This window comes from Siphateles boraxobius, unplaced genomic scaffold, assembly GCF_051911475.1.
Source record: "Siphateles boraxobius isolate OS27281-9 unplaced genomic scaffold, OSU_SipBor_1 53, whole genome shotgun sequence".
Lineage (NCBI taxonomy): Eukaryota > Metazoa > Chordata > Actinopteri > Cypriniformes > Leuciscidae > Siphateles > Siphateles boraxobius.
In genome coordinates this window covers 2818912-2963090 of record NW_027509175.1, presented here as the reverse complement: position 1 = coordinate 2963090, position 144179 = coordinate 2818912, and the positions used below count along the sequence as shown (strand labels likewise).

Below are 144179 nucleotides of genomic sequence, written 5' to 3'. Positions count from 1 at the left end.
AACGGTCTTATGTGGAGCAACCCTAAGGGGAGCAGGGGGGATGCTGCGGCCATGAGACCCAGCAGCCTGCGACAATTGCCCACAGAAACATGATGGCCGAGCGAGAAGCGGGCCAAACATGTCAGAAGACTGGAAATCCGGGCAGGAGCCAAACGGGCCTGCATCAGAACGGAATCCAGGCGCACCCCTAAGAAGACTGTGCATAGAGCTGGGGCAAGAACACTCTTCTCTGTGTTCAACCTCAGGCCGAGAGACTGGATGTGACGAAGGACAATGTCCCTGTGGTGAGTCACTAATTCCCTGGAGTTGGCCAAGAGGAGCCAATCGTCCAGGTAATTGAGTATACGGATGCCCTGGAGCCGCAACGGGGCCAGAGCAGCATCCATACACTTTGTAAACGTTCTCGGTGCTAGAGCGAGACCAAAGGGGAGGACCCTGTATTGGTATGCTTTTTCTCCGAAGGCGAACCTGAGGAACCTCCTGTGTCGCCGTACGACCTGAATATGAAAATATACATCCTTCAGGTCTACTGTCACGAACCAGTCCCCTGCCCGAATCTGAGATATGATAGCTTTTAGCGTCAACATCTTGAATTTCCCTTTGTAAAGAGAGAAATTCAGCCGGCGCAGGTCTAGTATCGGTCCCAGACCTCCGCCCTTTTTCGGGACCAAGAAGTAGCGGCTGAAGAAGCCTTGCTCGACTTCCTTCGGAGGAACCTCTTCTATAGCTCCCTTGAGGAGAAGGGACGAAATCTCCCGCTGTAGAACAGAAGCCTCTGGGGCGCTGTTGACTACAGTAGGACAGACCCCGTTGAAGCAAGGGGCGGGCGACAGAACTGAAGTGTGTAGCCGAGCCGAACCGTGCGGAGGATCCAGGGCGATACCCCTGGCAGACGCCTCCATTCCGGAAAGAAGTGAGATAGAGGAGGTGGAGTGATGCAATGCGGCGGACATACCTGAGTTCGCTGTCTCCCGTGGTGTGGCGCGGTCCAGCGTGAAGGAAAGCACTTGACGTCCTGACACGTAGTGGGAGGCACCACTGCCTGTTTGACCAAGGCCAGAGGGTCTGCCTGCTCCTGAGAGAAAACGAAAGTGTCTCCGATTCGAGCGGCTGGTATCAAACGCGTCGGGTGCAAGGGGAGAAAGCTGAATGCGTCTCCTTCCTCCTGTGCCAGACGGCTTGAACAAAGTTGAGGGGTAACTGTACTTCGAAACACGCTGGGTGGCGAAGGTGACAGGTTTAGAGAAGGAGAGCAAGTGAGAGGTGGGCAGAAACGCTTATGCGGTCTGTCCCAACCTCGTAGATCGAGGGGGGCTCTCCTTTTTCTGACCTGCGGGTCAGGAACGATTCGAGGAGGCTGGGGTGAAGGGTTTGTTAGACCGCTTCAGCTCCAGATGCTTATGGGGCCGCTGGCGGGGGAACGGGCGACCGCGGGCTCCCCAGACCGTAGCGGGCGGGGGATGAGCCGAGTCACTTCTCCTAGTGGCAAAATCCGGCCTATGAGAAGGACGTTCTCTGGGCTGGGATTGGGAGGAGTTGGAGGATTCCCTAGCTCTCCTGGGCATAAATTGCCTGAGGGCAGCTGACTGGGTTTTTGCGGCCCGAATTTTTCAACCACAGTGTTGACCGCCTCCCCAAACAGACCAGATTGAGACACTGGGGCATCTAAGAGGAAAACCTTCTCTTTATCACGGATTTCCGTGAGATTGAGCCATAGGTGGCGCTCTGCAGCGATCGCCCCCGCCATAGAACGCCCTATAGCGCGCGCAGTGTGCTTGGTGGCCCTTAAGGCCAGATCCGTGGCCTTGCGAAGCTCCTTGACAGCTTCCGGTGTGATCCCCGTTCCCTCATCCATTTATTTTAAAACATACGCCTGGTATAAAACAGCCTCGCGCGCATGCGAAAAACCCAAACACTTGATACACTTACTGTGTGGGCAATAAAGCGAACGCATGGCGGCGGGCAACGACGAAACTCCATGGCACTTCACCGCAAGGAGAACAGAGTTCCACTAATCACAGTCGCTGAAGTGCAGATGAAGAAGCAGATGAAGAAGCTGGTGATAATCCGAATATACGGGCTCAGAAAAAACGAAATCGAAGGGCTAAGACAGGGCTCTCAAGTTTTATCAAAAGTTTAGCGTGAGATTTAGGGGAGGAGCCACCCAAATATTTGCAGCAGCGGTCCCTCGACCCAACCAAATTCGCTTCAATTTTTGCTAGCAGTTCAAAGCAGTTTGCCTATTGTTCATAATTGACCAGCACAAATGGAAATTATAACAATTGTTAAATCTGATAAAAAGACAAATTCATCCAAATAAAATAAATAGTTATATTTAAAAAATACACATTTATTGAAAAATAAAAATAAATTTGACCCCAAACAAGCCAGCTGAACATCAGTGCTCAATGTACATAACATTGTGTCATAACAACTTGCCCTGAGCATGTATGTCAAGACCAGTGTTGGGTAAGTTACTCAAAAAAAGTAATCCACTACAAATTACTAATTACTACTTTAAAATTGTAATTTGATTACATTACTGATTACTGCTTGTAAAAAGTAATCAGATTACTAATTACTTTACTTTCAAGTTACTTTGAAAACCTATTAAAACTACAAGAATACACTACAAAGTGAAACTCAGTTCTTTCCGTAATTTAATATTGCAGAATACAGACATCCCAAGTCTCCTGGAAGTTCCGGGAGTCTCCCGCATGTTGATAGCGGCTCCCTGATGCCCGCAAATTAGTTCAAATCTCCCGGAATCTAGAGCGAGCGAGAAAGAGCGCGCATGCGAGACAGAAGAGAGGGCTGTTTCTCAATATGTTCTTGTGGACTTGTGAAACGTCATCAGTCGCTGCCCAAGTACTGTTCCAATTCAGAGTTCACATCTAGCCAAGTCCAGTTCAAGACCACTGATGTGTTCCTGATCCGCCCCTTTTACCCAGGATGCATCGAGAGGTGACTTTAACTTTTGACTGAACTGTTTGCTTTATTTCTAATTGTACAGCTTCTTATACCTTTTAGGCTACTTATACTTTTATACTGGATATTATTGAGCATTAAAACTGACATTTAACAAAAAGAGACAGGGTTGTGTAATTTTATTTTATATATTTTAAAATATATAGAATATTTTTTATATTTATTTTACTATACATTCTCTTCACTGTATGTACATGTATAATCAAATAAAATGACACGTCTGTCTCTGTTAAATGTCAGTTTTAATGATCAATAATGTTTCATATTTTTAAAATGAAAACAAAAAGCAGGGTTGTGTTTTATATATCCTGTTGTTATAAATATATGCAGTGAAGATAATCAATGTATGCGGACATTTGTGTGGCCATTAGCCTAATATGTTTACGATTTTTTTTAATGAAAAGAGGCTGAGTTGTGTTTTATAACATATTTTGTTTTATTGTTGACGAAAAGAGGCAGAGTTGTACTTTATACCATATTTCGTTTAATTGTTGCCTGAAATATAGCTACATAAAGAGATAACCGGAGTAGCCAGAGCGTGCTGAGTGACGCGATCAAGAACGCCGCGGTTCCGTTTGCAGAATAACCGGACTCGCGTCCTCTCGTCCTCGGGAGTTGGTTCTCCTGAGTCGAACTTGGCTCGAACTCCGAAGTTTGCGTAGGCTACTATTGAGAAACGGCCAGACTGTGCTCCAAACCGTGTAGCGCTGCGTGTGTCTGTGTGTGTGTGTGTGTCTGTGCCTCATGAAGCGCGTTCTCCGGTAATTCATTAAAGCGCATGCTGACGCAGCCGGCCAAACGTGATTAGAAAGGCATTTTACTAAATATTTTTTTCTTAACAATACATTTGTAACGCAAGTAACTTAATTTTATTGACATCAGTAACTGTAATCAAATTACATAAATTTAAAATGTAATGAGTTACATTACTGCGTTACCACGAAAAGTAATTAGAATACAGTAACATACCCAACTCTGGTCAAGACCCAAACCGGTCACCTTTACAGGGGTCATCGGATGCCCATTTTCCACAAGTTGGTATGATTCTTTTGGGTCTTCATGTAAAGTTTGTAACATAGTTTGGATAAAATTTCTCAATGGTTGTGTAAAACAACACCCTTTTTACCTCTTCAAAAACATCTCTGTTCACAGTGAACCGGTTCGGTGCATGTCTCTTTAAATGATAATGAGCAACAACTTTTTGGCTTTTTGAGGATTAAAAAAAAGTGAATGGATTTTTTTCATTGCATGGTGATTGTGTCCACACACTGCAAAGACACATTTACTTGCAAATACCATATAAAAGTGTATTTTGCATCCGATGACCCCTTTAAAAGCAGTTGGAGAGTTTTTGAATGCATCAAAAATAATTTAGCACGAATTTGGCTATACTCCTCAACATCTGCTCTCACTGTCTTTTGATCAGAGGCAAGAGATATCGTCCAGGAATTGTAAAATCAAAATGCTAAAAAAAATAAAAAATAAATGAAGATGTCCGCAAACCGCATTCATCAGATCGTGCTCTTTCAACTTCCACTCCGTGTGTGCACGTGTTGTCTAGTAACGAACTTGCTTGCAGCGGGAACACATAATTTACCCGGAAACAACTAATTATAATTTCTGATTGGCTGGTAGCTAGCATTTAACTCTGTATAACTCGAGACAGATGCTATGAACTCGGCAGAGAACTTCCCTCCGTTTGCCTGCGCCTCGTCCATTAATTGTATAGCGGGACAAGTTCCCTTACTCCTCAGCGTGAGAAATACAAGGTGTGGCGTGTGAGCGTGTGAACGGGTTGAAATGCGTGTGTCTCACGCCCAATGAGTGAGACTTGAGAGCCCTGCTAAGATGGCCGCTTCGTGAAGGCAGAGAAATCTGAGGAGCAGATGGCGCGCGCGCTAGTATAATATGATGACGCAGGAGCGTCATGACGGCGCCCGCGCCATCAGCCAATGAATTGGCGTGATTCTATAAGGGCTTCAGACAATCGGCACACCCGGAGGGCGTTCCCCACTGCGTCTAAGCTATGCAGCGTGAGTGAACCTATGAAAGAGAACAGTTATTTACATTTTTATTTCAGGATTCTTTGATGAATAGAGAGTTCAAAAGAACAGCGTTTATCTGAAAAATAATCCTTTGTAACACTAAACACTACCGTTCAAAACTTTGGGGTCAGTAAGAATTTTTATTTTATTTTTTGGGGGAAATAAATAAAATGGATCAATACTTTTATTCATCAAGGAGGAATTAAATTGATCAAAAGTGACAGTAAAGACATTTATAATGTTACAAAAGATTCTATTTCAAATAAATGCTGATGTTTTAAACTTTATGTTCATTAAAGAATTCAAAAAAAAGGTACACAACTGTTTTCAACATCAATAATAAGAAATGTTTCTTGAGCATCACATCATCATACTGATTTCTGAAGGATCATGTGACACTGAAGACTGGAGTAATGAAATAATAGCATTGAAATAATATTTCACAATATTACTGGGTTTGTTTTGTATTTTTAATCAAATAAATACAGCCTTGGTGAGCATAAGTGACTTCTTTTAAAAACATTAAAAATCTTACCGACCCCAAACTTTTGAACGGCAGTGTATATATGTATTTTGTAAATATATATACAAACACCTAGTTTGTTGTGCCTTGTATATAGGCATGTGTAGGGCTGCATAAAATAATAACAATAGCCTAGATAGCAGGCAGCCTATAAATCGTTAAAAATGATCACTTCAGTAACACTACACTAGACAAACATATATTGTTTATCATATGTTACTTCAAATATTACTATTCGTTATGAAATGAGATGAGTTTGGCGTGAAGCCTAATGTGTGACGTGTTTTGCTTTTCAAACACACACCGTGACTCAGACCCAAACTATGAAACATTATTGTTACATTATACATCTACGTTTGAGCAGATATCCACAAACACAGTATTTAACAGTAAACACAGGTCTAAACATTAAAATATTCACCATATAAGAAAGAACACTCATACTAGCATACTTGTATCTCATTTCATAACATTTTAGGCTGGCACCAGTTTAGTAGCTACAATGTAAACTTTATGCAACAATAAAACACTTACTATTATGTCTCTTACCTTAGAAATTGTTCTCATAATCAAAACGTCTTCTTCTGAGGTAAATCCAAGGTAAATCCACAACAAAAACAGTCTTCCAAACTGATGAAAAGTAGAAAAATACTGGAGTCGCTGAGTCTTTGTTTCGAGCTGATGAACAGCTCTGCTCCTTCATGTGGATCATTTGAATGAGAACAGCTTGCGCTTGTGGGGGTGTGGTCAAATTAAAGTTAATGAGCTCGGGCTGGAGAAACTGTACATGTCGTTGCTTTCATACGGATTTCTTAAACCGAGAATATTTGTTTTTGATATGATTTACTTCATTTAAAAAAGGAGACTTCAAGTTTTTTAAAGACATTACTTTCATGTGTGGGTGGCAAGTATTGGCTGAGTTACTGATAATTTTCTGTCGCGTTTTAGAATGAACTTCACATTGAGAGAGAAGACAGAACGTGCATCATGTTTTTTTTTCTTTATTTTACGAAAAACACAACTTTTTGTTTTTATTATTAGTGTACACAAAAAAAGAAGACATTTAACAGTTTTTAATTATGTAAAACACTTGCCTGTATGACAAAAATCGACGGAGTTATTTGAGTTTCTTTTGCACTGATAAGAAAAAAGCGAGACGCGATAGCCGACTCCAGGGGGTTAATCTCCTATTCTGAAAAGTGCTGTTCATAAAATGACCGGGGAACTGTTGTTACGTGGGAACTGGTATCAAGTAGACAGTTGACTTCTTCACCTTTTATGTTGAATTTATGTTGACTTGTACCCTTGGTGCCAACCAACCCCGTAGGAAGTTTAAAATGGTGGTTCTTACTTGAATGTTTTAGACTAGCACATACTTCAGCCTTGCCTTTGCCGATTACGTCTAAGGGACGTGGTTGACTCTCTTCAGCCCCTGTTTGTCCAACAACACGAACTGCTAGTCGTTTAAAGGTAAGTTGAGACCGTTTTGTGTTTCCCACATGTGCTGCTTCTCCTCTAACCGTTTTCTCTTTTCAGCCACTAAAGCGGGGTTTGCCCTGTCTGTGCAAAATGGGGCAATGTGCCCATTCTCCCCACAGTTAAAGCAGTACCAAGGCCTGGGTCTTTTAGTCTGCTTTTTCTTGGTCTGTTTTAACATGTCTGTGTGAGCACTGTCTAGTTTTCGTACTTTGTCTGGACCTTTCCCTGCTGCTCCCCTGTTATCAGACCCCTTTGTTTTTTTCTGTGCCATAAAAGAGGTTAATTGGCTTTGTAGACTGGCTACTTGCCTCCCAAGATCCTCAATAACACTGAGACTGACCTCTGACTTCTCTTTTGACTCTGCACAGGCCCACGCGCTTTGGAGCTGAAGCTGGCCACGTTGCTTGGTGGTGCCAATGTGTTTTTTCATGCGACTAGCTTTTGCCAACTGTCTGTCTTCTTCTGTTCTTAGTAACAGCAAGTGGTCAGCAAATGACGGGGGTGGGGGGGTGGGGGGGGGGGGATGGTGGGGTGTTCTGCTCAAGATGCAGGCCAGAAAGCAAAGAATTGTCCCAGCATCCCCTACAGAACTGTTTGAGTATGTGTTTATCTACCTCTTCAGGTGCAGCCCCACCCCTTCTCACAGCTAGGTTTAATGCTAGCTGCAATCGATGAAGATAAGTAGAAGGTTTCTCACCCGGATCTTGAAGGGTGTTCATAAACTGGGCAAAAAGTTCTTCCCCATCCTCAACAGTACCAAAGGCTGAGTCCAAGAGCTGCAGGTAAGCGGTGGGGGGTGATCCAGGCTGTAGCCCTTTGACCACATCGGCTGCAGGCGAAAGTAAACATTCAAGAATTCTTCTTGAGATCTGGAGATGGGACATGCTGGGATCATTTAAAAGCAGTTCGATGTGTGAGCGCCAAGTGTCATAATCAGCTTCATTACAGGGTCTGGGAATCTTTCCAGAAAAGGAACAAACCTCACGGGATACTGCAAGTGTGTGCTAACATCTTCCCTCCTTACAATACGCTCAACCACCACCTTCTGTATTTCTGCTGGGTTTAGGTCACTCACTGAAAGGGACGGAGCTTTCCCTCCATTAGTGAACAGGACTGAATCAGTGGCACTTAAGCAATTTCCTGCCAGAGGAGCATCCAAGAGTGAGACGGGGGGCTGTTGATGTTGGGGGGTAGGAGGTTGAAGTGTCACAACTGGGGTCTCAACATGTGAAGGGGAGACTTCTGTAACCACGGGTTTCATAGCTTCAATATCTTCGCCAATCTGAGACATCATCTCTTTCAACACCTCCCCATAGTCTTTGCCACTTAGCTTGGCTAAGCCCTTTAACTCAGCTAGATATGTTTTTGTAACATTACTGCCAATCTGCATAGTGTACACACTGCTTAATGCTTTTACAACATATTTAGCACATGGATCACCCTGCACTGTGCATGTGTATGGCAAAAGTGGCTCTAAGTTCTCTAAAGCGTAACTGCTTGAAAACTCGATGATCAGGTTTTGGTAAAATTCGGATTTAGAATCATCAACGAAAAGGGCTCTTCGATGGAACCATACTTCTTAAGTAAGTCAACAACTTGCTCATCCTGATCTGCTACCTGGGTTACCCCACTTATGATCACTGCATTTGGAATTGTAACACCTGACTCCTGAATGAAATCCATTTTGCATATTCTTTCAATATTGATATTCAATGTTTCTGGCTCACTGGCTGACTCGCCAATTTATGTAACCCTATTACGAGGTAGTAATAATGTACATGGGTATAGTAGTCTAAAGTAGTCTTAGATGTTATTAATACTGTGAATTTGGACCAGAATCAGAAGATGCTAAGTTGTTAAGAGCCTGAGAATTGAATGCCAATAAAGGGAATGCCACAACAGAATGACAGTTTGCATAGACTGTATTGAATACACAGGGCTGGTACATACATGTAAAAAAAAACATTTATGAAAAATAACAATCAGAAAAATAAAGTGCGCAGGTAAATAAAACACTTTTTTTCCCCTCAGTTCCTTTGAGCTCAGTTCGTTCTCGGTTCCACTTTTCTTTATTAACAAGAGTTCAGTTTTCCCCGTTGGGGCCCTTTTTTGAGTTGTGTTAGTGTTTGTCCTACCACCATGAAGATGAAGATGATCCTGGTAATCTGTCTAAAGTCAGAGTCACAAACACGTCTGGCTCGCCACCCAGCCACCCGGACTGAGAATCCTTGAATCTCTGGGAGAACGTCTGGATCTGTATCACTCCATGGAAAGGATCTTTGCACGATGTTTCCAACTCTTTACCAAAACCTGACCTATAAATAAGGCCAAATATTTTTTCTCAATTACCATTCAGTGAATAAATGGACTGCTACAGGCTGCTATAAAATAAAATTAGATAATATTTCAGTACACCTATAATGCAATATCAAAATCTCTCTCGTTGTACAACAGCTCTTATGTTTCTTCTCAGGTATCAAACTATATGAATTTCTCCAGTATCAAAAGTACATTTACATCAGAAAATACATCTCTCATAAAAACACACATTTCTAATTAAAGTTTTATAAAACCTTTGTAACATTGGTAGTATTAAGAACAAAACTGCATGAATTGCATGTAAACTGATCAACTTGTATTACTTTAAATTAGATGCATTAAGGCGTTAGCATGCTTATTTATCCCCATCTGCACTGGTAACAGTGGAGAGAAATGCACTAAAAATGTACCTCTCTAACCTCCAGTAAACACAATTGAATGCACAATTTTTAACATCATTATTTAACAAACTAACCCTTTAGCAACAGCATGGAAAGGTAACATCTTTTTATAACCCACAAACAAAATGATGAGTTGGTTTCACAGGCATTAACCAGTATTTCGCTAGTCTATTGTGGCTAAATACACTATTAACATATGAACACAGCAGGCTCACCACCTTAGCTTTACACAATCAGCACCCTTGCGTTCATTTACCCATTAGCGCCGATTAACCTAAATGCTAGCGATCTCAGAGGCCTAGCGCCAGGTAAACAACTCACCATTTCAGCGGAATTCACTGCCTTTAGCTCCGTGACAACAGTGGATTCAGGCACAGCTCGCTTTAACACTCTACATTGCAACAATGTATAGTCAGTATAAGCAATAATGATTACAGAACTTGTTTAATTCTCTCCATGTCGTTTTTTTGTCTTACCAAGTGGATAACACAGCCTCCTATGCTCAAATGCAGGCGCCAAAAGAACACGCAGAGACGCAAAACTAGAGGTGTAACTGTAACCAGAGCCGGCTTCAGACTGCGCTCAGCAGGGGGGCATTTATTTTCAATGGATGGGCACAAGGTATGGGGACTTTTTTTCGTATATCAGATATCCTATATTTATTATTGCTACTGCCTTTCCTATTAGCTATTTCCATGAAGTGATGCAACCCATATAATAAACACATAAACCATTACACATTGTTGCAAGACGTGCAACTCTTAAGAAATTTGATTAAATAAGGGTTAAATAGGCCTATACAAAAAAATTGCAAGACCGACTCTGACCACAGCTTTTTTGTAAACAAAGCTAACGAACATGCACACAGTCTCTCACTGACAGGATAGTATCTCACTGGCGGAAGAGAGAAAAAAAGCTACACATCTTTATTCTGCTTTGCTTTAACATAAGCGTTTACAGAAGCCTACTATTAAAAAAACATCATGTAGTTACCTTTATCAAAACAGTTGATCAGTTTTCATCTGTTTGCTTTGTTTTGAATGCAGTCAGGAATCTCGCGCCAACTGAAAGTCATTTCATTCATGTATTAACGTGCAAGTGTAAGCTGACACATTTATGTTCAAACACCATGCAAAAGTGAATTTTGCATAATAGGTCCCCTTTAAATCTTGATAATGTTAGAATTAATTTAATATCTCTCAATGCTTTCAACAGCTAAACTGTTAATCTCTTCAGCTCTGAATGAACATGTATGTTTAGAGTATCGAGTATCATGGTTAGAGGTCGATAGTATGGATTTGTTTTGGCTGAAGAAAGCTGACACATAAATAGCAGTAAGTTGATAGTGTTTTTTTTTTTTTTTTTTTTTTGAAGAGCTAATATATATGTGTGTGCACGTGCATGTGCCCTCAGGGCTGACATTCTTTGCCCCTCGGCCATTACTCAGTAAATGAGTATGTGCGCAAAGCTCTCAAACCTTAAACTTACCATTAACACGCATGCACAAACACATGTGTACGTACACACAAACTCATCCTGCACTTATTCTGATCAATGATCCTGGGCGAGAGAGTGGTTTTAAGAGAGACAAAAGGATCCAGAGCGAGATACGGAGATAATGGTCTTTTGAAAATGACTTTATTGCCTTTGAATGATGATTTTAATCTCTGGCTTTAAGGGTACTATTAAGACTATTACAACTCATCACGTACCTTCACAGAGACGCCTGTTAGTGTGGATACTGATTGATATAGATTCTATATGGTTGCATATAGTGTCTGTCTGTATTGACCACGTCTACAGGCACATCATTTTCCATTCACAGCACAAGGCTTAAATTCTGGTCAAGCTTTTATTCTAGATTACATTTTAAATTTTACAAAGCTGTTGAGATACACCATACCGTTCAAAAGTGTGGGGTCGTTAAGATTTTTTTACTGCCCCTTATGCTCTACAAGGATCCATGCCTTTAGTCAAATATACTGTAAAAACTGTAATATTATGTGAAATTATTACAATTAAAAATACATTTTAAAATATGTTAAAATAGAAATAAATAGTTAATTTATTAATGTGATGGAAAAGATGAATTTTCAGCATCATTACTCCACTTGTCAGTGTTACATGATCCATGAAATCTTTCCAATATGCTGATTTGGTGCTTAAGAAACATATCGTATCATCAGTGTTGATGTCTTTTAATGCTTAAAAAATCAAGAGTGTGACAAATTGCAAAATGTAGGCTATATTGTTTCTTTTAATGCTTGGAAAATGTTGGTAAAATTTGTCTCCTTCTTGCTCCAAAAATGACTTGGCAGTTATATTTATTTAATATCTCCTAGAAACGCACAGAAAGTCGAATTGCTGTCGAATTGCTGAATTGAATAGCTGTCAAATACAAATCGGAATTTGCTCTAAATCTGATTGCCAGTTTATTATGCAATCAGGGTGTTTTTTACAGGTAGCTTAAAATGTGAACATGTGATGTGGTTAATATCAGAATATTCTTGTTACTAAAAAACAGGCAGTGTGTTATAGACTGGGGAACAGGATCCAGAATATATGTTAGTGGCCAGGTATGCTGTTCTGTTTAGCGGGGAAGTGTACTGTAAGTTGTTTTGTTAAAAAAAAAGTTATGGTAAAATTATTGCTTGTTTAGTATATCAGCTGCAAAGAACTGCCACTCTTCTCCTCTAAGTATATTATCTCAACAATTGTGTTTGGAGTATCTGTCAATTCACCTTCTCTTGCCTTTGATTGTGTCCATTCCTTTCTATCCTGCAGTGCTTGGAATCCACCACAGCAAAATTACCCAAACATCTTGCCTCTCCATACCCTGGAGGCAGTTTGTTCTTGCCCAGCACCGACTGCTTTGATGGGTGTTTCAAAGGCCAGTGGGAATGAGCCAGATGTCCGCAATGCTGGAATCTCTCAGTGGTCTCCTTGCCGATCCACTTTCCTGCGGTTCTGCTCACTGCACGAACACCTACCACTCTCCACCTGTCAGCTGTGGTGTGGTCACACTCGGCCTTCTCTCCTCATTAGATTTCATGCCAGCTCACTGCTCTCGTGTTATAACGTCAGCTAATTTATGTTGACCTGGGGGTTGTTGACTTTCAGACTCCCTATTTTGCCACAGGGTCATTTGATTACACACTACTTTCTGTTTCCAGGTCATTAGATTAAGGTATGTCGACACATCAGAGCCGCACTGTAATATCTTTCCCGGCTAATATGATCTTCACAACTCCATCAGGTACCGCTTAGCGCACTTCTCTTTACCCCTGGAATTCTGCCACATTCGATCATCATTTCCTATTGTTCACATTGTAGATTTAAACGATTCAATTTGGGTAGAGAGATATTCCCACTTGACATCTTTGACTTTTGTGCGCTTTCTTGTCAGATGCTTGGAAGATGATTTAAAAAGAAACAAAATGACAAATGATGCTAGAATTCGTAATATATAATGTAGCATGTTTTAAATGCAGTACTTTTCTTGTGTTTTTAAACATTTGAAACAAGTTTTGATATATCTTTTATACGATTGGTTTTGTGTCGTGATATATATAAGCATCACGGCTGTCAGGGTTGCTGTAGGCTGCTGAAGACGAGGACACGGGATCTGTGATATTGGTACTTTATTTACAAACTTCACTTCTATAAACTTACAGGGACAAAGGAAAGGAAACTCCAGGACTTCAAAAACACACAACCATACATCGACGACGACCAACAAACACTGAGGGAAAACACAGGGCTTAAATGTACTGGGGCTAACGGGAAAATTAACAAGACACAGGTGACAGGAATTTCTAATTAAACAGACAGGGAAAAACTAACAGGACTAAACAAAATCACAAAGACAGGGGGAAACAAGATCACAGGACTAAACTGAACACATCAAAACCATGACAATGGCACAGCGGTTCACATGCTCATTGTCTCCAAATTATGACTAGAGATGGATATTAAATCTGCTGTTTAAAACAAATAATGAACCAATGTAGAAGAATAGTTATTATGCGCAAACAGAGGGAAAGTCTGTATATTCATGCAGTGTGCACATGTCAAAAAATCAATACTGATTTGAAGCTTGTGACAAACTCACATCAACCTGATCACTTAATTTAGTGTTCATGTAAACACTACGTTCGGATTCATCAATCGGAATGAATTCAGTCCGATTGAAACAAAAGGTGTGTATGTACACATACCCACTTGTCACAAGATCGTTTGAATGTATTGGCCGAAATTTCAATTGAGCATCAAATCTGTCGCAAATTGGATTACTCCAAGATAATTGAAGAGTTCGCAGCAGCCAAAGCAAGAAAGTTCCTCTTTTAAATGGTATCAACTGTATAAATTCATTACACCTGTCAACAGTAGGGGTCAATATGTGATACAGATTTTACGTAGGGGGTGGCAAATTCCTAGTTTGCCCAGAGCACTGGATTGTCTTCTCCTGGCCCTGCTTTGCACCACTAAAAGAAAAATAATTAAGTGCTTTCACCATAAGCAAGCCCAGGGTCTGGGAAATGACTTTAGCACCAAGCTGGATTTGTGGATAAGACCAGTGGATTTCTGTGTTGCTTATTTGGATTCTAGGAAGTAAAGGGCTCTGGTATGCGGCATTCCAGTCAGATATCCCTAACTTTCAACCTTATTTCATTACATCTGCAAAGGAGATTAAATTAAACAAAATGGTTAGCTTTACTGGAGTGTGAATTAAAAATGATTATTACTGTAAACATCTATAATTAGTTGTAATATTCGTGTGACCTCATAAACTCAAGTCTGAAGTCACAAGTGGTGTTCTATTTTACTTTTTTCGAGTCGGAAGTTGGTCCCAATTAACAATGTTCCTCCCGCCCCCCCCCCTGGTCTGTGGTCTGTCCCTCCCGCCCCTCCCCTGGTCTGTCCCTCCCGCCCCTCCCCTGGTCTGTCCCTCCCGCCCGCCCCTCCCCTGGTCTGTCCCTCCCGCCCGCCCCTCCCTGGTCTGTCCCTCCCGCCCGCCCGCCCGCCCCTCCCTGGTCTGTCCCTCCCGCCCGCCCGCCCCTCCCTGGTCTGTCCCTCCCACCCGCCCGCCCCTCCCTGGTCTGTCCCTCAGCACATGTGGTGTTTTGTGTTCCTGTCTCTGTCTCGATCCCACCTGTTTGCAGTCTGTATCGGTTCGTTGTCTTGTATACGTCTCCTGTTTTCCCGTGACCCTCCGGTATGTTTGTTTTTGAAGTTGCTGTTTTGTTTTATATTATGTTTTCCCCCCTTGTGGGTTCTTGTTTTACTTTATGTTTCTTTTATTAAATAAATCACTATTCTTTTGCAATTGAGTCCTCACCTAGTTTTCTTTAGCTGTCCCGTAACAGTAAATTGTTTTTTTTTTAAGATTATTGGAGTACATGAAAATACTATTTTAGTCTTTCTATTGAAATTAAAAAGTTGACATTTTATTCTTAGTGCTACTTTTTTCTTTGTAACAATTTGTGAAATTCACTAGCAATTTATCAATAAAAATAGTTTTAAAGTAGGCCTAAATCCTACATAAATGTATAGTGCATATTAAAGATACGTTCAGACTAGAAGTAAAAGTGGCCCAAATTATTTTTTCACATTCGACTCTGATCTGTTTTTTCCTAACAGTCTGAACAACACAAACCATATGGAATCTGATCTTTTCGATTCTGATTTGGGCCACTTTCATATGCTGTCCTAAATCAGATACAGTTCTGATGTTTTGCAATGCGACCTGAGTCTGAAAAGTCATATCGGAATTCATGCGACTTTTACGTCACTCTAGATCAACATTCGCCACAGTTCTGCGCTCTTTGGTCACTCGGCAGTGAAGGGACAGTGAGCTGTTAAGCCCCGTTCACACCAAGAACGATAACTATAACTATATAAGGGTCCACACAAACGTAAACTTTTCTCCAGGCTGTAGTTTTGTCATCTGCTGCTTTAAATACTCTAGATGTTTAAAGCAGGATGGATTCTGATTGGCTGTCAATGTTTATATAATTTTTCAGATATAAAATCGTTCTGAACGTGATTCAATGGATATCGTTCCTCTGTGTCATTACCGTTCGTTACTGTGTCATAATCGACTCTGCTATTCTTTTATATTGAGAATGATTTTTAAAATATCTTTATTGTTATAGTTATCGTCCTTGGTGTGAATTGGCCTTTATACTCACAAGCAAAACTTGAAAAAACTTTGCTCTCCCTCCATCCTCGTCTGTGCCCTTATCATTTGTGCACAAGTTGCTGGTTTCTGCGGCCCGTCACCTTATAAATGAAACACGTAAATGCTGATTTCAGTAACCTCTGCAGCCCTCTACAATGTGAGTAAATTTCACACATACTGTAATGTCATGCATGTATTACGTGTTCAGTCTATAGGTGCATAGTGTTTCTTTACAAAGGGGCATCGCCAATTACTGGCCTGGCATTCATAATACAGTGTTTTTAGTCACTTCGTGCATCCTTGTGAACTGTGAACGGGCATCGTTTTAACAGCATTGTTGTCTGTGAAAAACTGTGAAAAAAAATTGATACATCGTTGTTGTGTAAACGTACCCTAAGTTGGATGGAACTCATTTAACGGGCTTCAGTATTCACATATTATAAACAGGAAACCGGAAAGAATATAACTCATAGACATAGGCGAAAGAAAGTCGAAAAACAGTCGAAAGAAGAAGCATAGCACCTATGTTTGGTAAACTTAACTCACATTTGGTTTTTAAATTTTATGTCTATTAATACACACTTTTACTCTCTATTCTATGATATGGTGGTGTAAAAATAGCTTTTGTGTGGCACTGCACCAGTCAGTCTTATTGACAGAAATAGCCTTGGCATCTCAAATGAGTCAAACTCATTTAAATTGTAAAAAGAACAACTAATTGAATGATAAAATATGTGCATTTTCTCAGACCTTTTTTTCTTCTCAAGGCCATCCAGCAAACTGTTATACCATAAGCAAAAAAAGAAATAAGTTATATATACTTAAAATGAAATTCATTCAGTATGAATAGTAGAGCTGTCAACAACATCATGAGCTGCCTGTTATGAATTGTAGGCTTTTGAGCTCATATTACATAACTAAATAACCAACTTTACCTTTACTATATCCAGAGTTTCTTAGTCTTGAGTGAAGTAATTTGCATTGCATTGCACAAAGCTAGTTTCCACAGACCTCTGTATAAATAAGCGGAAGAAAGAGTCATGCTCTCTGAGCGGTCAAGAACAGTCAACCCACATTATGCCACAAATTACACTGATTGTGTGTGAAATCTGTCACCCGTAATGAAGCCGGTTAAAATGTGATAAAACACTCAACTTTTTTGTGTTGTAGGCTAACTGCATACAAAGAGATTGTGTTTCGACGATAGCTGGCTGATAAAATTAATTTCTGACCAGTCTCTTAATGAGATACCATTTTTCTCATGAAGCTGGCTGAGATGAGGGATTTCATTAGATATTTACACAATAAAAAATAACTGAATTGCCAAGCTTTAATTTTTTTTTATTTTTTTTTTACAATTACTGTGTGAATTGTATAACATTAAAAGTTTTAAAAAGCTAAAAGAGCAGATATTTATTTGAACTGAGAATAGTTCACAAATCAATATCAACCTATTTTAAATTTTTCTAAAAAGTATGCTCATGTAGAAACCTTACAGTGTGCAAAGGTGTCTCTTGCTCAGTAACTTTTAATTCAACTACTTTCCAAAACTTAATAGAAACATGTATACTTTCCTCCCCATAGCCATAAAACTGTCAAAAGTACTTTCCGAATCAAGAACAACCACCATGTTGCGTGAAATATTGTTCCTCAGAGCCATGCCTAATGGGCTTGTGCAATTTCAAACTTCGAGAAACTTTTGTAATCGAATTTTACTTCCAAATCATAATCCCACGCCGAAGAACTACGTTAGGGTTGTTTTGAGTCTCAGAGCATCGCAGTGTGACCGCCGGAACTATATCACATATACAGCTTTCATGTTGGAACATGAAAATCTCTTGGCTCCTGCAGATGCATATGCAAAAGCAATGCCACATCCTCCTACCCAACCCCGTAAGAGCAGGGCATAAAGGCATTATTTCAGAAGGGGAAGGATATTTTCTCAAGAAAAAAAAAAACAGAAGCAATTTTTGTTTGAAGAAGCCAGCCCAGGAGATATAAAGAGGTAAAGCTTCCTGGCTTCTCCATTATGATGTCTAGGGATTGAGAGGGTATTCTTTTTTTCTGTTTAAAGCTCGAATGGGAGTGAAGTGCATCCCGGTCTGCTTTATATGTATGATTCTTCAGTCACCTATATTTAAGACACATGTGAGAGGAGACTGCCCCAGGTTTCTTGCCATTCTTTCAGTCATCTTCTCATCTGACAGTCGTCATTCACTCTTTCTCTTTCTCTTTCTCTCTTTCTCTCTTTCTCTCTTTCTCTCTCTCTCTCTCTCTCTCTCTCTCTCTCTCTCTCTCTCTCTCTCTCTCTCTCTCTCTCTCTCTCTCTCTCTCTCTCTCTCTCTCTCTCTCTCTCTCTCTCTCTCTCACATCACTGTTTTTCAATTTTTTTTCATATTATTTGGTTCACTGGGCCTTTAGATGAATACATCTATGTAGAAGTAACTCTCGCAGACACGTCAGTGGTTTTCAATAGCACAAAACTATATCTTTCAAAATTACTGTGGCAAGTTTGGTCCATGATTCATGATTCAGTTCCTCCTTTCGTTCTCATGGTACGTTGGCAGGGTTTTCACCCTCTTGATTTCTGCCCTATGTATTGATCACAAACGCTTAATTTGCAGTATAATGGTGCCACCTACCTCCAGATAAGGAAACTGAATGGCACTTTTTATGAGTAGGGTACAAAATTGTTGAAACTTTGTTAAATTAGGTTTAATTTATCATACTTATTTAATTATGATATATATATATATATATATATATATATATATATATATATATATATATATATATATATATATATATATATATATATATATAGTTTTCTAGCAATAAAAATTAAACACCAACATTTATAAAATAAAATGACTACATAAGAATGAGTTAAGCTTAAATTAAGTCATTAAGCAGGATATTGATTAATTTGAGATATATTAAATACTACTGACACACTGTGAAAATGTTTGATTGTTTGTTTTTTGTAATGGTGACAGTCATGTGGTAGCAAGGTATCCTGGCTTTTCGTTTCCATGGCTTCACCTGGGTCTCCACCTCTGTCGGTCAGATCTCTACCTTCATCCTGGATCCACCCTTCATCGGTTCCATGGCTCCACATCCTGGCTCTACTCTGGCTCAGTCTTTTCCTCCACTAACTCCTTCACTGTCCTCTCACTCACTACTCCCCATCAATGCCTCAAGCCGCCTTTCCACTGAATAGAATAGAATAGAATAGAATAGAATAGAAAAACTTTATTAATCCCCAAGGGGAAATTGCAGCTACCTCGGCTTATTCAACACAGTAAAATTTTAATGAATGTAATGCATGTATTAATACTGTATATCTACACAAAACAAATAGTACTCAATACATCTCAAATAAAAACAGATTTTATAGAGCTGATCAACATAAATATTGATTATAAAATAATTATTTCTGCCATAATTATTAATAACCGCAATTTTACAGAAATAGTGTATACAAAATAATTTTAAAGTGTTAAAATATTGGTAATTTTAACTTAGTGCTCATAACAGTGGAACTCCACGCAGATCCCATACTACTCTCCATTTTAAATTAATTACTTCTGGTCGAACGGCTGTCGTTTGTCATGTGCAGTGGAGAGGCGGCTTCAGACCCTCCCTTCCAGGACCAATCAAGACCCTCAAAGACAAAGATTTTTGTGGGTGTCAGGAGCCACCCTTGGAGGGGAGGGTAAAGTCACGGAAAGCCACGTCTCAGACAGCACGCAAATATTGAAGTCTCTTTCAAGTCTTGCGCTTGAACGGACAAATTCACACAAAAATTGCCAACATGCCCCCGGCTAGGTGAGTATCCTAGTAAACATAGTAGGTTATGTCTTAAGAGGACGTAAACAGTCAAGAAAGACAACGCATGTGTATCAGTGTACTGGATCAGTGCATTATTTTTAAAGTGACAGCAGCCTAAAATTCCTGCTGTCTATGTTTTAAATGTTAATCAAACAACAAAAGACAAGGAAATCACTCGTTGCTCTTGACTGAATAGGTTTTGTAACTTTAACAATGGTTAATTTTTATTTAATTTGTATATAGTGAAGATTATATGCAATGTTGTTTTACATTTGATTACTTTATTCTATCCTATACAATACCTGAAAAACCTGAAAAGCATATTTATTTTATTTGTATCTTTGCTCTATTGTATTTAATTGTAATGTTGCTTGTAGTTTGATTTTCTGTTCTTTTTTTTTTCTTTTTTTTTGGACTATAGTCCTTTTTTCACTGAACATACCGAACCGTACCAAAATCGTGACCCTAACAGCCTGATAGCAGTCCCTAATATGCATATATATACACACAAGCCTCTAAAGGATTCTTTATTCTGCTTCTAACAAATATAGAACCTAAATGTATGTGAATGAATTTTTTCATAAATTAGATTTGGGAGTTCAACGTTATAGGCTGCATTTGACAGTTGACTGCACAGTGCTGATAACTCCATACAGCTGGCTGAAAGACTGAAAATGATTTTCAGTTTAAAATGTTGATAGTGGGCTACTTTGTGTATATGATAAGCAACATAAATATAATATAGTGTTGGGTTCACAATAGGATCCTACTATCACTCTGAAGAATGTGCAATCCAAAAAAATATTATCCAACCGCCGCAGACCTCGGAAACTCTAATGCTCAGAAACTCTAATAACATTGCTAATGCTAACATTACTGCAAGGGCTTGCTTTGGTTTGTTCTGTACCATTTGAGTTTCACGTCCAAATGTGGATGTTAGCACATGTCACAATTGATGAGTGTCTTAAGATGTACAGTACCTTTTTTAAAAGTTTAGGTTTGGTAATTTTTTTTTACATTTTTTTGAAAGGAATATCTTCTGCTCAGGCTGCTTTTATTTGATAAAAAAATACAGTAAAAACTGTAGTATTGGGAAATATATTACTATTTAAAATAACTTATTTTCAAAATACTTTTCTTTTCTTCTAATTATGTGATGGCAAAGCTGAATTTTCAGCAGCCATTACTCCTGTCCCATATGATCCGGTAACACAATATATTACAATATATTACTTAATCTGTTAATCTGATAGACTCTTTATTAGTTGCTGATGCAATCATTAATGAATGGTTTGTTTCTTCATGAGCCATACATTAACTCATAATTATCTGTGCAGTAGTTAAGCATGAATTAATTTATATTAGTACACCCATGTTGTAAAGTATTACCCATGATCCTTCAAAAATAATTTTAAAATGCTGATTTGGTACACAAGAAAACATTTATTATTATCATCAATGCTGACAGTTGTGCTTCTTGAAGACTGTGCTATCAAGTTTTGTGACTATATATTTTCAATGCACATTTAATTCGGTTTAATTAGCTTATTTGGTGAAATTTCATCTGCTCAGACAGCTAATTCTCCTTGTAAAAATTTTTCACCATCTCTGTCTTATGTACTCCGGAAGTTTCATAGTTTTATCCCGGATGTGTACAGCAAGCTGTGAACCTGCCTTCCTGCACACTTGGACTTGACTACAATATACTGTTCTAGAGATGAGGTGAGGACTACCATTGAGGAGATAAAAAAGGACGAGAGTGAGAGTAGCGGGCTGTTTTCACAGCACCATCTGTCTCTTGTCAGAAACCCTTCGATCGTCTACTGTGCTCACATACAACCTTCACTACAGGCAGAGAGAGAGAGACTCTGTTGCCATGCAAGATAAATGTATTTTTCTTGAGGTACTTTGACCCACTTAAAGGTAATCACTTTCCCTACCATCTCTGCCCGTTTCTTGTTTGTGATGAAACATTTAATCATCACAGTTGTAGTAAACAGAGGTGTCAGCGATCTTATACAGTCAACCTGCACTGAACTGTAGAGAATGACACAATAGCATCTTACGTGCATGTAAACAAAACATGTTTTTTTTTCTGTGCAAAGGAAGCAGTGTGGGAAGAAAAGTTCGGAAAGCTCAAAGAAAGTTTTGACATTACACAATGAAAGAGACACATGTGAACCTATTGTTCAATGAATAGAAGCCAAGCTGTCACAGTACTTTTTCTTATTTTTATTTTTTTTAGCCTCTGTATTAATATTACTTATTTAATATTTGTTATATAACAGCCAATGAGGTGAATATAGAAAGAGAAAAGGATATGAATATTCTGACTTGAAAGGTTGAGACAGTGAGAGTGCAAAGTCAGCCAAAATGGATGTGCTACAAAAAATAAATAAATATCAATGCTACAAAGTTGTTATTATTACACCTAATGCTTACAACTATTATCCAGTGGTATAAGAAAATAGCCTAGATTTAAATTAAAATGATAAAACTTAATTTTGATTTATACAAATAATTCTCAAAGATAAATTTAACAGTTTAGTACATGGGGTCTTTTGTGCAATGTGTGTTGTTTGCCATTGGCATCACTTCTTGTCGTATCTAAAGCATTGTACAGAAGTCTCGTTTAGTTTTTGTGGCTGGAAGACTTATTCTAGTCTTATTTTATACAATATTGGCTTTCAAGTACTTTATATAATATTAAAAATTATATAATAACATTTCATATAATATTGAACATTTTAAAATATTTATTTTTACCAAACTGTGCAGAGAAAAAATTATAAGTATTATGTATCGAGAAAGGGAAAAGGTGAAGGGGCAAATTTGCTGTAAGCCCTTCCAGCCTCAGCCTTTTCATTTTTTTCATTATCAATCCCGAGGCAGGTTAAATATTTAATAATCTCTCTTGCTTTCTGTGTCTATATATGTCTTTTTGTGGTGTATGTATTCTGTAACTCCAGTCACTAACAGATAGCCCCTTTATGTGTGACTCATTTGGGAGATAAGACTTCCCAACTTGATGATCTTGACAGCAAGACAGAGAGAGAGAGACACTGGATCAATATTACCTGTGAAACTGTAGTATTGGTTTTCACATTGCTCCATAACACTAGTCTGGCTACAGATTCCCTGTAGGATTTGTAACAAGTCCCAAGCTGTGTGTCCTATCCTGTCCCAGACAGACATTGATTGACAGACATTGTTACTGTGTTAGCACTCTGTGTCTGATCTTAGTGGCAGTTTTCCTACAGACTCCTGTATATCTTTAATATTTTATACTTTTTTACCCTCCCTTTCTCAGCTGCCATGAACACATTTAGTATTCGCTCACATTTATCTTGTGATCTTGTTTGTGTGTGTGTGTGTGTGTGTGTGTGTGTGTGTGTGTGTGTGTGTGTGTGTGTGTGTGTGTGTGTGTGTGTGTGTGTGTGTGTGTGTGTGTGTGTGTGTGTGTGTGTGTGTGTGTGTGTGTGTGTGTGTGTGTCCATGCTTGATGTAAGCTGCCTTCTTCCATTTCCATAGTTGCAACACATGCACTAATGTATGTCATGTATTTAAGTTGCCGCAGTGTTCCTTTTGTAAGTATTTTTCTATATGTTATCCATGTTTTATATCTCAATGACATGCAAGCAAACAACCAAATAAAGGATTTCAAGAAAAGAAAAAAGGTTTTCACATCCTTCCTGTCACATGAGGCTGTCAACTTCCTACCCCTACTTCCAGGAAGCATGGCTAAGGCAAACCTAGACAAGAAAGGTCATTTTAATGTTACTAATAAGTATTTTCTTTGTTGATATATATGTCTTCATAGTCATGAAGGTCTCTAGAATCATTCAAACAAAACAAATCTTACAAGATATCTTTCAGGGTTTTTTAATACTTAGTTAAAAGTCAGTTGCCGGTGGGCAAATGCTTTGTAAATACATATATCATGGGGAAATGAGGTATACTGTGTTAATAAATCAAGGTTATTGGTCTTGTTTAGTGCATAAACATAACTTAACCCTTTAAATGAAATCTCTACTGTACAGAAATTGTCTGTATGCACTGTTTTTTGTTTGTTTTTGTTTTTACTGCAGATGTCATTTTTCTTTATTCTCTTTATTTGTATTTATTTATTTTCATTTTGATTCACTTTTTAATACACAATGCCCTGTTATGGCTGCACTTTGTTCTGCACTATGTTCCACTACTTTAACCCTTGTGCTCTGTTTGTTTACGGTTTACAGTCGGGCTCTTTGGGGTCTCCAGAGACCCCAGGCAACAAAATGTAATTTTGTAACAAAATATTATTTTTATATTTTTATAAATGTATATTTTTTAAACAAATGTCATTTTACAAATATAATTTTAATAAACTTAAATTTTAAGTTTATTATTGTTTATACTCCATATTTGGAAATTTTTACTCCGCAAACTTTATTATTTAAAAAACTGCTTTTTATGTAAAATTCACTTTATAAAAGACCCACATTTTGATCTTTCATTCATGGGGATAACATGGATAATTGGATTACCCCTTCTTTTGAAAAAATGCAGTTTTAAAAGTAAAATGTTATCACTTTAACCAGTAGATAGCTGCAGAGCTCTGTCAGGTCTCGGTAGGGCAAGCTGGTATGTAACAGGGTTGACCCGTCTGGTGATCTTGAACGGGCCAACAAATCTTGTGGCAAGTTTCTTGGACTCAACTTTTAATGGCAAGTCCTTAGCTGAGAGCCAGACTCTCTGTCCGATTCTGAAGTGTGGAGTTGCCCTCCTTCTCTTGTCCGCATACCTCTTGTAGCGGGTGGAAGCACTCCTCAAGGCTACGTGAACCCTTTTCCATGTCCTTCTGCAGCGCTCGACAAATCTCTTAGCATTAGGGACTCCAACCTTTATCTCTTGGCTGAAGAACAATGGTGGCTCGAACCCGAATTGACACTTAAATGGAGATAGACCAGTGGAGGAACTGCGTAAGGTGTTGTGTGCCAGCTCTGCCCATAACAAGAAACGGCTCCAAGAGGATGGCTGATGGGACGTGAAGCAACGGAGATATTTCTACAACTCCTGATTTATCCGTTCTGTTTGGGTGAGGGTGGAAACCTGAGGATAGACTGACAGAAAGGCCAAACAGAGACCATAATGCTTTACAGTAACGAGACATAAACTGGGGACCTCGATCAGAAACAATGTCCACTGGAATTCCATGGATTCTTACCACATTCTGAAGAATAAGGTCAGCAGTCTCTTTGGCAGAAGGGAGTTTCGGTAACGGAATGAAGTGTGCGCACTTAGAGAAGAGGTCCACCACCACCAGTACACTAGTGTTACCTTCAGATGCTAGTAAACCAGTGATAAAATCCATGGAGATGTGAGACCAGGGACGTTGTGGGATAGGCAAGGGATGTAGTAGGCCAGCAGGGCGCTGATTAGAGGATTTCTGTTGAGCACAGACAGGCAGGCTTGTACAAAAGATCGGACCGCTCGTGTCATCTCTGGCCACCAGTAGCGTCTCTGAATAAAATCCATGTCCTCTCAGTTCCTGAATGTCCAGCCAGGGCAGAAGCATGACCCCACTGGAGGACTTTGGACCTTAATTCCTTGGGCACAAACAAGCATTCTGCAGGGACTTCATCAGGAATGTTTACACCCCGTAGAGCCTCACGCACTGTGTCCTCGATAGATCGACGAACCGGTGCAAAAATGCAGTCTCTGGGGATGATGAATTCTGGAGAACGGTCTCTCTGGGAACAATCATACTGGCGTGACAAGGCATCTGCCTTAACATTCTTGGATCCAGGTCTATAAAGGGTTTAACAAAATTAAAACGTGTGAAAAAGAGAGCCCACCTGGCCTGCCGGGGCTTAAGGCGCTTTGCCTGCTGTAGGTAGGACAGGTTTTTTGTGATCTGTCCACACAATAAAAGGATGCTTAGCCCCCTCCAGCCAGTGGCGCCTCTCTTCCAGTGCAAGTTTCACAGCAAGGAGCTCTCGATTGTCCACATCATAGTTTCTCTCAGTTGGCGACAGGCGTCTGGAAAAGAAAGAACACGGATGGACTCTGTTATCTGTGATAGGCCTTTGGGAGAGCACTGCCCCAACTCCATCTTCTGAAGCATCCACCTCCAAGATAAATGGCAGTTCAGGGTCTGGGTGTACCAGGATTGGGGCAGAAGAAAATAGTCCCTTTTACCTGTCGAATGCCTGCTCCGCCTCAGCAGTCCAGTGGATACGAGTGGGTTACCCCTTAGTAAGAGTGGAGATGGGTGCTGCAATAGTGCTGAAATTGCGAATAAACTTCCTATAGAAATTGGCAAAACCAAGAAATCTTTGTACCTGCTTTAGTGATCTGGGCTGGGGCCAGTTGGTGATGGCAGATACCTTCGTTGGTTCCATCTGGATGCCTTCTTGTGAGACAACATAGCCTAGGAATGAGACTTGGGGCACATGGAACTCACATTTTTCAAGTTTTACGAAAAGGTGATTTTCAAGAAGCTTCCTCAGCACCTGTTGGACACGGTGAATGTGTTCCTGTAGAGATTCTGAGAAAATCAGTATGTCGTCTAGATAGACAAACACAAAATGTTTCAACATCTCCCTCAAGACGTCATTGATGAAGGCTTGAAAAACTGCTGGGGCATTAGCTAACCCAAAAGGCATGACTTGATATTCCCAGTGGCCTGTTGGGGTACTGAAGGCTGTCTTCCATTCATCTGCCTCCTTTATGCGTACCAAGTTGTAAGCACTTCGCAGATCCAACTTTGAAAAGATCTTAGCTTTCTGGAGTAGTTCAAACGCCGAGGATATTAGTGGGAGAGGGTAACGATTCTTAACGGTCACTTTATTGAGCCCACGATAGTCTATACAGGGCCTAAGACCACCGTCTTTCTTGGGGACAAAAAAGAAACCAGCACTAGCTGGTGAAGATGACAGGCGAATAAAACCAGTACTCAAAGCATCCTGGATATATTTGTGCATGGCCTTAGTCTCTGGGGCAGAGAGGGAATAGAGGTGACCTCTAGGAGGGAGTGTGCCCGGAAGAAGGTCAATAGCACAATCATATGGTCAATGAGGGGGTAGCTTAGTAGCACATTGTTTGCTAAACACTTCTCTCAAGTCATAGTAATCAGGGGGCATGAGTGTTAGATCTTGTGGCTTATTCAAGGAATAGCCGCCAGATAGCCTCAATAGCCGCCAGAATTTCTTTATTCCCGACCACAGTGGAAGCAGGAGAGGTACAAGAAACCACGCACGCAGAGCCCCAACGGAGGAGGGTTCCAGAGGTCCAGGAGAATTGAGGGTCGTGAAGCCGCAGCCAGGGGTAACCTAGAATAAGGGGTTCTCTGGAAGACTTAATCAGATAAAAAAATAATTGTTTAATGATGGTTACAATCAATGGTCAAGTATAAAGGAACTGTTTTGAACTTGATTATTCCAGATCCTATTGGTCTGCCATCTAGGGCTTCAACCTTCCAGAACGAAGAGCAAGTCTCGTAAGGGATACACATTTTCTTAGCCAAATTAATGTCCAAAAAGTGATCTGCTGCACCTGAATCCACAAATGCTTTCAAAGTCACTGTCTTCTCCCTGGTGTCCCCGCAAGTAAGTGTAGCTGGCAGCAGTAAACGGGAGTGAGGAGCTTCAAACTGAGCAGTTCCACTCGCTAAGGTCCCCACTCCCCTTAGCGAGCTTTGGCTTTTAAAGCTAACTCGGGGCACGAAGAGCGCAAGTTGTTAGAGCCACCACAATAGGAACACAGACCTTCTTGCATGCGTGTCTCTCTCTCCTTAGGAGAAATGCGGGCCCTACCAAGCTGCATAGGCTCTTCCTCCGTCTGTTGAGTAGAATAGGAAACTTCTGGGGCATTGGGGGATGATAACATGGGCATGTCTCAGATAGTGCTGTGTTCTCTTCTTCTTTCACGAATACAGTTATCAATTCGAACAGCCAAAGTTATGAATTCCTCCAGACTTGTACCCTAATCTCTACTGGCTAATTCATCCTTAACCCCTTTAGAAAGGCCACGATAGAAGGTTGAAATGAGCGCATCTGAATCCCACTTACTCTCAGAAGCCAAAGTACGGAAATCAATGGCGAAGTCAGCCACAGATTGTTGCCCCTGACGTAGGTCTAGTAGATTCCTAGCTGCCTCATAGCCACTGACTGGATGGTCAAACACTTGTTGAATAGTCTCTGTGAACAATTTTAGATCAAAGCAGGTGGGGGACTGTTGTCTCCAGATAGTTGAGGCCCAATCCAGTGCACGATCACTCAACAAGGAGATAATGTATGCAATCTTAGGCCTCTCAGAAGCAAAGGTGGCTGGTTGGAGTTCGAAGATGAGTGACACTTGAGTCAGGAAGCCCTTGCAGGCGCCAGGCCTCCCACCGTAGCGCTGTGGGGTTGGAATCTTTGGTACTTGGGACATTGGTGCAGTTAATGGTGGGGTTTCTGACGCTGGTAGTACCACAGGTTCTCGAGGCAAGCATGCTTGTATTTGTCGCAGCGAGTCCCCAATCTGGTTCACAACGTCTGTCAGTCTCTGGAGCTGTGTCTCATGTGATCCAAGCTAAGCACCCTGTTTGCTGATGGCTCCGTGAATCTGTTCAGTATCTGCCAGGTCCATATCTTGTATGGCTCAGTCTTGCTGTCAGGTCTGGGGATCGAACAGTGTGCACCCAATTGGCAGATAATCACAAGAGGCAGGTTTAGGAGGAAAAAAACAGGTAGTCTTTACTTAGTTTTTCTTTCCTGAGCACGAACAAAGGATTCAGCATAAGTGCTGGGTTGAGCAAGATACAAATCCACACTGGATGATGCAGTCAAAAGAGTCCAATAATATTAAACAAAGATTTACCAGAGAAGCTGGTCAAAAGGTCTGAGAAAAAGTCATCCAGGTTAGTCAAATTGGGAAAACACAAAAGCATAGGCTAGGCTAGAAAACTTCAAGACTGAGCAAGGATACAATCAAATGCAAGCCTTTAAATATACACCTGTTAACACACTAGCTAGCTAGGCACAGGTGGTTACATTGAACCAATAATGAGCAGTGGATTAAGAGGAAGATGTGGAAGGTCTTGTGCTCTCAGTCTCCCTCTGCTGGACAGACCGTGGTGTGACAGAGCTCCACTATTTGCTATTTGACTAACTAAAATACATCTTTTAACAAGTTTTTTTTCAGTTGGATTCATATCTACATATTATGAAATCACAATTATAACAATAAAAGTTACTTTTTGTCGAACTTTAGCAGTTTTTGTACTGGAAAAAAATCAGTTTTTCAATAATGTTACATGATGTTACAGCACACAACGGTTAAGACAAATGGATTAGTTGTTTGTTGTGTTTTCATATTCAAGAGATTATAAGCTAGATGCAGCATTTTTGGGTTTGCATCGAATGTTCTTCGACTTTTATACATAATACATTTGTTAATGAATAAAGATTGATCTGTTGGAAGCAGTTATTTTGAGTTAGATGCCAAATGTTCTCCTCCTATTCAAATTCCACATTGAGGGGGTGCTTACATATTTGCCCACCGGCAAATTCAAATATGATTTTCAAGAAAAGAAAAAAGAAACCTGGGGAAAATAAATGCAGAACATGTTCACATAGGACACTATTAACACGACTATATGCATGAAACTATTCAGAACAATTTGAGCACAAATGGGTTATTTCTGGCATGAACAACATGTCAAGTTGCAATTCCACCTCCACAAAAGAAGCAAAAGGCCAAGACAGTTTGTAAATGTGTGTGTGAGAGAGAATGTGAGAGAAGCACAATACAACTAAAACTTTACAAGAAGGTAGCATTGTTAACATTCATTTATGCATAAACTAACTATGAGTAATATATTTTTTACAGCATTTATCAACCTAATTAATTTATTAATACATTAATTAATGTTAATAACTCCATGTCCATGTTAGTTTACAGTGTAGTAACACATTTTAACAGATACAACTCTGGTCTTAAAAATATATTAGTAAATGCTGAGATTAACTTATGTTCATTTTTCATCTGTCATACATAATCTGTGTTTTGCTACTTTGAGTTGAGTTTCTTTACTTGTGTGTTGTCCCAGTTTCCTAAGTTGCATTAGTTGCTGATTGGTTAATTAATTAGTCCGACCTGTCCCTTGTTATCTTATTGTTGTTCAGTGTATTTATAAACCCCTCAGTTCACTCCTCTGTCTGTTCTTGTCATTGTATAAGTCGGTCAGCCATGTTCTTCAGCCAAATCCTTGTCTCGCATTGACTTAACTAGCCATGACAGAAGAACATACCAACATATGGATCTACCAAAAGTCCTCTTCCTCACGCAGGGGGCATGGGGGGACTTAGAACTGGCATGCATGGTTCACTACCCGGAGAACTCCCTCTGTGCATTCTTCTTGGCAGGGCTGAATGCACATACCAAAGCAAGCCTCGAGACAACTACTTTCCACCTGGGGTTGAAAAGGAGGAAGATCTCAGAGCCCCTTGATTCAAGTCCGGTGGTCCCAAGTCCTGGAGTCCCCAGTCCAGTGGGCCCAGAGATGGAACTCGTTGATCTACACACCCTGGAAATGACTCCCACCCATGTGCCCAGCCTCAAACTCCCTCTTGCTCAGCTTGTCCCATCCAGCCTTTTGGACTCTGGTTCCTAACAGTTCCCTGGCCCTTCCTCCTGTGCTGGTCCTGTGTATCTCGGACCTCCCGTGCTCAGCTCGGCCGAGGTGCTCGGATTCCCTGGCTCTATTTCGGGCCTCTGAGCCCATGAGTCTACCTCGGCCTGTCGACCCATCGGCTCCACCTTTACTGCACCTTGGCTCCACCATGGTTTGTCATCCCTCAGGCTCAGGAATCACCCTGGTTTCACCACAGACTTCCAAGTCTCCGCCTCATCCCTACCACCCTTAAGGTCCTTTCACACTGGACGCGATTTTGACGCACGGATAATTCGCGCAATGGTTTAATTTTTTGATCAGCTGTTTGTGTAATGAGTGCTTCCACACCGAACGCAAATCTGCTGTGACGAAAAAACGACTTTAATTTTTTTCGCTTCTATGTCGATTTTTTTTTTTTTACTTTTGCGGTGACAGAAAAGGCTTCAGCCAATCACATACAGGGAAACAAAAGTGACGTCACAGCAACAATGACGGATCTTCTGATTGCGTGTGTGTCGGCAACTCCCCGTTTTGTTTGACAAAATATAAACATGTAAACGTAGCTCCTGATGATTTTAAGAGGACAGCTCACCTTAAGCAGACTGCACGACGCTGCTCTGGATCGATTGGTTCCCTGAAGTTTGTGGTTTGTCTCGTCAGAGGCGGTGCCACTGTCTGAAGAAGCTCCTCAAATTGTCCCACAGACATCCGAAAGTAAGTTCGGAACCGGCCATGATAAAGTTTTAGCTCCTGTACAAGGTTAGCATACTCCCTTTCAGACTCTCTGTTCTTTAAGATTGGGTGCACCCAAAACCTTCTTTTCTGTCTTTTAAATAAAATGAAAACCTCATCTTCACTGGATGATGATGATGATGAAGTGTCCATGTTTTCTCAACTGTCGGCGGAAAAGTTTTGGAATGTTGAAGCTATAAACATCGCAAATTTGCGTTGCGGCTGATGTGAAGGGTTTTGACGTGAACTATTCCCACGCAAACTATTCGTATTTTCGTTTCGTTTTTTCGTGACACGTCCAGTGTGAAAGGGCCTTTAGGCTCCATTGAGCTCCTCCTTACCTCCGGCTCCTCCTTCGTCCTCACTTCCACCGTGTCGGCTTCAGCCTTCCGAGCGCCCGAGTCCACCCATGTTCATCAACCCTACGGCTTCGCCTTGGCCCTCCAGACCAGTGGTGTCATCCCGGGTCTTCGCCCCTTCGGATCCGCCTGGGTCTCCATCTCTCCTGGCTTGGCCTCAGTCAGACAATTCCCCTTTGTTCTGCCCTGAACCACTACCGAGACTTCACCCTGTCTCCTCCCTCCATCAGCTTCGTCATGGTCATCTCCTCCACAGCTGGCCTTGTGGTGATCTGATCCTTTGTGGACTCTTCCTCCGAACTTTCCTACGCCAGTCTCGCCGTGGACTATGCCACCTGGGGGTCCTGACCCTGCTTCCCACACCCTAACCCCTGCTTTGTGTAGAGCAGGAACCAGGGAAACGCTATCCACTGCTGTTCCATATGCGCCACCTACTGTCAGAGAGTGAATTTGCATTTTCATTCAGGCCATTTGCTATTTTTGTTTTGTGCAGGAATGATTTATGTGGTATGATTCCACAAAGCTTAAGTCAGACCATTATGTTTTTCCTTTAAATCTTAAAATTATACAATCTAATTTAAATAAAAAACAACTGCACGTTAAATGTATGTAGCATCTATGTTTGGATTGTGAATAAAATGCAGTGGTTGCCTCTAATTTCAAATGGCTACAGATATTTTTTAAGGCTGGTTTGACCTGTAATAGAGCAAATAAACAACAAATTAATTTGCTTAAAGAAACAAAATCAGCAATCAGTATTGGAATCAGCCAATTTGATTGCAAAAAAATCGCCAATCGGAATTGGCCATGAAAAATCATGATACTGTTTAGTCCATAACTGTTTCACAGAAGATCCTTTCTTACTAAAACATTTAATAAAATAAAAATGATTTAACTTTATACCTATTGTTATTATGATTCATAATAGTTTAAAATAAAATAAAATCAATATTCAGGTTATCTTCACTGTATCCCCTTGTGTAATGCATGTGTTGTTTGCCTTTGGATGTTTTTCTTTATTTTTCATTAGAAAAAAATCCTATAGCAAGTATAATTTGTCAAATCCTATTTATATCCAATAAAATTCCAATTTTAATATCACAAAGGCTTCAGTTCAGCTTTTTCCACAGGCGGGATCTTGCTCAAAGTAAAATTGTGTAGCCTGACAACACCTTTCATTACAGGAAAGCCAGGTGCACGTAGTAAGGTATTAAAAAAGCCCTGTGACCCTGGCAGATGATGTGACCCCTTAAGGGTGCGAGACAACCTTCATCATGTCAGGTGATGAGGTTGCCGCATAAAAGTGCTGAGTCGGGTAACACTGAGTAACACTGATGCATTATGGGTGTGTTGGCAGGCGGCACACGTATAGAGTGGGCATTAATATTGCATTGGGGTTGAAAGTGCCCCCTACCCCAAACTTCAGATGGAAATGTGAATGCCCATGCAGTATAGAAGTCATTGACTCTTGAAGAAGCATTTAATGCTGTATAGTCTTCTGAGATCTGCCTCAAAACGGTTGAAAAAGTATGCAAACACAATTTTACACATGAATTATTTTATTTTATTTTTCCCAAAATGTGGGTGATTGTGGGAATTGCATCTGTTGTGGTAATGTGGGAATTGGTTAAATGTTTATGTTTTAAATTTTGCCAAAATGTCCCCCTTTATTACAGTTTTTTACAGTCACTAGGACACATTTCTCAATACTTAGGTCACTTTTTCAAAACTCTTCACACAGTGAGCACAACAGAAGTATATGTGGGCTAAACTGTGGATCATTTATCATTGCTTTGGCACAAAATGCATTCAATGACTACATCTTTCAAATTACATTATTTTCTCACTTCGACACAACCACCACCAAAACTCTGTGTACTTACAGGCCAATTTGCACATGCTTACATACTGTTTTCAAAACTGTTAAACTTATATTTAAAACAATAACATAATACAAAACTGAATATGACAGCAATTTGTTACATTTCTACAGTAATATTGTAATGAAATATATTTTGAATCTAAAAATGAAATGCTATAAAAACAATTGGACAATTGGACCAACCACAGCTGATTCCTATTGTATCTGTATCGCTGAATGGTGTGTACAAATTCTTGTATTTTGTAATTAGTCTGTGCAAAAAACAAAAACAAAAAAGACAAAATATATTGAAGCATACTGCATCATGTCTGATTCATTCCAGTAAAATATATTGGAGTGAATTCTAAACAGTAGAGAGGTGTGCTTGTTTTACAGAAGAAAACATTGTATAATGTTACCTGTTGTTAGTGTTTTTTAGGTCATTGTTTTGTGGGTGACAAAGTGTGTTTGTTGTCTGTCAACCTTTGCTAGTGTGATGGAAGAATATGTTGATTTGAGACATGTTTTGTGGGTGACAAAGTGTGTTTGTTGTCTGTCAACCTTTGCTAGTGTGATGGAAGAATATGTTGATTTGAGACATGTATGAAGTGATTTGGTAGTTTTAGTGCATTTTGAAAGTGAAATGAACTGCTGTGCCGAGCTGAAAGTTGGTTTGGAGAACTGTGTGAAGAGTTTTGAAAAAGTGATCTAAGTATTGAGAAATGTGTCCTAGCGACTGTAAAAAACTGTAATACCAGTAAAGTGTGACCTTGTGGGGACATTTTTTTGGTCAAACACGCTTATAAATCATACAGGATTATCTTTTTTGAAAATCTATAGCAGAAAGTTTTCTGTGAGGGGTAGGTTTAGGGGTAGGGTTAGTGTAAAGGGAGAGAATATACCATTTATACAGTATAAAAACCTTTACGTCTAAGGAGAGTGCCCCCAAAGATATTGATTTTTTTTTTTGTGTGTGTGTGTGTGTGTGTGTGTGTGTGTGTGTGTGTGTGTGTGTGTGTGTGTGTGTGTGTGTGTGTGTGTGTGTGTGTGTGTGTGTGTGTGTGTGTGTGTGCTTTTTGGAGGTACAATGCTGCCCTCTGTTGATGTAATGACATAATTACTGTTTATGGTTGTTTCAAGCTTCAGAAATTTGCACAGCCCACAGCCTCCTAAAAGGGCAGATCCAGTGGCAGATGTGTCTAAACGTGACTGTTTCTTGCTTTACAATCCATTCATAGGCAGCAGATTTATTTTCCTTCATCCTGCGCTGCATTCATTACTAGGACTGCAATTTATTTTTATCAAACCACCAGATGGCAACAAAGTCCTTCCAAATAACCTTTTTTTTTGTAATATGTGGATCATTTTTGTATTGGCTATTTCATCAACTTTGTTATAAAAATTATTATGGTCCCACTTTATATAAGTGGCTTTAAGTACTATGTACTTACATCAAAAAATAAGTACAAAGTATGATGTTGATGTTGTATTGTAAAACACTTGTGCTGCTATTGAGGTGTGATACGGGTAAGGTTAGGGTCAGGTGTGGTGGTATGGGTAAGTTTAAGGGTGGGTTAAGATGTAAGGGACTGGTCAACAGTGTTATTACAAATGTAATTACATACATTCATTATATATATATATATATATATATATATATATATATATAATGTATATATATATATATATATATATATATATATATGTATATATATATACACACACTAAATAACTTATAATATGACATATGTATGCTGTCTTGTAAAACAAATATGCTAACAGTGCGACTATATCTCCTCCAACAGGAACAAATCAAATGTTCAACATCTGAACATGGCTCTCATTATCTCCAAACCTGTCACAGAGTGCATGTCTATGGCAACATATCAAATTCCTGGGCAGGAAACCATATTACTGAGATGTAATGAGGCATCATGGGTCACGGAAAGGAGTGGTTGGAGTGTGAAATGGGAGGAATGAGAGAGTAGAAGGACATGGGTATTAGGTCTTTCCCTCCTCATTTACTGTTCAGTAATTGACAGGAAGTGCAGAACAATGGCCTGTTTTAGAAAGGTGTCTGCCCTGTTCTCAACTTACTTGCAATATACAAAAACTCTCTAACATGAACACACACAAACCAAAGCAAAGTGTCTTTTTTTCTCAGTATGAAAGACCAAACTGTGCAGAGCTGGAAAAGGTAAAGGCATTAATCTTCATAATGGAGTAAGACAGGCAAGGGCAGTACAGACAGAAAGATTCATCTCTGACAGATGGTGTGGTCATCATTATCTTACTTTTAAAGGTGTTGTACCTCTGAATTTTTTGTATCGTATTTTTTGCTATCTATTATTGAAATACTGTGAATAAAACTTTTTCTTTAAAACTTTTTTTACGTAAACCATATCGACAAATTTAAGTTTGTGTCAATTTGTAGTTTTATTACAATTACTTGAAAATGGTAAGATAATATTGGGAAAAAAAATCAAGGAGTACACGGACGTGTACTTACCTGTATTTATAATTTTTTGTAGTGCTGTTCTGTTTAAATAGATTTTTTAAAGAGGATATGAAACAAGACTGATGCAAGGGAATGAAGAAGAGAACGAAGGGCGGGTTGAAATGCATATTGGTTAATTTATTGGTTGGTACTGAATATTTATGTATGCTTACTTTCTATATTTTTACAATTAATCACTAACAACATAAAAACATAGCAAATCTCATGAGTATTCATTCTTCATACTGGACACTATAATGTTGTGATTTACTTCTGGCATTTAACATAATTAATTTTAGTTTGTTTTAAATTTATTTAGACAAAATGATATTGCTTTTTGGTGTCCTGTCAGAATTTTAATATGTGCTGCCAATTGTGAATTCTAATGAAGAAATATCTTTTCTTCATGTATAGCTGTATTCAGGAATGACATTGTGTTGAGTAATTTTTATCTTTTTTTTTCTTCAAATTTTCATTTTTGATCCCTTTAATTAGATTAATTTGTTTAAATCAATTGCATGGTATTTTTCTCCCTTATTCTTCCTCTGTCTCCCTCAGTCCTTTATCCAATGTCCCGAATCATCATAACTGTTATCTAATGATGTCACGCTCCTCATTCTGTCATTCTCTCACTGCGTCCTTCCCTGCCTAATTTATTTCTATCGCTTGACCTCAAGACAATAAAACAAATCCAATACACAGGCACCTCCTCTGACAGCCATATGCCACCCATTGGAGGTCAGAGCTGTTCTTGTGAGCTATCACGCATCTTGTCCGTGTTCCCAGGCTCAATGAGGGGCCTCACTGCAGCCCAGTGCTCAGGCTAGGACAATAACTGCTCCTGAGGGATATATCAAGGGCGGGAGTCTCCTGGCCCACCCAGTAAATCAGACCTTACTGTACAATATGCTGGGTAGGAACAGGAAATGTCTGCGAGGGTTTGCAGAGGTACGTGTTCACAGGAGGCGAATGAGGAGTCAAGGTCTGCTGAAGAGGAAATGAATGGCTGGGTTAAAGTCACCATGAAATCAAAACATTATGGAATATTGCAGGTTTATCATAAATTATCAGTGTACGTCATTATTATTATAATTTATAAAATATTTTTATTCGTGTGCCTACGTCATTTTTAATCAGACAACCTGTCACTCACATGAGATCACAACAATAGCAAACCACAACCATCCAATCAATTCCCGATGGACAAAATCAAGTCACACCCTACTTTTTTTCTTGTTCAAGAAGCCATTTCAGTCAGATACACAGTACATCACAAGGTAAGAAAAGACTATTGTGACTTCCGTTTCATGCTGACTTTAGATAATTAGTTCAACTAAATCTTAAAATTATGTGACTTCATTTATTCTGGGGAACATAAAAGTATAGTTTGTAGTGCAAATAGATTTACTTTGATATCCTTAGTTATTTACCTAAGTGATTAATGAGTCAGAAGTGTCACACATTTAAAGAAAATACTTTTTTACTTCCACGTTGCAAAATAAAGTGGATCTAAGATGACTGGATTGGTTTGAACCAAGAGGTAAAGGTTAGCATGGTCCAGTAAGTACTCCATTCTGGAGTCAAAACAAATCTTGCTCAATTGATCGTTGCTGTTATAAAACCTTTAATAAAGTGTAAATACAAATAATATATGGAAATCTTAACAAAAAATTGCCATTGGAACTACTGGTATAAAATAAGTTTGTTAAATTACTACAATTGACAAATTAAAACTAAATAGACATACAAAAAAAAGAGAAAAGAATTACAAATCATAAAAAGTAAACTAAATGTAAATGAAAACTGAAAATATGAAAAAAGTTACATTTAATGTTTAAAAATACTGTAATGGTATATAAATGATAATGATAATAAACTAAAAGAACATTGCCATTGATGATAATTCAAAGCCAATCCTTTTAAAAAGCAACATATGAATTTATATTGTAATTTAATATATTTTTAAAAGCATTATATTACATGTTATAGTAATCATTTTGACCTGTTGTTTGGCATTTCTAATATAAAAAACATTTTTTATGTTTTACAAAAATATTTTTGTCCCATATTTTCAGGTATATGTTCTTGTGGTATCATCAGCCAACCAGCAATGACATCTACAGCTGAACTGATAACTCGAATTGAGCATCTGAGGAAAGATAGCAAAATGAAGTGGAATGGAGGAATTTACACCTTACACAGCAGGAAATGTATGTGACATCAGGAGCATGAGTTGCAGCAGCTGGAGTAACGGCCAGAATGTGTATGTGAATGCAAGCAAGTGCAAGTGAATTAGGAATAAGAATTAGGCTGTTTTCACACTGTGAAATACTGCAGTGGATCAGCAGATGTCTTTCTTCAGATTTGTTCCTGAAGAGTTCCAGGCTCCCATCTTCTGTCTCACATGTACACACTCTCACGCACACACTTACAAACGCTCACAGGACGCCTCATTGGAAATCACTGGCATTGATCCAGCCTGATCAATATAGACACAGATATACTAACGCACTGACGCTCAAAAGGTTTTACTAATGCACATGCCATGATCTGCACACACACACTGTTAGTGCACTCAGCTAGTGTGTTTATACTAGGGGCTTTCTTGTCTCAGGAGGCTAGAAATTACTTGGTTTTAATAAATAGTGTTTTAATATAAATTAAGTATTGTTTGCTGCTAGTTGATAGTGTAATCTTTATCAGGCCAACGACCACTTGCTTAGAGCGATGGAGCTGGCAACCCCATTAATCATTGTATAAAACTGAATTGCATTACATTGATATTTTACAGTACCATTCAAAAGTTTTCGGTCAGTAAGACTTTTTTTTAAAGAAATTAATACTTTTATTCAGGAAGGATGCATATTTAACAAAGAATATTTTTTTAAAAAATGATTGGCATTTCCACACAAATTTAATTCTGCAAGACTGTTTTCAATATTGATAGTAATAAAAAAAATGTTTCTTAATAAGAATGATTTCTGAAGGATCGTGTGGCACTGAAGACTGGATTAAAGGGATAGTTAGCCCAAAATTAAAAATTCTGTCATTTACTACTCACCCTTATATCGTTCCAAACCCTTAAGACTTTCATTCCTCTTCAGAACACAAATGAAGATATTTTCGTGTTTTTAGTCACTTCAAAAAGTTCATAAAACTAATCTATATGAATTGAGTGGTTTAGTCCACATTTTCTGAAGAGACACGGTCACTTTTTATGATGAACAGATTTAATTTAGGCTTTTATTTACATATAAACATTATTTAGCGAACACATCAGTTGTGGTTAACTGAAGCTCAAACATTTTTGCTTGACGTGAGAGAACCAAAGAGGTTCATTCTGTGTTATGCAGCACTTTTGAGCTTCTGCAAGAACCAATGAGGTTTATTCTCGTGTGTTATGCGTTTGAGCTTCCGCGAGAACCAATGAGGTTTGGTTAAGCTTCGGTTTATGTCCACTGATCAATGTTTAAATGTGAATAAAAGTGTAAATTAAAGCGATCGTGCCTCTTCAGAAAATTTGGATATAAAATAAAAATTCTATTCAATTTTACAATGTGTAAAAAAGGTAAACAATTCATTTAAATTGTAATAATGTTTTACAATACAAAATTCACCACAAATTTCTCTTAAACACGATTATTTAAAAAATAAGATGAAATAATGCAGGCTGACAGCTTTAACAGAAGCAAATACCTTTGGTTAACAACCTCGTCACACACAGAAGGGCTGTTTTTAAAGGGTTAGTTTACCCAAAAAGGAAAATTTTCCCATAATGTACTCACCCCCAAGCCATATGTGTATATCTTTTCTTTCAGCCAAACACAATCAGTTATATAAAACATATTCTGGCTCTTCCAAGCTTTATAATGGGAGTCAATGGTACCTTAGATTTGTCACGGAACGGTTGAACGGAGTCGAGGATACAAGAGCAGGATGAGATGAGGTTTATTAAATAATACAAAATAAAACAAGCTATAAACAAAACAACCCCGTGGGGTAAAACAAGAGAGGTTTCAGGCAAAAACAGATAACAGAACAAAACAGGAAACATTGGCAACGAACCAGCACAGGACTACAAACACAGGTAGGCTAAATAGGGGAACAAACAAAGGAGGGTAACGAGCAGGACAGGTGGGACAAATTAACCAATAATCTGATAACAAGATGGGCGGGGTTAGACAATAGACAGGAGAGCACATGGCACAAGAAATAACAAGACAGTCATGTGCTCACAACAGACCAGAAACACAAACATATGACAAGGTGACAAGATTTTGAAGCCCAAAAAGCGCATTTATCCATCATAAAAGTAATCCATATGGCTCCAGTGGCTTAATAAAGGCCTTGTGGCCTTAATAAAGTGAAGCGATGTGTTTTTGTAAGAAAAATGTCCATATTTATAACTTTATAAACTATAATCACTGGCTTCCGATAAAAGTCTAGTTCCGGCGGAAGAGTGACCTCTGACCCGACGTATTAACGCTAATAGACAGCTTTCTCCAGGTATTGTGAAGTACCTTGGTTTATAACCACAATCTACTATTCCCACTTGAACCCACAGCGTGGCAGCACTGAGCTCCATTTCAGTGTGTGTGTGTGTGTGTGTGTGTGTGTGTGTGTGTGTGTGTGTGTGTGTGTGTGTGTGTGTGTGTGTGTGTGTGTGTGTGTGTGTGTGTGTGTGTGTGTGTGTGTGTGTGTGTGTGTGTGTGTGTGTGTGTGGCCTGGTAAACCCTACATTATGGGGACAAAATGTCCCCATAAGGATGGCAATATCTGAAATCCTTGTTCGTGTGGGGACATTTTTTGGTCCCCATGAGGAAAACAGCTTATAAATCATACTGAGTGATGTTTTTTGAAAATGTAAAAATGCAGAAAGTTTTCTGTGATGGGTAGGTTTAGGGGTAGGGTTAGTGTAAGGGAATAGAATATACAGTTTGTACAGTATAAAAATCATTATGTCTATGGAAAGTCGCCATAAAACATGGAAACACTACGTGTGTGTGTGTGTGTGTGTGTGTGTGTGTGTGTGTGTGTGTGTGTGTGTGTGTGTGTGTGTGTGTGTGTGTGTGTGTGTGTGTGTGTGTGTGTGTGTGTGTGTGTGAGAGAGAGAGAGAGAGAGAGAGAGAGAGAGAGAGAGAGAGAGAGAAAGAGAGAGAGAGAGAGAGAGAGAGAGAGAGAGAGAGAGAGAGAGAGAGAGAGATCCTCTGACAGAGATTTACATCTCTAGTTCATCTGTTTGTATCTCGCATCAAAGAGCCTCATCATGTTGGCCTGCGGGAGAGGGAGATTACCAGCATGCAAGTGTGTAAGAGCGAGCGAGAGAAAATCACTAGCCTGTGGCTAAAAGCAAACCTCTTTGGTAATGACAATCCACAACTTCCATTTCTATTCCGAGTCATAATGTGTGTAAGTGAGCATCTGTGTCCCTGTTCATCTGTATGTCTGTGATATGGGTGTGCGTGTGTGGTGACGGCTATAGCCAGGTGGGTGGGCAGTCGAGGCTCTCTGAGAACACACTCAGCCCAGCTGTTGATGTGATCCTGGCTCTCTTTGAAGTGCGTCTATCACCCGCCCATGTGCACACCCTCATCCACACACACATACACACACTCACCGGAGAAACTTCCAGACCTCTCCATGTCAGTCAAAGCACTAATAGCTGTTTTGACTGTATGTGCAGGATTGCGTGTGTATGCATGTGTTTCAGTGTGTTTCTGTGAATTTGTGAGTCACATTTCAGTGTAAAGGATTAATTAGCACAGGGTTTTTTGGGGTTTTTTTACACTTTAGTTTTGGGTCCAGTGCTCACTATTTAGTTGCTTATTAGCATGCATGTTGCTATTGGCTATTTATTAGTACATAAAGCACATATTTATGCTTCATTCTGTATGACCATATTCTACATCCCTTAATCCATCCCAGTTGCTACCCAATACCTAAACTTAGCAATCACCTTACTAACTATTAATAAGCAATAATTAGGAGTTTATTGAGGCCAAAGTCGTAGTTAATAGCTAGTTAATAGTGAGAATTGGACCCTAAACTAAACTGTGTCCTTTTTTTTTTTTAACTGGGTTTCTGGACTAAATTGATATAGTCTAAAATACCAAAGTTTGCAACCAAGTGAGATATTTTTAAGGTATCTTCTAGATATTACCGAACAATTTTTCTGGATTGCAAATTTAATTTTCCTCAGATTATCTGCATCAATTTTATAGTAATTACAGTATAAAATGGTCTTTATGCATGAAAACATATCGTTGTCTTTTTATTTTAGGAAAGGGATTTTTCACAAGAGGACCAAAGTTTTTGAGTTTCCACATTGATTTGGTATTAAACTTTGGTATTTAACTCGTCCTGCATTGTTTTTTGCTACTGACAAAAATTGTATCTTAAATTGTGCCACCTTTTGAGGAGAGGAGATCCCATAGACTCAAGTTGAAGGAGAAACTTGAGCCATACAGTATATACTATGAATGATGTAAATTTATAAATGTATTTTTGACAAAACTATATGCATGTATTTTTTATTTATTTATTTTTTGTCCCACAAAGCCCCTAACTCCAGTTTGAAAACCCCTGGTCTAATTTGATAAACAATCTGTTTGGAGTTACATTGTGACTCCAAGGTCAGTGGATTGTGTGTGTGTGTGTGTGTGTGTGTGTGTGTGTGTGTGTGTGTGTGTGTGTGTGTGTGTGTGTGTGTGTGTGTGTGTGTGTGTGTGTGTGTGTGTGTGTGTGTGTGTGCGTGCGTGCGTGCGTGTGTGTGTGTGTGTATAGTCTGTGTTTCCATTCTTGTTGCTTTATGTATGCATGCATGTTTTGTGCACATAATTGCGCCCTTAGTGTGTCTTATTCCCATCAACTGTATCTACTGCTGAAATCTCTCCATACCTTCTAAGCATTAGTGTCTTATCATGTTACCATGCACTTCCTAAAACTCTCTTATCACCCCCTCTAATTCAGCACTAGCAATGCATGCTAATGTAGCTTTAAAAAGCTCTTCTCTGAGCCGACATGATACCTGGCCTTACCTGGGCCCCCCGGCTCCCATCTGCCAGTGGTTCCCAGCCTTCGTAACCCCGGTGAAGAGGCCTTTTGTTGGGTCGATAAACCCGTCATTGTCTCCCGTTCCTCTGATTTGTGAACCACCAGAGCTATCAGCATTCAGTCGCCCCCTCATCATCCACAACAACGAGGGTTCCCCTGCTGCCTGTACTTCTTTTTCACATTTACCTATTCCCTCAATAGCTCTTCGTCTAACAGAAAGTGATGATGAGATGGAAGGGTAAAGAGGGAAGGAGAGAAATATGTCTGGCACTGGCCTTACAATAAGTATCAATGGCATACCATGGTAGTCCAAGGTAATTCAAGTTACTTCCTTCAAATATAAATCAAATGTATTTTTTCACAGTTTTATCATTAACGAGGTAGAAATCGCACATTTGATCACTTAGAAAAGTAATAGCACGCCTCCCCTCAACAAACTGCGCAATTTGAGGTATCATTCATTGCTATAGCTCAAATGCGAGTTATGCATATTTGCACAGTTGATTGCTTAGGTTTAAAGTTTTTAAAGAACCTATAATCGTAAGTTTGAGCAATATATTTACTCAAGATCTTAACTCTTAACAAGTCTTTACTCAAGACAAGTTTTTCCTTCATAAATGACACAACACTTACCCACCATTGACAAGTTATTCCTGCAATTCAGCTTTTTATTTGAAATGTTTTTTTTTATTTTTATTAAACTTGCCCTCATTCAAGTGCTAATAAAAAAATGAACCTCTGTTCTTCCTTTTAATATTCATACAACAAAATATTCTGGGGACCATGAAAGTTTTGTGAATATGATAAAAAATTCTGGCACTGGCTGTCAACTTAAAAATAAAATGCTGGTAGTGAATGAGTTAATAGTGATGATTTATAGTCAAACTAGTTCATTGCGGAATGGATGGTTGGTGTAAAAAGTCGGCAGATGATTATGCTTAGGATCGAGTTAGAGCCAAAGCTCTAGTTTGCTCTTAGTTTGCTTTAGTTTGCCATTGACTTGATTTTACAATGCTGAGGAATTGTGTTGCCATTACTATGTTAGTTCTATATAGCATGCAGGTGGCACCAGGAACACTTCAAAAAGAATACATTCTTCTCTCTTGACTTTGAATTTCACATCGCAACAACTTGGGAAATGAGTTTTGTAAGAATGTGCAACCTTGGCTTTCTTAGATCTCACTTTTGCTCGCTATTGACTTGCTTAATTTAAATTCCTCACTTGAACAAATAACAGAATCTTAACTAAATTCCCTCTCATGGCCTTTATTGGCTTTAATTCACTGGTTCTCAACTGGTAGGTTGTGACCCAAAATCGGGTATGTTCCTGTTTTGGGTTGTGTTAGTAAAAAAATAAAATGCAACTCACTGTATAAACACAATATAGGAACAAATATTACGTAGCCATATATTTTAAAAAGTAGGAGGAAACATTTCCAATATCTGTTGTTGTATTTCTGTCAAATATTTTGAATTCTTTAGTGCAAATTCAGTTCATGGTAATATTAATTCATTTCCATGTTTTTTTTTAGCTTTTTATTTCCATTGTTTAATAATATGCTAAAATATTAACATGACAGGCTGTTATTTTCCTATAGCATTGTGTCATGTTAAACATTTTATATTGAACAAGCTTTATGATATTTAGATGAAAATGCAGTTCATGTTAAATATTATTAAATGTCCATGTTTTTTGGCATTTGTGTTTACTTTTGTACGAGTTGGGTCACCACTTGTCCATTGTAAAATTAACCACAGCTTTAACTTTTTAGCTGTCTTTTTCAGTCTTTTAAGAATTTGGTAATTCATTCTTAAAATCAAACTCACTTTTATTTTACACCTTCTTTTGACCTCAAAATCCCCTGTTGATGTCATCGCAAGGTCAAAATTCACAACGCATCACAGCCCCATCGAACTTTGTGATCCCAAGATTCAAAGCGAATAAATCCATACGGGTAACCAAGACTGATCGCTTTCGGCATATCACCCATATGCCTACTCCTGGAGGAGCCCCATTGGGCATAGACTGTCAGTAAGACAGATGTGTTTAACAATCTTTCTCTTTTGTGAGTGACTAGTACACTAATGTTTAGAGGACATTTGACATTGTCTGTGACTTGCTCACTCAGCATTAGTTATTGGGCTGAACAGGTTCTGCTCCGATGTAGCACACGAGACATCTCTCAAGAGTGTGTCAGATTGGTGTGCATGCCCTTGGGTGACTGTTATTGATAGATGCCTTGTCCAAAAAAATTAAATATTAATGATTTCAAATTGGAAATGCATGCATGTGTGTTTTCAGCTGATGAATTTCTTGTTACCTACACAAAGCCGTCCCCACCCACCAGAAGCATCTACTAATTTCCATCAGCGCGCCGTGTACTTTTGTATCTATCCATTAGAGTGGCTCTGTATGTAGTACAAGATATACATATTCCCTTGTTCTGCTCATCCTCAGGCTTTGATCTATGTGTGTGTTTAAATTGAGTTCTTTAAAAGCACTATGTGTGTGTCATTACGGTTTGTTTTAAGATCTGCAGCTCTCCAGGGCACCAGGAATTTCCCTTAGACACTAATGTATTTCCTTCTCCCTCCCTACAATCCTTTCTATCTCTTTCTCTCTCTCTCTTTCTCTCTTTCACTGAATGTGTGTACTGGCATGGCAGTTTGGCAGGCTGCTGTCTTCTTGTATCTGTTTGCGGTGTGATTTGTTTGTGTCTGTGTGCCCAAGTGTGTGTACATGTGTACAAGATTTCCACAACATGCCGAGGCCACGCCGAGGAATGTTATGCGTTCGACTCAATAACACACAGTCTCACACACAGAAAGATGACATCATTGCTCCTGTTAGACGAAAATTTGTGATTTGCTTCTTGAGTAGGTCACTTGGTTCGACCTGCGGCAAACAGTCTGGAAATCATTGCCAGCTTGGACAGGAAAAGGCCACTTGATTAACATGGAAAGTGGCCGACCACAGTTTTTGTTGTTATTTGTGTAGTTCAAGGTTAGTTAATAAGGGGAGGAGGAGGCGGGAACCAAAAAACATTTCTCAAAACTGTAATATCAAAATAAACAAACACAAAACGAAAGTAAAGCGGCAGCCCCTCACGGGTGACTGCAGCATAAAACATAATAAAATCACAACCTAAATGTCTCGGCCTGGTCTTCTCTCATCCTTCACTGTCGTCACTCCTCCTTTATCCTCCCAAAACTCATCTGTGAGATACAAGGCCGGTATGGCGTGCAGGTGGCACTTATTAGCAATTGTTCTGTTCTCACTGCTCTCGGACCAGCCCTGAATTTCGGCATATCGCAACCTGCTTGTCACAATGTGCTTTCAGGGGCAAGGTTGTCTGAAAGAGATGGTACCACAATTAAACTGGCACAAAAAAAAGGCATACACAGATGTTTAACTGATACAGACAATTATTTTCAAGTTATGGCCAATCAACAATAAAAAGCCAATATTTATTATTATTATACTCTGTTTGGTCAATATAAGTTAAAAATAAAACACAAAAATTAGTGTTAAATGTATTATTATTGGTGTTATTAAAGATTAACTTTAAGGGCTATATGTAAGAATTTATTTAATAAAATTCTTCCTCGACTTCCTAGATTGTCTATGAAAGCCTCGAGACTGATTTTTATGTGAAAGACTCAGGCCGTTTTTGCCGGGAAAATCTAAAGGATGTGACATTTACATGCACACTGAGAGCAGAGAGCCTCTTTTCCATTCTTTAAGCTCATACAATCGTCAGGATAATGCCAAAAGAGCCATCCCAGCTAGCAGGGAACGTTCTCAGAACTTTGGCTAACATTCCCTACAAGTTTGGTTAATGTTTTAAAGAAAACATTTGAATGTAATGTTCTAAGAATGTTTTATGGATGTTTTATCATTTCAAATAATGTTCCTATAAGGTTAAATGTAAACTAAGATATAACGTTTTAACTGTAACATTTTGAGGATGTTTTGGGAATGTTGTTGAGATAACAGATAAGACAATGTTCTCAATAAAACATTGGCACAATGTTCCATAATAATAGGAGAGGAACATTATCATATCAACGTTCGCAAAATGTTTTGAGGATATCATTGAGGCCTGAGATGACAGTGTTTTTTATAAAACGTTCTTGTAATGTGATGTGTTAGCAAAGCAAGAACGTTTTAAATGTAACATTTTGAGGATGTTTTGGGAATGTTGTTGAGATAACAGATAATACAATGTTCACAATAAAACATTGGCACAATGTTCCATAATAACAGGAGAGGAACATTATCATATCAACGTTCGTAAAATGTTTTGAGGATATCATTGAGGCCTGAGATGACGGAGTGTTTTTATAAAACGTTCTTGTAATGTGACGTGTTAACAAAGCAAGAACATTATAACTGTAACATTTTCAGGATGTTTTGGGAATGTTGTTGAGATAACAGATAAGACAATGTTCTCAATAAAACATTGGCACAATGTTCCATAATAATAGGAGAGGAACATTATTATATCAACGTTCGCTAAATGTTTTGAGGATATCATTGAGGCCTGAGATGACGGAGTGTTTTTATAAAACGTTCTTGTAATGTGACGTGTTAGCAAAGCAAGAACGTTTTAAATGTAAAATTTTGAGGATGTTTTGCGAATGTTTTTGAGATAACAGATAATACAATGTTCAAAATAAAACATTGGCACAATGTTCCATAATAACAGAGGAGGAACATTATCATATCAACGTTCGCAAAATGTTTTGAGGATATCATTGAGGCCTGAGATGACGGAGTGTTTTTTTATAAAACGTTCTTGTAATGTGAAGTGTTAACAAAGCAAGAACATTATAACTAACATTTTGAGGATGTTTTAGGGAAGCTGTTTAGGTAACAGATTGTAGAATTATTTTAACCTATAAAATATTGGCATAATGTTCCATATTAAAAGAGGAGATTATCAAAACAGCATTTGTAAAGTGTTTTGAGGATATTACTCTGAACTGTTTGAACTGTTGCGCGAAATGTGTTTAGAAGAGACGAGAAGCTGATTGGGGGTCACTGTGGATCGACGTTTAAAACTACCAATCACAGCGTGATTTTCTCATGACGTAAGAACATTTGAAATCGACAAACAGCGCAAAGAAAGTAACGTTTTTGTTGAAGAAATCGGCGCAAAATGCCCGTTGTCTAAATTGACAAATTGCCAAACAACAGAACTCCTGGTCAACGGAAGAGCTCTTTCACAACTGTAAGTTTTTTTTTTGTGTGTATTTTTCAGTTTACATATAGCTTTCTCTTATCCTTGATATATGTCTTTCAGTGTTAGATTTTACTTTCTTAGAATTGTATGACAGTCGCATTAAATCTGAGTATATGTTACTTTTGAATAACAGCTAGATATGTTTTAATCCAGACTCCAAACTGCCTGTTTGAAGATGAATATAAAACCGATGACGCAATAAAGTCTCCATTTACAACAAAGGTAGCCTACTATAATATTGTGTTCTGTGTATATGAATACTCTATTTTTGCAACTTAAAAGTGTTAATCTTATTGTCTTTTGAAAGTAAAAGTTAATAATATTTCAGTAATTCATAAAGAGGCATTCAGCATTCAAAAAAAGCATTCAGTCTAAAACGTTTTCAGTCTTTTGTGTTTCTAGCAAATATTGTATGTGCTTGTAATATCGTTGTATGTTGACAGACCATGTTTTAAAATATTTCAGGTAATTACTCTGGGGCTGATGGTCAATGTAAAGGACACAATCTGTCAAACATAAACCTGCAGAGGTGAATGGATATGGGAGCTAAAGAGCCTTGTAACTGGTAGGTGGTTTTGTAACTTGTTGTAAATCTCCACAGAATTACCTTTATATTATAATACAGATTATAGTAATCTTGTTCAAATGTTAGGAAATAATTATGTTGGTTTAAGAAAGCCAACATATTGTTAACCTATTTGAACTAAATATTATTATTATTATTATTTTTCTGAGACAAAAATTTTCAACTCTTAACTCCTAGAGCTTTAGTGCTAAAAGCACCTAACACAGACCATAAATGATCTCATCCAAAAGACATCCAAAAATGAGAATTAGCCCATGATTTACTCACCCTCAAGTCATCCTTGGTGCATATGACATTCTTCTTTCAGACAAATACAATCAGAGTTATATTAAAAAATGTCCTGGCTCTTCCGAGCTTTATAATGGCAGTGAATGGCCGTTTCTGTTTAAGTCTATAAAAGTGCATCCATCCATGATAAAAATAATCCACACGGCTCTGGCGGAGTTATAAAGGCCTTTTGAAGCGAAGTAGTGCTGGGCGGTATACCGGTTCATACCGAAAACCGGTGTATATTTTTGTTATGATATTAATTTTTAATATACCGCCATACCGATGTATTTAATTACACAACGTTCGGAACGACATTACGCCACGCGACACTGTTTCAGACGGACCCTTTACAATGTTGCACTTCTAAGCAGCGACTGCGAGGCGAGAGTAAACAGCAGTGCTCTGGTGTTACGTTACAGGGAAGATGGATGCTGCAGAACTATGGCGTTATTTTCCTGTCAAATGTCGAGAGCGCATTATTGTAGCGCGAAAGTACATTAATATAATGCGTGAGCGCGAATCTCTCTGCTCACGCGCGGAATATAATGTGCCGCGCTCTCAGATACACGCTGCTCACGTAAAGGCCTGTTCACACCGGGACGAATTTCGTGTGCGATATTCGGCAGCGTTTAACGCCTCGTGACTAAACAATGGGCGCCAATGTGAGTGTGCACACCGACGCGTAAAACGCCACGCGTAAAAGCGTCATTTTTTTTAAAACGCCTCGGGTTCGTTTTTTTGGTTTGACGCGCCGCGTCAAAAACTATCCGACCAATGAGATTGGCGCTTTTGCTCACGTGTCTGGAGCTTCTGAAGTTACAGTAAAACACAACTTGGGGGCGCTCAAACACAAAACGGTCTTGCCGAGCACACATACGTAATGGCGAAGAAGATATACAGCGTCTACTACACCAAAGCAGAGAATGTCTAATGACCAAAGCCCGTCTACGGACATTCTCTTATTAGACATTATTATTATTAGAATTATTAGACATTCTCTGACTACACTCTGCCGGGAAGAAATAAGACGAGGAAGATGCAAGGCCAGATGAATGTAGAGCTGCTGGTCTTGTTGGTGTCTTTATAAAGAGACACCAACGAGAATAAAGAACTATATGACAAACGCGACAAACTTGCTCTCTTCTTCTGAGTGACAAGCGTGTGTCAGAAGCACTTTGTGGACCGGGGTATTTCTGTTTTACATTAAGCGCCATCTAATGTCAGGGAATAAATTTCCATGTTCACTCGGCTCATCGTCAGCGAAAATCGCTTGGGTGTGAACACAAAAAACGCGTTGAAAAACGCTGACGAATAACGCAAGCCGATATTCGTCCCGGTGTGTACGAGGCTTTAGAATAGGTCTATTTTCTCTGGACTCGCTCAGAGAATCCTGCACTTAAAACGTGTTCAGTGCAATTGCGAATCTCTCCTCTTCCCCAGCTGACAATTTTAGGTTATAAGAACGTTTTCATAACGTTCCCATTAAGTTATAAAAACGTTATTTCTGAATGTTATAGGAACATTCAAAACGTCCAGTTTTTTAGACGTTGTATTAACGTTATTTCTTGGTTATTATAAGAACTTTATTCAAAACATTATAAGAACGTTCAATTCTCCCGTTATATAAACGTTGTATTAACGTTATTTCCTGGTTACAAGAACGTTGTTAGAACGTTAAGAAATAACAATTTTAGGTTATACTGGGCGCTATTATATTCTACAATATTCACTAATTACAGTAAAATAGACCATCCTAAGTCAATTTACTGCAGTAATTCCTCTCTCAACCAGTAGAAAATGCTTTGAACACCTGATTATGCATGAGAAAAAAAAAATGTCATAAACCGGAAAACCGGCATCATTTTGAAAAAAAAACGTGATATAAATTTTTGGTCAAACCGCCCAGCACTAAAGCGAAGCGATGCGTTTGTGTAAGAAAAATATCCATATTTAAAACTTTATTGACTAAAATAACTAGCTTTAAAATAACTAGCTTAGCATATATTTCTTTCTGCTTTTGAAGTAACTAAAACGTACAGCTTCACTAATAGCAAAGAGATGCTGCACTTACAGGTATGATTAATTCACTCTAGAAATAGTTCTATCGCCAATACATTCAAATGCAGTGTTACTTTATCTGTATCTGATTTAAAACAAGCAGAAATCTGTAAGAAATGTAACGATCCATAGACAATATAAGCGCTGTTAAGTCAGAGCAATAGCCTCGTGGGCAGCGCTGTGCCATGCTGGAGCTGTGCTCACCGCGACCTGAGTTCCAGTCCTGGTTCGAGGTTCAGGCTTCTCAAGCCAACATCAACGTTTGTTCACATAATTTAGCCTCTAGTTGTGTTATTAATATGGATTAAGTATATGTTTTAAATTACAGAAACAAAAAAGATACTCATAAGGTATCATATTTATACTTTCAATAAATTAGTCTTTACATAATTTCTGATTACTAATTAGGCTGGCTAATTTTGAAAGTTTTCAATGTCAATATTGCTTGTGATCTTAATATGTATGTATTTGTATTCTTTCTGTTTACACTGTTGCATGATCTTCTTTTATAGGCTATGAGGAAAAACCCTACCATGCACACAGATAATAGAGTTCACTGCTGCTAACTGGGAGAGCAGCTGGACAACTAGAAGAGAGAACAGTAGAACACATATTAATACAGATGACTGTATTATTCTTCTGCAAGAACCAAGACTAGCAAAGACTGATGATGAGCGCTCTGAGCAAACACTGCAGTCAAGACGCATGATTGCACATTGGACTTTACTGATTTCTTCATTTAATGTTGGGCATTTACTGTACGCAGAACTTCTAATGATTTATGTGGATGCCATTTATAAACCTGTTAGATTCTGATGTTTTAGTTTTGAGATTAATAAAATTGTATGTTTTAACAATGTTATAGCTATTAGCTAAGCATTTTTTTTGTTTAAGAGAACATTTTGGGAACAAAAATAAAACTTCCCGCTAAAAACTTTATAAGAATGTTAGGGGATGTAATGTTCGAAAAATGTTATGATTAAACCTTTTTAGAAGGTCATCACAAAACATTTTTAGAGTGTTCTTAGAGAATGTTATGCCATCTTTTAAGAGAACATTCTGGGAACAAAAATAAAACTACCCGCTAAAAATGTTATAAGAACATTAGGGAATAATGTTCTAACAATGTTAGCATTAAACATTTTTAGAATGTTTTTAGAGAATGTTATCCGATCTTTTAAGAACATTCTTGGAACAAAAATAAAACTACCCGCTGAAAATGTTATAAGAACATTAGGGAATAATATTCCAACAATGTTAGCATTAAACATATTTAGAATGTTTTAAAAGAATGTTATTAGAACTTTTAAGAGAACATTCTGGGAACAAAAAGAAAACTACCCGCTGAAAATGTTATAAGAACATTAGCGAATAATGTTCTAACAATGTTAGCATTAAACATATTTAGAATGTTTTTAAAGAATGTTATTAAAACGTTTAAGAGAACATTCTGGGAACAAAAAGAAAACTACCCGCTGAAAATGTTATAAGAACATTAGCGAATAATGTTCTAACAATGTTAGCATTAAACATATTTAGAATGTTTTTAGAGAATGTTATCCTAGCTTTTAGGAGAACATTCTGGGAATCAAAATAAAACTACCCGCTGAAAACATTATTAGAACACTGCATGGTAATGTTCTCAGAACATTTTTAGAACAAAAAATTTCTAGCTGGGATTCTGTTCTTGAATGTCAATGTGCCGTGCAAAGAAAAGGGATTAATTAAAACTAGTCTCACATAGCCAGATCTATATAGTCTATAGTCTCAAATATATACTTTAAAATCAAACTAACATAACAGTGTAATTTTAAATTTATCATCTGCTGACACAATGCCGGTGAATTGCAGGGCTTGTGCAGTCATATTCACATCGCTATGATCAGATGCTTTCTTAACTGCTGTTTTCTCACCTCTGTTATATGTTTATTTTGTTAATGAGAGGAAAATGTGCAGCACATATTACATATTCATCTAAATGTCTCTCTCAGCTCTCAGCGTTTGGCTGTTGGTTTGGGGCTGATAGCCAGAAGACAAGCTCACAGAAACTACAAGAAGATAAAAGAAGGCTTTTCAGACATGAGAGGTGAATTGTGAGCCTCCATCCGACACAATGTATTTTCGTAACCCAAAGTTACGAAAGACGTTATGAAAAAGGGCCTCGGCGGTTTCCATGGAAGTGGGTAAGCCTTTGAATGGGATAAGTTTGTAGGCTTTGGAGAAGCAGTCGACAGCTACCAGGATGCAGGTGTTTTCATCGGATGGAGGTAGGTCAGTGACAAAATCTATTCCCATGTGAGACCATGGATGGTGAGGAATGGGTATGGAGCTTGCCTTCCAGTAGGTTCCTTTGTGTTTTGGAGATGTCACAGCTAGGACATCCTCGAACTAAGCATTGGACATCCTGGGACACACTTGGCCACCACTAGCGTTCACGGAGGAGCGAGAGGGTTTGCTGGTTACCTATATACCCAGATCCTGGAAACTGAGTCAATGAGGGTTACACGCGGGTTAGATGGAAAGTAAGTCTGCCCCTCAGGACCAACCGGCGGAGCAGGCTCTTCTCTGGTAGCAGCTGTGATCTGGTAATTAAGAGACCATTGGATCGGACACACGAAGAAGGCTTCTTTCAACTGGGTGAAGGCTTTTGGCAGATGAACTCCAGGAAGGAGACTTGGGCCGTTTACGGAGTACTGATGTGATGGGCGTAGCAATTAGGCTGAAGTTGACGATGAACTTCCCATAAAAGTAAGCGAACCCCAGAAAACATTGCAGCTCCTTAATGAAAGGGGGCTGAGGCCAGTTCTTTACCACATCTATCTTCCCCTGGTCCATTTGGATACCACATCCGTCAATGATGTTACCCAGGAAGTGGATGAATGGGTGGTGAAAAATGCACTTCTCCAGCTTGAGGTAGAGTTGGTGATCTCTAAGGCGTTAAAGGACATGCACAATATGATGGTGATGTTCATCCAGGTTACGGGAGTTGATCAGGATATCATCAATGTAGATGATGACAAATCTTTTACTCATGTCTCAGAATACCTTGTTCATGAAGCCTTGGAAGCCTGAAGGTGAGTTAGCTTGCCCGTACGGCATGGCCCGGTATTCATAGTGCCCAGAGGTTGTGATGAAGGCTGTCTTCCACTCATCGCCCTTACGAGTACAGATCAAGTTGTAGGCACTGTGCAGGTCCAGCTTGGAGAAGACGCAAGCACCTCTCAGTTGTTACAGGGCAGATTGGATGGGGGCAGAGGATAACGGTACTTGACTGTTTTTTTCTTTGAAGGCTCTGTAATCGATGCACAACCTTAAGTCTCCATCCTTTTTTGTCACGAAGAAGAAGCTTGAAGTGGGTGGTTGGATGAATCCTTGCTTAAGAGCTTCCTCGATGTATTCATTTATGGCCTGTGTCTCTGGGATTGAAAGAGGGTAGATTTTCTGGGATTGAAAGAGGGTAGACTGCCTTTGGGCAGTGTGGCATCAGGTACCAGCTCGATGGCACAGTTCCATGGCTGATGAGGTGGAAGTTTAGTAGCTTCCACCTCAGCTGTTTACTGGAAATGCCCTGTATTCTTTTGGCACCCTCACGGTGGACTGCACTTCTGGACTTTCAATGGTGGCGGAGTGGAGATCAACAGTGGATTCAGGAGGTTGGTATACAGGATCTTTCTGGGGAAGATGTATAGAATGATCGGAACAGAACTCACTCCACTTGGTAACTTCTCCAGTGGACCAACAAACAATGGGTGGATGGATCTGCAGCCAGGGGCTGTAGAGCCTTCTATCACCAGAAACAAGATCTCCTGCCTATGCAGGTCTCCAATACTGAGCGTGGCGGGTAGTGTGCAGTTATGTTATGACTCCTCAACCAAGCAGCTTACCCAGAATAGAATGGATGCTCAAGTTTTGTGAACAAGGGTGTTTCTTGATGCGGAGATCTTTGAGAAGTTCCTTTGAGATTAAATTCCCAGCTGAGCCTGAGTCGATGAAAACTTGAGCTAGAAGGGTTGCCCGAGGAGAACGGATTAGACAGTCTGGGATGAGATGATCTTTAGAGCCATGGTATAAACACAGATTGTTGTGGATACGTCGTTGTCACTCAGTTTGGGTAAGATGGAATACATCAACCTACATAGGTTCGCTAGGTGGTGCTGCTGGAGCAGCTGATAGTAGAAATGAATGGGATTGCTCCAGTGGTGAGTCCAGTTGGCATGCTGAAATGCATTGAGCAACACGAATGGATTTTTGAATCATATTTTCTAGTCCCATAGTGTCATAAAAAAAATCACCATTTGAAGCCTTAAATCTGCGGAAAGACCTTAACCAAAAGCAATAATTACCTTTAAAGAGGTGATAGAGTTGATCGTGGATCGAGGTATGGTGACTGGTCTGACTAAACACTTCCTTGAAGTGTGCGACAAAGCTGTCAAGAGAGCAACTGAGTAGAAGCAAATATTGTAGGAGAAATCCGCTTCAGCTCCACCGCTAGAGAAGGTCGCTGGTTGGGCCATGGGACTGAATGATGTGATTACTGCCAAAGGTGTGGCAGGTTAGTATTCTGGTGATTGGGAACGAGTAGGTGGAGCTGAAGATGGTGCTGATGGCGTGTTGGTTGAATCTTTGACTGTGTGCTCAAGTGTGAGCACGAGCAATAAATTGCTGGCTGCAATTCACTTCACTAATAACAAGGGTTTCAGAATTCTAGGCCCATTAAGTATGGATTAAATGACTGTAAAGGTAGTCTGAATATAAAAATAGATCATGAGCATGAACAATTTAATATCCAATATCGACCAGATAATTTAAAATACATATATATATATATATATATATATATATATATACATATATATATATATTGGCCTATAATCAATCTTTAATATAGTGTATTTAAAAAAAAACATTTAAAAAAAAATACTGTAAACATTTTCAAAAAATTTATGTGCACATTTTCTATGCATGAAAGTTATGGTTAAATGGACTTTCCATGGATTGAAAAAAATGATAAGCTAATATAAAAAAGTATCTTTATTTTTGTTCCAAAGATAAACAAAAGTCCTATGGGTTTGGAATGTCATGATAGTGAGTAAATGATGATAATAAAAAAATTGGGTAAACTGTTCCTTAAAGGGGTGGTTTACTGCTTTTTTTCTTTGCATGACTGTGTTTATGGGGTGTAATATAACATGTCTTCTTATTTTTTTTGTTTTAAAGCCTTATTTTTCATAAATTTCACGTTTGTTGTAAGCCGCTTTCTCCTCTTTCATTTGAACGACCGGTAGACTTCCTGATTCTATGAAACCACTCCCTCAGAAACAGGCAATGGGCTCAGATTGGTTAGTAGGGCCGCTGTGTTGCAATTGGATAAACTGCATGGCTGAAACTTCACACCCATTACCTTTACAGGCGAAAGCTGCATGTGCTCCGGTCGAATGTAAATAATGGTGTCCATGCTGCGTATCAGCTTGAGCCAGAATCGGACCCGGAAAGCGGCAATGAAGAGTCAAGCAGAACCTCCCCAAACACGGCTCTTACAAAACGTTTCTGAATGGTACATTTTTGAATCATTATTATTATTCTATTCTACTATTATTATATAAGAATTTCGATATGCTGTTACTTGAAAATGCTACTGCTGCTTGTTAGCTTTTGAGATACGTTTTTTTTCCTGATTAAATGTTTAATATAACTGAATAAATGACTAGTAATACCGTTTTTTAAAGTTATTGTTTTGTCGAAATAATGAACACCCGTTTATCTATTCACAAAACTTAGTTTACTCTGTGTATCGTTTTCTTTAGGTGTACATGTGGCAACTGTGTTAAAATGCCAACAGAACGTGAAAACATCTGATAACAGCAGCTGAAGTTTGCTGTTGCAATTACATATAATTTTTTGAACTTTATACACGTTTGTCTTATACACACAAAATAGCAAAGAACTAACTAGCTACAAACAGCGTTGGCATTGGTTTACGTTCTTGATCAAATCGAAAAATTACGTCATAAAGTATACATGGAAAATACATTTACAAAATTAGTACATAATTACAAATTCAGGTCCAAAATGTTTGTACGCGTTTGTCATAGACACACGAAATAGCATAATTAAGTGGCTACTAAAGCCAGCACTGGCATTTGTTTACGTCCTTAATAAAAACTATAGCATTACGTCTAAAATTATACATGCAAATACATTTAAAATTATTAAGTCTTACTTACAGGCTGTGGGCCAACAACTGTTGCCTCTGGTTTTAAATTTGGAACTGCTTAATGCTTTAGTAACAGTTTGTTGTTGAATACGGTATTGAATTGTGGAGATTATGGAAGCTGTTTCCGTAAACTGCGCAGCACAGAGAGCTAAATTACGATTGTAATTTTCAGGAACATAATCAAACATAAATTGTAGCAATTGTTGACGAACTACAGCATCCGTAGGAAGCCTGAACACAGAAGACCTGACAGCTGGGTGAAAATAACACAATTTCGACGGCATGGCTACAGCTCTCCACTATAACTCTTCCTCTGCGACAAAGCAGCAGAAATTTTGCCACGCCCCCTTTTTTGAATATTCCGGAGGGAGGGTTGGTTATGGGTTAGTTACATATAAAACCCGGGAGTATCTCGTTGTAATCCCATTCGAGTCGTTTTTGTAGGCATTAAACTTCCTGATTTTTAAAAGACGATATCTCTGCTTACATTGAACATTCAGCGCAGAAACTTTGCAGATACTGTTCATGCACCAACAGCAACATTACACACTATTTAAAATGAAAAAAGTGAAATCGCAATCAACCACCCCTTTAAACATAATTAAACACAATTAAAAATGTGCGCACTTACTCCTCAAAGTAATGTAAAGCCAGTCAATCAGATTAAAACTGGTGAGTTCGCCATTTTTGTGTGCGTTATGTATCAGATGGTCAGTGAACTGAATTTGGGTGTGCCGTCTAAAGTTGAGTCCGCTGCGTACTTCACTTCAAAAACTGTCTGTGTATCTCTGTGGTCTCTCAATATCGCTGTCCTTTTTTCTCATCTCTATTTTGATCTTTCTTTTCTTAACCCCATCTTTTGGTCTTTGTCTCCCTAGAGTTCTGTATCTCTCTCTCACCCGCATCCTGTCACCTCTTCACTGCTTGTCTGTCTCGGCGGCCGCATCTCTCTTTGATATCCGAGACCAGCGAGTCTCCTGCACAAACAAAGGCCTTCTTTGTGTGTTTGTATGTGTGTATTCGCAGCTCTGTCCTTCTGTCTGTTTGTCTACTAGTGCGGTCCAAACCCATGCTGTGACGTAGTGGTCCAGAATCACAGTTTAATCTCTAAACTGCATGGGAGAGCTGCTACCGAATGAGATTGGATCTGGAAGCACGCAGTGTGAGCGTAGAGGAGTGTGAAGGAGGTCAGACCACACCACTGTGTCTATGGGTTTGTGTGTGGTATGATATAAAAAAAGCTATATTGTTTTCTAAGACTCCGACTGACTGGCATTGGCATATTGAGATTCAGAACATTCAGAATATTTGATATAGGTAATGACATCAAATTCATTATAAAGAATGTAATTTAGCACTAATAGAGAATGTTTTGCGTTGCACCTCTACAGCAAAACCAACGTGTCTGTGTGTGTGTGTGTGTGTGTGTGTGTGTGTGTGTGTGTGTGTGTGTGTGTGTGTGTGTGTGTGTGTGTGTGTGTGTGTGTGTGTGTGTGTGTGTGTGTGTGTGTGTGTGTGTGTGTGTGTGTGTGTGTGTGTACCAACCAGAACGAACTTTTCTGTAAAGTTCGCTTTAACAAACTGTTTCTTACTCCCACAATGAACAATAAAACTAACTTCGGTTTAGCCTTATTTTGTTTGAAACTACATCACAACAATTCGTTATTTGATTTTGAGTAAAGTTTTTTTTAAAAATTAACTTACTGACCCCAAGCTCTTGAATGTGGTACCATTTAATATTATTCAGCAAGAACACATTTGTCGAAAGTAACTCTAATGTAAATCTAATTAAGATTGTGCTAAAATTGATACCTCAAAAAAACATACTGTAAATGAATGTTATTAAAAACGAAAGACCTACATTTGAGCAATTTAAATTTCCGCTGATACTCAGAACAACAGAATAGTCGATAGGTGTTCAACCTCCCCAGTGTGTGAATGATGCAGAGTGAGGAAAAACACGTTGCTTTGATTGTTTTGTTTGATCTGATGCAGTTTCACAAGGTTCACATAGGCACTCTCTCTCTCTCTCTCTCTCTCTCTCTCTCTCTCTCTCTCTCTCTCTCTCTCTCTCTCTCTCTCTCTCTCTTTCTCTCACTCACTCACTCACTCACTCACACACACACACACACACACACAGACACACACACACACACACACACACACACACACACACACACACACACACACACACACACACACACACACACACACACACAAACAGACACACTTGCTCTTCCCCGAGGCTAAAGGTTGTGCAGGGTGGTGGTGGAGCAGTCGTGCTCAGCTGTTTGCTTCCTTCCAGATAGACATGTTTGTTTTCACACAGCAGGGCTCGGTATGAAAAGACCTGTACTTGTCAGAGCAAATATAACATTTATCCAGACACACACACACACACACACACACACACAGAGAGAGAGAGAGAGAGAGAGAGAGAGAGAGAGAGAGAGAGAGAGAGAGAGAGAGAGAGAGAGAGAGACACAGGCACTCACACATGTCAGCACAAAAGCACACTCTCGCACTTTGTTTCTCTATATTGTGTGTATAAATATCTATAAATATACAAAACATTTCAAACTATATATATGTCACAAATATGGGTAAATTACTGTGTATAATCCTTTGTATAGATGGTTTAATGTTTTTGCTTCTGTTGAAGCACAATATGCTCAAACTAAAAACGAATTCTGGAATTCATGTTAATATTTCAGTGAAACTTAAGAGTCTATGACTAAATCATTATTGCTGTGATATTTCTAGCATGTTATATGTTGGGCAATAGTTCTTAACCCTAATTGATGGATTTTACTTCTTAATAAACCATGTAGGAAGACACATCATTGCCATATTCCAGGATGACAAAGCCAAGATTCATCAGGCTCAAACTGTGAAAGAATGGTTGGAGGGGGCATGAAGAATTATTGACTCTTGCATTCACAAGATCTTGACCGAAGATTGATGCACCTCACAACATTTATTACAAGTAATGCAGCACTGTGTATTAGTATTACAGTATTAATATTATGTATGAAATGTATTTAAATGTGTATTTTACATTTGCTAATATTGAATATATCATGTAGCATTTTCAGTAGTCTCAGACTGCTGGACCCCACTATATTTACGTGAAACTGCTTTCATCGATGCTAAGTAATCACCAATGTTACATCTGTTCTGCAGTGTGTCATCTTTTGCGTGCGTGCTTGGGAGAACTATGAAGTGTGGAAGAATCCTGTATGTTGAAAAAAATAACAAAGTGCCACGTGCATTGAGAGAGACAGAGCCTGTGAGAGATATTTTCTCCACCTGGCTCTTTGCAATTCCTTTGGAATGAGATGACAACATCAAATAGGGATGGCCACTGTGTAGCTGTCAAGACAAGAGAATGGAAAGTGTGGCGCTCACTCAGGTTTGTGTATTTTTGTGCAAGAAACACACTGAGCTAATGGGGGTGTATGTCAGAACAAACGCATACAAAGTGTTTGTGATTCAGGATTTGTTTGCACACTTTTTCTATCAATCATTCTCATCATTGGTTGGGTTCGAGTTATGTGACATGCAGAAACACAAGTGTGCACTCGCACACACTACACACACACACATGCACAATCAGTGATATCTTTGTTGCTTATCACAAGATCTAATTGTGAGTGATCCTTGGTTTTCCCAACCAGGGAATTTCCTCTCTTTGCTGCGGCTTCTTTGTGTGAGTGTGTGTGTGTGTGTGTGTGTGTGTGTGTGTGTGTGTGTGTGTGTGTGTGTGTGTGTGTGTGTGTGTGTGTGTGTGTGTGTGTGTGTGTGTGTGTGAGGGGGGGGGGCGGGGGGAGGGACTGTGTAGAAGTGGCTGCACGCCGCACCACCATGCGCTTTTGAAGTGCACACACACACACAAAACGCATAAAAATCTGAACCAGATAATGTTTGCTCTCCGACAGGTTACAGCAGCACCTTACGGTACATGTTGTTTCCCTCTGTACTCGCTGACACACACACACCTTTCTAAAGAAGTGATGACACACTATGGCAGGAGAGGAGGAAAAGAAGAGATAGAGCCGTTCTTTTTCATCATTCCTTCCCAGAATGAGTTGTTTTTTCATGTCAGTCATCCCTGCAATAGCATTTACAGGCTGTCCAGTCAAAACGTATATTTTGTCCAGATTTTGCCCTATAGCCAATCCCATTATTGTTCGATATTAAAGGTTCTGTAATAACCAGGAGCAGATGTGCGCCACAATTATTGTTCTGTCTTATAAAGTGAGAAAGAAAGCCATGGACAGGCAGAGTTACCTGTGTCAGTTCTCTTTCTACAGGCTTGCTGAGACTCGCCCTCCACCCCTTCCCCTCCTCTCGCTCGCTCACACACTCTCTGATTGTCTGATTGATCTTGCCTCTGTCTGCATGAGCTTTCAGTGCTGACTTTGGGGCTGTCCACACAGGACATGTTCTTCAAAAGCAGCGCAGAGCAGTATAGAACAGAAGGCTGGTGTCTCCATATATTCTAAGGTTATTTTTAAGCTGTAATTGTACATGTTTAACAACACTGGACAAAAAGTATCAAGGTTTCTGCTAAAACATTAAGTAGCACAACAAGAAAGAAATGTTTCTTGAGCACCAAATCAGCATTTTAGAATGATTTTTGAAGGATTGTGTGATACTGAAGAATGGAGTAATGGTGTCATCACAGGAATAAATTACTTTTTAAAATATTATAAATAGAAAACGGCCATTTTAAATTGTAATAACATTATACAATATTACTGTTTTAACAGTATTTTTGATCAAATAAATGCACCCTTGGTGAAAATAAAGGATTAAGTACCTTATTTTTGAACTGTAGTGTGGAAAAACATATTATTGAACATTTGCATAGGGTTCTGGAGGGATCTACCAAAGCCTTTTTCAAAGATAAACTACTTTAAATCACATCTTAAAGGTGCACTATGTAACTTTTTTTCTTTTTTTCAAAATTAACTATTTAAATGAGTCAATATATCATCAATCCTTCTTCCAAAACGTGTATTTGTCTTACCATAATTTACCATGGTAAGCCATTTTTTTTAGACAGAGCGGGATGAATTTCACGCGAAATTGCATATTACATCTAGCCTGGTTAAGGCGAGACACTACAGGTGAATAGGGTATTTTTTTTAACTAGCAGATATCACCATGAAACTTTGCCAGTTGATTACCTACATTAAGATGAGAAAAAAATGTATTACAAGTTTTCTGTAATTTAATGTTTAAATATGCAAATTAGACATTATCTAATTAAATATGCGCAAATCTGCATATATTTTAAAAAACGAAATCTGAGTATTGGATAAAGCCAGGTTCAAAATTATTTTTTCATTGTGTTCACATATTAGATGGGAAAAAAATTACAGAGGGATTTATGGATATCTACTTTTGTTATCCTGTAAATCAGAATATACTGCCAATAGCCTTAAAAAAATTATTTTCGACATGTTTTTTGGAATAAAATGTTATGTAAATCAGGCTAAGAATAATATATTTACAAATCCCTCTGTAAATGTCTTCATAATATAACTAGGTACAAGACTGGAAAGTTTGGTGTATATAGGTGCTACTGACGTGGAGATTTCGGACTTGGAGTGAGAGAGAAAAGTCATTTTGAGAAAACGGGCTTTAAAGAATTAGCATCAGCCAATGAGATCGTGCATTTAGAGTAAAATCCCCCCTTTTACTTTCGCGATTGGTTGCTGATAAAAAGGAAATGACCATATTTGGATCCGGCAGTATTGTACAGCAGAGAGCAAGCTTTCTAACGGTGTGTGTGATGACAGAGTGCAGATCGCGATCGCGGAGCAGAAGGATGATTTATAACGACAACTTTTGATGAGTTTATGAGAAATCTACAGACGCAAACAGGCAAAGTGTAGTAAAATAAAGACCTAAATGTGTATTTCTGACTTTTTTTCACCACAAGTCTGAAAGAAGACATGTTATTGAAGACAAATATCCTAAAATCTCAAAATTGACCAGTGAAAAAAAAACGATGTTTTTGCCTACCGTGTCTCACCTTAAAACCAGACCCTTCTCAGTCGTAACTGAGTTAGGGTCTGGGGAAGATTCATTCACAGCTCATTTCCAAAGGGGCGTCACCAACGGACGTCGCTCAAATGCCTCTGTAAGCAATTCCATAGACCTTAAAACCAATCAGATCGATCGTCATCTTGTAAAGCCGGCCTCAACGTTTGTGATTGGTGCCTCGATTTGGAGAGATTGGAAATGAGTTTGAATGGGCTCTTCGCCAGATTAACTTGCAGAGCAAATCTAAATTTGCCGGAAGTTCGTCTGGGTTTTCCCAGGCTATATTACATCACTCGTCCGTGCGTGTCTCGTCATATCCATCCATGGATGAGAGAGCTCAATACGAAGAAGAAAACAAATGCAAATAGAAAAAACACCAGCAAATTAAGAAAACATCTTAATCAGTTTGACAACACATGTGCTACAAATATTCACAACGCAACCAAATACAGAAATGCATTGCAAATACTCACAATGCACATATGATCAGGATGTTAAAATAAACAAAAAGTCTCACCTTTCAGGTCACTGAAAACGCCACTCAAGAGTAGACATTGAACAATGAGCATGTCCCAGCCGTGTTCGTCACTTGTTTCGTTTTTTAACCACTAGAGGGCCAAAAGTTACATAGTTTACCTTTAAAAAAAAAACATAGTGCTCATTGTGAAAAACAGCAATGTGACATGCAATGTGATGTGTGTGCGTTAGGGATTTTGTCGCCTTTTCAGATTTGCTATTTGATTCACTGAAGTAAAAGTGCAGGCCAGCAGAAGTGGAATGATAAAAACTGGGTAAATAAAGAGGAGAAAGATAGAAATCGGAAAGAATTGGATTTGAATGTTTGAGTTCATTCTGAAATCTTTTACTTTTATTGCAGACTTACTGGGTATATTGGCCCATCCATCCATCCAATTTTGAGACAATACAGATTTTCTGAAACTGTCGAGTATAGACAAAGAGGAGTCCTTTTAAGGCGAAAAATCTGTGGAGACCGAAGCAAAAGTATCCATTTGCTCTCCTTTTAATCTCATTTGGGTCCAGATGAAATCACTGAGATGTTAAAACAATCCCATTTGTGATTGTTCTTTCCTGTGGGTACATGCATGTTTATGCGTGTGTGCAGGGGCAAAAACTCCTGAGTAGCATTGATCCGATAATTGAAAGGAGAGAGAAGACGAGTTTCTCATTTAGGTAAAATCATTACACGGAATCAAAGCAAGATAGTCACATAGTAGTTTGTCTGCATGTTTGAGTTTGCCTTGAACTGTCACAAACACACAACGAAATGGACATTTGAAGGATGTTTAGATGATATGCACAAAACACAGAAACACACCGTTAAAGGGAAACTATACATACTCAGTCATATGTTTAAAAACATTTAAAATATACATAGACTTACTTAATTGAACCCCAAAGGGAAACATGCTCAACTCATGCAATGTTATAAATAAATGCATATCTATTATTAGAGACTCTGCAGCAGCTCTGAGAACTGTGTAGCAGTGAAAGTGTAATGTCTGCAATCAATATATCCTTACAAGTCATCACTCAGTAGGGTGTGTGTGTGTGTGTGTGTGTGTGTGTGTGTGTGTGTGTGTGTGTGTGTGTGTGTGTGTGTGTGTGTGTGTGCGTGCGTGCGTGCGTGCGTGCGTGCGTGCGTGTGTGCGTCCGTGCGTGTGTGTGTGTGTGTGTGTGAGAGAGAGAGAGAGAGAGAGAGAGAGAGAAAGAAAGTGTAGGAGAAAGACAGAGAGAGAGAGAGATGAGTTCAATATTCTTCAGTCCCCCTTCACTCTAACTAATTACTTTCACAGTGTGTGTGTGTGTGTGTGTGTGTGTGTGTGTGTGTGTGTGTGTGTGTGTGTGTGTGTGTGTGTGTGTGTGTGTGTGTGTGTGTGTGTGTGTGTGTGTGTGTGTGTGTGTGTGTGTGTGTGTGCATTTCAGAAGCAAGGACAGGTGCCTCAGGACACTTCTTATGAGACTGTTTATTCTGTTTTGTGAGAGCTTCAATATTTCAGGTTGTTTTCAGGGGGACACAACAGAATATAATAAAAAAACAGAGGTTGCTTATTTTGGTTGGTGTGCCCAAAATAAAAAATGCTGTGCCCATGTATCCTCAAGTCTTTAATTAAATGTAATGACTTCCGTTCCTCCATGAAACACAAAATAAGTTGTTTAGCAAAATGACACTGCTCTTTTCCAGTTTTGTCTAGTCCTGATGAGCTCCAAAAACTGTATGTATATATTTGTATAATTTACTCATTTATATATTTTTAGTCTTTTTGTTTAATCTTAAGTAGCTTTGTTATTTGATTTTGTCATTTTTATTAGTTTTATTTGTTATTTTTTTAATATTGCTGTTTAGATTGTATTTGCTTTTATTATAGTTAAATGCTACTTAAACTTGTTGTATTTCAGTGAGTTGCAAGGCAACATTTCTGATATTTGTTTGTGTGTGTGTGTGTGGGGGGGGGGGGGGGTCATCTAACATTGTACTTTATTTCAGCTTTATTTTTAATAAAAAATATTTAATTTTCTTTTTAATTAAAACAATTTTTTTGCACACACATTATATATATATTAGTGATTACACCCCTTCTTATTTTTGCAGATTAATTCAGACAATGGCATAACAGTTAGATTTTGAATTAATTATGAGTAATTTTCTAAACAAAAATAATCATATTTTAATATTTTTGCTTTGAAGATAAATTTAATCCAAAATATTAATTCGTAGACATTTCATGTATCCAAAGAGAATGTAGTTTTAGTTGTTGTTTTTTTAAACCACACTGCATGCAGGTAGTCTTCTGAAACCTACAATAACTTTTTGTGTGGTACAGACTGAACTCTTCCCCTTTTTTATAACATTCGCCTTTGTGTATGAAATTTTTCACGTCAAAACTGGTGCAATGCGTCTTGCCGACCCATATTTAAATAGGTACATTATATTTCTTTGTGTTCTATGGAGGAAAAAAAGATTTGAAACTATAGGGGATAAATTATGACTGAATTTTCATTTTTGGATGAATTGTCCCTTTAAACAAACATGTAGACGGTAGTAGAATGGTACACTTTACATTCTTCTTGGCACTTACTTTTTCTCCTCCTCAGCTGAAGTGTTTTATCTCATTAAGAATGGAAGAGTAAACTGTAGGCCAAATCTGCTGCATTGACACAAGGCATGTTTTCAATAAGACATGCAAATTAGAGGATTGTCTTTTGGGAGCGCGCTGTCAATCAAATTGAACCCCGAGGCAGCACTCAATCTCTCTCTCTCTCTCTCTCTCTCTCTCTCTCTCTCTCTCTCTCTCTCTCTCTCTCTCTCTCTCTCTCTCTCTCTCTCTCTCTCTCTCTCTCTCTCTCTCTCTCTCTCTCCTCCCTAAGCTTAAAGAGAAGTTCAGGATGGGGAACTCTTCCTCATCCATCATGCTAAAACTGGCACTGTCACGGCCAACTTCCTCTGTTAGGATAAATGAAGCTATATGTGTAAATATTTTAATTTATTTTCAGGCTTTCTTGAGGTATTTTTTGTTTAGAAAATTACTAATCATTAATATAGCTGAATCAAAGTCTATTAAATATGTACTGCGTTTTAAGAAGGGGTGTAATCATTAAAATAGATGTAAAGTGTGTGCTAAAAAGAACAGCAAAATGGGGACGAAATATCCGAAATCCTTGAAAACATTTATCTGGTCCCCATAAGGTAAACGGCTTTTAAATCATAATGATGTTTTTTTGAAAATGTTAAAATACATAAAGTTTTATGTGACGGGTAGTTTTTGGGTTAGGGGATAGAAGTTTGTACATTATAAAAAGCTATGGAAAGTTCCCATAAAACATGAAATTCAACGCGCGTGTGTGTGTGTGTGTGTGTGTGTGTGTGTGTGTGTGTGTGTGTGTGTGTGTGTGTGTGTGTGTGTGTGTGTGTGTGTGTGTGTGTGTGTGTGTGTGTGTGTGTGTGTGTGTGTGTGTGTGTGTGTGTGTGTGTGTGTGCACTAGGTGAATTAGTGGTTCAGCTAATTCCATCTTATAAAGGCACAAACAGTGATTATGTTAACATTGAACATAACTGCACTTATAATGATTGTGTCAACCTCAAACATCTACAAACGTGGTGGCAGAAAGAGGAACTAATTTTTTCACTTTCTCTCTTTAATCTGTACGGTCTCAGAAGACTTTATTATAGCTCAGAAGTTGCTCACAATTTTCTATCTATCTATCTATCTATCTATCTATCTATCTATCTATCTATCTATCTATCTATCTATCTATCTTTCTATCTATCTGTCTGTCTTTACTGTCACTTATTTATTTATATATTTAACTTTATGTATTTATTTATTTTACTATTAGTAATTTGAGATGCCTTTAGTTTTTTATATATATATTTGAACACAATATACATTGAACCTGAAGCAAACGGAGAACCGAATTGTGCTTACAAACTTCAAATGTCAGCTGTAAAAAAAAAGAAAGAAAAAAAAACAATGCGTTTTTTTATGCATTATAAGTGGTGACATAAGAGAGACTTTAAGTTAAGCAGACCAAGACATGTTCGCTATAAAAAAGTTCTCTATTCCTATTTCTGTTTACAAGTGTAAAAATGGCCTAGCAGAACAACAATTCCCTCAAGCATCCAAAATCTGACACGTCTCTCATTCTCATCATCAGGCGCGTGTGTGTGTATATATATGTCTGAGTGTATGTGTGTCGGGACAGTTACAACACATGTGTTGTTCTGAGACAGGTGTTGAAGTGAGTGATCTCTCACCTGCATGTCTTTGTGGCTCAGGTAAAAACTGCACAGGTGTTCATGCGGCAAGTCAAAGGTACAAAGGTGTACACACACGCATACACACACGGAGAGATATGTGACTACATAGACTCTCTCTCTCTCTCTCTCTCTCTCTCTCTCTCTCTCTCTCTCTCTCTCTCTCTCTCTCTCTCTCTCTCTCTCTCTCTCTCTCTCTCTCTCTCTCTGAGGTGAAAAGTAATGAAATCGAGATCTGTCGATTTGGCCACATCAGCCTCACCACATCCGTAGCTATAGCAGTGTTTCTGCTTTGGGGAAAACCCCTATGTGTGTGTGTGTGTGTGTGTGTGTGTGTGTGTGTGTGTGTGTGTGTGTGTGTGTGTGTGTGTGTGTGTGTGTGTGTGTGTGTGTGTGTGTGTGTGTGTGTGTGTGTGTGTGTGTGTGTGTGTGTGTGTTGTGTTGTGTGTTGTGTGCAGGGCAGGCCGACTGACTCTCTCTCTCATTTAGGAGAACCCCTGGCTCATCTTCACAGAGATTTGGAGATCACACAACTTACAGAGCTTGCTGATATGCCTACGCACACAAATAGATGCATCATCCCACCCTCCAACCCCCCCCCCCCCCCAAAAAAAGGGGAAAAGACTCACAGTTAAGACACTCCTTCCCTACATAATGTCAGTTATGTAAGCTGTAAAGTTCTGCTGTGAACTTTTACACAGGACAAAATCTCTCCTTTTATTTCTCTATCTGTCTACTGCTACTCAACAATTACAAAACAATGTTGAGGTACACTGTAAAACATAGTAACCTGTAATTTTTACCTAAAAGGGATAGTTTTAATTCTGTAATGATTTATTCACCATCATATCATTTTTTCAGTGTACTGTAAGAAAATTCACATTAGATTTACAATTTGATTTGAGATCATGTTAATAGATGTTAGTAACAGAACTAATGTCATTTGAATCAGCAAGATTTTGATATATAACATCCACGTTAACTTATGATTTCATTCTACATGTTATACAAACATGAAATATCTTGACTGAACAGATGGGATGGGTTGGAACATTACTTTATATTGTACTTATAATAGAACCATAAAGAGGCTACATTTGCCACATTTAATACTGTTGCATTTTAGAGTTTTTTTATATACTGTCATTCAAAAGTTTAGGGTTGTTAAAAGAAGTATCTATGCTCATACCAAGGCTGCATTTATTTGATAAAAAATACAGTAACAGCAATATTGTGAAATATTATTACAATTTAAAATAACTGTTTTCTATTTAAACAGATTTTAAAATGTAATTCATTCCTGTGATGGAAAAGCTGAATTTTCAGCATCATCACTCCAGTCTTCAGAGTCGATCCTTCAGAAATCATTTGAATGTGCTGATTTGTTTCTCAAGAATGATTTCTTCTAATTATTATCAATTATTAACAAAGTTGTGCTGCCTAATATATTTGTGGAAACCATGATATATTTTTGATGAACAGAAAAGAACAGCATGTATTTGAAAAATACGTATTTTGTAACATAATATATGCCGCAGGGACATTTTATCAATTTAATGTCCTTGCTGAATAAAACCATTATTTTCTTCGTCTTTTTTTTAAATCATACCGAGTCCATTTTTTACAGTAAGATATTTTTTCAATATGCTGTTTGAGTTCAAATGAGTTCTAAATATCCTGTTTTGCATTATATTTAAAATGAAATGAGGGAGGTGATGGACATAATTTTAGTATTCCCGCTGACCCTGTTTAGTGCCACTAATGCGCTTGTATTTGACACTTTTTTACACAGTTTAGATATGTAGTAGATTTGTTGCATTTAAATGTGCACCATCTCCCCTATTTCTCTGTAGTGTGACCGAGAACCCTCATACCAGTGTTATTTTGAAAACGCATGTGTGCCTCTCCCTTTACATTATACTTGAAAAAGGATAATTTTCTTCCTTAAACACACATACAGTCACCTCACTCTCACAGACAGCCAGATTGAGAGGCAGCCAGCTCATCGAATGTCATCAAAGCTCATGAATCACAACCGTAAGGGGGGATAGGAAGTGAAAAGCATCAAACAGAAAGCAATAAGAGTTGAGAAAAACACAAAGCACTTGCCAGTCAGTAATTGTGGTTTTTCAGACCGCACGTGACTGTGTCTGTCTTGAAATGACCTAATGCTTCCAAAGAAAACTTCCACCTGCACTGGCTCAGTAAATGAATATCCCACAATCCCGCGTTCTACCACAGCTTTTTTTAATCCTAGAGCAAGGCTTTCAAAAGACACTTAGCAAAAGAAAAGGCCACTTTGTAGAGGGCAGCCCAAGGTGTCACTTGAGAAGGTTGCCGTAGGAAGAGAAGGGGAGGGGAAATTGTTTTTAGGTCATTGTGTTTTAATGTTAGCATTGTACTGCCTTTTTAACAGAGGGTGGCAGGGAACGCAGGGAATTTAGTGAAATGGAAAGATCCTGAAGCATTTTTTTTTGTTGCAAATCACATTATCGTGACTTACATGCATGTGTACTGTTTAGCATAAACATTTAGGCTTTTAAGCGATTAAAAGCTTATTTGCTTTCATTTCACCCAACAGGATCGATGAAAATCAGAAAGACACCTGCTGTCCCTGCTTACATTTCCCTAAAAGTCAACCTTTTTTTTTCTTTCTCCAAATAGAAATTCAATAACCATTCACCTCTGACAGGTGACCTTATGTTTCTACTGAAAAGACAGACACAACAAAATGCAATCATTTTAACTGTTTTAATTCCCCAGTGAATTCTGGAACATTCTCAGGCTCTTAAGGATCTGGTTTAATGACATGAGAGATACACACACAAAAAAAAAAAAATGGGGGACACCATGGTGGACCACATACAACCGAAAATTAACAACTCATAAGAAAATACTTTCTTCAGTAGTTCTATCTCTAGAAGTCGTGTCTCTATAGCGGTAGAAAATAAAGCTCTCGTGACCTCCTGTTACATCTTGCATATATTCTTGTAAAAATATACTTTCAAAATAAATAAATATATAAAATAAATATCTTGAAAAAAACATAAATTAAAGGACCTAAAGAGAAATGTTTGGAGGAGTTTGTCTCCTGCTTGTCCATGCCAGTGTTTGGAAGAGTATGAAATTTCTATGAAAAACATTTCGCAGAATTCCTTCAGAAGCCTTGTAGAATCTTCAGTAGTAGTAAATGTCCATTATTCTCTGGCACGAGGTCCACCAGTGATAATTTGCCCTCTTTTAATCCAAAATCCCTACATATAGCAGGTGAATGGATCCAAAGCAGTGTTCTGTTCTTCAGGAACTATCCAGAGTCCAGACATTTGGTTCGTGCCACTGCAATCGAGGGCTTTCCATCTCCTGCTATTGCTCCAACTTGGCCGCAGAAGAGGGCCTCTTCCCCCCCACCCCTTCTCCACTGCTTTCTCAAGACAGGTCTGTCTGGGGGGATAAAGAGCATGCAGGTGCTTTTTTGGGGTTTGAGTTTTAAGGTTCAGTGGTTTCAACTGTGACCTAGTATCTCCTTGTAGAGCTCAGGAACGCGCTCTGGATCCACAGGCCGCGGCAAGAAATGCGTGAAGCGCTGGTGCCTCCGAGAGCGGGCTCCATCCCGAGACGTTCCGTCTTTGTTGAGGGCTACGTAATAATGGGATCCCCGTTCACCGTGTCGATACAGGTTAGAAGAGTAAGTGTTGTACCAGTTTTCCTCAAACTGCTCCCTGAACACACACTCCGCTGTCAGCTTTTCCTAAGAGAAAGAGAGGGGAAACCAAGGGTTAACCACACTGCATAATAAGTTCAAACAGAAGGATAAACTGTGTCCAAAGGCTATTTGAAATTGCACCATAAATCACACTCTCAATTTAGCACGGGCAGGCTATGAATGAAATGAATTGTTGCATTACTCAACACAGTAGCAGTAACAGAAACACACTATATTTATGCTATACTTACAGATCCGTACAGTTCGCCCTTGCTGTTCATTCCCAGATACAATCCGCTATCCACACCACGGATGCTCACCATCCCCACAGCGAGGCTAATGAATTCCAATATACCTGTGAGAAAAGCACAGCTGTTAGTTCTCAGTTGAGACAGCAGGACAAGCACCTGCAATAGTGGCATCAATCTGCCCTATACTTAATTCATGACGTCTTTCGCGCTTAATCACTGTGTTTTGCTATATTATAATGAACATTATTCGAAAACAGTATAACCATGAAAATAATAATAACCACCCTTGTCATAATAATATCATCACATTTTACATTATACAGTAGAGTGCAGTTAGGTAGATATTGACCAACAGTCAGCAATAATCATGATGCAATTTTTTTAAATAACAATTATCAGAATTTTAAACCATTAAAATAATCATTATCAGTCCTGGTCAATTTCTATACTCAAATATGTAATATGCACAGTCTAAAAATACAGTGTTGCATGATTGTTGTTATTATATTAAATATTATATGCTAGTAATTTATTACAGTGACATGCAATGTGTGTAGCATTGAATATATTAATGAAACAACAATGAATAACACTTACCAAATCTGCTGTGGTCTTTCCTCGTGCCTTGCACCGAACGGTCCGGTAGTATCTCGAGGTGGAAGCCGGTCCTGCAGTAAAGCTGCCGCCGACGGAGGATCCCTTTCAGATGCGTCAGGTCCGGTGAAGTGCTGCGTGACAGGCGCTCGGCGGAGACGATGTGCTCGTTCACCAGAGCACCGGAGTCCCCGGGGGGCGTGAGGATGAAATGAGACCCGTGCGCAAAGCTCTCCAAGCCGTGAGAGAAGCTGCCCACCAGCTCACCGACTGCACCCATCACCGACAGTCGAAGAAAAGTTGCCGTGAGGAGAGCCCCTGTGGTTTTTCTTTCCCCAGTGTTTTGCGCAGTCACTGCTTGCGGCTTTGACAGTCAATGCGTGTTTACATCCGATTCTCTCTCTCTCTCTCTCTCTCTCTCTCTCTCTCTCTCTCTCTCTCTCTCTCTCTCTTTCTCTCTCTTGCTCTCTCCCTCTCGGTTTAGCACATGCTCTCTCGACCTTCCAGGCTACTCCCCTTTGCTCCGGTCCCCTGTGTATCCAATACTCTCTCTTACGCACTCCAGCACACAAGCTTATGCGGCTTCTCTCCTCTTGTGCTCTCTGGATGTAACTGGCTCTGTACTGAAACACCAGCCTAAATATGGCCCTTATGTAAATGCCCTCTTGACATATGCTAATTGCTCCCTTTATAGATGACTGTTTGAAACATAACTCCTTGATCGTCTGATCCTCTTCTTCTGTCCTCTTTGATGATCGGTGTCATCTGCATCCACGCGTTTAATCCATTGATGGATTATGATAAAAGTGCAGAAAGCAACATTGTGGAGATCAGTGCGCAAATCTTTGCAACGAGGAAAAGAAAAGTGCAGCTGGATGGTGAAGAGAGATGCGCACTGTGCTGATACGTTCCGTTCCCCGGGGTTTACGCGCACTGACGCGCTCTGGCGAATCTCTAGTGTGAAGCAGGTGGAAGCCAAGGAGGAAAAAGGAAAAGAAAGGGGGCGGTGCTCGAGAGAGAACGAGCGGGAGAGGGAGAGAGAGACAAGACTTCAAGGTGTAGTTAAATGTGTGTGCGTTGTGCGTGAGTATTAGTTGATGGCAAAAAGTCTCTTGTTCTTGATTTGCGACTTGGTTTTTGCCATTATACTTGGGTTTAAACTTACGCTTAATCGATTTAAATGTATATGACCTATACAATGTGCATGTAACTGTCTTTAAAATAATAAAGGAAAAGTCAAAACAACCTGCACATCTGTGCGAACGCCATCACTGCACTGTCAACTCTGACTGATGTCAACTCTGACTGATGTCAACGTGCCTTTGAACAGTTCCAGCATAACATGAGTTGAGATGAAGTATCAAAGATATCAAAGATCAAAGATTCATTACGCACAAAAGAAGGGTCATTAACACAAAGGAAACGAACTGTTTGATGGCAAATCGTTGATACTAGAGTGATTGATATAGAAATTTTCCAGCCCAACAGCTAAGAACATGCCTCAAAGTAGATATTACATGAAAGATTACTTAGGTATGGACCTGGTGTTGCCTTGTTCATTTAAAACAAGATGCGCGCAATCAACTGCTCTTACAAGTTCTTCGGAGACCCAGTTTATAAGTCAATTTATTATATTTTAAGTCGTGGTTTATTATACAATATAACATTAATAAAGGCAACCGGCTATACTAATAATAGTAATAGCATATAGCTATAGCTATATAGGCTACTATTATAATAGCCTACTATTAGTATACTATCTACTATGTGTAGGCTATCTATAGTGTAGGGTAAGCTAAGCCTATAGGCTATAGGTAGACATATACTGTATATATACACACTAATCATTGAAACATTTAAGTGCCAAACCCCTTCTTTGCTACCTCACAAGAGAATATATCACGTCCACAGTAGGTGATTTATCAACGGTTCTCTCAAGGGACAAGTTCTCCCACGTCATTTCCCTTAGCTCATTAGTATTTATGATCTCCAAAAATACCTTAAACCAAAATCAATGTGGTCAGCTAGAGCAGGATCAATCCACAGCCGCAGTTGATCGATCACTTGCGATAGAGATGTCAGTTATGTGCCAGATTTCGTGGTGACATTGACAGTTTACTGCATGAGTAAACCAAAAACGCGTCATATGAGTTTGGCGTTTTTCATAAAATCTCTGATGAGACCTTTGAGTTACATGTCTGCGCGGAATGGATTTTTCAATGCCGCTCCCGCCAAAAATATGTTTTAAAATATGTTTCACCCGAAACATTCGCTTTTGTCCCTTTCGCAAAAGCCCGTATGAATTGGTGTAGTCTACGTGGATTCAGTCCCGGTCCGGTTTGACTCTGCCTCGTTCTGGTGTAGGCTACTTTTTTCTTTTTTTCAATTTCCACACACGACGGTTCAGATAGATTATCGAGTGACAGGCTTCTGCGTGCTGTATTAGATAATTATATTTTGCTGGAGCCACGAGTCATTAATTTCACTCGCTTTCTGCGCACACTCCCGCATCCGCGCTCCGCAATTTAACACTTGTCCCGTTAATCGTTGCATCGGGTTCCGATTGCAGACCTCTGCTTGAGTCGTTGGCCTAACTAGCCTACTAGCTACTACAGATGTGCAAAGTAGATGTGCGCACATTTGACTTCAATGACTGTACAGTGAAGTGTCAATTTGCATAACTTTGCATATTTGCGTAACTTTGTATATTCGCACAAAGTAGAACTATGTGCAAATATATCCTAAAGTTGTCTAAATATGAGACGGTTGAGAAAAAGTCTAAATAAGGAATTTTCTAGATGCTGGTAGCCTACTGTAGCTTACAATGTATGAGTTATTCAGAAGACTTCTTAAATTAATTTCTGTCACTGAGGTGGTAGCCTACATTTTGCAGTAGGCTAGGCTACATCTGTTGAGGTTCATCTCGCGCAACAATTATTTTTATTTTTTTGCCGCCCTAGCCAATTGTCACTGAACTAAAGTTTAAACAAAACACTATTTTTTATGTTATTCGTTTATATGATGTTTATTTGATGTTAATTTGTTATATGTTAATCTATAATGATAAAGTGAAATTAAAATTGCTTGTAGGCTACTTTTTTAGCACGTTTTGTCGTCCTACCAAAAACGAAAAGCACGGCAGTTGCTATGGTTACCTCATCAGGCATAGGCGACGTGTTTAGCGCACTTTGACTAACTTGTAATAGCTGTAACTTTATTTGAAACGTTTAATTTATACTATGTAAAAAGAACACCCCGACCTTATGTTAGACTTCTTGTGGGGGGTTCAAGCCTGAATTTGAGACGTCCAAGTAATCAGACTTACATATGCATTGGCAACCCTTTTATTACATAACATTTTCATTATATAAGTTTATATTATATAGGCTACGTTTACGACCAGAGCACAAATGTCATATTGTACTTGCTGCTGCTCTGTTCTAGATGATCCCGGTGAGGGAGCAGCGCATGATCTCGCGATGAAAGAATGAGAATTCGAGAATCTTGCACAAATTCTGTCATACCAATAATAATGGCCGCTGTGCGCAGACTAGGAGTCTTATTTAGGAGTTTGCCGTCATCTCCACGGAATGCTCCTTTTCGTTCTCCGGTGAAGGATAGCCGATGCATACGTAGGGGAATAGCAGTTGCTGTGGGTGTTGCGGCCGGAGGAGCGTTGTTGTATTATTGTCATTCAAATATGTGCGGATTCAGAGGGAGGCAAGCCCCGAAAAACGGAACGGGCTGCCGGGCTCTGCTGCCTTCACTACCCGCTGTAGCCGCAAAGGAGAAGGTATGACTGTTCCCACTGTTCTCAGTGCCACGTAACTGCTTCCTATTAATGTTTTTTTTTTCCTGGCAAGGGTTTTTCATTGTCAAGTCTCTGCTATGCAACTACTTGTGGGTCATGGAATGGGATTTTCGTGTTGAAGAGTGTTGTGAATTGTTTTGCATGGGCAAACAAACATTCATAATGCTTCCAGACTATGACAATGCGCATTTGTGTGATGCTGCTGCAGGAAGAAGGGCGCTTTCCCCTGTCATGGTGCTGAAATGACTGCGCACAACAGTGACGGTTTCAGATCACATTTCCGAGCGTTACGGTTGGTTAAAACAGCTATGAACCTGTGCTGTATCATAGAGGCCTGTCAAACAGTACCCTATCAGAATTGAGCTGTCATATCTAAGCACAGAATTCTTTGGCACGTGCATATAAACATTTTTTTTGGGATTTTTGTACCTTTGGCAGACGGTCAGATTTGGTTTCCATGGGCTGCCAGATGTTTTGGTCTGACTGTTCCACTTAGTAACTAAATGTTTTCTTGATTGGGCTGGAAATGTTGCATCAAGTTCTTTCATCCCTTGTGTGAGTGTTACCACATTAAAGACAATGTTCTCTGACTTAGTTGTGTGCGTGTGTGACAGAGAGAGAGTGTGTGTGTGTGTGTGCATATTACATATTGCCTATATATATAGCCTATATATTAAATATTAATTTTAAAGTAAATTTTCAGCATCATTACTCCAGTCTACAATAAGCTGATTTGGTAATTAGGTAACATTATTATTATGATAAATGTTGAAAACAGTTGAAAACAGTTTTGCTGCTTCATACTTTTTTCAAATGTTGATAGTTTTTTCAGGGATCTTTGGTAATGAACAGCATTTATTAACTGTTATTAAATTTATTAAAGAATTTATTAAATAGAAAGCTTTTGTAACGTTATAAATGTCTTCACTGTCATATATATATATATATATATATATATATATATATATATTGTATATATAGATGTTAACAAATTTGTGTTTTGCTTGTCATTGGTTCTTGCAGGCTCCGATGTTCGATTTTGATGAAGGTGACGTGTACATGTCGTCTCATGAGCATCGTTTCCGTCTCTTCAGCTCAGTGGAGTATGAGGGACAGCTGTACATGACTCCTCAGAACTTCATCGAGTCAGTCACCATGAGTGAGCCCCGCAGTGAGTAACACATGCTCCATCTAAACTCAGAGTTATACTTCATGTAAACTTCTGCAGGTACAGCAGCAAATTGCAAAGTTGTTTACTGTAAAATCTCCTTAATTTACCTTACTTTAAAAAGCATGCAAAATGTTTGCCTTCAAAAAAATGGAACATATAGACCTGGTTTCACAGATAGGGCTTAGATTAAACCAGGATTAGGCCTTAGTTAAATTTGTACATTTATGTAACTTTTTTAAATGTGCCTTAGATAAAACATTACTGTGTCAATCTTGAGAAAAAATAAGATATGTCAGTGCAAGTTGCTTTCAATTAAGGCGTCTCAAGCGTGCATTTTAGCCATGTCTGTGAAACCGGGCAACAGTATTTAATTGCCTCAAAGTAGAGTTGTATCCTTTTTTTATGAAGTACTTGATGGTCTTGGACTCACCTAATGTGGTCTTCTCAAACCACTTAAGTTAACTAGTTTCAAGTAGACTTTACTCAGGTCTGATTATGTGCATCATTTCGTTTGTACATTTATTCATCTAGCAGGCACACTTTGATCCAAAGTGACTAACACATGAGGAAGAGATGTTTAGATGTCCATGATTTACAAAATAACACTCATATTGTTATTTGATAAAACATGACTAGCTTCTATTTCCCCAGTACTTCATAGTTCACATAATATAATTAGGACAGCAGTGTGAGTTAAATGTTTTGTTGATGTGCCTTAATCTAATAGTATGCTAATTAATGGACATCATTATTGAAAGTTAGTGGGTTTTAATGGGCCGGATCAAAGCTATTGAAGAGACCCACAGCAGTGCATACTTAGCTGGATTAGATCTCTACTGTTGTTTTGTCTTTGAACTGCATGTTTCTTGATAGAATAAATACAATAAATGTCACAATGTTCCAGTAGACACACCAGGCGTTAATCTTATATAAAAGGAGCACGACATCCACAAAAGTTTATTGTTTGTCCTTGCTCCATGTCGTGACAAAGATTAAACATAGAGTTGCATGATTAATCATTAAAAAATCGTGATTTTGATTCAAGCACTCATGCAATCTTATTCCTAAATGACAACGATTTGCCTCTGTCTATTTAACCTTTGGACAAGTACGATCACAGCGGAACATTCAAATCTGCCGCTGACCCAGAGAGAGCAGTTGTCATGTTTAGATATGAAACAGTTTCTCAAACAGTCTTTTCAACCACACAGTATCATTATTTCTGCTACAATAATTCATATAGAGCCTTTTCACATTTCCAGAGTTCCCAGTGTTATTTTTTTTGTCATTAACTTCCAAGGTAATATAACACAACAACATATAACGTAATAAATGTGTATTACATTTTTTTTTTTATTAAAACATTAAAAACTTTACTAGATTTGTGATGTAATAACTGTGGAAACGCGTCCTCAAATAGAGTATATAGAATCACCTTTTGAAAGTAACTTGACGCTTCAAAAAATGTTTGTATCAATTACATAATTTCAGCAGTAGGGGGCTACAAGTGACTGTTGAAAATGTATTTTTCTTTGAATCAATGATTCCAAACGGCCGATTCATCCAGTAATGAAACAAATCGTGATTCTCAATTTATCCCAAATCGTGCAGCTCTATAGTTGAGCATGAATAGCAGAAGGGAGGTGTGATTTAAATGTAGTTGTTTTGTTTCTATGTTTGCAACAATAACGTATGCTCATAATACATAAATAAAGACACAATCAGGATAGTAGTTGCATTATGTCAGATTATGCTCTTGGCACATGAAGCAAAGCCTGTGGGACAAACTGACCTTGAGCCTCCAGCAGAGCTCCAGAGGGCTGCTTGGCTGGTTGCTATGAGAGAGAACAGGACTGTGTAGCCCAGCTCTGTTCCTATACACTAACTGTAAATAGTAGCTCTCTCTGCTAAAAAAAAAAAAAAAAACACATAGATATTTTAGTTGGGATTTTAAAAACCTTTTTATTGCAGGATTTTGTTGGGCGGAAAAATCCTACTCTGAAAACCTTCTCGTTGTTTTGTCTGATTGTTAAATGGCATGAGACCCCTATCCTGATCTTATCTAACAGGCCACCCTCTTTCTGTTTCTTTTTGTTGCTCTCTGTCTCTGGTCGTCCATTTTTCTTAGTCAAAAAACCTTGGAGGTCCCTCAACAAACAGGTCTGTTTTAAAACTAGTGCATGCTATGATAATGTATTTATGCATGCAAATAATGTACAGTCCAGAGAATTTTTTTTTTATACTGTATGTTTTTTCATGTTTTATAGGAGCTGGAGAAGATCTTGTCTGACACTCCACCAGTTTGGAAAGGAACATCCAAGCTGTTCCGGAACTTTCGGGAACGAGGTGGGTTTTTTGAATTTCAGCTGTGTGTGTGTGTGTGTGTGTGTGTGTGTGTGTGTGTGTGTGTGTGTGTGTGTGTGTGTGTGTGTGTGTGTGTGTGTGTGTGTGTGTGTGTGTGTGTGTGTGTGTGTGTGTGTGTGTTAGCAAAAATATGGAAAATATATACTGCCCCTCTAAAGTGTGGGGTCAATAATTCCATTCAGTGTCACATGATCCTTCAGAAATCATTTTTAATATGCTGCTTTTCTGCCCAAGAAAAATTTCTTCTTATTATCACTTTTGAAAACAGTTCTGCTGCTTAAAAATGTTGTGGAAACCATTATACAAAATATTTTCAGGATTTTTTTAGTTCAACCTAATTTTATTTAAAATAGAAATATTTTGTAACACTGTCACAGTCATTACTGTCACTTTTGATTAATGTAATAATGCATCCTTGCTGAATATAAGTTTTAATCTTTTTAAAAATATCTTCCTGATCCCAAACCTTTGAATGGTAGTGCATAATTATATGTAAATCTTGAAAAAAGAAGAAGAGAAGAGATCACATTTGATTTTCTTAGTAGTTCTGTTCTTAAAAGCACCATGGCATTACCATGCTTTTTTTGCTTGTTTGTTTTTGAATATGATGTCATGACCCTCTTCGAACTATCTATTCATATACCATGTAAAGAACATGGTATATGAATACAGTACTCAGTATTGATGTACCTTAAAATTACCATCTAATAGACAGAAATAGGGCTAAAAAGGTTGTTTCTCAGTTTTGTGGCTGGTGTACAGAATAATATAAAGTTAAATCCAGTCTTTCAGAGTTTTTCTGAGTGATGCTGAATTGTCCTCACCATTCCCATCTCTCGTTCTCTTTTTTTCTTCTTCTCTCTCAATGGGTACCAGTCAAGCACCAGTTAAGCCTAGGCCTGAGGCTTTCACTTCCTGTGAGCACTCCTAAAATAGCTCAGTTCACTCTCTATGTCTCCCTCTCTCTTACTGTTTCCATTTCCTCCCTCTCATTCTCTCACTGGCACCAGTGCAACGTACAATCTCCAGACAAAATACATGCTTTCTGACCAAAACGAAGTATAAAACATAAAAACAGAGTGCAGAATGGCATTAATACATAAATAAATATTGCTGAAATAACTGCACGAGCGAGCAGGTCTTCAGCAGCACAGCCACAATTAAAGTATTTGCTCGTGGCGTACGCAACAGCACTTGCTCACACCACCAGCTAATTCCCAGTGGTGATAATTATACACACACACACACACACACACACACACACACACACACACACACACACACACACACACACACACACACACACACACACACACGCGCACACACACACACACACACACACACACACACACACACACACACACCACTCCACCCTCTTACACTCCAGCAGGACTCTAAAAATAAACCTTCTGAATTCTGTTCTTCCTTGTAGTAATTGCAGTTTTTGAAATCATCACCTTAAATTGGCGGTGGTACATTTATCTTGGTTTCACTGATGATGAGCTATGCATCCAGAAGATGCCTGTGTGCCAGAAGCTTCAGCTTGACTCGGCATCTGATCTCAAGCTGTGGTAATGATAGCATGCGGAAGTTAATTGAGGAAGCCGTGCTAACAAGATCCATAAATGTGCTCTGGTCTCCAAGGAGCAGTTTCTTAGAGAAAGCGAACACAGCGGGCGTCATTGTGAAGAACTTGAAGGAAACATGGGAAGTTCAAAAGTTGCAGGACAATCTTCAGTGACTTTGAGAAATCCTTATAGCAAGGAATTGAACACCAAGAACACTATTGATTGATTTATGAGTATGATTGTTTACTTAAATACATTTTGGAACCCAAACAGTATTGTCTAATACATTATTTTAAGGAAACAATCATACTCATAAATAAATGAATAAACAAATAAACCAATAATAAGAACAAACAACCAAACACATATTTGCTGTTTTATTTTAAGGGGAAACAAAGGCATACTCATAAATAAATAAATAAACCTAATGTATTACTCAAAATTGAACAAACTACATTAACTAACAAATAAATAAACGAACAAACCAATAAATGAATAAATAAATAAATACATTTTGGAACCCAAACAGTATTTGCTAATACATCATTTTATGTATTTATTCATGTATTGGTTTGTTCATTTATTTATTAGTTAGTTACTGTAGTTTGTTAGTTTGTTTAATTTTGATTTTAAGTTTATTTATATATTTATGAGTATGCCTTTGTTTCACCTTAAAATAAAACCGCAAATATGTGTTTGTTAGTTTTTTGTTTTTATTATTGGTTTATTTGTTTATTAATTTATTTATGAGTATGATTGTTTCCTTAAAATAATGTCTTTTTTTCTTCTATAAAAATAGTACAATGGCCTACATCTTAATTTTGCTTGAATTTACTAACTGCAATAGTAAACTATTAACTGCAAATAGTAAAAAATAAATAAATAAATGCAAACTCTAAAAATTATTGTATTTAGTGTTTAAAATAAACTAACCATGCAAATTCTGTCACTTGGCCAGACAAATTAGACATGTACCAACATGAACAGGTTATGTGACACGTCCTCATCTTACTGTTGAAGCTGTGATTAATGTTTGATTTCAAGTTTGTTGTTGTTGGGTCCATGGAAAATCTGGTTGAGAAGCACTAATACAGACTGTATGAATAGCACTTTTGTGCATGTTTTTTTATAACAAAAATGCTGCAAATATTTTCCATTACTGTTGATATGCATCCAGATCAGGAACCAGACCTTTCCTGAGAACGATCGGTATGCACACCCTTAAAAGTATGTAGCATCTCGTACAAACACATCAGATTTGGCATTTAAAGTCAATACACCTCACTAGGAGACAATCCATCCTTAAAATTGGGACTGTATTGAACAAGAATGAATGGAATGTAAAACAGAGCCTCTTTATTTAAGGAGCCCTGCGCCAAAACAAAGATTTACTGCATATGTAAGCAGCATATAAACATTAACAAAATGTCTGCTGCTAAAAGCCTTGTTTTACTAGTTTAAAGCAGCTTTTAGACATCAATTAATCGGTTTTAGATCCCCGATGATAACCCTTGACCCAGAGTCTTCAGGTCTAACCACAGTGAATTTTAAAGGAGTAGTTCATGATTGTTAAAAAAAAAAAAAAAACATTTTTTGTGCCAATATAAACCCTGTTATTTTCCATAAAATATCTATTCCAGATTTTAAAATGTCAAAGTTTCAATTGAACATGAGTGCAAATGAGATTTGAGTGCTCTGGCAGAGTGAACGCTTATCAGGGAATAAGTTCAGTTCCTTCTAAGGCAAATAAGTGAATATTCTCGAATCTTGTCTCTTTTGGCCCAAGTTGTCTTGCTCAGTGGACTTTGAAAGCCTCTGTATTGCTTGAGTGAGTGTGTGAGACTGCTGGTGTTGGGTTGAATTTTCAGTGTCAGGTTTTCCTCCCGAAGGCGCACAGGCAGTGTCCCGTAACACTCAGTCCACTCACCCTGAACTATCTGTATGCCTGCTACTGTCTCCATGTCCCCCTTCACACAGAAGCTGTGGAGAGGAACACTTTCAGTGGATGTGTAGGAAAATGTATCCCTTCTCTCTGCCCTCCCCCAGTGCCTTTACAGGACTTCCATCTTTCCATCAGCCCACCTTCGCTTTGTCTCTTTTTTGCCTTTCTTTTGACTCTCTCTCTGTCCGCCGTACTCTACTTTGCCACTTTTCTCACGAGTCTAACAAAAGCAGGGACAGTTCCCTGTCTAAATGGGGCACATCTCCTTGTCCTGACTGATGCCTCTAGAACACCCTTATCCAAACAGAAGCCTTTGAACGCCACAGCCGGTCACTCACTGTGTCAAAGTCTTCAGCTTCAGTGTGTGGGCCAAACGCGGGGCAAATGTTGCCTAAATGTAGATGGACACTTTAGCTGAGAGGCACCTTTTTAGATGTTATCATCATGAAAGAGGGGATTACTTGTCCTGGGTTTTTTTTTTTGGAGCAGGAGAAGAAGAGAAAAGGGTACGCGTCTCAATCTATCTCTAGAGGCCCCTAGCTTTGAAATTTCAGTAAACATTTTAATCCAAGCTTCAGATGAGCCGCCTCCTGAGTTTTCAGTTTAGACAAAGAGTAAAAACAAAAAGGGGAGATTATAAAAAGGGAAGACGTGGCCATTTGAAGGTTGTTAGTGTGTTACTGTACATTAGCAGAATGGATGTGACCCTTTGATATCCTTTTTCAGGCATCATCGCTTACACGGAGTATCTCTTTCTGCTCTGCATTCTGACAAGTGAGTATGACCTCTATCTCTCCATCTTTTCTCCCTCTTAACCTTTCATTCTTATCCCATGCTTTAGTTTTCTGTGCCTCTCTCTTTTGAAATCAGCACACTATGCATGTATCCTATTTTAAACATGAATCAAGGATCGTTCTTGTCCATGGGTGTTTTATGTCTATAGTGTGGCTCAGACTGAGACAAGGCCCACCCAGACTCTCACCCACACCCAAAACAGTTTCGCTAAAGCCACATTTTACTCACTGCACATTTATCAATGTTTTAGACTTTGTGCCAGAGTACAGAGAGGTTATTTCTAAGCTCACAAGACTATATTCTCAGTTATATATATAAATCATTGAAATTTCATGTTTCTCATTCTCATGTGTGTGTAGGCTATATATAAACATATGTATTTGTCTGGACAGCAGACCGCAATTTTTGTCTATAATCATAAAAAGCTTAAGTGCCAATTGAATTTGAATTTTAGAGTATTTAGATTACCGAAAGTGTAGTTGACTCAGTTTTGTCACCAGTTGTCGAATTTTGTCTGACTAACAAAATTCATTTGAGTTCCCTAAAAATGCTTGTTATCAGAACCTCCGTTGGAACACTTCAAATTTTTTTAATTATTAAAAGTTGTATTGCTTATGCAATAAATTTCCATAAAATTCCAAACACATTTGTCATCTATCTAGAAACAAATTAGACAAATGTTGCATTACAATTATTGTATAGCAGTATAACTTTACATATATTAATGAATAGCATAGCCCAGGTAGTTTTCTGATGGGTATATTTGACTGGAAATATTTCATTTCAAATTAATATCTCAGACTTTAGTATCTTGGCAAATCTGAGCACAGTTTGTTACATTGTTGAGATGAAACATTCATGTGTGTGAATAGGGTCTTTTCCTCAAGATAAAAATGTGAGAAGGAGAAGACTTCAACAAAAGTCTTCATTTGTTCTCCATGTACCGTTTAGGAGAAATAACTGAGGTCTAATTCATGATTGTCCATTCGTGCAGAGTTGTCTGACTAAGCGTGCATCTAAAAGTAGCTGTTACACTCAGTATAAACAGAAATGAACTGCCTAACATGTGTTCCCTCTTCTGCTGTTGCTTGGGTAACATAACAAAGTGGAGGAGCTATGTGACTCTTGATGGGTTGAAAAACACCTGAAGAGAGTGATGAAAGGAAAAGTGGTGAAAGCAAAAGTGTATTGGAAGTTCTTGGAAGGGTGATAACAGGTTCTTACAAATGTGAGCCTCACCTCTGATCTGATCTGGGATTTAGCCACCTAGTGGTTAAATGTTTTAATAATTGTTTACCAGATTTGCTGCAAAATGTGCAGTGCTGAATGAGTAAATACATTTATACATAGTATTGTTTAATTCTATGCATGGTATAGCTTAACATTCTTTTCACATCTATTCTTCAGAGCCTCATGCAGGCTTTAAGATTGCCTTCAACATGTTTGACGCTGACGGTAACCAGATGGTGGATAAACGGGAATTTCTTGTGGTGAGTGGATGGAGTGAAGATTCTGGCCTTAGAAGTTTGTTTTTAAACAATCGTCTTGGTTATTTATGTGCTTTATTCCTTCTCTATTTCTTTTAATAGTTGCAAGAAATCTTCCGAAAGAAAAATGAGAAGAAAGGAAGAAAAGGAGATGCGGAAAAATCTGCTCAACTGGTAAGTTGATATCAGGCTTTTTGTTTGTAATAATATTGTAATCTATTTTTAAGTTCCAGTTATCCCAAATTGTAAATTTAAAGTTATAATCCTGTATAAAAATTAAAGCTTTACACATTTGCATATTTAATTTGGAAAAATAATGAAGTCGTACAAATCAAAAACTACTTTCTATTTGTCATAGAAACAAATGCTTTATAATAATTATATAGCAGTAAGCAGTAAAAAGGTAATCACGACTTTCTATCTCGCTATTCTGGCTTTTTTTCTCAGAATTGCATTATATAAACTTGCAATTTTGAGTTATAATGTCAGAATTGCGTGATATAAAGTCTCAGTTGCATGTTAAAAAGTCAGAATTAGGAGTTTGTATCACAATTCTTACTTAATAACACGCAATTGCAATTCTTCAGAATTGGACTTTACAGTTTACAGTTATAAATTCTGAATTATGAGATGTAAACTCGAAATTGTGAGGGGAAAAGTTGCAATTACCTTTTTAAATTGTGAGTTTATATCGCATTTTTCTGAGGAAAAAATCTGACTTAATTAGAAGAAAAATAGTCTGAATTGCGAACAATTGTGCAATAAAAAAGTCACAATTTCCCTGTTTGTTTAGTTTTATTTATCTCATGGCTGAAACAAGCTTCCATGGTCAGTAATGGCCCCCCTTCTTTAAAACTGATGAGTGGGACATATTATTGGAGAGGAGGTTAATCCAAAATCAAATCAATTTTAGGGATTACAAGTATCTCTAAGCTGTTTCTGTAGAGCCATGTAAACAAGAGGATCTCATGAGATCAACAGAAGTTCAAAGACTTGGGATACAGTCTCTGTCTTTCTCTGTTTACCACATTGTCTTTTGTTCGACATTACTGACGATTCTAATTTAAAATGATGCCTCTTATGTTATTCTTCTGTATAAAGGGACATTGATATTTTGCCATTACACATACAACGTTTTATGTTTTGTGCCTTGGCAACCAGTATCAAGAGCTAACATGTCATTTTAAATGCTGCAAATGGAGGCAATGATTTATGTCATACAAATCAAACCTAACATTGGGAAATACGTTTTCTTCAGAATCTTGAGGTCACAAATGTTGATTTTACTGAGAATATATTAAGAAGTTTGGCTTATTTTGATTAGTGTGCGTGTCCCGATGTCATTTTCTTTAGGCTCTTATTAGTTTCTAAGAAGAGAACATTACTGTGAAAAATGTACTTGTCATATAATTGTGTTGTAATTTGTTTTAAATGTCAGTCTCAGTGTTGGAGGTGTAAGTAAAAAATAACCACTAAGTAGAATTGCGGTTTGGCAACAACTTTAAGCTTATACGCATTTTGCTTTTTTATAATCTAAATAAGAAGATGGTTGTCAAATTACTATAGGATGCAAATGTTGCCAGGTTGTGAAAACTTAATCAGAGATATTGTTATTGTGTGAAGGATCATATACTTTGTGTAAAAATCTTTCAACATATCATTACTAAATTATATACTGTTCTGCATAATATATAAATGGAGGAGTGACATCCATTCACACTCACTGAATTCAGCGCTCTTTGAAAGCACTCGGTGTGAAATACTGGTACTGTAACATGTAATTAGTGGTGTTTGCATCAGTATTTGTTTTGCTCGTACCTTGGGTTAGTAATATGAGCAAACCCCTAACCCTAAAGCCTCGTTCACACCTCCAGCAACTGTGTCGCTGTATGACGCTAGTCTCTGTACTGTGAAGATTCTTGTGGGCGTTCCTAATGTTGTCGCTCTAATGTTATTGGTAGACTGCACGTCTGGCCATATCTTTAGAAAATGCAATCACAAATGATATACAAAACTAAGATATCATTCTAATTTGACAAGGAATTAGACTTAAACGAATTAAAAGTAGCATCTGCTGTTGGAGAGTGTTGTGATGTTAAGCAGTGCTCAGTACATTAAATCATTGCCTTCTCTTGTCAAAAACTCTTGTCGTGTGTCTCCCATCGCTTGACACACCTACATTCTGTCACCAACAGTCACTGTCGCCGAAAGTCGCCAACTCTCCATTTAAAGTGAATGGAGTCATGTCGCTTTGTAGCTGCGTGTCGCTGGCGGTGTGAACGAGGCTTAAGTGTTAAACTTTAGCACATAAAGCATAAACGTGATACCGCAACTGTGCGGGTTGTCAAAGAAAAGTTATGTTATATCTAGGGATGCACCGATATTAAAATTCAGGCCGATAACGAAAACCCAAAAATAAATGCATTAGTAAATACAAATTCTGATTTTACTACCAGATGAAAAATTGGGTTAAAAATCTGATTGGTGTGCGTTGAACTAAGGACCCGAGCCATATCTTGGGGTCTTTTGACTTGGGTCATAAAGCCACCTCTTAGCAACTCAGAACTTAGCAACCGCAAAACAACGCCCTGGCAACCAACCACAACAACCTAGCATCATGATGGCGAGTTTTGCAGAGGCAGCACTACTCACATTTTCTTCAGAAAATGTACAACTCTTATTATATATGAGATGCTCAAAATCCCATATATATCTTCAAGAGTACAATTGGCCACCCTCTGTAAACTTCTTCTAGACTGTATTTGTTTTGCCTGCATTTCGGTGCATAACCCTTCTTATCTCATTCACATGTCCCATTTATCAAGGGCTGTCTGAGAGGGAGCCAGTCGTATTTCATCCCCTCTTGGAAGCTTGCGAAAGTGTGCCAACTGTCCTGTAGTTAAACCACTTTCTATTTTCTGCATGTTTAACCTGTGTCTTTGTCCATTCTTATGTGGTTCTCTCTTTCCTCTCCTCTTCCGCATGCTGTGACCTCTCCTCTGGTCTCTGTGTAGAGTATGCAGCTCTATGGATATCAGGTTGCCCCCGTAAACAGCGTATGTATCATCCCCGGCCCTCTGACCTGTGAACTATAACCTCTGTGTGAATCTTGAAATCATGGAAGGAATGATGGGAGAATGAGAGAATGAAAATGAGGAGGGAGGTGGAGTGGACCTCAGAGGTCAGAGAGCATGTGGGTGTTTTGCCACAATCAGTCTAATTTCATTCTTATTGATTTTTTTTCTTTCTTTAACCGCAACGTGTCAGTTACAAACTTCATCAGTGGGCTATAAAGAACAGGTCTGGGTAGGAGTGGGTGGAGTTGTTGGTGTAAAATGTGTTTTCTATTGAGCCAGCTATGGAGTCTTTCACATTCACTTACATTAAATCATTTAATTACATTTTTCTCCCTCACTGACAACCGAAAGAAAGGAAAGATCACATATGAGATGTTGAGATTGTTTCTCCTAGACAGCAATGAGATTAAATGGATTTAAAAAGTCAGATATTTCAACTCAAACATTTTTCTTTTCAACTCTTTCAAGACCACATTTTAAACACTATCATTCAACCATTCAGAATGGGGTCAGTAAGATAAAAAAAAATAAAAGATAAAATCTGTTCTAAAATATTTCTATTCATTAAATAAAATGAAAAAAAAAATTGTTGTTTTGTTTTCAACATTGATAATGAGGTCATACTTTATATCATGCGTCTTGGTAACACTTTATTTTACAGTGTGTTACATGTTACATGACGTAGCTATATTAATTACTATAAATTGTGCTTAATTATATGGAACTAACCTTAAACCTAGCCTAATCCTAATCCTATAGTAAGTACATGTAGTTAATTAGTATTACACAGTACTTAAATGTATAATCAACACTGTTACACAGACACCTTAAAATAAAGTATAAACAGTGTTTTTAACTGCTATGTACTTACATCAAAAATAAGTACAAAGTAGCCTACTTATTGTGTAAATGTATTACAAAACACTTTTGCTGCTATTGAGGTGGGATACAGGTAAGGTTAGGGACAGATTTAGTGGTATGGTTAGGTTTAAGGGTCAATTAAGAGGTATTGGAAGGGTCGAAAGTGTATTTATCGATGCCATTACTGAAATGAATTACAGCTGTAGGTATTTCATAAATACAAGTACAATGCAAAAACATGTATGTACACAATACCTACATAGTATCAAATGCTTAATTTAAATGTTAGTAAATAATAGTTAAAGACGCTTAATATAAAGTGGGACCGATAAGAAATATTACTCAACCACCAATTCAGCATATTACAATTTCTACAGGATCATGTGACACTGAAGACTGGAGTAATGGCTGCTGAAAATTCAGCTTCACAGGAACAAATTATATTTTAAAATATATTGAAATTATGATTATTATTATGCAGTTATTTTAATTTTAATAATATTTCACAAATGTAACTGTTTTTACTGTATTTTTTTATCAAATAAATGCTGGTGAGCATAAGAGACTTCTTTGAAAGGTAGTGTAGCTGTCTATACTATTACGGTTTAATACAAATTATTTCTGCCTATTTTTTACTTTTCCTGAAATTATATTGGAAATATCTGAGACAAATTTGATGACACTGAAAAAAAACTGAACATATAAATGGGGACATGGCAAAAAGCTTTTTTTTAACAAAAAAATTAAAATATATATATATTTTAAATATATTTTCTGATTTAATAAATCCCTTAATGTCCCCGACTCACTTTAGTGGACAATTTTGTCCGCATACAAACAGATACGTCCACATTCAAGATCAAACACATGGTCAACTCAAGAACAAACACAAACATCTGTTTAAGAGTTTCAATGAAAGCTTCCTGATCTGGTGGTCCTTTTTTCTGGTTACGTGATGTTTTGGAGAAAGCCACTCTGTATATCTGTGAATCACATACAGAATACAGAAAGAGAGTGATAGAGTGAAAGACCACCATTGTCCATTAAAGTGGCTCCATAGGACTGATGAGAGAAATATATTTCCTGTGTTCCTTAACCTGATGTGTCACTTTTAGTCTCTCAGCCTCTGTATTCAACAAGCCTGTACAGAATAACAGGATCATTCTTTGAATTATTGGAAATGCACACACTGCCAGGCTGTGAAGTGTGCATGCAGTCATTTTCAATTATTCAGCTGTTCAAAATCAATATTTTTGCTTATAACATGGTTAGTTAATCTAATAAAAAATGGTAACACTTTACAAAATACGGTTCGTTAGTTAACTACCTTAGTTAACATGGACTAAGAATGAACCAACAATGAAAAGCTGTATTTTTATTAACTGATATTAACAAAGATTAATAAATACTGTAACAATTGTATTGCTCATTGTTTATTCATATTAGTTAATGCATTAACTAATGTTGAGTAATGAACCTTATTGTAAAGTGTTACCAAAATGTCATCCTCCCTCCCCCCAAAACAATATTTATAATGCCAGTATTTATAAACCACTGTTATCGTTATATTTCAAAAGTATCTGAAAAAAAAACATGAATTGATATGCATTGTAAACAACCCTGAAACTTATTCAATAGCTGTGCAGTTACAGAAAATAGACTCAACCAATCATAATCAAGAGTTGTGGTATAAACTGAATTATGTTAGTGAATGATGACATGATGACCCTTCTGAACCATTTCACAGAATATTCCTGGTATATTTGCACACTCTATCTGATATTTAAAACCTTCCAATTTTAGTTAATCTCCCAGATTATTGATCACTCACATTATATAACCTCATACGATTAGCATTTGGCTAACATCAACTAATCCCCCCTCCCAATCTTCATATTTCTTTCATACTATATTTGATTGGTTTTAGTTGAAAGGACTGAGAGACCACCCGACACATCCTCTATTAAACCCTGTCTATATAAGCTAACATGATGACAGCTTTCCATCTCATGCTAACCCCTCTGCAGGTGCTAAAAAAAGAGAATCAGGAGTTTGTGCCCAGGAGCTACTGGGACATGCTGAGACGTGGCGCGAGCCAAGCCCTGTTTTCTGACCTGGCAGAGGTACAGCCATAGTCCTCTGTCCTCCTGTCTCATCCCATGTTTTTATTCGTCCCTAGCCATCCCTTACACAGTGCTCTCACCTGAAAAAGGTACATCATAACTCTCATTCATCCTTCCTGTTTCAGCATCACAACCCACCTTATCCACCTTAACCCTATAACATTGGTCATTGACATTGAATGACCTGCGATTATCCTTCTGTTTATTTTTATTATTTTAATCCCCCTTTTTTATGTATTTTATCAACTGTTGATCTTCTAGTAAATCTGTTCCTGATGTTCATTTAAAAAAAATATTTTCAAAATCAGTATCTTTGTCCTGTTTACCACGAAAAAACATCTGAACATCCTTTATACAAGATACATTTAAGTCACCAACAAATTGTGAGATATATTGTTTTCAGAGAATATAAGTGCATTTTTCTAGTTTGTTTCCGCATCAGAGCAAAAAAGGGCATAGTTTAGAGAAATAAAGCAATTATGAGACACAATCATAATTAAATCTATTTTATCAAATAACATCATAATTACTGTTTTATGTTTTACTCTGAAGCTATATACAGGTGAAACTCGAAAAAATTAGAATCGTGCAACAGTTCATGTATTTCAGTAATTCAAATTAAGAGGTGACTAATATATTTAATATGTATAACTACATACATATGCATGATTATACTTTTCAGAGGGCCGACATTTCTGTATTTAAAATCCTTTTTTTATTTTTTTTATTTAATGTAATATTCTAATTTTCTGAGATTTTGAATTTGGGGTTTTCATAAGCTGTAAGCCATAATCATCAAAATTATTTTGCACGATACACTAATTTTTCGAGTTTCACCTGTATATACATATATATATATATATATATATATATATATATATATATATATATATATATATATAGGAAGTTATGATGTTTTACTGGAAAACAAGAAAAAGAAAGATTTAAAAATTAAGAATATGATTTTAGTGTTGCAAAGAATTGCCGTATTCTTTTAATCAATGAATCATTTTTGTAATTCCAGCTTATCGATGTATGTTCAGTTGTTGTTCTGCTATTTTGCGTGTGCACGATTTGTGTCGAATTGACTGCGAATAATACCAAATAATATTGCTCACAGCTGCGAGGCACATTAAAGGCCTTTGTTTGTACACCGATTCTGAATATGTCTGCCAATCCTGATGGTGTGTTTGTGTTCTGATGGCTAATAGAGGGCGTCTGTAGGAAGCAGTATTTTAATGATTGTGGAGAGCTGTGTGCAGATGCCCTGTATTTACTTAGTCTGTTATTCACAATGAAAGGGTAATTTCAACTTGGCTTCCTCAGATGACACAGCAGTTAGACAGGTCTGTTTGTCTGAGCTGACAACTGCAGGGTACCAGACATTGTGTATCTGTGGGCTAAAGGGGGCATGCTAGCATGTGTGGAAGTGTGATTGGGGTTACTCATCTTAGAAGTCGACAGCAGTAATCACTGTTTTTACCGCTGTTTTTAGATCAAAGAGTAAAAGGCCTCGGGCCTTGTCTAAGTCACACCGTGGGCCTGGCTGTGGTGTAACTTGTAATGATGACCTCACATTAATGGTTTCCTGTAACCACAGTGTTGTGATGTCACACTTCCAGCAGATTGATGACGAAATTGTCTAATGGGGAAAACAGCTATGTTTTAGATAAAGGAAAGGGATTCGTTTATCAATCCATCAGTTTTAATCACATGCCTTTTTATGACCATATTTATGACCATCAGCAAAATAATGGTGGTGAATTCAAAAACTCATGAGCAGAGATACCAAGAAAAAAAAAGAGAGAAGAAGAATGGATGTCCACACTCTGGACTTAAGTTCCAGAAGGAAAACTTTAAAAACAAACAAACAAGTGCAACATTTCAATTTTTGGAATTGATCCATTCCAAGTCCCAGAAAAGATTTTACAGATCTAAAGTTGGCGCAGATTCCAACAAATCTAACATTTGCGGACATTTACAGTATATATTAACACACAATCCATCTCCATATATTGTCAGTATGGATTTGCACCATGTTGGTCATAAAATATATAATGCTCCTCCGTCCAACACTTACAGCTGTTTCCAGCATAGTTGCAACGTTACAGTATATACAAAAATTTAGCACATACAAATGTTCGATGAAATAGTGTGTTTTAATTAGGTGGAACTGCTTTTTTCCCCCAAATGTTTTCAGTATTTAATTAAATATATGAGTATATAAGTTCCAGTGTATGTAGATGTATATGATGCTGCCTTCGAATTTAGCTAAAACAAGGTATTTTTAGTAGACACCATTTTTACTGTATATATATTTTTGGAACATCCTTTGTGAATCTGGTTACTTTGTAACTAAAATAAATATGCTTTATTAATCATAACTGTGATATATTTTATTTTATTATTTTAAATGGTATTTCACATTTGTTTTGTTTTGTTTTGAAACAGGCTTCCATACCGTTGGGATTAAACAGTAACATTTCCACCCTATATTAATCAGGCCTACCAGAACAGTTTGATAACTTTGATTTATTTATTTGTTTGTTTGTTTGATTGCTATTTTTTAACATTGTGTTGATACAACACCAAGTATGTGCAATATGTCTCTGAGACAATCTGGCTAGTGAAACAGAATCATTCTTTCTCTCTTTGTAACTTTCCTCTGATTGTATCTTCATGGATAGGATTTTAAGCTAGAGGTACAGCAGTGGCATGGACTTGCATTCTGGCTCGCTTCATTGCACAGTGGCCCGTAACCAGGGACAAAGAGCTGTTTGGAGTTTATGCCTGGTTTTACCTAGTTTCAGCATGATAGGCTCCTCTTGCAGATGAGGGTGAAGCATGGGTAGAGAAAACAAAATACGACCTAATCTGGCCTTGCACCTTTCAGCCACCTTCTTCAAGTTTTTTTGAATGCCATGCCGCCTTTTTTTGTTCGTTTAACTGGTGAATGAACGCCTTTTACTGAGCTCCACTGAAAAAGCAATTTTGACACTTGTAAGATCACTCAAATTGATCTTCAACATTAGTGTTGAGTTTAAAAAAATAAAAGATTCTGTCCAGAGAAGGAAAGGTGGAATCTGCTCACGTGTGCATTTCTTTCATAAATCTCTGCAGATAGTTGCCGCAGAAATGCATGGGATGTGGATGCTTTGTGTGGTTTTGCTGTCATGTCTTTGTTCATGTCCAATACCAGCTCAACCCCATTTACACCTGGTATTAAATTCCGATCACTATAAACAAATAGACTCCAAAAGATTTTGTGAATGGCCCTTTTAAACACCATTCAGGGGTAATTGAATATACCAGGTGTTTACAGGGTCTCTGTATGTACACTACACAACTGGCATGTTTGTGTGTATTTCTGTGTATCATTGCATATACATTTGTTTGTGTTCCTGTTTCAGTCTAATATACAGTCTTCATGCCATTCTCACCCACTAATGGCATAAAGATCTGCATGTCAACTCAGAACATGTCCTCTGTGGGCTAGGGGAGACAATATAAATGGATGCACACTTTCAGGCACTGGATGGCTGGTACTTTGAATGGCCCGGCAAGCCTATGAAGGACTGCTTTCTTATTTCAAAAACAGCTTGATTTTTTTGTCATAGTTTCTTCTTTCTTGTTTTGCTCTCTTTACCACCACTCCTCAATCGCAGCGTGCGGATGAGAACATGATGATTGACACCACTCTGCTCGTGCATTTCTTTGGCAAGAAGGGGAAGGCGGAGCTGACTTTTGACGACTTCTACAGGTATGACGACTTGTGTGTAAAAAGCTCTAAAAACATGGCACTTATTCATATTCATCCACTAGACATGGAAAGATACGTAGGAAATTATATCCGTCGAGCATGTAGAAAGTAATGCTGAAGTTAGTTAACAGCTTGTGTGATGTTAGTTAACAGGATGTGATGTGATTAAATGACAAAAATGTACTAAAGTTTGAGGTTGGTAAGATATTTTAAAGTTTTTAAAAAAGTCTCTAATGCTCACCAGGACTGCGTTGATTTTTTTCAACACAGTGGAACAGTAATAATGAGAAATATTACACCCTTCGGGTGGCCGTGGCGGAGACGACCCTTCGGGTGGCCGTGGCGGAGAAGACCCTTCTGGTGGCCGTGGCGGAGAAGACCCTTCGGGTGGCCGTGGCGGAGAAGACCCTTCGGGTGGCCGTGGCGGAGAAGACCCTTCGGGTGGCCGTGGCGGAGAAGACCCTTCGGGTGGCCGTGGCGGAGAAGACCCTTTGGGTGGCCGTGGCAGAGAAGACCCTTCGGGTGGCCGTGGCAGAGAAGACCCTTCGGGTGGCCGTGGCAGTGAAGACCCATCGGGTGGCCTTGGCAGTGAAGACCCAGCGGGTGGCCATGGCAGTGAAGACCCTTCGGGTGGGCGTGGCAGTGAAGACCCTTCGGCTGGCCATAGCGGAGTGGATTTTTCGGGTGACCGTGGGCCCTTGGGCGCCCACAGCGAGGGCCTACTGCCCCCCCCCCCCCCCCCCCCCAAAAAATACTTGGGGTGAGTGACAGCCTCTGGATAGGACGGACTCAGCGGTGAAGAGGTCTCTGGACTGATCGGAACCAGCGGTGAAGAGGTCTTTGGACTGGTCGGAACCAGCGGTGAAGAGGTCTCTGGACTGGTCGGAACCAGCGGTGAAGAGGTCTCTGGACTGGTCGGAACCCGCGGTGAAGAGGTCTCTGGACTGGTCGGAACCAGCGGTTAAGAGGTCTCTGGACTGGTCGGAACCAGCGGTGAAGAGGTCTCTGGACTGGTCGGAACCAGCGGTGAAGAGGTCTCTGGACTGGTCGGAACACTCGGTGAAGTAGTCTCTGGGCTGAACGGCGTCAGTGGCGAGGGCTCTGGGCTGGACGGGACCAGTGGCGAAGGCTCAGTAAAAAAGTCAATTAAGTCCTTCTCGTCCGGACTCTGGACGAGGACCAGCGGCGAAGGCTCTGTGCTGGACGTGACCAGCGGCGAAGGCTCTGTGCTGGACGGGACCAGCGGCGAAGGCTCTGTGCTGGACGGGACCAGCGGCGAAGGCTCTGTGCTGGACGGGACCAGCGGCGAAGGCTCTGTGCTGGACGGGACCAGCGGCGAAGGCTCTGTGCTGAACGGGACCAGCGGCGAAGGCTCTGTGCTGGACGGGACCAGCGGCGAAGGCTCTGTGCTGGACGGGACCAGCGGCGAAGGCTCTGTGCTGGACGGGACCAGCGGCGAGGGCTCTGTGCTGGACGGGACAGCGGCGAGGGCTCTGTGCTGGACGGGACCAGCGGCGAAGGCTCTGTGCTGGACGGGACCAGCGGCGAAGGCTCTGTGCTGGACGGGTCCAGCGGTGAAGGCTCTCTGCTGGACGGGACCAGCGGTGAAGGCTCTCTGCTGGACGGGACCAGCGGTGAAGGCTCTCTGCTGGACGGGACCAGCGGTGAAGGCTCTCTGCTGGACGGGACCAGCGGTGAAGGCTCTCTGCTGGACGGGACCAGCGGTGAAGGCTCTGGGCTGGACGGGACCAGCGGTGAAGGCTCTGGGCTGGACGGGACCAGCGGTGAAGGCTCTGGGCTGGACGGGACCAGCGGTGAAGGCTCTGGGCTGGACGGGACCAGCGGTGAAGGCTCTGGGCTGGACGGGACCAGCGGTGAAGGCTCTGGGCTGGACGGGACCAGCGGTGAAGGCTCTGGGCTGGACGGGACCAGCGGTGAAGGCTCTGGGCTGGACGGGACCAGCGGTGAAGGCTCTGGGCTGGACGGGACCAGCGGTGAAGGCTCTGGGCTGGACGGGACCAGCGGTGAAGGCTCTGGGCTGGACGGACCAGCGGTGAAGGCTCTGGGCTGGACGGGACCAGCGGTGAAGGCTCTGTGCTGGACGGGACCAGGGGTGAAGGCTCTGTGCTGGACGGGACCAGCGGTGAAGGCTCTGTGCTGGACGGGACCAGCGGTGAAGGCTCTGTGCTGGACGGGACCAGCGGTGAAGGCTCTGTGCTGGACGGGACCAGCGGTGAAGGCTCTGTGCTGGACGGGACCAGCGGTGAAGGCTCTGTGCTGGACGGGACCAGCGTTGAAGGCTCTGTGCTGGACGGGACCAGCGGTGAAGGCTCTGTTCTGGACGGGACCAGCGGTGAAGGCTCTGTGCTGGACGGGACCAGCGGTGAAGGCTCTGTGCTGGATGGGACGAGACTCTGGCTGGATGGCCCATTTGGCAGCACACACTGACATCAGCGGGAGATCAGCCACGCTGGAAATCAACCCTGGTCTTCCATAGACTGAATTCCGGATGATGATGGGTGGCGTGGTGAAGATGGCTGGTGGGTGTGATTGAGTGGTGATGTCATCTTCAGCCTCACCAACGGTGAAGGCTGACCCACTCAACCACAACACATGATCGAGGTAACTGGCGAAGGTTCCTGGAAAAGCTGCTGCTGGGGCTTGCTGGTACAGATGACTGTCTAAGCCCAACCAAAAGGCAGATTTAAAGACATCATCTGACCAGCTTACCCCAGTAGAGAGTTCCAGGAACTCGGCGATGTAATCCTCTATAGACAATCCATTTTGGAAAGTGGTGAGTAGAGAGTGAGCTGGGTTAACCGGGTAGAGAAGAATTCCCATGCTGACTCTTTGTTGGGCTGGTTATTCTGTAACGTCCTCGGGTGGATGAAGAAGATGAAGGTAGGCGAAGTTACAAAATAGCAAAGGTTTTATTCCAATAAGTAAATACCCAAACAAACAGAACAGTGTGCTAGTGCACAAACAATAACCAGCCATGAAAAGGAGTGAGAGGGGAACTTAGATACACAGATAATGACAAGGACAACAGGTGACGGTGATGATGATGATGAGGGTGATGAGGCACAGGTGCAGGTGATGATGACAGGGGATTCTGGGAAGTGTAGTGAAGACACAGACGATGAAGGAGGTGAATGTGACAATAAGTGTGTTCTGTTTTTAAGAAATGTATTTATTCCTGTGATGGTTAAGCTGAATTTTCAGCATCATTATTTCAGTCTTCTGTGTCACATGATCCTTCAGAAATCATTCTAATATGCTGAATTGCTGCTCAAGAAACATTCCTCATTAAGTTGAGAACAGTTGTGCTATACTTAATATTTTTGTGAAAACAGTGATACATTATTTTCAGCGAGTTCAAAAGAACAGCATTTATTTGAAATAGAAAGCTTTACATTATCAGTTTAACATTATCATTGTTTTGCTGTCACTTTTTTTAATGCATTCTTGCTGAATAAAACTAATAATTTCTTTCAAAAAAAATCTTTCTGATCCAAAAATTATGAATATTAGTCAATGTAATATGTCATTTGTTATAAACAGTCACTATAAGTGACAGGACATTTTGTTTGTACTTCTGTGGTGTATAAACTTTATTTCAGACCCAGGGGGATCCATAACACAATAAAACACACAGAGTAAAACATGAAAATACTAAACCTTCCACAATGTACAGTGTCTAACATACAGACATGTTCGCCAATGGTTCCACAGTCTGGAAGAAAATCTGACAGAAATTCGTACAGGGTTAGCCAAACAGGGTTTTTTCTCACATATATTGAGGCAGATAAAAAAAATCCCATTGAAGAATTACATACAAAGCCATATTTAGGAACTTGAATATCATAAAGACGCGTGGCCATCATAGAAACCACCTGCAATACACCCTAGTAACAACAACATAGCAACATCCTGGCACACAGGCCCAACTCCAGCTGAGATGCAAGGTGTTCTGTTAACAGTATCAAGTTTTATTTTTTTTAAAAATTGGGCAAAAAGCAATGTTGTTTAAACTCTTTAGGGATTTTAATTCTTTAACTCTTATTGCGGTCATTGTTTTCAGATTTATGGATAACCTGCAAACTGAGATGTTGGAGATTGAGTTCCTGACCTATTCTAAAGGCATGACCACCATCAGTGAGGAGGATTTTGCACGCATCTTGCTGCGCTACACTAACGTAGAGGATATACGCAGCTATCTGGAGAATGTGCGGCAGTGCATACCAGATGAGAAGGTAATGAGTAACGTCGCCTAGCCACTAACTTCATCTCAAAAGAAGGTGTAGGACAACTGTGACGCCCACCTCCCCCACGCTCACACTTTCACCCCTGATCCATGTTACCCCTCCTCTCAACCGCTTGAAAAATGAAAGAAGGTTACTGGTTCAAATCTCAATCTCAAATTCCACAAGGAAATTTATCATCTTAAAAATACTACAACAAATTCATTTTGTCCACTCGCATACATGTGTTCCATGTCTATAATTCTGTGATCCAGCCCCAAAATGCACACATTCCCACACTTTGAGTAGTCATTCACCCTTGAGTGTGACACTTGCATGTGAACTGCCATTTAGTCTTATAGCCCCTCTATTCTCACCTCTCCACAACACATGCGACTAAACCCTTTTATGCTGCATCTTTCTTTATATTACCATGTTTATTTAAGAACCAAGTGTCAAACCCACACTTTGCAGTAAAGTGGAACTAGAATTTCCCAGACTTGGTTGTTTTAATATCTTGTTTTTAAACATAATATCTCATGTTAAAATATCTTGACACAAATGTTATATTATGTCTCTTTGTTGCGTGGTGCTATTATGTCAATTATATTAGTTCTTGAAAAAAAACAGGCTTTGTTCAAACTGCACATTAATCCAATATTTAGGATTGACTGTCATTTTATAAGTGATGAAATCTAATCCGTTTGTTCAGATACTGTCGTCAATGTCCAGTATATCTACACCGATTAGTGATTACTGTAGTAATGATGCATTTGCTACAGTAAGTAATACGAGTAAATTAGTAATGTAAGCACTGGAGGTATAATTGTATTCCACGGATTAATAAATAAGCTGTCCAAAATCACTCACCTGTAGTCTCAAATCAGCTATATACCAAAATGCCAATAGTTTTATAAAAGAAAGAGTGGGTGAAACAGTTATAGACAAATGATCCAGTGTGACAACTAAGACATATGACATGAGATATAATAATACATTTTCCAACCACCTTTGAATGTGATTTGGATCAGGTTGGTAAAAAAAAAATTATATATATATATATTATTGTTTGCAGATTACAAAAATTCTAAATGTATCTGAGATGGATACACCCCCAAAACATGGATTTTGGATGTAAAATGGATGTCTGAACAAGGCCAAAGACATTTGAAAAAGCATGCAAAACTTAATGAACATAATCAGATTTTTGAATTGCTGTATGCAATTTGAATTGTAATGCTTTATTATGGCATGATTGCTGTTAAAATATATTAATATCTTTACTAACACAGAAATAATGATGATGGAGTCGAAGAAGGTCTTGTTAAGTGCACAAGTTGCAGAGCAAGTTCCAGCTCTATTACAGTGTACAAAAACTTCCTGTATTCTCTCTGTTATCTCTGTTTATCACACACTAGAAGAAACCAAAGGTTTGTCCCTGCCGGAGTGATCCGTCGCCCCGCAGTCCTTGATCAGATTGTGTTTTGATTTGTTATGCCCTTCGTTTTGTGTTTCAATTGTTTTCCCTCTCTTTGATCTTGTGGTACACGTTCAAGAAAGTAAATTCACATTTACTTTCAACCAGCTAAAGTTATCTTGTTCTGAAAGACCTTCCAACATTTTTACAAATTTATACTAAGATATACAGTGTCCCCCAAAAATTATTTGGTCACTTCATCCATACTTAAAATGTGGGAAAGTACCACAATATGTTTCTACCTACCTATCCTACCTACCTGTCCTGCCTACCTATCTATCCTACCCTACCTGTCTGTCTGCCTAACTAAATGTCTACCTTCCTACCTGCCTATCCAACGTGCCTGTCCTGCCTACCTGTCTACCTACCTACCTGTACACCTAACAACCTACCTACTAGTTTACCTACCTGCCCTACCTACCTGTCTGCCTACGTACATGCCTACCTTACCTACTTACCATACCCTATCTACCTACCTTTCTGCCTACCTACATGTCTACTTGTCTACCTACCTATCTACCTGTTTGCCTCTGTACATGTCTACCTACCTACCCTAACTGTCTACCTATCTGCCCTATCTACCTACCTGTCTACCTACGTACGTCTACCAACCTACCTACCCTACCAACCTACCTCCATACCTGTCTACCTAGTCATCTACTATCTGTCAGTCTGTAATGTATATAAAGAAATCCCATTACTTTTTAAGTGAAGTGTCCAAATACTTTTTCGCCCACTGTATTTGTGTGGGTTTGGTGTGTGTATGTGCTTGGGGCAAAGTTTGTGTTTGAAATCAGATTGTCATGCTGCCCCTCTATAGAGGGTCACCTGATGTAGGTTTCTCCATGCCTGACTGCTTTCTTTTAGCTCTTTCCCAGTCCCATCTGAGGGATCTGTTTGTGTTGAGGGTATCAGGTTTTGGGGCCCCTTTGAGCAGTTTGTACATTTGGCTAGAATGACTTCACCCCCTCTCGAATTCCCACAGAATAGACCCTAAACTCCCTTGTATGGCATTTGATGGTTTTCCACCATGAGTACCAAGTCCTCAACACAACCAAACAAAAATTCAGCTTTAAACATCACATAAATCCTGACCTCAAACCTAACTCTCAGTTAAACCTAATGTGTAACTAGAACTATGTTAAAAACTCACCAGAGGTTTATGTGGATTACCATAGCTGTGACAACCCTTTCCTGTGTTTGTTTAGGGTATTTTCTACCTCATTACCCTTTATCTTCTTCTATAACCAAAAAGCAGGTCTGTGTTAATACATCTTGACACCCTCAGGTGAAAGATTTAATCATAGATTTGGTTTGACAGACAGGAGAATATACTGCAGGATTCCTCGCATTAAATTAAAAAAAACACAATTGCGCACCCTCATGTCATACTTGCATGACTGACTTTCTTCTGTGGAACACAAAAGAAGATATTTTGGATTTTGTCTAAAAGTTCTTCAAAAATGTTTCACAGAAGAGAGATGCAGGGCTGGAACAACATGAGGGTGAATACATTATTGCACATATTTAAATTTTGGGTGAACGGTCCTTTTAAGTTTTAAATGTACACTATTGTTCAAAAGTTTGGGGTCAGGAAGGTTTTTTTTCCTGAAAGAAATGAATACATTTTTATTATTAAGGACTTATTTAATTGATCAAAATTGCCTAAAGACATTTACATTGTTACACACATTTCTATTTCAAATATTAAGCTGTTTTCCACATTGATAATAAATGTTTTCTTCAGCACCAAATCAGCATCTTATAATGATTTCTGAAGGATCATGTGACACTGAAGACTGTGGTAATGATGCTGAATATTCAGCTTTAATACCACAGGAATAAATTAATCTTTAAAATATATTTAAAAAGTTGTAATAAATTGTAATAATATTTCACAATATTTCTATTTTTCCTACATTTTTGATCAAATAAATGCATCCTTGGTAAGCATAAGAGAAAATTGTACCGACCCCAAACTTTTGAGCTGTGTATTTAAGAGATTCTTGGTGTTCTGATGTCAGTCAAATTGTAAGTTATCTCTTTGATTCCAGTCTATGATGTCATGCAGTTTGTTTTTTTGCTTCTCCGCATTCAGACTGGCTGACAATTTTATGACATTGTGCAAAATGACTCATGCCTTTAATCGTTGCATGTATCATTGTATGCAGTGTGGCAGAGCACAAAGAACTGAACATGCATCAGCAAACAAGCATGGGTGTCACAGAGTCTGATTTCTTTTGCATTTATCAATATGTTGATTTTCTTCTGTCCTTCATTGCATTACCCGATTTGCCCGAGAATGAAATGACAACGGCACTTGTGTATTCTGCTTGATGTCTCTTACAGATCCTCTTTGGAGGGAAAGGAATGTGTAACGTCAGTTAACGTTAGTGTCTGTTAGATCGGATGTCTCAGATTCAAATGTTTCTGTTTCTTTTTGCTCATTTCTTTCTTTTCATGATCAGGGCATCACCTTCGAAGAGTTCAGGTCTTTCTTTCAGTTTCTCAATAACCTTGAAGACTTTGCCATCGCCATGCAGATGTACAACTTTGCTTGCCGTTCCATTGGTCAAGGTGAATGCATTGGGATTCACAAATATTAGCATTTAACACATATACAAAATACGCAGTGGGATCCAAAAAGTCACGAGACCACATAAAAAATCTGGGATTCAAAATCTAATTTAAACCTTGAAAAAATATTGTTTTAGAAAACATTAAAACAAAGAAATTAAGACCCTTTTTTTTATTCAACTTTTCATGTAGATTGTTATGCTGGATGTTTTTTCTAATAAGAACATTTTGATTGAAACATTTTCTCTTTGTAGTGGTCTCACGCTTTTTGGGCCCACTGTATATATCATTTTTCGAAACAAATTTTAATATTGGTTTGACATGTTATTTAACGCAGTGGCATTTACTTAAGTGTGGCTTAAGGGTCCAAATACTTTACGTTCTACTCAAAATCTGTAGAGATTAAGAAAACTAAAAATGAGCTGATCATGTTTAATTAGAAACACATTTGCACATTTACCAGCACAATGAGTGTTTGTTTTGTAGAGCAGATTCGTTATATCTTCTGAATGTGTGTCACTCTTCGTCTTCCAGATGAGTTTGCTCGGGCGGTGTATGTCGCAACAGGCCTTAAACTGACCCGTCATCTGGTTAACACCATTTTCAAGATATTTGATGTGGATCACGATGATCAGCTCAGTTACAAAGAGTTCATCGGTATAATGAAGGACCGTCTGCACCGTGGAGGCAGGGTAAGAAAGAGGTGTAGGGGAAAAAGAGGTACATCATTCTTTACCATACTGAGTTATTTACATCAGTTAGATACATTCTGATGTTTTGAGTGTAATTCAGAGAGGTATGGATGGGCAGAATCACTGCAACTATAGTGCCATCTAGTGTTCAGTAGCCATGTCTGTACAATGAAACATCCCTGTAGGTTTTTTTTTTTATCAACATTTAGGCCTAGTTCCTAAATCAGCTGTCAAATAGGCATACAATTTTCTTATGATATTGAACAATGCTTGCAGTGAATTTGTTTCTGCAGCATGATTTATTTAATGAAAATTTGTGATTTTTTTTAAAGTTATTTTTTTTTTGTAATCCAATTATTGTTTATAGTTGATAAAAATGAAGAAAAAAATGCAGTTTTGTCAACTACTGTAAGTAATGAATCATTCTCTCATTTTGTTTTTTCCTACCTGCAGGGCTATAAGGCTTTAGAGCGTTTCACTTCATTTAGATCCTGTATGAAGAAGGAACTGGCGGGCAGATAAGTAATATATAAGTATATATATATATATATATATATATATATATATATATATATATATATATATATATATATACATATATATATATATATATATATATATATATACATATATATATATATACATATATATATATATATATATATATATATATATATATATATATATATATATATATATATATATATACATATATATATATATATACATATATATATATATATATATATATATATATATATATATATATATATATATATATATATAAACATGCTACCTCTACTTTTCAAAGTTCAAGTACCATTCAAGCAAGTTGATTTTTTTAACTAAGATTAAAATGTAAACTATTCCTGTGATGGTAAATCTGAATTTTCAGCATCATTACTCCACAACCTATTATGGTTGTGCCACTTAATATTATCCTGTAAAAGAATAGCATTTATTTTAAATATAATTCTTGTAACAATGTAAAGGTTTTTACCATCACTTTTAGTCAATTTAATGGAACTTTGCTGAATAAAAGTATTTATTTCTTTTAAAAATAAATAAATAAAATCACACTGGCCCCAAAGTTTTGAACGTGTGTGTGTATATATCTTACTGTCTGTATTATATTCTGTATGTTTTACTGGAAAATATGCTGATTTAATAAGTGAAAGTTTTTAATTGGCTCTTTTCCATTTCCCCTTTGCACCAGGTGAACGAGGAATGTGGCTTTCATTTCTCAGAAGGAAACTGCTCTGGAAATGTTTGAGAGAGAAGGCATAGTGCGAGATTTTCCATCATGAGATCTACCTCATCCTCTGTTGATCTTGAAACCTTGGGAAACTTGGATTGGGATAGTGTCCCTGCAATCAGCGCTCTGCTCTGCATGTTCTAGTATCTGCACATCTGCAAGATCAAATTTTGTTCTGTAATCTGCTATTAATCTTTTTTGCATGTACCCTTGAGGATGGCCTTGTAACTGAGTTTCAGTTGGTACAAGTTCAATTTTTGTCAATGTTTTGAAGTTACTCAAATGTGTCCAGGCAGGGTAAAGAGATCATTTTCTTGCATTTTTAATGGAGATATTTTAAGCAGGATGAGCTACTCATTATGGCCTTTTATTGTAAGATACCCTGAACAATTTATTATTATTAAATATATTTATACTATATTGTACCTTGCATTTTATCATGCCCATTACAAACAAAACTATTAATCATATTTATTTATCGTTGTTATCTGTCAGGATTGTTTAAATGCACCGAATTATACTGTGTGAAAAGGGTAATACTTTGTTATTTGTTTTTGAAAGAGATTAGTTCATGTAGCAATGATGATCATTGCCTTAAAATTAAAAAAATGTAATTTTAAATTTTCTCATACAATTTATTTATTTTTGAACAGGCTGTACAAAGATTGTATAAGGTTGTCTTGCCATCTAAGGCAATTAACAGCACAGTCTAAGCACATTAAGACTGTATTTCAAGTACTTGACAAATAGACTTGAAATTCCATAACAATGTTATTCAAGTCAATAAAGTGGTCCATATACCTATAGATGAAAACACTGTTCAATATTGTCTCCAATGAAACTGCATGACCTATAGGCCTATATTAAATTTGCATGTAGTCTGTGGGCTAGGTCCCTATTATATTATTATAAGCATTTCAGAAATAGGTTGTTTTCCTTTTTGAGACAAATATAAAGGTGAATGATTTAGGATTTAGATCATCAAAAATATATTTTTTTAACGTAGCAAATACACAAAAACATAAAATTACAATTGAATGAACATTTATGTTTTCATTAAAGGTTGGATGACTTTCGTATGTTCCAATTATTTGCCCCGTTCGTGATTTATGAAACGTGCTGCTGTCTGTATTTTGTTATTGAATTTAGCTTAAAGACATATGTCTTAAGAATACAGCGAGTGTAGTTTTCCAGATTATAACACATAGCCCTATAATATGTGACAAACAGATGTGATATGTGTCATATTCAAAACAACTTTCATTTTTGACGGAACCTTTATACAGAGTTGGCGATTTCTCTCCGGACATTGATAGTGATGTACCAATTCACAATTTAAACGAATTGCCCCGAAGAATCACAACAAATATATTTATATTTATAATAACTGGTATTTATATGTGTTTGTGTGTATTACATTGTGTCCGAAAGTCTAAAATGCTTATATGTTACGTTTTATTGAGGAACACGTATGCTCTCTCTTGATTGGTTGCTTTGTCACATGTTGTTCCCAGAGTTCGACGTGCATTATGGGTAACTGTATAGGTGATCATAAAATAAGTTTATTTATATTGTCTGCACAGTAAAATATAAATAGTGTGTGATATTATTTAAGTTAAATATGCAACCGAAACAATGAACAATGTTAAAAATTCTACTCGAATGTGGTTGTGAATGTTGTTGTTTTTCTCATCGGTGATAATGGTGAGCACATGCATGTTGAAATATATGTCTCATTTCAACAGAGAAATTGTGTCTACTAGTTGTACACCGATATTAGTCAATATTTCTATTATGTATGAATGTTTTAAGTGTCCGTGATTATGAACATACCAATGCTTTAGTTGTTACTTTCCTAAACGCTGTTCCATGTACTGTGTGATTGACCAACTAATGAACACCGTCTGTGAGACATCTAGTGTCAGAAGAGACTTGAGCTGGGTTTAGGTAATAAAGGTTAAGACTATACTTTCAGGGATCATTTCTATAGTTTTTAACTTGGAAGTGCATTTCTAAAGTGATGAGTCTCCCAACCCACGATGAAGAGCTTTGATACTCTTTTCTGAGCGTGAATCGGGTGTAGAGTAATGATTTACTTCATAAGCTCTGCATCATTGATGAACGTTCCTCATTGTATTATACGATGAGGAGGAAAGGGGTATGATCAGAGTGGTTTTTTTAAATTTTGTGAAAAATAGAAACTCAAAAAATATATAGGTGATGACAATAATTAAAGCAGTGCTCCAGTATAGAAGCAACGTTTGCTTGTTCTGGACTGGTTTGATTGCTGAATTGTGGCTATGCTAAAATCTGTAATATCTGAATCTGAAGCATTGAATTAATGTTCCAACTGTTTATATATACATAACTAACAAGACTGAGTTTTTTTGCTCATAGTTATAGTTGAAAAAATGCTTTGCTAAATATTCACCTGAATTTTTAATCAATCTGCCTAATTTAGACCAGATTTAAGACTATAAATACCATTGTTGCAGAAGTCAAAGTCACTTCTCTCTGTGTCATCCCTACCGTCTGTGAGACATCTAGTGTCAGAAGAGACTTGAGCTGGGTTTTATTAATGAGGTCAAGACTATACTTTCAGGGATCATTTCTAAAGTTTTTAACTTGGAAGTGCATTTCTAAAGTGATGAGTCTCCCAACCCACGATGAAGAGCTTTGATACTCTTTTCTGAGCGTGAATCGGGTGTAGAGTAATGATTTACTTCATAAACTCTGCATCATTGATGAACGTTTCTCATTGTGTTATACAGTGAGGAGGAAAGGAGTATGATCAGAGTGGTTTTTATAAATTTGTAAAATATAGAAAAATATGAATAACAGAAGAACTATCAAAAATGTGTTCATTACATCAAGAAATGAGTAATATTTGCTTTTCAATTATGGTCTGTTATCATTGATGAATTTTAATCATGATAACTATTAGTGATGGGCAGTACTGCAAATTTCTGTATCGATCCGATACCAAGTAAATACAGGGCCAATATCGCCGATATCGATACCGATACCAATACTTTTTCATTTTAAAAGCATGCATTTGAACTTGTATGCACTTAGAGCAGTGTGTCATGATTTATGAGGTGAATGCATCATTAATATGCTAAATCTGAACATGTTTTCATGACTACTAGGCCTAAATATTTTGTGATCTGTGCTCTCAACTCCCTTTTAATTAGTCAGTGACTTTTACAAAACTACCCAAATTATAGTACTAGCCTACTGTTCAAAAGTTTGGGGTCTGTAAGATTTTTATTTCTCTTAGTAAAAACTGTAATATTACAATTTAACAATTTAACATAGGCTATCTGTTTTCTATGTCATAGTAAACTGTAATTTATTCATGTGATCAAAGCTAAATTTTCGGCATCATTACTCCAGTCATGATGATAATTCATTTTAATATGCTGATTTGCTGCTCAGGAAACATTTCTTATTATTATCAATGTTGAAAACAGTTTCATATTTTGTTGGAAACCATGATACATTTTATGCAGAATTATTTGATGAACAAAGTTGAAAGAACAGCATTTATATGAAGTAGATTTTTTTTTACAGTGTAAAACCCTTGACTGTCACTTTTGATCAATTTAATGTATCGATCCTTGTTGAATAAAAATATTAATTTCATTAAAAAGATCTTACTGACGTCAACATTTTAAACCATTATGTACAGTTTTGGTTTGTTTATTGCGAAATAACTCCCGATTGTTTCTCTGTCATCTAAGCAAGGCTTCGTTTCCCAAACGCACTGGGCCTGTGAGCTCAGCGAAGCACCAGCATCGAACGCTCTCTGTGATTGATTGGTTTCGTCTTGTATACAGATGACTAGGAGAAAAGGTTCTATCCTACACAATTACCCGCTAACATTCGCTTATTTTTCCACTTAGAAGCTTATTTTACGCACTGAATTGCATGCTAAATTAATAAAAAATTACTGGTAAAAAAACACACATTTGGATCGATATTTTTGTGTGAGGATCGATCCTTTTCGATACCACGTCAGTATCGAAGTATCGATACTTCAGGATCGATCCGCCCATCACTAATAAATATTATGCATGGTGTGCTGTAAATAATTTATGTAAACATAATCTGAAGTATTAATTTAATGCTCAAACTGTTTTATATACATGACCATCATGACTGATTTTTTTTGCTCATAGTTATAGTTGAAAAAAAAGCTATGCTAAATATTCATCTGACATTAATCAATCTGCCTAATTTGGAACAGATTAAAGACTATAAATCCCATTGTTGCAGAAGTCAAAGTCACTTCTCTCTGTGTCGTCCCTACCGTCTGTGAGACATCTAGTGTCAGAAGGGACTTGAGCTGGGTTTTGATAATAAGGTTAAGACTATACTTTCAGGGATCATTTCTATAGTTTTTAACTTGGAAGTGCATTTCTAAAGTGATGAGTCTCCCAACCCACGATGAAGAGCTTTGATACTCTTTTCTGAGCGTGAATCGGGTGTAGAGTAATGATTTACTTCATAAGCTCTGCATCATTGATGAACGTTCCTCATTGTATTATATGGTGAGGAGGAAAGGAGTATGATCAGAATGGTTTATAAGATGTTATATTAACAATAGTAAATTCAGCATATAAATAAATCACAGGAATTTTAAGATTTTTTGTAATTAAATTGATGATAGAATGTATGGCTTCCCTTAAAGATTGATTAAACTGCTTTAGAGCCAGCTCCCAAATTACTTGTTATTAATTATCTCTCATAGTTTTTCAATTTTATCCAAAATTAGCTTTTTTACAAAACAAAGATTAATTTTTTATGCTTTTTTTGTTACAAAAATAATACACAGTTATTATTAACATGAACAGTTAACATTTTAATATAACTTTAATTCAACAATTGAATACAGAACCAAAGCAAACATAAAATAAAGGCAAAAGTCTTATCAATAGCATTTAAATCTGTCTCCCTGTACCACCTGACCTGGCTAGTACCACTACACTCGCAACTTCTGAGCGTGTCTCCCTTCCTTTCACATAAGGGCATGATCCTAGTCTGTCCTCCTATGTGATTGGCCGCATGGCGTGCAAAAAAAAAGAGATTTCCCGATGGGAGTCGGCTCTTCTCATTTGCTACAAAGAATTGGCTCTTGAAGCCGGCTCTTTCGAGAACGACACATCTCTAACTGGGAAGGACATATGACTAATTTTCTTTTTAAATAATGTTGGAGAATTTGTAGTAGTGTTGATAATGGTAGTTAGTGTATACTGTAAATAAAATGTGTTATTGGTTAGATCAAACATAATTTTAAGCATTGACATGTTGAGACAATGAGACTATTTTATTCTCATTTGTGCAAGTTTAAATTTAGCTTTATTTTATGTCGTTTTTTATAATTACGTTTATATATTTGTGCTTATGGTTCTAAATTTCTGTGCGGAAAGTAAAGTTATTGCAGTTGGTTAGATGATATATAATCTGCAGCAATGGCATGTTATTATGTTTTATTTTCGTATCTATGACAATGATGAGCCTGAAGATTAAGTTAGCATTTTATCAAGCAAACTTTTTTCTCAATATGCACATGGTTTTAATAAAAATGCATATTTTATAAAGATTAAAGACTACAAATACAAATGCACTCCTAAAGTTGAACTTTTGAAATAAAAAAAATCTACAATAATTAATATCAGCACAGTAAAATTTACATTGTTTTATTTAACCAGTTCTGTTAAAATATTTTGACCTTGTAAAGCCCCCTTTTTTTTAAATGCATATGTGTTTTATGTTTTGTATAATTTTTGATACATCAGGCTTTTAGTGCCTTATAGTGACATATAGTGAGAATATGGAGCTCACACTCAAGGAGGGATTAATGCAATTTTTATTCAAAGTAAGTTGAAATTCTGATAGCTTGTAAATCAATGACATCAGTGACAACAGTATAGCAGGCTGTATAAATATAAATATCAGTTGTCACTATGTATCTCCCAATAATACGTGTTAGTTTTATGATCAAAGCTCTGCAGTTTTAATTGTGAGGGGCAAAACATATAATCCACTGCCATAATGATGATTGAAAGATAAAGTGTTCCTTAAAGGCATGTTGTATCATTTTATACACACATTTTAACATGATTAGTATGAGCTATCAATTAGTGGGCAGAAAACCTGTAGAAGATGTGCAAAAGGTGGTAAAGTTTTGATCATTGGTTTCGTCCCTAAAGTGGCTAAGGGCATGAGGGAACATCATGTTGATTATTTTCTTTCATCTTCTGAACACAAATGAAAATCTTTTTTTATGAAATCTGAAAGCTTTCTGTCCTCCATAGACAGCTACACAACTACTACTTTGATGCTCCAAAAAGTTCATAAAGGAATCATAAAACTAATCCATATCAATTGAGCAGTTTAGTTCAAAACTTCCAGAAGAGACATGATCACTTTATATGATGAACAAATTTAATTTAAGCTTTTATTTACATATAAACATTCATCAACTCACACATCAGCTGTGGTAAACGGAAGCTCAAGCATGTTCGCTTGATGGCAATGAATCCCATTGGTTCTTGCACATCAAGCGAACATGCCTGAACTTCCTGTTTACATTTTGCGTGTTTGAGCTTCGGCAAGAAAAAATGAGGTCCATTCTCGTATTACGCAGCACTTTTGAGCTTCAGCGAGAACAAATGAGGTTTATTCTTGCACTAGATGTCTAGCAAGCTTGGTTGGGCTTCTGTTTATGTTCGCTGATCAATGTTATGTGAATAAAAGCCTAAATTAAGGCTCTATGGGGCGGTTTCCCGGACAGGGTTTAAATTAAGCCTGGAGTAGGCCTTAATCTAGAATAGTTAATCGTGTCTTAAAAAATGGCTTTCTGTAACACAGATTAAGTACAGATTAGTTACACCTGGACTATGGAGCCCTGAACTAAAATAAACCAGATTAATTTAAAACCAACTGTACTAATCTGAATTAGCATGACAGAGGTAAGCCTATAAAACATGGAATGAACCAAGAAAAGCTAAAAATTGCATGGAACTGAGAAGCAAATACAAGGAAAACAATGGCATCAGAAAAAAAATTACTAAACAAGAGAAAATTATTTTTAAGCAAGCTAAATAAACATCAGATATGGAACAGCACACATCAGCTATGGAAGAAAAGAAAAGAAATGCATGGAAGTCTGTTTGTAATTAATTATATATACATATATATATATATATATATATATATATATATATATATATATATATATAATTAATTACAAACAGACTTCCAGGCATTTCTTTTGAAATTGAACCATTTGAACTCACTCTTGTGCTTTCCCTCGACCCCCACTCCCTCCCACTCGTGGTGAGATCTCCCAAACTCACACAAGAATCTAAATACTTTATATAGGCCTACACGAAGTGAATGCCTGAAATCATTCAGTCATTGACGAATGCACAAAATGTGCAAATTAATAAAAACATTATGAACATTACGAAACGATACACAATTGTAGTTTAAGTTCGCGCTGAAACTATATTTACCTTATAAAATATATATATAACCCATTAAACCTGCTGAGAAACGAGGAGGGAACCTCTGAGTGAACTAAAATGAGCAGTTCCACGAGCATGCCCGGGAAACTCATGAATATTCATGTTGGCTCCGCCCACTGCCTCTACAGATGCACAAGTCAGTTTTGCTCCACATTTAACGAGATATATGGTGCAAAAGGGAGAGCGTGCGAAACTTGTCACTTGAAAGATTCGTAACATCTTTAGTTGATTGGAACTTCATAATTATTGCCCTGATGCTTAAAATGGGGATTTTCAATTCTTTAGCTATTTTCTTACAGCCACTTTCTATTTTGTGATGCTCAACAATCTTTTAATGCACATCAGAACTATATTCTTTGGTTTTACTCATTGTGGTGGATGATTGAGGGAAGTTGGCCTTTGTGTTTCCTCATATTTAAACTCCTGTGAAACAAGTCATTCTTGAAAAGTCAAGAAGACAATTTTATGTTCCTAGTCACCCTGGTGTGCTAAAAAAAAAAGGTAAATATTAATGGAAATATACTTCAGAAATATTTCACTCGTAAAAAAATTCTAGGGGTGCCAATAATTGTGGCCAAGGTGCTTTGGAGAAAAACATTTATTTCATAATGTGATTTCCCCCCCACTTTCAATTATTTTACTTCAATGAAAGGTTAGATTTTTGCAATTTGTTTTAAATGGAAGATCAAAAGAAAATTTTTGATCATATTTACCAGGGGTGCCATTAATTCTGACCACAACTGTATATATATACTAGTAATACATGTGTCTTCTTTGAAACAAATTGTTAATCTGAAGTTAAACCTGCCTCCTGGTAGGTTTAATTTAAGACTCAATTTAGTCTTGGGGTAACTCTAATCTTCCTCCAGGAAATCAGTTTATTAAACTCTGGACTAAACTAAATCTAGGACTATTTAAAGTCATGACAGAGAAAGCAGATTTCTGTTAAACTGGTTTAAAGGGCCATTTTAGTCTAGCACTAGGCTTAATCTCTGTCCGGGAAACCACCCCTTTATGTCTCTTTATAGCGATGAGAAAAGTGACATCTGAATTCAGAGACCATGGGATTTTAGTCTTAAATCTGTTAAAAATTACGCAGATTGACTGATGTTGGGTGAATATTTAGCAAAGTTTTTTATACTATCAATATGAGCAATAAAATCAGTCATGATAGTCATGTATATATAAAACAAAGATTAAATTAATGCTTCAGATTATGTTTACAAAGAGTGTTTACAGCACATAAATTATAATTTTTAACATGGTCACGACTCAGTCAAATCAGACCAAAACAAGCAAGAACTACTCACATGCCAGATCATGGATAACTTTTTGTCTTTTCATATTTATGTAAAAATTTTCTATTACGAAATGTAAAAGAACTATTCTGATCATATTCTAGAGTTGTGACGTTCGCGAACGAACCGATTCTTTTGAACGGCTCATAAACATGAACGATGGGAGCCGAGTCGCGGCTGGAGGGGAGCCGTTCTTTCTGTCGTTCTTTTTTTCCTATGCGTGTTTCATACAGATGCACACAAATTAGCTCCTCAGTTATAGGGGAAGGGGCGCACCCAGCGCAGGGCTGCTACTGCCTAACAGCATGATGATAGTAGTTGTGCACGCGCACGCGCGCATCCTTTACGTGAGTAGGCCTACTCCAGTGGAAAAAAAATACCTACGTTATCCTCTTGTGTGATAACAATGTTCTTGTGTGGAAGTGTTAGTGTTTGTAGTAAAAGCTGTTTTGCACAGAAATTCATTGCAGCCGGCTTTGTTTTTGATGTTTATTTGTGAGTAGGTATTGTATGAATAACATAAGTCAGCGCGCGCTTTACACATACACACACTTTGTACTAAAGGTAAATCCAAAATAGTGATGTCACTTTCTAAGCAGAGGGATGTTGTGCAACCCTATGGAATATAGTCCACACATGACAAATGAGGTAATAATATTTCAGAATAATTCAAACTCAGATGGTGTGTGATATCTGAGTTTTAATTATTTGACTACAAATCTCACCTCATCATTCCTCTCAGTGATTATTTCCAGGATAAACTGAGATGCCCCCAAGCTAGCTTCTTAAAACTGACTAAATATTTAAAAAGAGCCAAAGAGCCGTTCTTTTGAACGGCTCTTTGAAAGGAACGGATCGCCAAGATCCGGAGCCCCTCAAAGAGCCATAAATCCCATCACTATCATATTCCTTTCCTCCTCACCATATAATACAATGAGGAACATTCATCAATGATGCAGAGCTTGTGAAGTAAATCATTACTCTACACCCGATTCACGCTCAGAAAAGAGTATCAAAGCTCTTCATCGTGGGTTGGGAGACTCATCACTTTAGAAATGCACTTCCAGGCTAAAAACTACAGAAATGATCCCTGTAAGTATAGTCTTAACCTTATTAATAAAACCCAGCTCAAGTCTCTTCTGACACTAGATGTCTCACAGACGGTAGGGACGACACAGAGAGAAGTGACTTTGACTTCTGCAACAATGGGATTTATAGTCTTAAATCTGTTCCAAATTAGGCAGATTGATTAATGTCAGGTGAATATTTAGCAATGCTTTTTTTTCAACTATAACTATGAGCAAAAAAAATCAGTCATGATAGTCATGTATAAAAAAACAATTAGAACATTAATTCAATGCTTCAGAATCAGCAATTACAAGTTTTAACATGGTCACAGTTCAGCAATTAAACCAGCCAAGAACAAGTAAACATTACTCCTATACTAAGGTAATACATTAATTATTATCATCTTCTAAGTATTTTCGAACTTTCTATTTTGTACAAATTTGAAAGAACCACTCTGATCATACCCGTTTCCTCCTCACCATATAATACAATGAGGAACGTTCATCAATGATGCAGAGTTTATGAAGTAAATCATTACTCTACACCCGATTCACGCTCAGAAAAGAGTATCAAAGCTCTTCATCGTGGGTTGGGAGACTCATCACTTTAGAAATGCACTTCCAAGTTAAAAACTATAGAAATGATCCCTGAAAGTATAGTCTTAACCTTATTATCAAAATCCAGCTCAAGTCTCTTCTGACACTAGATGTCTCACAGACGGTAGGGGCGACACAGAGAGAAGTGACTTTGACTTCTGCAACAATGGGATTTATAGTCTTAAATCTGTTCCAAATTAGGCAGATTGATTAATGTCAGATGAATATTTAGCATAGCTTTTTTTTCAACTATAACTATGAGCAAAAAAAATCAGTCATGATGGTCATGTATGTATATAAAACAGTTTGAGCATTAAATTAATACATCAGATTATGTTTACATAAAATATTTACAGCACACCATGCATAATATTTATCATGATTAAAATTCAACAATGATATCAGACCATAATTAAAGAGCAAATATTACTCATTTCTTGATGTAATGAACATATTTTTGATAATTCTTCTGTTATTTATATTTTTCTATGTTTTACAAATTTATAATAACCACTCTGATCATATTCCTTTCCTCCTCCTCACCATATAATACAATGAGAAACGTTCATCAATGATGCAGAGCTTATGAAGTAAATCATTATTCTACACCCGATTCACGCTCAGAAAAGAGTATCAAAGTTCTTCATCGTGGGTTGGGAGACTCATCACTTTAGAAATGCACTTTCAAGTTAAAAACTATAGAAATGATCCCTGAAAGTATAGTCTTAACCTGATTATCAAAACCCAGCTCAAGTCCCTTCTGACACTAGATGTCTCACAGACGGTAGGGACGACACAGAGAGAAGTGACTTTGACTTCTGCAACAATGGGATTTATAGTGTTAAATCTGGTCTAAATTAGGCAGATTGATTAATGTCAGGTGAATATTTAGCAAAGCATTTTTTCAACTATAACCATGAGCAAAAAAACTCAGTCTTGTTAGTTATGTATATATAAACAGTTGGAACATTAATTCAATGCTTCAGATTCAGATATTACAGATTTTAGCATGGTCACAATTCAGCAATCAAACCAGTCCAGAACAAGCAAACGTTGCTTCTATAATAGAGCAATGATTTAATTAATGTCATTACCTATACATTTCTTAAATTTCTTTTTTTTACAAATTTAAAAGAACCACTCTGATCATACCCTTTTCCTCCTCACTGTGCAATACAATGAGGAACGTTCATCAATGATGCAGAGCTTATGAAGTAAATCATTACTCTACACCCGATTCACGCTCAGAAAAGAGTATCAAAGCTCTTCATCGTGGGTTGGGAGACTCATCACTTTAGAAATGCACTTCCAAGTTAAAAACTATAGAAATGATCCCTGAAAGTATAGTCTTAACCTTTATTACCTAAACTAAGCGCATGTCTCTTCTGACACTAGATGTCTCACAGACGGTAGGACTCAGCGATGAAAAAAGTGACTTAAAAAAACGACTTTTTCTTTTTTATATTCATAATCATTAATGCGTCAAAGACTTGCAGCTAAGCTAACGCACTTGTTGATTAATGTCGCTTATAGTAAACACAGTTTTGCTAATCCATTGATTAACGTTAGTTAAAGCGCTCGATGTAATTTAGAATGGCAACTTGTAAGAATGATTTCCCGACTGTTAGGGCCATATCGTTGTATTGCTGTTCTCATGTGTTGTGTAGAATAGTGATAAACAGTTCTATTGCGTAAAAAAAATTCTCAGCAACCTGCCCGTATATACTTTTAAACCATAGACCCGTGTCTCTTTAAACTCCTCCTTGCTGTGAGTGATGACGCGAGCAGCGCTCAACAGCTGACGTCACGCTCACACGGGTTGTTTTCTTGCGAGCCCGTGTACTTCTTAATCTCTCATACTGTTATTAAAACTAACAGATCTTTTATCGACTATTTCATTGTTTACTTTAGGTTCCACATTCACTCATTTAAACGGGTGTTAGGTCGCTTACATTAGCAAACACTAGATAGGTTCGTAGCTAATGCTAATGGTGGCGTTGGGTATTTCTTCAATTTCTGTTTCATTTCGTCAGGCCTCTTAAAACTGACACCGCCGAGAGATTCAAGCGTTAGTTTGAGTTTTGGCAGTCGAGGATGAACTGGATTTTCCCTCTGTCCAAGGGCTCTGGATCGATCCCTCCTCTGAACAGTTTACAGAAACAAAGACAGAGACAGATCGAGTCTCTCAAAGCTGCTCACTCCAAGTAAGTGTCGCTCAATGGCTGTGTCCCAAACCTAGAGAGATGAATACCTGGACAGCGTTTAGGTATTAAGACAGCAAGAGGAAGCTCGCTAGGATTTGAGACAGCCAAAATGTACTAACTTATACATCTAACGTTAATGATTTCAGTATTTATAACACGTGCTCGCTGGTCGGCCCGATGACATGAATCATCCGGAATAACGTTACCCTATGTATGTTGTTGTTTTGTGTGTGTGTGTGTGTGTGTGTGTGTGTGTGTGTATGCGCGCGCGGGCGTTCTGGATGTGCCGTACATGTTCAGATTAAAGTATTAGCTCTTCATAGTTTACTCCAGATCCCTTCTTACTCAACAGGACGGGTTTTAAATTAGTGGCACGGTACACCCTGTATTGTTTTTTAACAGACTGATAGAGCCATTTTGTTCCTGAGAGGGTTTGACTTCCTTAGTTCTGATGAAGTGACATTTATTAGTTATTCAGACCACAAGATCTGGCCCATTATGCAATCGCGAGTTCATCAACATTCATCTGAACAATCGATCTTTCAGTTTCTTAGAATGCAACTAATATGAAGCAGCCAGTCTTGATAACAATACTGAAAGTGAATTCTCAATTCTGCGCCAAGATACCAAGCGATTCGCAAAATATTATTGATAGTTCCCAAACATGTTTCCCGGACTCCTCCATTGGTCTTCAAAAAGATAGCCCCGCCCCCAAATAACGTGATTGGCTGAGATTTACTAATAGGTGGAGGCCTGCTTTTGAGGGTATTTGTATGTGCAGTATTAACATTGATTTTTTATGGAATATAGCAGCATTAATGATTGAACATCATTATTATCATTTTTTTAAATTAATGTAAACAAATGTGATCTTTGTTCAAAATATCCTGCTGTCCCCCTTGCAATGCCATCTCTTTTGATGTCTCTGATGACGTATTTTACCTGTCACTCACATGAAATCACAGCAATGCAATAGCAGATCACAGCAATAGCAAACCACAATGATCCAATCAATTCAACAAACTCAAGTCACAGCCTACATACACAAGCTGTTTCGCTCGGATATATGTCACATATTCAGTCATATTGATCTGCCTGCATTGACACTATTATATGAGAACTGAACTGAACGGAGCTGGACAATGACATCACTGTTTTCTCCAGAGCGTCTGAATAAAAAAATGAACTAAATGAACAACAAAAATTAACCATCAATGAATTTACTTAAGCGTGACTATTTCACTATTTTCTTGATCTGTTGTACAGCCTAAACAAACTTTGTTGCATTATTTTCCTGTTACCACTGTAAAGCTGCTTTGAAACAATCTGTATTGTAAAGAGCACTATATAATTAAAGGTGACTTGACTTGACAATGGGGAAGAAAATACTAAAATTGTTTCATGCTGACTTTATAAAACAAAAAATGGCCAAAAAAATGCATACTTATTTGTCTGACTTAATTCTGATGTCTCCATAGTCTTGCAGAAATTCAGAAGGATGTAGAGTACAGACTTCCTTTTACTATCAACAATTCAACTATTACTGTCAATATGTAAGTATAAAATTGTATTTTGTTTTATTTTTATGCATTTACACATGGTTTTGAGTGTGGTTTAATATAAATTGACAATTGCTGTCATCCACAGCTTACTCCCACCACAGTTCCCTCAGGAAAAACCAGTGATCAGTGTGTTTCCACCAGTAGGTCATCATTTAGTAGACGGTAATAATGGAACAATGGTTACCAGCCCACTCATAACTAATGTAAGTTATTTGTCATTTTATATGACTTGTGTGTGAAATCAGTCCTTCTGCCCTGCATGTAAATGTTCTGATTTACTACTCGGATTTCTTTTAGGTAAACATGAAATAAATACTTATATAGCCTATTAACTTTCATTAATACACATTCCTGGTCTTATGATTTGTCAGTGCTCATTATTAAATTATTCAAATCGTCCAAATGTTAATTGAATGCCGCTTTTCAATCCCCAATCAATACCTTTTGGATAAACTTCTCAAGTCAAATGCCTTTTTGTGTTAATTTTAAACTGCATAGCTATCTAAGTATGTATTATGCAACAGTAATGAAAATCTCTTTTTCTTTTCCCTTTTCACTAGTTTGGAATGCATTCAGATTTAGGGAAAGTTATTCAGAGTTTGCTAGATGAGTTCTGGAAAAGTCCTCCTGCCTTGATGTCAGGTCCCAATTTTCCTTAGTGAGTTTTATTTTATTTTAATTTTTACCATGTTATTACAAGTTATATCATGTCTAATAAGGAAGATCTCTAATTTGTGCGTTTGTTTTTATCTTTGTCTTGTGGCTCAGTATGTACAAACCATCTGGGATGCCTCCTTTCCCAACTCAGAGCTTCCATTTTGTTCCTGCCTTCCAACCACAGGATGGTCAGCGGCCTATTGGCCCTGTCCCTGTGCCACATGCAGGGGCGGAGCCTCAACAAGCCCCTCCCCGGCCAGCAGCACCAGCTTATGGACTCATCACAGATCTTCCTCTTCCTGTACCAACTGCTGATTCGCAGGTACCCAATGGGCATTCAGTCCAAAAACAGCCAGTTGCTTTACTACTACTACATTCACTGTGTTTTGCACAACTACATCTAGATACTGTACTCTTGCTCACATTGTGTGTGACGCTGAGTACTTGTGTTCTGAACAATGCAAAAAACAACTTGCAATTTAAATAAAAGTTCAAACCACATACATTTGTCGCTTGAATTGATTTTATAGAAATCATATTTCAAGTTAATTTCTGATGTTCAGACTATAATAATATGATTTGGGATGTTGTGAACAAACATAATAGAAACTAGAGGTGATACATTTGCATGCATCATTATGTTTACTTTAAATTTCCATCACCATCTTTGCCACCTGCTACCCATCCTGATGCATTAAAAACAAAGGCACAATATTTTTTTTACAGTAATCCTCGTCTGTTTCACATCACACACAATATTAAGAGGTTAATTCACACTGTGAAATAAGCAGCGTAGGGCTGTGTAGCAGAACTGTTGGTTTCTGAGACATATTTCTGAGCCAATTTCCACAATGACATATAAAGTTGAAATTCTGAGATACTAAGTCTTAAGTCTGAGATAAAAGACAGTCGGAAATCTAGATAAGATAAAATGTCAGAATAATTACTTTTTATATTATCTATTATGATTTTTATATTATGTCGTTGTGTTTAATCATTTTGACCTTTATCTCATAAATAAATTATGACAATGTTAACTACCCATATTAACAGGTTACAGTATCCGCAATGTTTGTATAAGCAGTAAAATTTTGCTAGCAGATAAAACGTTGATATTATGACACACCATGTCATAGTAAGATAAAAAAAAAATCTGAGATAAAATGTCAATTTTGACTTGTCAATTTAATTTTTTTTTACTTATAATTATGACGTGTAATTTTTTTTGATCATATAGTTGACATAAAAAGTCAAAATCAAAAGCCCAATTGAGATAAATTTTCAATTTTGACTTGTCAATTTTATTTTATTTTATCTTATAATTATAACTTATAATTAATTGTATCATATAATTCACTTAAAAAGTCAGTTTTAAAAAGGACGTTTTAAAAAGTAAAAATTATGAGATAAATTGAAATTATGACATTAAAAGGTAAAATTATGAGAAAGAAAACTAAGACATAAAATGGGCTTCCATAACTCATAGCACACTGAATTGTAACACTCAAAATGCACTATCTTATTAACCAGCATAGTCTTTTGCAAGATAGGCTTTTATGAAGCAACATTCAATAATGGAGGGCATTACTCACCACTTTCTGTGTGAGTGTGTGAAACAGGAACACACATAATTCAATCCACAATAACCTGTAAATTCTCACTCTTGTTGATCTTCCTTTGTAGTCAGGTCTGAATGGACACATATACAAGATGCCTGAAATCCCAGATACATTTCCAGAACTATCTGAGATGAGGTACGAAACTTCAGGGCATTTGTTTTGTCTTGCATTTGTTTGTTCTGCGGATGAATCAGATATAGTTTTTTAGGTAGTTTACTGTACTAAAACATACACCAATTACTTTTTTCTATTCTTAAAAATGAAAATGATCTTTACTCACATTGCTCACATTCTGTCTTCTTGTGTTTGTAATCTAGTGTTTCTCAACTGAAGGACATGAACGATCAAGATGACGTGCTGTTGGAGTTCTTCATGTGTCTGCCTCAGCTGAAACAAGTAACCTCTGACAAAGAGGAGCTGGTCAACAACATTGTAGAGATGGCCAGTGAGTTTCCTGAGGGCACTGCCAATTGAGCTAGTTACTAACCTCTAGATCAATTTTAGACTAAAGTGGGATTTTTCACAGATAACTTGAATCACCAAACTAGCCCTTAAAACTATAAACTCACACCTGTTACACATTTCATGTAGATCAGATCAGTGTTTTTGGTTCAGTTTTGCAAATAACAGAAGGAATATATTTTACTTTCAGAGAAAAACCTTCAGCTTGAGCCTCAACTGGAGAGCAAGAGACAAGAGATGTTGTGTAAAGTACGTACTTTAACAAATGCTGTCACAAATACTTGGGTCCAAAAGTCTGATTTCATTTTTCAGTTCAAATTTTTTTATTATTATTTCATTGTCAATGCTGATAATGTTACGGTATTAAAAGAAAAAAAATGCAAAGTAGAAGCACACAAGCTGTCTCAGACATCTGGAGCCCAATGTACATTGTAATCTTGTCACTGTCTTTCCTTTTCAGATGCTAACGATTATCTGGTGTTTTTTTTTGTTTTTTTTGTGTGTAGTATGAACAGTTAACCCAGATGAAGTCGGTATTTGAAACCAAAATGCAAAGACAACATGAGCTCAGTGAGGTAAAACACACATGCAAAGATGCATTTATCATTTTGACACCTGATTGTGTGTCCGTTGGACAAGTAGCTGAGAAATATAATATTCCAGTTTCCATGTGGTCTTATATTCTAAATTAAATTAAAGTAAAAAAATACAAAATAATAATAAAAAACATATATATTCACACACACACACACACACACACACACACACACACACACACACACACACACACACACACACACACACACACACACACACACACACACACACACGTTTTTGAAGGAAGTGTCTTTTGCTCACCAAGGCTGTATCTATTTGATGATAAATACAGTAATATTTTGAAATATCAGTACACATCAGCACATCCAGTGTATCAGTACACATATTTTAATATACTTTAATATTATTCATGTGATGCCAAAGTTGATTTAGTGCTATTTATTATGATTTTTCATGGTTCTTCTTCTGATTCTTCTTATTAATTTAATTATTAGCAATGTTGGAAAAGATTTTTGCTGCTTTTAGATTTTTTTGTTGTTGCTGAAACCGTGATACATTTTTGTCAGGATTTTTTTAATTAACAGAAAGTTCAATAGAATAGCATTTATTTGAAATACAAATATTTTGTAACATTATTAATGTCTTCACTGTCACTTTGATCAATGTAATGTTATTTTTTTCTTTTTTTAATCTTACTTAGCCCAAACTTTTGAATGTTTCCTCAAAATTATTAAACAACACAGCTGTATTCAACACTTTTGATAATAATGATGTAGAAAAAAGTTGTTTCTTGAGCACCAAATCAGCATATTAGAATGATTTCTGAAGGATCATGTGTCACTGAAGACTGGAGTAATTAAATTGAAAAATTCAGCAGTTTTTTTTTTAATAGAAATGTTCATTTTCATATTCCTCTGCCAGAGCTGCAGTCTGAGCGCGCTGCAGGCCAGATTAAAGGTAGCGGCCCATCAGGCTGAAGAGGAGTCTGAGGAGACGGCGGAAAACTTTCTGGAAGGAAAGACCGAGATTGACGACTTCCTAGGCAACTTCATGGAAAAGAGAACGGTATTAGAGCAATATTCAGTATGAAAAAACAAACAAATGTTTATAATATAAACATTTGTTTGTTGTTTCATGTGTCTTCTATGCACCTCCAGTAGAAAGCTATAGGGAAATTTGACAGCACCACATAACAATTACATACAATTAATCATGCTGTTTTGATAAGCATAACTTTATACATTTCATGAGACTAGTGTGATGTTCATGAGACTTTTTGTTCTGCTCCAACTTCCTGTTACAAAAGGAAGTCAACACAGGAGCACTTGTCAAGTCATTGCATTGCGTCTTATCTTAAGGTCTGATATGAAAACTTGTGTAACATGATAATGATGTAACTTTCTGTTTCAGCTTTGCCACTGCAGAAGAGCCAAAGAGGAAAAGCTCCAGCAATGCATGAACACACATGGACAGTTCCCCTCAACACATTAGATTGAATGTCCCAGTGCTCTTTCCATGGAGGAAGGTACGTATCCCTCAGCGAAACTCAGCAGATTGATTCACTTGTGGTAAGAAAGTGTTTTCAACACTCATGTTTATTAAAAAACGTTACAATCTATTCTTTATCGCAGGTTTGGGATCAATCTACCAGCAGACCGGTGGGCTTGAGACAAGCAGCACATCTTGTGGTCTACAGCCTTGATTGGGCAAACCTAGATACATATGACAAAAAGAGATTTCTGCATCATTCTGTAATGGAATCAAAATGAATTTTGCACATGATTCCAAAAGTGTTACACTCACAATGATTGAGTAGACCAGATGCGAATATGTCTGGATGTGCCCAGTCTGGCTGTGACCCAAAGGCAATCTGTCCTTAATAGTGTTCAGAAACAGCCGGAGTTCTAAGCTAATTAGTTGAGTTGATGATGTGACAAATGGGGTTGGGCCTTGTACGCACTTGAAAATGATTTTGAACAATGTTAATGCTGCCGTAATCGTACGACAAAAACATACTGTATTTAATAATGTTGATAAAAAAAGCCTTTATTATAATTAGACATTGTATTATATGTTTATTTAATTTGATAGGTTAATAAAACATTTAGAAGAATCTCTGTTATGGCTTAAGTGTGGTTTTGCGTCTTCAGTAACTTTAATGAAATTATACACTGGAGGTATGTGCACAATATATATCGTTTGTGAGCCGATATTAGAGATTTATTAAATTCATAGTTGATATTGGAAATTAAATTGGGCTTATTTCCCCTACTTTTAAATGGAGATTGTTTGCCATAGGGCTCACTTAAAAACTTCTTTAAGAACGCTAGAAATTGAATTACATTGTTGAATGTAATATTCAATTATGAAAACAAATATCCATTTCTCATACTCTATGTAATAATTTATTTAAAAGTAATGATTTTAGCGTTCAATGATTTATTTTTAATGTATAGGCAAAAATAGTATTGGATTTTAATTTAGCTTTTATCGATTGTCTGCCGTAACATGAAAATAAAAACTGGTTTAGCAGTGTCAGGCAGAATTTCATTATTGGTGCATCCCTAAGAGCTCAGTTTCTGCATAAAGGTGAAATGTGCCACTTTTCATTGATAACAAGTAAGCCATCTGTACGTTTTCCATGAAGAGTGTAAACACTTTGTGGCTCTTTCAAAGCACCGCAAGGCTGAGTTTGACTTGTTTGTCCAACAATAGAAGATGGTGTATAAGTGCTTAATAAACCGGTTTGGAACAATCCTTTTTACTCTTTTCCCACCATTGACGGAATTTTCCGGCTTCCCGTGTTTAACGCAAGCATTCTCAGTAAAAATTGCCTCCAGATATGCTGTTATTTTGTTTGCTGTTTGTCAAACATTTTATTGAGAGCATTGTTTGCCCTATATTCATATGTTCCAGACAAAACCTACTGGTATAGCTGAAAAGTTAATCATGTGTGAGGGATTGATTGTCTAGGTGTCAGAGTATTCCTACAGTTACTGACATGGGAAGTAAATGTAGTGTGGGTGACATACAGTTCTTGTTTTCACATATACAGCAAATTCTCACAATTTCTATTTAAGAGTTCCTTTGAATACAAATGAAACACGCAGGTGGGAATCTGATGGTCTTGATAGGTACAGACCAAATTCCATGAGGATATTGGCCATGTTTGGAATGAAATCCTAGCATACTCTTCCTGCTGTATATAGTATGTGAAATTAGAAAGCATTATTCAATGCTTTACATTTCAAACAATAGAATGTTACTCCACAGTCATCTAGCATACTTTCAAATAAAACAGTTGCGTCATATTTTTCAAACAAATAATAAAAAAGAAACCTATTGGGAATCAAGAACGCTGATTAAAAAATGCAGTTTATGCATTGCTTTGTGGGACACAGTATGTTAAGCCGTGTGTATTTTGGCAAATGTATGTATATGATATATGTTCTGTGTATTAGTAGGAGTAGTATGGTAAAATGCTGTTCCGTACATAGTTATGAAAATAAAATAATGACGCATAAAATATACAGTCAACCCAAAAATTTAAAACATTACACAGGAAATAACTTTACTATAGTGGAATAAGGTCTTATTGCCAGACCATCTTGAATATTGTGCACATAATTAAATATAAATTCACACACAGATTTAAAAAGAAAAATTAAAATAACATTAAAAATACCACATAGTTCCCAGTTTGATACTGGTTACTGTGCTTTTATCCCTTGTTGTCACCAGTTCCGTTTTAGTTCAGGCGTTTGTTTTGACCACCTTATCCTAATCGGGGTCCTTAGCGTCGTCTCCAGCACTGGAGGAGTGGCTACTGAGGTCAGCCACGCCTGACTCAAAATCGCTGCAGGTTGAAAGGTCATCGGGGTCACCGCTCTTAGGTTGGGCTGCTAGCTCTAGTGGCAGTGTGAAAGGAGGAGTGCGTTTCTCGCTTCTCGGTGTGGTGAAATAGTCTAGTGGGCTGCCGAGTTCACACTCGCTTGGAATTGGACGGCGGGCGCGTTCAGGCAACTTCTTGGTCTTCTTCCTCTCCCCTGAAGTTTTCTCCTTCAGCTCGACAATTCTCTGTTTAGGTAGGCAAGTTTGAAGAGGTAAAGTCTGTCAGTTTACATTAGTGCAGCAAATAAAAGGAACAAATTCAATTCTAATGAACTGTTTGAAATGGAACACTAGCATACTGTAACGTGTAATGTCAGAATGAATCCCATCCCAGAGAGCGCGATGTCTACTTGGTCATACTTTTTCAAATGCTTATGATACATATTTGATATTTATGCATGCATGTGTATGCCTTGTCCAGCGTCCGTCTCCCGTGGTACCTCCTGGTGGGTGCTAAGCTCCTCCTCCAATTGTTGAGACTCCTCCCTTACTGCGTTCAGGCAATCGGCTGGAGACTGTGAAGTCACACTTTTCTCTGCACGGCCGTACATCCCCTTCCAAAACCTAGGACATCATTTCCAGTTGATTAATCCTTTATTGAACAGTGTTACCAAACAAACAAACCCATTTTATTCACTTTGCAAAGAACAATGCATTAAGGATGGTAATAAAATGGATAATAAAACTATGAATTTCTTCTGCTGAACACAAAATAAGATAGTTTGAAGAATGTCGGTAACCAAACAGTTCATCGGCCCAATTGACTTCCATTGAATTTTTTTCCTTACTATGGAAGTCAATTGGGCCCATCAACTGTTTGGTTACTGACATTCTTCAAAATATCTTCCTTTGTGTTCAGTAATTCACACATGTTCAGAACAACTTGAGGGTGAGTAAATTATGACAGAATCTTTTATTTTTGGGTGAACCATCCCTTTAAGTTATGCTTTTGTCATTTTTATTAGTTTTTAAAAAAATATTTAGACCTCACGAAGATTTGAGAAGCAATCGTCAAAGGTTATACTGCTGTTGTATCGCTGTGGTAATTTTAACCACTGACTCTTCACATCCTCATCCTTTGGAAGTCTTTACAAAAATAATTTGCTTTTGCAGAGCAGAAAACAGGATCTTCTCGACATGAACACAGCACGAACCAGATGGGCATTATGCAATTGTATTACCGCGTTACGTACGCAGGTCACATAAGTGAGTCTGGAATTCCTGATGACTCGTTTAGGCGATTCATAGTCGATTCTTTCAGCTATATTACACACTGCATGAAAGGTAATAATGGAAAAAGCATAATAGGAGCACATTAATATTTTTTATTAGGGGTGCCCCATTTGATTTTCTTCATGGCCGATTCTGATAACAGTTGCCGATTTCTTTTAACACATTTATTTGTTGTTTATTTGCTCTATAACAATCCAAACTGGCCTTAAACAACAAATATCTGTAGACAGAAGCCATTTGAAATTAGAGTCAACCACTACATTTAAATCACGATGCAAACAAAGATGCTAATGTAACATAACATTAGCATGAACAGGTAATTTTTTTAAAATTTAAATCAGATATATAATGTATAATTTCATGATTTAAAGCAAAAACATAATGGTCTGACTTTTGTTTTGTGAAATTATGCTATAATTATACTAGATACTATAATTATACCTGCACAAAACAAAAACAGCAGACTGATGTTTTTGCAAAGCAGTTTGTGTGCAAGTCTGGAATAGATATCCGCCAAAATAAAACTTAAAACCGTTTCAATTTATGGCGAGTCAACCAGTGCATCTCTATTTTCTATTATTGTTCAAATCATCCTCTGGGCCGGATTGGGCCGTATGTTTGACATCCCTGGAGTCTATTTCACCAATGATAAGTGTAATAAAATATTTAGCAGAACATTAGCTTTGTTCTATGCTGTTTTTACCAAGTAAAACTTGTTTTTATCCATTGTCACACTGTGCCTCCAGGTAACATACCTAAAAAGGACCACCATTTTATTTTTAAAACTACTCTCTTCCTGAAACACCTCTAGAATTAACTTGACGAGGCGCACATGATAGGTTTCATTTCACATTCTCATTCTTACAGTATGGAGCTTTGTCATCTCTGAGCCAATTCAGAAGGAAGCACGACTATTGTACGACATGAAGGAAGGTTAAATGATTATTTAAAGGCATCATGGCCATTCAAATTGGGTTGACTTACTTGAAGCAGTAGGCAGTGGTGAGAGGTTTCAGAACACCCTGTGTCTGACTGTGGTCTGTCCTGTACAGAGGGTTTGTGTATTCGGACCTGTTCTCCCACAGGTGCGGCCACAAAGAGTGTGTTCGCTCTTGTAACCTGCATAGTGTACAAAGAGGGAGATTGAATGAGTAAACTAGCACATTAAGGTAATGAAACCAAGCTGATCTAACAGTTAGATTACCTTTTGTTTGAAACTAGATTTTTTTTATGCTTGTGGTAAGTATATTATCGTAAATATTCAGTCTCAACTCTATTGCCATCAGTAAAGTCTGATATTGAACTCTTGAACTAACCCTTTTTTGAAGAAGTATTGGAATGTTTGTCTAGTCAGCTTTGCATCTTATTCTGACCAAGAACTGGCCACTTAGACAGGAAAATTGATGTGTTCTACACCTTTAGCACTAGCCGGACCTCCATTGGTAGCTTTTCGGTCGATTGAGCATGTTGAATTGGCAGCACCCATCTTTGAGCACTCTTATTGGCTGTTCCAGCTTATGCCTCGTTTCCACCGAGCGGTACGGTACTAAATTTTTTTGCCATTTCCATTGTTAGAAGTTGTGAATGGTACCCTAATTCCAAACTGTCCCACTTTTTTGGGACTCTTCCATTGGGGTACCTAGCACAGTAGTCCGGTACTAAAAGGTGGAGCTAGAGTCACTGCAGAACGTTGATTGGTTGACAGAGAATTGTCACTTGCGTGGGCTTTTTTGGCTTTTTTTGTGCTTTTTACCTATCAAGTAAAGGTATTGTTGGCGGTGGAAACGCAAGCCGGATCATGGTTTACCATCTAGAATCGTACTGTACTGTACCACTCGGTGGAAATGAGCCATTAGTGAACCAGTGTACAAGAAGAAAAACGAAAGGGGATGGGATGCTGGTTTGCTGGTCCCCAACTACACCAGCTCAGTTTTGCTGAAGAACAGTATGGCTATGCTGGTCCACCAGCTAGACCAGCACTATACCAGCTCCAACCAGCATAAACCAGCCTGGACCAAAATGGAATTTATTCTGGTTTAAGATGGATTTTTCAGCAGGGTACTACTTCCAGGTTCTGAAGTTTATATATGATGGACACTTTACCATCCCATGATATCACAGGAGAGGAGTTGTGAATAGCAAGGAAGCGTCACATAAAAGAGACAACATAACGGATGTACATTATAATTTCAATCATACTATCCATTTCCACACTATACAGAACATCCATTTTAATGGTTGCAAAGTAAGTTTCAAACCAATTGTAGTACATATTAGACAATGCATGATTTTGGACGCATCATTTGTTTACGGTTTGTGTTTAGCCATAGTCCTAGCTCTTCCGGTTTCCCATTTTGAATGACAAATGCTGACCACTGCCACCTGCTGGTATGGAGAGTTATTTCCTCTCACACAGATGCAGTTCGCACATCGTAGTTGGCCATTGGCTGTAGTCTATGCAGTGTGTTCAAACACAAGTTTTTGGTCCAGACGCAAGCAACATGAGTTGACACCACAATTGGCTTTCGTTTTCGTTGGGCCTTTAGAAGCTGTCATAATATCAACCTAGCACCATGTGGCTGTTCATAAAAACCTGTGCACCTGGTCTCACAAAAGTTACGTAGTGTCACGGCCTTGCCTGGCTCCTCCTCCTGGCTGTGTGTTCAGTCTGTCTCCTACAGGTGAGCTGGGCGCAGGTGTTTGGAGTTGTGCTAATTAGTTCCTGGTCTGGGCCTTTAAAGACGCTTCAGATGAGACCGGGAGGAGAACCAGCCTCCGTTGTATCTCTCCCGCACCGTTTAGGATTTTGTTTTGCTTATTCATTGCACTGATTGCTTACATTTTTATTTTTGCCAAAGCCAACTTCATTACTGGTTGTACAAAGTTTATTCTGTTAAAATTCTTTTAATTTAATAAATCTAGTATATTACTATTCCGTGTGTGGCCTTTCCCTACTCTGTTGCTTGCTTTGAGCCAGTCTCCTAACAGTAGCAATGGCATTAGTTTGGATCCTGCCATTGTTGGGCAATTTCCCAGTAAACAGACTGTGGGCTATCTATACTAGTACAACTACAACATCACAGTTCAAAAAGTAATATTTCAGTCAAAGCTGTGACCCAGCAGTTATCCTACATGCTCTGACACGTTGCAAGTCTGCAAGTGCTCATGCAGCTGGTGCGAGTACAAGGCAAATTCTGCTGATCATGTTCACCCCTCTTCTCTTTCTACTATCCATATCCATAAAAAAAGAGGCAAAATGTAGTTGGTTTTCTTACTTCAAGTCTCTCCTTTCTTTCTGGCAATTGCTGATGAAGTTCCCGTACTGGCAGGAGTAGATGTTTGTGTGTAGCTGTATGAGGAATCGCTCATTGAACTCAAACGCACAGGGGAACTGCTGCATCAACTGCCACACACACTCCAGAAACTGGTCCATAACTGGGGAAACCTCCTTAGGGTCACCGTCAAGATGAGCGTACCTGAATGTAGAAGATTTTATGGTAACACTTTATTACGACAGTCCATTTAAGACATTCTACTAACTATAAGTAACTTTGCAACTACCAGTTATAGGAGTATTAGTAGACTGTCTGCTTAATATCTGCTAACACTTTATTTTGATGGTCACCCAACAGACATTCTGCTGACTATAAGTCACTTTGCAAGCACATCTACTAACCCAAACTCTAACCTAACATTTTTCTAATACACTAATGAGAGTTAGTTGACACGAAGTTGAACATTAATGAGTTAGTTGACATGTAATTGCAAAGTTACTCATAGTTAGTAGAATATTTAGCTAGTCCACTGTAGACAAAGTGCAACCAATTTTATTAATAAATGAAGATGAAATGTAATTACGTAGTAGATGAAATAGAAGTAATGATATAGTTCACCTTCCAAAAATTCTGTCATCCTTTACCCTCATTTAATTCCAAACCTTTCTTTTCACAGATTTCATTCGTACTTTTGCATATTTCAGTTTGATGTGTCATATTACAAAACAAGAAAGGACTAGTGGTGTTTGGTGTCAGTGACATCACACCAAGACATGTCAAGTTTGAATATGCACGTATGCAAACTACTTTTAATCATTAAGTAACTTGTGATCGTATGACTACAGAAGACTTGTAATATGTTTGAGCATTCTTGAAAATGTCTCTTTTGTGTCATAAGAACATTTTCATTTTTAGGTAAACTGACCCTGTATGCTTCGATTGTAGTGGCTCACCTAAAGCTTAGAGACACACACAATATAACACTGTATACTGCATGACTGACGGTTTAGTCACAGTATCTGTTATGGATTGAGTAATGAGGCCTTTCTGGTTTTGTATGTTATCCATGTACAACAAACACAGTAGAAGAGATTAACACAAAGCTGTTATTAAATTCAATCATGCAATTCAATAAATTAAAAACAAATGCAAGTACAACATGCGAGTCCAGAAACGTGCAAATTGAAATGAAAAACACAAACCTGTGGGAAAACTTGTGTCCAAATGACACCCAGTCCTTTTCAATCAGAACCTATAAGGAAGTAGACCAATTTAGTCTTTATAGATGATGTTAGACTAGCAATTTTTGAAAAGCAAAGCAAAATGGATCAATCATCATCAAAGTTCTTATTACCATCAGTCCCTTGATTGTTCTGTAGTATGAATCTAGTAGTACACTAGCCACGGAACAGGCCTGAGCGGTTCTGTCCCACCCGTCTGAACAGTGCACCAGAACACTCACTCCATCCTCCGCCACTGCCTGTGGACACACATTAACAGAATAATATATGTGATTGTGACATACTTAGGTTTTCTATTTAGGTACTAAATCATCTTTAAAACTTTCTAAAAAAGTATTGCCTTTGCAATGAAAACTCCAGCATCTAGAACAGCTTTGATGTGTTTTAGCCACCCAGAGCTCTCCAAACCCCAGAGGAAATCACTCATGGTGGGAGCCACGAGATCACCAACTGCAACAAATAGACAGAAAAGCTGCATTTCCATATGGATAGGAAGTGATCACCAGACAAGTATCTGTAATAATGATTAATCTGTCTACCATCTATAAGCTTCTGTTGGCTGTTCCTCATGACATGGATGTTTTCTATGCCAATGAATTGCAGTTTTATGTTAGTGTAGTGGTCCTCATTCTCGTAGCCCTTCCCAGCAGCACGATTAGCCATGGCATTCAGCTGAAAGCAGTTACAAACAGCGTTTCAAACTTACAATACTGTTAGTATTTTGGATTATTTACACTATGGTACATTATGGCATAATGGTATAGTTATGATAAGGTACATTATGGCAAAGTACATCAGGGGGTGTGTGTGGGGTGCATATCATGAAAATGTCACTATGTAAAAAAACACACACACACACACACACACACACACACACACACACACACACACACACACACACACACACACACACACACACACACACACACACACACAATAAATATATAGATATACTCATATATATTATATAAAAAAAGCCAATAATATTTCTGGATATATCAAATATCAATATATACTACCATTCAAAAGATTAGGGCCAGTAAGATTAACAAAAAAAAAATAATTAATAAGTTTATTCAGCAACACTGCATTAAATTGATCAATAGTAATAATAAAAATGTTCACATTGTTACAAAAGATTTCTATTTTAAATAAATGCTGTCTTTTAAACCTTCTATCCATCAAATAATGCATGCAGTTTCCACAAAAAAAAATTAAGCAGCAACTGTGATATACTAAGAAATGTAACTAGATAACCCAGTCACCTAGCCACTCTAAACTTTTGAATGGTTACATATAAACAGAAAGACAGATAGATAAGAAAACTTTCAAACTACCCCATCTAAATCTCAACTGCTAGTCCCACCTGTTTTGTGTGTGTGTGTGTGTGTGTGTGTGTGTGTGTGTGTGTGTGTGTGTGTGTGTGTGTGTGTGTGTGTTTCTAATCTCTCACCTTTGGCCTTGTGTCCACCACATACATGAACTCGCTGACAGGGTTTGAATTCATGATGGCCTGCAGCATCTGCTCATCGTCTGAGGAGCGTGCACTGAAACCAGAAAGAGGCTGACTGCTCCGACAGATTGATGCCTAGAAAAGCAATGGTGTGAGAATTTAAAAAGTGGGGAGGTGAAGACAACCTATAACATAATAAGCTCAAGTATAAAAAGTACTCTTGAGTTTAAAGGAGTATCATTATTTTTGCACATACACTAGAGTCTCTGTGGTAGTAGGAGAGAACAGGAAGACGTCCTCGACTCCGGAACTTGGCACTGCCCACAATGACAGCAGGAGAGACTGACTTTGGCACATACAGCTCCGACGGGTAAGTGTCACACAACTGCCAATCAAAATATTCAGATTACAACTATTTAGTCCGTTTACTTTAGGAAGAAACATTCCTGTGCTTATTATACAAGATTCATCTGTAATATATTGCTCTGTAAAACCACCAGCTCTAAACTTGATAAGCAATGATACATGCTTTTGCAGAAGATGCATTTTCATATGATTTCAATTACATTTTTTTACAAATCATGTTTACTAGCCAAACCACCAGTGAAGAACTGCATTACCCTTAATCCTGGCGAAAAATCCACCAATCAGAGTGGTCGCTGTTACCATCAATAGCTTGATTACTAAGAGATTCTGGATGGCTTTTATTTTCCACAGAGGAATGGAAGTCACAGTTTTGAAACAACATTAGGTGGAGTAAATGACAACAGCATTTAGTTTTTTGGGCACACAATCCCTAAAACTACATAGTCTACCTTTGTTCAGTATTCATATACATTATAAACAGAAAAAAAATCCACACACCGCGTTTAATATTGTTTTTGGCTATGTAATTTAAGGCGTAAAACTCAAACATTGATCTCTGAAATTTTGTGGAAAAGGTAATCATGTTTATTGACCCTGAGGATGAACAGGCATCGGAGCTCATACTGACTCTGTGCTCATGATTGGCTGCTGTGGCATGCCAAAGGTTTCTGGGTATTCCCATTCGAATGAATTCTGCCTTCAGGTCGATGAAGGCCCAGGCCTTTTCCCTTAACTCTTTATCCAGGTTGGGGTTAAAAGAGAAGCAAAACAGCTCTCCATAGTGCTCTGCAAAAGAAAGAAAGAAAGAAAGAGAGAGGGAGAGAGAGACAGAGAGAGAGAGAGAGAGAGAGAGAGAGAGAGACACAAGTAAAAGTTAATGAGTGTGTGGGTCCCATGGTCGAAACTCACAAAGCTGCATAGAGCTGTGCTCTTTGACGTTGCCTAAATTTCACAGACGGTGTATTTCATAATGCACTGTGATGCAACAGCTAAGACCTAGCATTGTCTAAGCAAAAAAGCCACAGTGTTCACATTTCACAGAAGAAAATGCTAATGTATGGATCATTAACCATGCTTCGCCAAATCATCTGAGTGTAAATTTGTTACATGACTTCAAAATTGAGGCTCAGAGCTGACAAGACACTAGTTTAAACTATTTCTAGTAAAATGGTAGTAATAGAAAAATGCTGTAAAAATGCTATGGTAAAAAAATTATTATTGGTTAACCTTATCATAACCTTACCAAAGTCACCTTACCATACACGGGGAAACACTGAAAATGGCTTAACATCACATTATATGTATTTTTAATGTAAACAAACTGACATATTTATGGTTTTTAACAAGTAAAAACAATTTATGGTGAACATTCCCAGAAGTCTCAGTGCGACACATCACATATGATTCAAATTTATTTAACTAATTTAGTTTCTTCTTTTTTTCATCAGTAATGTACATAAGGGAGTTTTGTGTTACATTTTCTATTAACGGTATTTATTTATTTTAGTGCATTTACCTGATGGTCTTTTGTCTGTGTCTGTGACCGTGTGCATTTGAGACCTGGCCATCTGTCATGTCATGTGACTTTCTATTTTATTATATTTTATTATATATTTTATTTCTATTTTATTTACCATAATAATTATCTATCTAAATTATTATGGTGGTTATCACTACATTTCAAGGTACAAAGCAGATTTTTGTCTTCAAGGAAATTGGTATATATTATAATAACATAATAAAATATATGGTTATAAGTTGTAAAATGTACAACCACAGCTTGCAATCTAGAAACTCCCCAATTTTAATACCGAAATAAACCCTAAAAGATAAATGAAAGCCATTATACATTCTGCAGAGACTATTCTGTGACGTTTTAAAGGAATAGGTGACTTTTTTGCACTTTTTTACTTATACTACGCATTTTTACTTTACCTGGACGTGAAAGACGAGTGAGGGAAGCCAGCACATCTACACAGTCCTTCTCCTGTGGGATCAGCAGTCTATAAACATGGAAGTTCTTACAGCGGATAATGAGAGGGCTTCCTGATGGATTTGTCGGGAGTCTCTCCACATTACCCATCAAACTGTGCAGAATCTAGCAGAGCAAGAGAGGTCTTTAGTGCCCGTGGAACTCTGGAAACATATTTATATTTTAAGGAACTTCTAGTCTAGACAAACATAGATATACAAATACAGTAGATAGATTCTAGACAGATACATTGACAAATAAATAAAAATAAAAGATTTATAGCAGATAAAAAACAGAATAAGGTGACAACAAATCTAGTTCTATTTTATAGGAGACCAGTTAACAGTGGATGACTTGTGTCACTGTGATTTAAACAATTGGGGTCATTTTCAAGAGGAAGCTTGATTGTCTGCATGGAAAGGTTTCGATTCCTACCCAGGTCTCTTTGCGGGCCTCCGAGTTCTCTACAAATATAGTGTGAGTGGAGGAGAGGTATAATGTTCCCACCATAGACTTCCTGGGGGTCAGTTTATCAAACATGCGCACATTTTCCACCTGGAAAACAACAAATCATAAAATATAATTTATATTAAATGCTACCAAGCTTGTGATGTACATTATATACTGTCACCTAAAAAAAGAATATCCTACCCTACCAAAAAATATAATGGCTTAGAAGGTCATGTTAATTATTTTGCAATAATTACAATAATTTCTCCAGCTTGGCATATTCTAAAATCTTCATTTAGTTAGAGCCAGACCATCTATTTACTTGTCCTAAATTGGATTATTTTGTCCTTGATTACATTAAAATAGTAAAATATAATTCTAAAAGACTATGCATTTAAAATTAAATGGCATCTGCTGACTCTCATGGTGCATCAGTAGTGCTCAGGCAGAACCATTCAGATCTTGTTACAATGCACTATAATAGATGAAGGAAAATGGGGGCTTCGTTGTGGCCTATCATTGGGCTTATTCTGTCAAACCATTTATTTTACAAAAGATTATTTTGGAAAACACATATTACGGTTTTTTTCAAAGCATATGCTATTCAAAATGAAAGAAATCTAGAGGATGTATGCTGCATTGTGAGCTATCATTAAATGCCGGGTCGGGACATAAAAGGACATCAGCAGTACCTTTGGTGTTCTGATGTGCTCCATTCTAGAGACGGCCGTCCAAATGATGCGCAGAAAATTAATCCCAACCGACCGGGGTATAGGCTCTTTATCAGGTCAGAAGAACAGAGCTGGGCATCGCATGTTGGTTAAAAGAACACCATTAGATAATAGTGTGGCCCGCTGCTAGTGTAATTCAAGCCATGATTCTGGTCAAAGTGAGGAGATACGCCGTGCGCTCAGACTGGTACACGGTGGACAACGCACACACACACTACGAATCCTACTATGGCGACGGCTTGGTGCATGAATATTACCTACGTTATGTGACGTTAGTCCAATAAACCGCACTGATTGGTTGAAAGGCAGACAATGATAATAGGGCTCAGTGCTATGGCACTGGAATGAACTATTCTCTTTTTGAAGAAAGTGTGGTTTGTGAATTGTAAATAAAGGTACGTTAGTTGACGCTTAAGGGAGGCAACCAAACATAAATAGGCTATTTAATATTTATGATCTAAACCCCTCGCTATAGTAGGATTCGTACTTCGCATTACCGTGGATTATTTCACAAAAGCGCATGAGCAAGCATCTCTGTATCACTTAAAATACAGACTATCGCCCTTGGAAACAATAAAGTTATGGTTGTATTTTAAGCGGCACTCTATGTAAGGCTCCGAATAAAGATCTGTACTATTTGAATAGTCGTATTGATTGATGTTTATAATAGCCTTTCTAGGATTTCAATGATTTACAGTGATTCGATCATTTAATTACGATTTAAAGTTGATTTCCAGTCACATGATTACAATGGCTGAGACTGAGTGACACAGTTTTGTATTTTGTGCCGTTGTGTTTGTAAATTTTGCAATAACATGCACCGATAATGTTTCACAATTTAGAACACTAAAGTAATTTCATTGGCCTTTTATCATATGATGCATTTCCAACATTAGTTGCATCATTAATGTTATGATTACTCTTTTCACAGAAAAAAAAATCTTATTTTACTTGATTACGATAAATGTTGTTGTTTCTGTGGATTCAACATTTGTCCAGAAGGTGGCGCTAAATTACAGTCGTGAATAATACGTTTGAACTGTTTTTTCAGATGCGCTCTGAATGTGGTAACGTTTTGCCTTTCGCTAACTATTATACAAATAGAGTTATTATTTATTTATTTTAAGTACAGAGTCATCATATGTCAGAGGAGGTGCTGCTGGGTTATAATCTAAAGCTGTAGCCTATTATTTTGGTTGAGTTTAAAACTTCACTGTTTTTTGACTGTCAAATGTCTTCAATCCAATCCTATTCCCTAACCCCCTATTATGGGTCAACAAAACTGGTAAAAGCTTCGGAAAATGGGACATCATATACACACAAGGGTTTTTTAACTCAAGAGTCTGGTATGTCCATCTGTGTTGCTTATTTATTGATTTTAATTGATTCTGATAAATGCTTTATGTGCTCATATTTTCAAATCTAACTTTTCTTGGACGTCTGGTAAACTCGTTTTTTTTTCAATAAAATGAATTACCCCCCGTTAATTTCGAACAATGATTTATTTATTTATTTATTTATTTATTTATTTATTTATTTATTTTTTTATTTTTTTAGTAGACTATCAATTAATAGACTAACGTGTTAGCTGTTAGGCCTAACATTTACCACACCACATCACTGTATAATTATATATTTTTATAATTGTTTGTTTCTTTTATGAATATGAATTAATAAAGAGGCTCATGGTACATTTCTTTGACTTGTACAGTACCTGTTTAAAGGTTTGTTTTATGGTATTACCAATTCTCCTCAAGAGTGGGTGGGACTAACACACAAGCGGTTATGTCATTTGTTTGATTTCAGCAAATCGCAATGAAGAGATCAACGTAGACAAGACAACTTGATTAATATTCATGAGCCCAACAGCCTGTCAGGCAGTCTTTACTGTAGATGAAGATTGTGAGGACGGAGGTAAGACGAGAGCAAAAATAAAAGAAGAACAATAAAAATAAGTCATCTTTGACTATCGTTAGGTAAATGTTGTTAACTCGATAAAGAATTAATAGATACTGGTCTTAATCTATGAGCTCAGAAAGCCCACAACGTTTTGTATAATTTGAGAAATATGCAATTTCTGAACCGCCTCAAACTCGTCATTGGTTGAGCCAACGTTGCTGTGTTGGGTTGGTCTATTAGGCAGTGTTTCCACTTTTCAGGGGAGTCAACCTGCAGATGTTTTACTTAGTTGTCTCAGTAAATTAAGCTTAGGCTTAATTTACAGTTTGTGATCTGTAGGCAGTATTAACACACCAGTACACCAGCTGATGTTCCAGTCATTAGAACTGCTGTAAGCCATTATGGAAAACTTGCTGTGGCGTCAGAATCTTTTCTGTCACTTTGCTTTAACACGAGCTTCACATTCCAAACATTTATTTTGCCATTAATTGTAATAATGCAGTGTAATTTTTGTATGCACAAGGAGTCTGACAACAGATAAAGTCGGGGTGTTATACTGTTATTATTTAAGAATCAAAAAACAGAGTAAATATTACAATTTTACCTTTTTCTATATTTGACACGTGGCACCTGATTTGGCCATATGTGTCCAATCTCTCCTGACATGCTATTTTTTTAAATTATAACTAAGGTTGATATACAGGTATGTATATGAAACATTTATCTCTATAGTATATTATTAATCTTATATTTATTCTCTATTAAAATATGCAGCGATCTGCAAACTTTTAATAAAAGGCTTTATACATACATTTTTTTTTAGAACAAACCTGAAGAATGACCCAAAATTACATGTTTTTTACATGCTATTTTAACTGTTGGAAATTAAACATTATGTTTATATACATTTTAATTATGCCAATGGTATCATAACGTGTCCCAACATACCTGATTTCACTCTATATACTGCTTCACTAAACAAAGGAACAGGCCAACAATTTAATTACGTAATGGCTTGTTTTTTGTTGAGTAAATATTATTAGTAACTCTATCCACTGAAGTCTGTGGTCAGGTTGAATGCCCATGTCCACAGGCCCCTGAGAGCGCTGGGTGTTTCTATATAGGGTTTTAGGATGTGCATGGGTGGTCAGGACAGTGTCTGTGTTTCCTTTCTGTTTAAGTGAAGATGGATGCTGCTATTTCTTTACTGAATGCAGTAACCAAATACCTAAAGAATGTTAGAGAGATTGGACCTAAAGGAGTGTTGTCCATGTATGTGTCAGGGGTGTGTGTACTAGTTTAAATCCCAAGGATGATGCTTGACACAGAATTAATGAAGATGATAGACTTTAATGCAATAACACTACACAAGGTCCATAAATGTTAACACAGAACACTGCACAGAGGAAACAAAGAGCTTAAATACACAGGTCAGATGACTGATGGAACAGAGGACAGGTGTAAACTAATCAAACCATGACAACTAATGATAAACTAGAAAACAGGCAAAACATGACTTGAAACTAAACATGACCGTAACAGAATGTACCTAGGTTGTTTATATATTTTTAAAGTAGAACTAGCTATTGAATGTGTGTGTGTGTGTGTGTGTGTGTGTGTGTGCGTGCGTGCGTGCGTGCGTGCGTGTGTGTGTGTGTGTGTGTCTGTGTGTGTGTGTGGGTGTGTGGGTGGGTGTGTTGGATGAGGGTGTTAAAATGCCTTGGACCGATAAAGAGTAAAATTAAAGCCGTTATCTAGACTGCTGGCTCCATCCATGCACCACAAACACACCAATCACTAGTGAATCCAGGCTTGAAGTGCTAGCTGTAAAAACAGATTCTCAAACATTCTGTTCAGTTGCACGAAACCACTTAAATATGATCTTGTGAGTTTTATCTCGGCTGACATTTGAAATATCAGGTTAAGAATTACGAATTTATACTTCTTTTGAAAATATAGAATAAATGAACACATTTTAAGTCCTATCCTGCAATTCAGTTTTGAAAGTTTAATAGTACATTTTCTGTTTTCCATTTTAATAGTGAATTTTTAGTTAATATTGTATGAAAAGTTTCTTTTAACTTTAGCAAATTCATGTACACCTTATTTTCTATCATTGTATTATATTTATGTGTGCATATGTGTATATGTATATATATATATATATAAGTTGTGCATAATTACATGCAACTAACCTTAAACCAAACCCAAACCCTCATCCTATTAGTAATTATTATTACTCCGTACTTAAATGTGTATTTACATTGTAACAAGGACACCTTTAAAAATAAAGTGTAACTAACCATATATATTATATAAATATATAAATATATATATATACATTTACTTCGGCCATATGAAACCCAGATGTTTCCATTCTTTATATTTAAATTTCTACTGGAATACATTTAGCTAGAGATGTAGAGACGTGGATATATTTAAAAAAAATAATCCAAAAAATGATTTTACAAAAAATGTAATATTATATTTATTGTTACAAGTAATAGTGCTGTTTGATAAGCCAAAGTTCACGTCCTTTGAGGCAAAGCATTTCTGTAGGTCCAAGTGAAACCTTTGTCCTCTGCCACCGTTTGAGTATTTGCTATAATGTATGCTAGAACGCTGACATTCTCCCAAGTGAACCTGTTTTCGATTCACTGGAACTCTACAAACAAATCAAATTTATCTTTAACCTGATAACATTACCAGGTCAAGCATTTATTGCACAATTATGAGTCTGTGCTTGTGTTAAAATGTATTTGCACATGTAGTGTTGTTAGTGTTGAAGAAGCTTAAAAAACACTGAGAGATACACTAAATGTTAACTGTTATCACTCTAAACGGTGCAGGAGAAATTGAAGGCAAACAGAAAGATGTCATTCTAACCGTCTATTTAAGAGCATAACACACAGTTAAACAGCACTCTGAAAACATGTACTTAATGTCAGTGGTTACAGCTGTGGTTACTGGCTGAGGTTTGTGTGTGTGTGTCGTTGAAGTTATGTGTTTTTCTACACATAATGTGTTATGCGTTAAAGTTTTTTTTTCTTGCTGAATAACGCTGGTTCATTGTGAGTAAGACTGTACAAGCTGAGGAATAACTAGTTGACTGTTGTGAAGTGGACAAAATATCTTTCCGCAGCTTCATTCTTCACTTATGCTCTTGGTTTGTTTGTGTGTGTGTTTTGTCTCAGTGCATGTCAGCAGTGTTTTCTTGGCGTCTAATATGATAAGCTTGGCACGAATTCATGGAGTTTATCTGGAAAACCAGCTGTGAGACGGAAGATACCATAGTCTATTATTGACCACTTGACCACAGTTCACGGATAAAGCAGCTCTCACACCACTATTAAGCCAGAATATCAATTGGTGTGCTATTTTAACTTGGGCCAATAAGCAACCACCCAGAACACCCTTGCAGCTATTTAGCATTGTGCTAAAATCATTCAGAACATAGCAATTTAGTTTCTAATACTCTCCTCAATGTTTATGGGTCAATGACGTATAAGGATTTTCAACAGGCCGATTTTAATATACAAAAAAAAATAATACCTGTTGCAATTGTTCAAACATTAAGGATGTTGTGTACACATAAATTCATATAAAAATTTTAATTTAAGTGATTTTAGTGATTCTTCATCTAGATGAATTGGCCATAGCCTTAAAAAATGTCATGTGGTGTGATCGTGATTTATCTTAAAATTAATTTCTTTAACATGCTTAACATTTTTTTTTACAAGTTCTTAGTAGTTAAAGTGTTTAGAAACAACGTATTTTAAGTTTTTGTAAATAATGATCACATTTTTTTGTTCAATAATTTTAGAGTTGCCGCCTTAAATCTAGTTAACAGACTTATTTTTCCTGTAAATCACATAAAACTGATAAAAATGTTTTAAAAATATCATTCACTTAGTCATACTTTATCAGTGATTCATATTTCAGCCACAGAAATAAGACATTTTATTTTAAATTTAATACATAGATTGCTTTTATTGGTCGCACCACATGATGAGTGGTCGCTCCAAATGACAACGAAGACCTTATATAGTTAAAAATCTATTTAAAGAGATCAATGAACAATGCATTTTATACAAAAAATAGATTTAAACCAAATTTTATACAAAATTCACAGAATTTTCCTGAACACAAACATTTTATAAACATTTTTTTTATAAAAATCACATCGCAAAAATAAGTGGACCATTTCATTTAACTTGACTTAGAATTTCTTTCTAACAAATAATAATGAT

The 144179-nt window shown here is 37.8% G+C and overlaps 4 protein-coding genes, 2 long non-coding RNA genes and 7 other non-coding genes across 18 annotated transcripts; 6 read left to right on the top strand and 7 right to left on the bottom strand.

Moving 5' to 3' along the window:
• Positions 1-9138: 9138 nt before the first annotated feature.
• Positions 9139-10309, bottom strand: LOC143714012 (uncharacterized). The gene is made up of 3 exons (XR_013195379.1): positions 10232-10309; positions 10077-10146; positions 9139-9350 (listed from the first exon to the last, which is right to left on the bottom strand). It is a non-coding gene; the product is annotated as an uncharacterized LOC143714012 (long non-coding RNA).
• A 37737-nt stretch (positions 10310-48046) lies between these two features.
• On the top strand, positions 48047-51680 carry LOC143714011 (uncharacterized). Its single transcript, XR_013195378.1, has 4 exons — positions 48047-48142; positions 48308-48376; positions 48620-48719; positions 51581-51680. It is a non-coding gene; the product is annotated as an uncharacterized LOC143714011 (long non-coding RNA).
• A 19167-nt stretch (positions 51681-70847) lies between these two features.
• On the bottom strand, positions 70848-73619 carry fgf20a (fibroblast growth factor 20a). Its single transcript, XM_077204920.1, has 3 exons — positions 72662-73619; positions 72065-72168; positions 70848-71858 (listed from the first exon to the last, which is right to left on the bottom strand). Exons 1-3 carry the CDS (start codon positions 72936-72938, stop codon positions 71613-71615), a joined length of 627 nt encoding a protein of 208 aa, XP_077061035.1. The 5' UTR covers positions 72939-73619; the 3' UTR covers positions 70848-71612.
• A 2528-nt stretch (positions 73620-76147) lies between these two features.
• On the top strand, positions 76148-106673 carry micu3a (mitochondrial calcium uptake family, member 3a). Of its 5 annotated transcripts, none has more exons than XM_077205024.1 (15): positions 76148-76451; positions 77493-77640; positions 79769-79800; positions 79908-79986; positions 84241-84288; positions 85717-85799; positions 85899-85970; positions 88811-88852; positions 91762-91857; positions 95523-95617; positions 99699-99870; positions 103804-103912; positions 104447-104604; positions 105058-105126; positions 105821-106673. In XM_077205024.1, exons 1-14 carry the CDS (start codon positions 76191-76193, stop codon positions 105124-105126), a joined length of 1464 nt encoding a protein of 487 aa, XP_077061139.1. In that variant the 5' UTR covers positions 76148-76190; the 3' UTR covers positions 105821-106673. The 5 variants fall into 5 exon arrangements, with proteins under 5 accessions (XP_077061139.1, XP_077061141.1, XP_077061138.1 ...); XM_077205023.1 differs by having other exon boundaries at positions 76150-76451; positions 105058-105122; positions 105818-105958; XM_077205026.1 differs by lacking the exon at positions 88811-88852 and having other exon boundaries at positions 76149-76451.
• A 1145-nt stretch (positions 106674-107818) lies between these two features.
• Positions 107819-108033, top strand: LOC143714317 (small nucleolar RNA U3). The gene has a single exon (XR_013195450.1). It is a non-coding gene; the product is annotated as a small nucleolar RNA U3 (small nucleolar RNA).
• Positions 108034-108445: 412 nt separating this feature from the next.
• On the top strand, positions 108446-108660 carry LOC143714318 (small nucleolar RNA U3). Its single transcript, XR_013195451.1, has one exon. It is a non-coding gene; the product is annotated as a small nucleolar RNA U3 (small nucleolar RNA).
• A 1568-nt stretch (positions 108661-110228) lies between these two features.
• LOC143714321 (small nucleolar RNA U3) lies at positions 110229-110443 on the top strand. Its single transcript, XR_013195453.1, has one exon. It is a non-coding gene; the product is annotated as a small nucleolar RNA U3 (small nucleolar RNA).
• Positions 110444-115583: 5140 nt separating this feature from the next.
• LOC143714323 (small nucleolar RNA U3) lies at positions 115584-115798 on the bottom strand. The gene has a single exon (XR_013195455.1). It is a non-coding gene; the product is annotated as a small nucleolar RNA U3 (small nucleolar RNA).
• A 410-nt stretch (positions 115799-116208) lies between these two features.
• On the bottom strand, positions 116209-116423 carry LOC143714319 (small nucleolar RNA U3). Its single transcript, XR_013195452.1, has one exon. It is a non-coding gene; the product is annotated as a small nucleolar RNA U3 (small nucleolar RNA).
• A 350-nt stretch (positions 116424-116773) lies between these two features.
• On the top strand, positions 116774-125535 carry vps37a (VPS37A subunit of ESCRT-I). Its single transcript, XM_077205050.1, has 12 exons — positions 116774-118560; positions 120039-120113; positions 120208-120325; positions 120683-120780; positions 120891-121101; positions 122463-122533; positions 122716-122843; positions 123051-123109; positions 123367-123435; positions 124340-124483; positions 124829-124943; positions 125050-125535. Exons 1-11 carry the CDS (start codon positions 118451-118453, stop codon positions 124907-124909), a joined length of 1164 nt encoding a protein of 387 aa, XP_077061165.1. The 5' UTR covers positions 116774-118450; the 3' UTR covers positions 124910-124943; positions 125050-125535.
• On the bottom strand, positions 116866-117083 carry LOC143714322 (small nucleolar RNA U3). The gene has a single exon (XR_013195454.1). It is a non-coding gene; the product is annotated as a small nucleolar RNA U3 (small nucleolar RNA).
• Positions 117493-117707, bottom strand: LOC143714316 (small nucleolar RNA U3). Its single transcript, XR_013195449.1, has one exon. It is a non-coding gene; the product is annotated as a small nucleolar RNA U3 (small nucleolar RNA).
• Positions 125536-126269: 734 nt separating the features above from the next.
• Positions 126270-138263, bottom strand: mtmr7b (myotubularin related protein 7b). Of its 2 annotated transcripts, none has more exons than XM_077205047.1 (14): positions 137992-138263; positions 137285-137404; positions 136813-136975; positions 135506-135663; positions 134768-134896; positions 134512-134646; positions 133598-133730; positions 133399-133508; positions 133172-133297; positions 133020-133069; positions 131818-132018; positions 129527-129661; positions 127722-127873; positions 126270-127495 (listed from the first exon to the last, which is right to left on the bottom strand). In XM_077205047.1, the coding sequence occupies exons 1-14, from the start codon at positions 138013-138015 to the stop codon at positions 127434-127436; spliced, it is 1698 nt and encodes a 565-aa protein (XP_077061162.1). In that variant the 5' UTR covers positions 138016-138263; the 3' UTR covers positions 126270-127433. The 2 variants fall into 2 exon arrangements, with proteins under 2 accessions (XP_077061162.1, XP_077061161.1); XM_077205046.1 differs by having other exon boundaries at positions 127750-127873.
• Positions 138264-144179: the final 5916 nt, after the last annotated feature.

Excerpts from the sequence above, each read along its gene's own strand:
- fgf20a (XM_077204920.1), bottom strand. The coding sequence starts at position 72,938 with ATGGGTGCAGTCGGTGAGCTGGTGGGCAGCTTCTCTCACGGCTTGGAG. Across the intron at positions 72,169-72,661 it reads GAAAGACCACAGCAGATTTG|GTATATTGGAATTCATTAGC; the intron begins GTAAGTGTTATT and ends CTTTTCTCACAG. Across the intron at positions 71,859-72,064 it reads AGGGCGAACTGTACGGATCT|GAAAAGCTGACAGCGGAGTG; the intron begins GTAAGTATAGCA and ends TCTTTCTCTTAG.
- micu3a (XM_077205023.1), top strand. The coding sequence starts at position 76,191 with ATGGCCGCTGTGCGCAGACTAGGAGTCTTATTTAGGAGTTTGCCGTCA. Across the intron at positions 76,452-77,492 it reads CTGTAGCCGCAAAGGAGAAG|GCTCCGATGTTCGATTTTGA; the intron begins GTATGACTGTTC and ends TGGTTCTTGCAG. Across the intron at positions 79,801-79,907 it reads GGAGGTCCCTCAACAAACAG|GAGCTGGAGAAGATCTTGTC; the intron begins GTCTGTTTTAAA and ends CATGTTTTATAG.
- vps37a (XM_077205050.1), top strand. The coding sequence starts at position 118,451 with ATGAACTGGATTTTCCCTCTGTCCAAGGGCTCTGGATCGATCCCTCCT. Across the intron at positions 120,114-120,207 it reads TCAACTATTACTGTCAATAT|CTTACTCCCACCACAGTTCC; the intron begins GTAAGTATAAAA and ends TGTCATCCACAG. Across the intron at positions 122,844-123,050 it reads CAACATTGTAGAGATGGCCA|AGAAAAACCTTCAGCTTGAG; the intron begins GTGAGTTTCCTG and ends TTTTACTTTCAG.
- mtmr7b (XM_077205046.1), bottom strand. The coding sequence starts at position 138,015 with ATGGAGCACATCAGAACACCAAAG. Across the intron at positions 136,976-137,284 it reads AGGCCCGCAAAGAGACCTGG|ATTCTGCACAGTTTGATGGG; the intron begins GTAGGAATCGAA and ends TTGCTCTGCTAG. Across the intron at positions 134,647-134,767 it reads ACTACCACAGAGACTCTAGT|GCATCAATCTGTCGGAGCAG; the intron begins GTATGTGCAAAA and ends TTGCTTTTCTAG.